The following is a 144,179-nucleotide window of genomic DNA, read 5'->3' on the forward strand; positions in this document are numbered from 1 at the left end:
TGGAGCATTCACGCCGTACATTTACACTTACACTATCTTACACACGAGGGACAATTTACAATTTTTACCGAAGCCAATTAACCTACAAACCTGCACGTCTTTGGAATGTGGGAGGAAACCGGAGCACCCAGAGAAAACTTACATTGTCACAGGGAGAATGTACAAACTCTGTACAGACAGTACCCTTAGTCAGGATTGAACCCAGGTCTCTGGTGCTGTGAGATATCAACTCTACCGCTGTGCCACTGTGTCACCCCATTCTCTTTTCAACCAGGTTTTAGATTTCTAATTAAGTAAATTTCTACATAACTGCAACTTCTGGTGAGACAAGTGTAGCTTCTTTAATGCTAGCTGAGAACTGAAAATAACTTTACGATGTGATCATCAGCTCTCTATCAGTGTATTGTAACATCTTAGGCATGCAACTGGTTACCTGTCAAGGAGTAAGAAAGTGTCAGTTTAACTTACTGGTTCATTTCCTGCACTACTGCAATGCCCTCTTATGACTCCTCATGAAAAAACAAGGAACTGCAGATGCTGGTTTACAAAAGAAGACACAAAGTGATGGAGTACCTCAGCAGGTCAGGTAGCATCTTTGGAGAACATGAATAGGTGATGTTTCGGGTTTGGACCCTTATTTAGAATAATTGTGGGTGGGGGGGAAGAAAGCTGGAAGAGAGGAGGTAGACACAAAATGCTGGAGTAACTCAGCAGGACAGGCTTCGTCTCTAGAGAGAAGGAATGGGTGACGTTTCAGGTCGAGACCCTTCTTCAGAAGGAAGAGAGGAGGGGCAGGACAAAACCTGACAGGTAATAAGTTGTGACAGGTGAGGAGGGTTTTTTTTTTGATAGATTTTATGCTAAACACAAAAAAGGGTTTCCCCCTTGAATACAAATCACCTTGCTCCAGTGTGTCTTATGGTTAACATCAAGTGTTATTCACACTTTTCACTTGGCAAACGTACACAGAGACAGTCCCATCGTCATTGCCTGCAATTTGGTTGGTGATAAGCTCTCCAATGTTGTCTTACACTGGCACTATCGCATGATCAAGTTCCGCAGGGAAATATTTTAATGGAAAGTATTAATTTTTACAAAAAATCTTCATTACAAGTTTTCAGAAAACAAAAACGCACATTTTATTTCTTTAGGTAAACCTGGCTTTCAGCAATAGTCCTGTTGAACAATGTATCCAGGAATGCAGGCAAACAAAAGAGAAACAAAATTAGGCAGTCAGAGGCTTTTCTTGCTAGAACCAACTAGAGGCATAGTTCATGCAACAAAGGTGCAGAGGGAGTTATGTATATTTTATTTAAGACACAGTAGTCCCCTTCAGCAGTTATTTCTCATTAGCAACATCCCTCAAAATCCCTTAATTGTCTATCCTATTAATAATAATGCAGAATTTTACTTAAGTAATCAGTTGCAACATTACACAGAAATCTGCTGTACCTAGTATAATAATATGTATTATTTAAATCATTCATAAGCACAAAACACCATCTCATGCAGTCATGTCATTCCCACAGCATGATGGCCATGTTCCAGAGGCTCATTATTTACCAAGACTACAAACTAAATTCAGCAAGGCTCTCTTTGGAGAGTTTTCTGAAGTCAACTTAGCAAAGTCACAGGGGGAATTTTTGATGCCAATTATTTTGTCCACGATTCAAGTGCTTGAAACGAGACCTAGAGGATTGATTGAGCTTCCTCAGAAAAATATATTAGTTTGTCAGTCTGGTACAGAGAGGACTTGAAAGTCAGTAATAGGCTGCACCTGTTCACAGCAAAAGCAGGTGCTACCAGCTTTGACTCAAGACTAAAAGGTCAATGAGCTGTTGGGTCCTTGGTTTCCAAATGGTCCAAAAATGTGACTAGCCTAATTAAATAAATCAATGGCCTAAACATGAAATCAGCCTGCACACCTTTCACAGGCTAAAACATTTGCCCAAGAGCTGCCAGTAATAGATAACATGCTGCACTGCAGATGTGCCACTAACCCAACTAGTTAGGACTCCTATGCTGGTATTTGGTGTCATTTGCCTGAAGCAGCCATTTGGATAGATTGTGGATTAATATTTGTGTGGGAGTGTGAATGATCTCAGCATGTTCCTTGCAAGGTCCCATCAAAATCTTCATACACTATGGCTTACACTATATACTTGGGGGGATAGTGGCACAGCTGGTCAAGCTGCTGCCTCACAGCACCAGAGTCCCGGGTTCAGATCTTGATCTTGGGAGCTATCCGTGTAGAGTTTGCACATTCTTCCTGTGACTGCATGGCTTTCATCTGGGTGCTCCAATTTCTTTACGTGCCACATTTCAAAGACATAGATTAAGACATCGGCTTATAGGTTAATTGGCCTCTGTAAATTTGTCCCTCGTGTGGAGGTGGTTGGCGAGTAAATGGGATAACATGGAAAGTGGATAGCACGCAACAAAAGCATTTCACTGTACCTCGGTACACGTGAAAATAAACTAAACTGAACTAAACATAGGACTAGTGTGAATGAGTACTCAATGGTCTGCATGGCCTCGGTCAGCTGAAGGGTCTGTTTCCATGCTGTATCTCTAAACTAAACCAAACTTGGTAGCTATTCTGGCTTTTAAAATAGTGCTTGTGGCTGTTACTCAAAAGATAAACTTCAAGTTTTTATCTGCCTTATTAAAAACTGGAGAGCAGCAGAAGTTCAATTTACAGCTCCCCATTAAATCATACTCTTGCCAATTCCCTTCTGCCACTTTCCCAGATGGCTTACTCTTTCTCCGCTGAGACCCTTATCTGGCGTGCTTGTCAGCTAAATTCACTCTCTCCTTGTGAGCCCCGATTGGTACCTGTATCTTGCTGGTAATGAATGAACCTCTGGAACAATTTGTCAGCAGCCTCATTAGACACGGTCTATGTCTGAGATATTACCTATCAAGAGTCAAGAGTGTGTGTTTATTGTCCTATGTCCCGAAATGGAACAAAGAAATTCTCACAAGCAGCACCACAACAGATAGGTAAACATAATACACTGTAAACACCATCATTAACAACAAAAAATAAGTTTTAGAGAAGGTCCAAATAAGCACCAAATTAGCTCAGAACTACATTAACTTAGAAGCATTTTATTTTGTCTTTGCACTAGTTTTGTTGCGCACACACACCTGCCCTCCACTGCCTTCTGAGGCAGGGAATTCCACACCTTCACCACTCTGAGTGGAAAAGATTTTCCTCATCTCCGTTCTAAATGGCCTACCCCTTATTCTTAAACTGTGGCCCCTTGTTCTGGACTCCCCCAACATTGGAAACATGTTTCCTGCCTCTACCGTGTCCAATCCCTTAATAATCTTATATGTTTCAATAAGATTGGCTGGCATAAAGTTCCAAAAATATGGGGGTCCCAATCTTTCGCGGTAACCTCGTCAGTGCCAAATGACTGGCGGGCTGCCAAGAGCAACCTGGCAGATGGGGCCTCTGAGAACAAAGAGTGGCCCAGTGGAGAGGCCACCAAGAGCAAACAAGTACCAGTGGGGGGGGGCACCAAGAGCAAACAAGTATCAGTTGGGGGGCCACCAAGAGCAAACAAGTACTCAGTGGGGGGGGGGGGGGGGGCACCAAGAGCAAACAAGTACCCAGTGGGGAGGCCACCAAGAGCAAACAAGTACCCAGTGGGGGGGGGGGGGGGCACCAATAGCAAACAAGTACCCAGTGGGGGGGGGGGCACCAAGAGCAAACAAGTACCCAGTCGGGCGGCCACCAAGAGCAAACAAGTACCCAGTGGGGGGGGGGCACCAATAGCAAACAAGTACCCAGTGGGGGGGGGGGGGGGGGGCACCAAGAGCAAACAAGTACCCAGTCGGGAGGCCACTAAGAGGAAACAAGTACTCAATGGGGGGGGCACCAAGAGCAAACAAGTACTCAGTGGGGGGGGGGGCACCAAGAGCAAACAAGTACCCAGTCGGGAGGCCACCAAGAGCAAACAAGTACCCAGTGAGGGGGGCCACCAAGAGCAAACAAGTAGCCAGTCGGGAGGCCACCAAGAGCAAACAAGTACCCTGTGGGGGGGCCACCAAGAGCAAACAAGTACCCAGTCGGGAGGCCACCAAGAGCAAACAAGTACCCAGTGGGGGGGGCACCAAGAGCAAACAAGTACTCAGTGGGGGGGGCCACCAAGAGCAAACAAGTACCCAGTGGGGCGGGGCTGCCGAGAGCAAAGAGGAACATGGCGGGATGCCTGCAGTGGCAGGCCTGGTTTGCCGCTGTGAGATGGTCAGACTGTACTAAGAACCTTTGAAACTTTGTCGGCGTCAGAAACATGGTGACTCTTTGTGTACTGTTTAGGTGAAGTCTGCTGCATGATTTTACCAGATTACAAGCAAAAAACATCTATTTCACTGTACCTAGGTACATGTGACAATAAAGTATCAATGAAATGAATCATTGAGAATTAGTCAAAACCCTGGAGAGACAATGGCCATCCATACTTTCCCCTGGGTAGTTTTATTGAATTCCTTGTCTATTCTGTGTAACTACTGTGATCATTGCTCCTCAGAGAAAAAAACCCCAACAAACTCACTGGTCTTCAAGCAGGAGATAAATAAACTAGTTTCCTGTTATAATGTCCCATTAATTTCCCGTCACATAAATAAAATATGGATTGTTTGAGCAATGGGGACTTGCAGGACCTCAAGCTTTGTAACTGCACTAATGTTGAATTTTATCCATGTCCTTTTAGACTTAAACATTGCATCCTCCCTTGCTTCTGCCATACTTTCTTCCTTCTGTAGTTATTAAGCTTTTCAGTCTCAGGCTTGGCTTTCTTCACTCATCAATATTCTACTTAATGATTACAGGCAGGTGGGAAGAGAGTGGGAGAGATTGGTTTTGACAGCAAGGAGGCTATCCCCAGAAATCTCTGGAAAATAGAGATCCTGCTGAGTGTATTGGCAGGCTGTGATCATTCCTGTCTAGTAGGAAGTTAGGGAGCAGCAGGCCAGACTTTTATTAGACCATAATCTTTAATTTATTGTGTTTCATGCCGTTTCTGGAGTTGGAATAGATTGACAGGTTGGGCGGCTATTGGATATGAAAACAAAGTGGTTAAAAATTAAGAGAAATTGGAGGAAAAAAAGTGAGCACGAGAAGGGGACAAGTACACCTGAACATGGTGAATATTTCAGAAAGGAATCAGAAAATTTGGAATTGTATTCGATGGCATGTCCACCGGGTGGCGCCGTCAGTGATGGCAGCCTCACCTACAGTTTGTCTTTTTGTCTTTTTTGTTATTTTTAGTGTGTTTTAAAAAGTATCTAATGTTCTCTGGTTTGTTTTATGTGGGGGGTGGGGGGTGGTCGGGGGAAACTTTTTTTCAATCTCTTACCTTGTCAGAGATGCGATTGTTTTCCGGATCATATTTCTGGTCACTCTGCGGCCTAACATCATGGAGCTGATGGGCTTGCTCGAGACTGACTTTGAGCTCCACCGCGGGGCCGTGGACTTACCATCGGAGCCTGCGATCCCTTGCCTGGGATCGAAGATCCAACCGCGGCCTGCGGATTTCAACATCGAGGAGCTCGCTGTCTCGGGTAGAGACCGATGTCGGGAAGCTCCAAAGTTGCAAGAGGATTGACTAGCCCCCACCCGGGGTCCGATCGCCCGGAGTGAGTGAGCTGAGATCCCCCCGATGCGGGAGCTTGATCACCCCGAAATGGAGGGCCTGACTGCCAACTACGGGAGCCAAGATTGTCCCGTCAATGGAAGGCTCGAGGCTCCCGACTGCGGGAGAGCAAAGAAGGGAAGGGATTTAACTTTTTTTTGCCTTCCATCAGTGAGGAATGTGGAGGATGTTTATGTTAAAATGTATTTTGTGTGTCTTGTTGCTTTTTATTGGTATGACTGTATGGCAAATTAAATTCCTCGTATGTTGCAAAACATACTTGGCTAATAAAGTATGATTATGACGGTCTCCTTGTCACATGTGCTAAATACAACTAAATTATTTTTTGAGTCGCCAGATTTCCAAAGTTCCAAGGTCCTGTCCACGCGTTGGGTCTTATGGAGCGGTGCCCAATCCAGGCAAGCCCCAGGCTGCTACGTGGCCTCCAGCCGTCACCTTCGTCTCAATCGTTCAACGAACCAACGTTGCTTTCCTCGCCCGGCCATCTTAATGCTCTGGGGGCGCCTCCCGCAGCTGACCTTGAGAGTTCGGAAGGTTCAACCCCGATTAAACTCTACTGCCGGCCTTCCTCTTCTGGACCGTCAACTAGCTCGTATGACGTTCAGAGAAGGGAAAATGATTTTTAAGAAGCTGTACTGGGACATTTAGAATATAATAGCCGCACATATCAACATGGATTCATAAAAGGGAAATCACATTGAAAAATCTTTTACTTTTAAAAAAAAGTTTATAATTACGTTTTGCTTTATGTTTAAGAAGTTCAACGGTACCAGAACAGTCTGCCCAGGCAGCCGAGGAGCCGAGATTCCGGCCCGCAAAGTCGGCCTCGGACGTTGGTTATGGGAACGGATCTGCCGTCTCCAGCCAGGCTGGAGTTTCAGAGCCCGGCTGCATGTGGGAAATTTGACCTGCCAATCGACTGTGGGAATGGATCTGCCGTCACCGGCCAGGCCAGATTTCAATAGCCCCGGCTGCAAGGGGCAAATTCAACCCGCCCATCAGCACGGAAGTCCTGGTGAGGCCGGGATCGGCCGCCTCACCCAGCCTTGGCGTCACATTTTCGGGGGGACATTCGGGGGGATTTCAAGTGCGCTCTCATGATTTTATCCGGTTCAAAGGAGGTGCCGGACCACCAGTTGCCTGAAAATCGGTGGCGGACTAATATTTTGAGAGTGATTTTTTTTTTTTAAAGTACAGATACTAAAGCAAGTACAAAAATTGATGGGAAATGCATCGTGCAGCATCTGCAGACAGGGAAACAATATATCATCATAGCAATCCTGACTTCAACCAATAAGAAAATTCCCTTTGACTTATCCTCAGTGATTGACCCCTAACATTGATGTCTTCTCAGCCTGCCTGGGGAGAGCCTCATGCTTTCCTTTGCCCCGTCTCCACCAGGACCGCTAATGCATTAGCAAAAAAATCTTGAAGCCCGATTTTTCCCCACGTTGCACAATATTAACATTGGTTTACAAATTGAAATCAGTTCCACAATGACATGCATCACTCCAAAGACGTACAGGTATGTAGGTTAATTGGCTGGGTAAAAGTAAAAATTGTCCCTAGTGGGTGTAGGATAGTGTTAATGTACGGGGATCGCTGGGCGGCACGGACTTGGAGGGCCGAAAAGGCCTGTTTCCGGCTGTATATATATGATATGATATGATATGATATCACCTACCATTGCGGTGAGGATAAGTTATTGCCAACGCTTCAGAACTTTGGGTTCCCTTACAGAGGCACATGCCCACTCAATAGTGCAGTTTAGTCTAGTTTAGAGATACAGCATGGAAACAGGCCCTTCAGCCCATCGAGTCTATGCTGACTATCAATCACACGTTCACACTAGGTCTATGTTTCTTATTTGCGCATCCACTCCCAACACACGAGGGCAATTTCACAGAGGACAATTAATTCACAAATCCAACACATCTTAGGGATGTGGGAGGAAACTGGAGCATCCAGAGGAAACCCACATGGTTGTAGGAAGAACGAGCAAATTCCACACAGACAGCATTCGAGGTCAGGATGAAACCCAGCCAGGTCTCTGGCACTGGAAGGCAACAGCTCTACCAGCTGCACCACCGTGCCATCTGTTACCACCCGATGCATGCTGCAATCCTGTTAATTAGTCTTGCAGCATGAAATTGGCACTATGCATGCACTGTGCCAAGGTTGTGAGTTAGTTCTTCATCATGCTACCTGCACCCATTTTTGGCAGTTATTGATTTCCACCATTCCAATGAAATATGATGAATTCAAATTTCAGACAGGATTGTAAAATGATTTATTAAAAGTAAAAGGAAGGAATGAAAGGAACAATTGTGGCGTTTAAGAAGCGTTTAGTTAGGCACATGGATATGCAGAGGGGTATGGATCATGTGCAAGGAAATGAGAGTAGTTTATCCGGGCATCATGTTCGGAATATAAAGAGTGAGCTGAAGGACCTGTTCTATAACAAAAGGCAAGTTTCTAACACCAGCCCATGAAACAATTTTAATGACTAGAAGAAAGCAAAAATAAATAAATTGGTTCCATTTGCCCTTGGTAAATAGTTTCCTTTTGCATTTTAAACAATTTAGAATAATATTTAAGTAACAGCCCTCATCAGAGTAAACTCCTTGCGCAAGCTAACCTGGTGCCTATGGATTAAAACGGAAAAAAATCAATGCTTTCCTTTCCTGATGAATAATGATCTCCAGTAGAAGTCCAAGCACACACACGCAGAAGGTTTGCCGACTAGAGAACAGTGCTGAAGGATAAGCTACTGCTTCGGATTCAAGTCCAAACTGGAAATCAATAACCCTAAGGCAGGGATATTGGTCAAAATCAGAAGCAGAATGAAAAATAATCAGGATTTACCACTAAGGAATGAGTCTGATTTCCATCCAGGATTTAAAATGACTTGATTAACTGGTCAAGTACTGAAGCTTAAGTGATTTAGGTCTTTTTGATGGTGATTCAATTGAAGTTACTAACCACATTATTAGTAGCCTTGCCATTTGCACACATCCAGGGCATCAATCTGAGGTGGCATAAAAACTGTGGCCTTGTATGGGAACGCTAGTGTTACAAGATTTTCACCATAATGACTCAAGCTTCCTTTACCTTCAGGCAGCATCGGTGGAGGGAATGAACATGTCAGGTTTCGACTCGGGACCCTTCTCCAGACTTGAAGTAGGCTCGCTCCCCACCTAAAACATTGTCTGTCCATTCCTTCCCCAGATGCTGAGTTTCTCCTGCACTTGGTATTTTGCTCAAGATTCCAGTGTCTGCAGTTTCTTGTGTCTTCCTTTACCTTCCTCGAGTTCATGGGCCCTCGAAGTCCTGAGCTATAGGGAGAGGTGCAGCAGGCTAGGACTTTATTTCTTGGAGCGCAGGAGGATGAGGGGTGATCTTATAGAGGTGTACAAAATCATGAAAGGAATAGATTGGTTAGGCGCACAGAGTCTCTGGCCCAGAGTGGGTGAATCGAGGACCAGAGGACATAGGTTTAAGGTGAGGGGGGAAAAGATTTAATAAGAACCTTTTCACACAAAGGGTGGTGGGTGTATGGAACAAGCAAGTGTATGGAGGAGGTACAGTAGTTGAGGCAGGTACTATCGCAATGTTTATGAAACATTTGGACAGGTACATAGATAGAACAGGTTGAGCGGAACCTTGGCCAAAGACAGGCAGGTGGGACCAGTGTAGATGGGACATGCTGGCCGGAGTAGACAAGTTGGGCCGAAGGGCCTGTTTCCACACTGTATGACTCTATGATTCTATGAGTTTAAGTAAGAAATCTTACTTAACAGCAGGGATGCAAGTCTGCAGCTGATATATTGAGTAAGATAAAGACATGTGGTTTTCAATATATAAATGCCAATTATAATCTCCTTCGGACGTGAGTGACACGAAATACATGGTGAATCTGGAAATGATGTAGACAAGGTCCGGCCATTTCCCAGTGGGATTTTCAGTCACAATGAGGATGCAGCAGATTTTGACACTTAAATTCATTCAAACACCCCCGCGGGTCTTGCTGTGGGGCTGAGTTTCCTCTCGAGAAGAGAGTGTGCAAGCTGAGGCCACAGTTCAGGACTTCAGGCAATGCAACTGTAGGTAGAACTCGGAGGGCAGGAGTTGCATAGAACACAGAACATAGAACAGTACAGCACAGGAACAGGACATGCGGTCCACAATGTCTGTGCCGAACATGATGCCAAGACCCAACTCTTTTATCTGCCATTTGCTTATGATATAGTTCCATATTTGGCAGGACACCCTCTTTTGCGCAATTAAGACACCTCGCCCTGGGGAAAAAACAAAACTTGTTCAAACTTTGGACAACAAATCCTGGAGAAACTTTACTGGTAATGCAGCATCAAATCCATTGTGAAAGGAAGATATTTTATGGTTATTAAAAAAAAGCTCAAAGGGAACATTTTGAGGAGAGAGGAGATAGTAGACATAAATTTAAACATACCAAAACTGCTTATGATTGAAGCAAAATAAATTCTAATCTAGCCAGTGGAAATTATAAATAGTCAAGAAGAAAAAAAATCAGGGAGATTAGAATTAAATTTATTTGTGTCTTGTGCAGTTTTACAAAGCGAGGATTTGTGCTCCGTAGTTTCCACGCAATTAGCAAGTTAAATTTAATTATGACTGAAGTTGGTGAAATATGTTCATGCAACATCAATGGAAGGATCCTTCTTGAGCCGAGGGAAATAAGGAGAAACTGTGTTAGTGTAGAAAAAAGCAGCTGCCTGGTTGATTTGAGCATTGTGCTTTCATCTCTGGCCTAATTTACATCTCGTGGGTGTTGTGTGGACCGAGGTCTGGGCAGTGTGTGGATGACCCAGTGAATAAACACATTGCTTCTGATCTCGACTGCTCAGCATGCTTAAAGGCACACATGCAACGTGGCAGAGCAGGGAAGTCATGCATAAAACAACAACCGTATTCACGATCTCTGTAACTCATCATTAATGCAAAGGAAAAGGGTGTGCAAATCTAGGGTGTCCTGAGGAGGCACGTATTCATGAAAGCGCATTATTTATCAGCAAAACACAGTATATGAGTAATCATATGACATACATGAACGGAGAATCACACTCTGTAAGCGGGAGACTTTGGATCTGTGATTATAAATCTCCTCAACATTGAATGCTTTTGATGTCAAGGAGTGATACAACACAGAATACCATTTATCCTATTGTTCCTGTACCAATGCCCGTGCAATCTTTATGAAAGACCTTTTCAATTAATCCCATTCCATTGCTCTTTCTCCATAACCCTGGAACTTCCACCACTTCTGGTATTTATCCTTCTGGAAAGTTATTATTAAATCTGCTTCACCATTATTTCAGACAGTGCCTCCCAGATCACAGCAACTTGCTGCATGAAAATAAAATGCTACCACCTCCAGTCGTTTGCCAATTCCCTGAGAACTTTGATCTGATGTTGCCCCATCTGCTGTTGGCAACAATTGTTCCTTATCTACTTTATCAAAGCCCTTCATGCATTTGAACATTATTAGCATTTCAATCATTTCAGGTTATGACGCAAAATTTTGTTGCTGGAATTCAGAAATTAAACAGGAAGCACGGGAAACACTCAGCAGGTCAAATAACATCTGTGGAGAGAGAAACACAGTTCTCATTTCACTTTCATCATCTGTAATGATAGTGCATTTTTCTGGACAGCTGATACTGAAAAGACATTTGAACATGTACATGGATAGAAACATAGAAAATAAGTGCAGGAGAAGGCCATTTGGCCCTTCGAACCAGCACTGCCATTCAATGTGATCATGGCTAAACATCCAAACTCAGTACCCCATTCCAGATTTTTCCCCATATCCTTTGATATAGGAGAAATAGGAAAGGTTTACAGGGATATGAGCCAAACGCAGACAGGTGGGGCTAACATAGTTCGGGCATCTTGGTCGTCGTTGGTAAGCTGAGCTGAAAGGATGGATTCCGTGCTGTATGACTTCATGATAAAGATGCTTTAAAAGATATTGGTTAAGGATTTAGATTCAAGGAACTGCAGATGCTAGTTTATAAAAAAAACACAAAGTGCTGGAATAGCTCAGTGGGTCAGGTGCCATCTCTGGTGGACATGGATAGGTGATGTATTGCGTTGAGATCATTCTTCAGACTCTGCAGGATAGCCAGCATCACACTCTGAAGAAGTCTGGAGAAGGGTCCCAACCTGAAATGTCACATGTTTATGTCTTCCATAGAAGCTGTCTGACCTGCAGAGTCTGAAGAAAGGTCCTGACTCAAAATGCCATCTACCCATATCTTTCAAAGACGGTGCCTGACTGATTGAGTTACTCCAGCATGTTTTTATTTTCTGGTTAAGGATTTGTTACTCCCAGGTCCTTTGAACTACTTTTTGGTCGAGAATACCAAATCTGAGAGATGGAGGCAGGAGCTAGCTATTTATCTTCTCGTGCATGTTCTACCATTCAATTAGATTGTGTCTGATCCTAATCCCCAAATCCACTTTCTCCATATCCTCTGATCCACTTAGTAACTACACATTTATTGATCACAACCTTATAAACAAGAAACTGGCAGAAAGCACAAGTGAGTCTTTTTCTGTTTGAAAAAATAGAATGAGATGTGTATGTACCATATGGGTTGGAGCTGGGGCCTGATATTTAGGTATTTATAAAAATGATTTGGATGAAAACACTGAAAGTACAAACACAAACTTTTTGCAGTGGTGAGACAGCATGTCATGTCAAGGATGAAAACAGGCTACAAAGCCATTGCAATAAGTTAAATGAATTGGCAAACATCTGGCAAATGGACTAGACAAAAAAAGATGGCCACGCCGTTGTGTTTGGCTGCCTGTCATCGTCGCTCACCTAGAGATCCAAGTGTTCTGTGAGCCACCTTGGTCTACGACCGCCGAACCCTCCTGTTGATCCGACCCTCCGTTGTCGACTTCTTCAGTCCAGGTCCCGGACAAAATTTCTTCCAGCGATCACTCCTCGATCAACTCCCGGTAGATGTGTGGGCCCAGCCTTACATCCACCGCCGTACGAACCGCGCTAGGAGGCGGGGTAAACGCGCGGGAACATTTGAAAAGTTAAAAAACCTCGCCCGCGCTCATCCAACAGCGGCCTACCTCGCCCAGCGCTGCGAAGTCGGACTTGGTCGACCTTACCGCTCCATCCACCGGCGTTCCCTCGAGCTCAGGTATGCCGCTCTTCGACCGATCATCCCGGTCCCTGGACTGCCGGCCCGCAGGCTCCCAGCAAGGCCATCTGTGAGGCGCAGCGGCGTGGTCTCCCTGAACCTCCGCCCGCTGGCGTGGGAGCCGCTACCAGACCGAAGCTTACCTGTTGTCCCTGCTAAAGTGGCCCTGATCAACGCAAGATCCTTACTGAACAAGACCTTCATCCTCAACGACTTCTTCACCACCCGCGGATTGAACTTCTTACTTGTCACAGAAACCTGGCTTAACCCTGGTGAGCTTGCTCCACTCGTGGAACTCTGTCCTGATGACTGTAACTTCTTCAGCTCGCCTAGGCTCTCCGGACGTGGTGGGGCCTAGTCACTATGTTTAAGGAGCATTTCAACTGCCGCCTCCTGAACGCTGATCATTTCTCCAGTTTCGAGGTGCAACTAATTAAAGTAGGCCCAGCCTATCCCCTCTTAATTGTTCTTGTGTATCGCCCACCAAAAATGCATAAGGACTTCATCACCCAATTTGCTGATCTGATTTCTAGCATTTTGCCCAAATTTGACCGGGTCATGATTCTTGGTGACTTTAACATTCATGTTTGCTGTCCCACTAAGCCTCTTGTGAGTGAATTTATGCACCTGGTTGAGTCCTTCAATCTGACTCTTCACACCACGGGACCCACTCACAAGTTAGGCCATACTCTCGACCTAGTGTTATCGTCCGGATTCCCAATCTACAACATTGAAACTACTGAGGCCTGTCTATCGGACCACAGCGCTATCATTTTTGACGCATCTCTGCCTTTATCTCCCGCAAAACCTCATCTCCCTGTTCATTACTCCCGCGACATAAATTCATTGACTGCCAGTAAATTCTCCGAGGCTCTCACAGCTGCCCCCAACATCTGCACTATTGAGGCTTCTCCCCCCCATCTCAGCACTGAGGATCTCGCCTCTTTATTTAATATCACTTGCTCTTCCATCCTGGATTCTATCGCTCCCCTTAAAATGAAAAAGCCTAAGCCCAAAGGTCGGCCTTGGCTCAATGACACCACCAAAGCCCTAAGAAGGGAGTGCAGAAAATCAGAACGGAGGGGGAAATGTGACAAGCTTCAAATTTCCTTCGAAATTCTGAGAAACAATCTTCTCAAATACCAGGAAGCAGTAAAGTCTGCTAGAGCACAATACTTCTCCGACCTTATCTCCAAACACTCTCATAACTCCAAGGTCCTATTTAGCACAATTACCTCCGTCATATGTCCCGCCCCAAGTACCAGCTTAGTTGGGTCCCCTGCTAAGTGCGAAGAATTCGCTAAATTTTTCACCAGCAAAGTTGAGAACATTAGAATGAACATTTCCCCTCCCACCCGTGACCTAGCTGTCTCACTAGTCTGTTCATCTAAATTGGACTGTTTCCAACCCGTCACTCTATCCTCCCTTGCAAAGCTTGTCTCTGCTATGAAACCTGCTACCTGCCCCCTTGATCCTGCCCCCACTGCCCTTCTGAAGGATGTCATTGCAATAGCCGGTCCCAGCATCCTCTCTATTATCAACAGTTCTCTGGCCACTGGCACTGTTCCAACCTGTTTCAAGCACACGGTCCAGCCCCTACTGAAAAAACCTAACCTAGACCCCACCTTGCCTAGCAACTACAGACCCATTTCCAAACTGCCATTCCTGTCAAAAGTCCTTGAAAAGGCAATTCTAAACCAATTAGTGCCCTACCTACACCAAAACACCATCCTGGAAAGTTTCAAGTCAGGTTTCAGAGCCCACCACAGCACAGAGTCTGCCTTGTTGAAGGTACACAACGACCTGCTTCTCGCCATCGACACCGGCGACTGTGCAATCCTGCTCCTTCTCGACCTCAGTGCAGCGTTCAATACAGTGGACCACACCATCCTTATTGAACGTCTCCGGTACGCGGTTGGCATTGATGGCACCGCCCTGAGCTGGTTCGTTTCCTACCTCAAAGATAGGAGTTTCGCCATCAACATAGGCAGTTATTCCTCTGCTCCAGCTAGCCACAAGGCTCCATCCTAGGCCCCATTCTCTTCTCTCTATACATGCTCCCCCTTGGCCAAATCATTCAAAGGCACAGCATTTCTTTCCACTGCTATGCCGATGACACTCAGCTTTACCTCCCCCTGAAACCCAACAACCAGTCAAATTTAAACAGCCTTTTACACTGCCTTGAGGACATAAAATGTTGGATGGCACAGAACTTCCTCCAATTAAACGAGAGCAAGTCTGAGGTCATCCTATTCGCCCCCCCCCCCGACTCCATCAAATTGATAACAGGCAGTCTTGGAAGCCTATCCTGCCTAGTCAAACCGCATGTCAAAAACCTCGGCGTGATATTTGACTCTGCATTAAAATTTGACAAGCAAGTCAATGCTGTGGTAAAAGCCAGCTTCTTCCAACTTCGTACCATAGCTAAAATCAAACCTTTCCTCCAATTCGACGACACTGAAAAAATCTTTCACGCTTTCATTTCCTCCCGCCTAGACTACTGCAACTCCCTATACACTGGGATCAGCCAATCATCCCTGTCCTGCCTGCAACTGTTCCAAAACGCCGCAGCGAGACTCCTGACGGGTACCCGTAAAAGGGACCACATCACACCGATTCTGGTCTCTCTCCACTGGCTCCCTGTATGGTACAGAATCAACTTCAAGCTCCTCCTATTCACATATAACGCCCTAAATGGACATCCCCCCCCCCCCCCCACCCCCACATCAAAAATCTTCTAACCCACCTCTCTAACTCCAGGTCCCTCAGGTCGGCCGACTTGGGGCTACTCACTATCCCGCGGTCTAGGCTTAAGCTCAGGGGTGACCGCGCTTTTGCGGTTGCAGCTCCTAGACTGTGGAACAGCATCCCTCTCCCCATCAGAACTGCCCCCTCCATCGACTCCTTTAAGTCCAGGCTCAAACCCTATTTCTACTCCCTAGCATTTGAGGCTCATTGAGGAGGTGCTGTGAACTGTTTGCGTGCTACTGTATGTTTCATTTTTTCCTTAGTACCTAATCAGATGTACAGCACTTTGGTCAACGTGGGTTGTTTTTAAATGTGCTATACAAATAAAATTGACTTGACTAGAAAATTGGAAAATATAAAATTATCAAATTGGCAAGGAAAATTAAAATCCAAAGCAAGGAATCCAATTGTGAGAGCTTGTACAGCCCCGAGAGACAGGGAGCTCTGTGACTCCCAGGTACAATTGATAAAGAACCAATAAGTGGGTAAAGCAAGCAATTAGGAAAGATAACATTTGTTATCAATCATCGCTCGGGAATTTGAAAACAAAAGTAGCAAGGTCGTGGAGGCACAAGGAACTGCAGAAAACTGAGGCTGGCAGATACCAGGTTTTCAACATCAGAGTGCAAGAAAAACCCAATGAGATGAATACCCTGTCAGAATAAAAATCTACACACAGCTGCCATATCAGGCAGTATCAGTATTATGCTCCTAAACAATGTCTAATTTTTGCTAAATGCCAAAACTGCCCAATGCCACTGTGATGTGCAGGAGGTCCTAGCGTCCAAGAAGGTCCATCAGTATCAGTATTATGCCCCTCACAAAACTCAGTTATCCCATTGTGTGATTCTCTTGATTTACCACCTCAAAGTTTTATTAGATTGCATCGTAACAGTGAGATTAAAATATCCCTGCCTATAAAAAGGAATATATCTAGACTCATAGAATTGTACAGCATAGAAACAGGCCCTTCGGCCTACCATATCTATACCCACCATCTCGTCAATCCACACTAATCACATTTGTCTGTATTAAATTCAGCTCTACTACATCCTGCCCATTGAAAAACCTATTCTGTAGCCTCTTAGAGGTTATTACTGTTCCTGCCACCAAGACCTCCTCTGGCAGCTCATTCCAAACACCAATTACTATTTGTGTGAAAAAACTAACACACAGATTTACTCCATAATCTCTTCCCCTCACCTTCCTCCTGTGGTCTCTAGTTTCATACTTCTGGTTTTCAATATGAATTTTATCAGCTTGCTTATATATATATTCCTTACAATCTTCATCCAACATTTATGAATTCACATTAAAAAAATCCACTTTACAATAAATCGATTTTAGCTTTAAGAGGAACAGCAAACAAAAGCAAATCTGATGCAACTGGTTAGTGTCATAGCAGGCCCCCCTGTCCCTATCCAAGCATGAATTCACATTGAAAGATGAGTTGAGAGTAAAACTGAATGTTATTTTCAATGATGTACTAACAGTTCCAAAATAATATCCAGTCTAGGTGGTCACTGGTGTGCATGCAGAGGGAATATAACTTTTTTTTTTAATTAAAAAAAGATAGATATTGGCATGAAGAATACAATCTTTTAAACATTTCTGGTCAATTATCAAACTTGTTCAATGGAACTGTGTTGTAAAAGAGACTCAACATACAATATTTGGTGGCTGGGTACATCCTTTCTCGGAATCACTTCAGTATCTGCATAATTCTTAAAATTTACTTAACTGCTGAGATAACTTCCTGAAGATTTAAGTTTAATGTGGTTACTTTGGCAACCTAATTACATACTCAAAGAAACACATACTGTTCTCAAATGAATTCTGGAGCATTAAAATCATTTGTTCGGCTGTCAGTAGTGAACGTTACCATGGAAACAAAAAGCTCTCCTGCTGAGGTAGTACATCGAGGTATCTCTGCGCTGGTTCAAAGTGCCTTCTTGCTCTCGGGAATATTGTTTGTTCCAATTGATTGGATGTGGTGTGACTATTTATTATTTCAGTCCTTAATCATTCTTATTGGATCTTAAACAAGCTCGTGCAATTCAAAACCTCAGGAAGTTTTATTGCACTAATTTCTGAGGTGCCTTAAACTTGCATCAGTAAAAGTTGGAGGTCATGAATTTTCAATTATGGATTTTGATATAAACAAAATAGCATCTGAAAAACCTCCTAATGCATCATACTTTCAATGCCTTGTCAACTGCTGGGATAACATCCCCAAGATCTACATCTAATCTAATTATTTTGACGATGTTTAATATAACACAAACAATCAAAGATGAAATGAAACACCATACATAACTTTCTTTTTCTGTGGGTCTATAAATCATACAAACAATGAATCTGTTCAAAACTAAAAGCAGAAACTGCTAGAAAAATGTAGCAGGTGACTGGGTTAATATTCCAGGTCACATCACATTAAAAATCTTCTCCGCTACTTTATTAAAGTCAAGTTAATGCCATCAATAAAATATGGCAACAACATTAACCACTTGTAGTGGAGGAAAATAACAATAGACAATAGACAATAGGTGCAGGAGTAGGCCATTCAGCCCTTCGAGCCAGCACCGCCATTCAATGCGATCATGGCTGATCACTCTCAATCAGTACCCCGTTCCTGCCTTCTCCCCATACCCCCTCACTCCGCTATCCTTAAGAGCTCTATCCAGCTCTCTCTTGAAAGCATCCAACGAACTGTCCTCCACTGCCTTCTGAGGCAGAGAATTCCACACCTTCACCACTCTCTGACTGAAAAAGTTCTTCCTCATCTCCGTTCTAAATGGCCTACCCCTTATTCTTAAACTGTGGCCCCTTGTTCTGGACTCCCCCAACATTGGGAACATGTTTCCTGCCTCTAATGTGTCCAATCCCCTAATTATCTTACATGTTTCAATAAGATCCCCCCTCATCCTTCTAAATTCCAGTGTATACAAGCCCAATCGCTCCAGCCTTTCAACATACGACAGTCCCGCCATTCCGGGAATTAACCTAGTGAACCTACGCTGCACGCCCTCCATAGCAAGAATATCCTTCCTCAAATTTGGAGACCAAAACTGCACACAGTACTCCAGGTGCGGTCTCACCAGGGCCCGGTACAACTGTAGAAGGACCTCTTTGCTCCTATACTCAACTCCTCTTGTTACAAAGGCCAACATTCCATTGGCTTTCTTCACTGCCTGCTGTACCTGCATGCTTCCTTTCATTGACTGATGCACTAGGACACCCAGATCTCGTTGAACTCCCCCTCCTCCTAACTTGACACCATTCAGATAATAATCTGCCTTTCTATTCTTACTTCCAAAGTGAATAACCTCACACTTATCTACATTAAACTGCATCTGCCATGTATCCGCCCACTCACACAACCTGTCCAAGTCACCCTGCAGCCTTATTGCATCTTCCTCACAATTCACACTACCCCCCAGCTTAGTATCATCTGCAAATTTGCTAATGGTACTTTTAATCCCTTCGTCTAAGTCATTAATGTATATCGTAAATAGCTGGGGTCCCAGCACCGAACCTTGCGGTACCCCACTGGTCACTGCCTCCCATTCCGAAAGGGACCTATTTATCCCCACTCTTTGCTTTCTGTCTGTCAACCAATTTTCTATCCATGTCAGTACCCTACCCCCAATACCATGTGCCCTAATTTTGCCCACTAATCTCCTGTGTGGGACCTTGTCGAAGGCTTTCTGAAAGTCGAGGTACACCACATCCACTGACTCTCCCTTGTCAATTTTCCTAGTTACATCCTCAAAAAATTCCAGTAGATTTGTCAAGCATGATTTCCCCTTCGTAAATCCATGCTGACTTGGAATGATCCCGTTACTGCTATCCAAATGCTCAGCAATTTCATCTTTTATAATTGACTCCAGCATCTTCCCCACCACTGATGTCAGACTAACTGGTCTATAATTACCCGTTTTCTCTCTCCCTCCTTTCTTAAAAAGTGGGGTAACATTTGCTATCCTCCAATCCACCGGAACTGATCCTGAATCTATAGAACATTGAAAAATGATCTCCAATGCTTCCACTATTTCTAGAGCCACCTCCTTAAGTACCCTGGGATGCAGACCATCAGGCCCTGGGGATTTATCAGCCTTCAGTCCCATCAGTCTACCCAAAACTATTTCCTGCCTAATGTGGATTTCCTTCAGTTCCTCCATCACCCTAGGTTCTCCGACCCCTAGAACATTTGGGAGATTGTGTGCATCTTCCTCAGTGAAGACAGATCCAAAGTAATGGTTTAACTCGTCTGCCATTTCTTTGTTCCCCATAATAAATTCCCCTGTTTCTGTCTTCAAGGGACCCACATTTGCCTTGACTATTTTTTTCCTCTTCACGTACCTAAAAAAACTTTTGCTATCCTCCTTTATATTATTGGCTAGTTTACCCTCGTACCTCATCTTTTCTCCCCGTATTGCCTTTTTAGTTAACTTTTGTTGCTCTTTAAAAGAGTCCCAATCCTCTGTCTTCCTACTCTTCTTTGCCATGTTATACTTCCTCTCCTTAATTTTTATGCTGTCCCTGACTTCCCTTGTCAGCCACAGGTGTCTCTTACTCCCCTTAGAGTCTTTCCGCCTCTTTGGAATAAATTGATCCTGCAACCTCTGCATTATTCCCAGGAATACCTGCAATTGCTGTTCTACCGTCTTCCCTGCTAGGGCCTCCTTCCAGTCAATTTTGGCCAGCTCCTGCCTCATGCCTCCGTAATCCCCTTTGCTATACTGTAATACCGACACTTCCGATTTTCCCTTCTGCCTTTCCATTTGCAGAGTAAAACTTATCATGTTGTGATCACTGCCTCCTAATGGCTCTTTTACCTCTAGTCCCCTTATCAGATCAGGATCATTACACAACACTAAATCCAGAATTGCCTTCTCCCTGGTAGGCTCCAGTACAAGCTGTTCTAAGAATCCATCTCGAAGGCACTCTACAAACTCTCTTTCCTGGGGTCCATTTCCAACCTGATTTTCCCAGTCTACCTGCATGTTGAAATCTCCCATAACCACCGTAGCATTACATTTTTGACACGCCAATTTTATCTCCTGATTCAACTTGCAGATGCTGGTACAAATTGAAGGTATCACAAAATGCTGGAGTAACTCAGCAGGTCTGGCAGCATCTCAGGAGAGAAGGAATGGGTGACATTTTGGGTCAAGACCCTTCTTCAGACTGAAGACCACTTTTTCTCAAGGTGGAAATGTCAAAGACAAGATGGCTTCGCTTTAAGGTGATGCGAGGAGCAAGTTTTTTTACACATCATCCACCTTCTGCAGTGTTTTGGAGCCCAGGCTATGCTGCCAAGAGTGCTGGTGACGGCAGATAAGGTAATGGCACATGTTGTTGTTGTTCGTCCTTCGGGTTCAAAGATGACCATGACCTCACTTTCAGTTGGAGGATTGGTGACTGTGGGTCCGAAAGTGACTGATCAGGCCAATCCGGGCCCGGAAGGCACGCCCACGCGTAGGACACAAGTGGCACATAGGAAGATTTTGGATGGGCACACAGATATGCAAGGAATGGAGCGGTATGGATCACGTGCAGGCAGAGGAGATTAGTTTTACAGAGCGCGGGCACCGACCAGAGAGCGCGGGCACCGCCCACAGAGCGCGGGCACCGCCCACAGAGCGCGGGCACCGCCCACAGAGCGCGGGCACCGCCCACAGAGCGCGGGCACCGCCCACAGAGCGCGGGCACCGCCCACAGAGCGCGGGCACCGCCCACAGAGCGCGGGCACCGCCCACAGAGCGTGGGCACCGCGTGGCGGAGTACAATGCAGTTCATCTTATTTTATTTTACCACAACCAGGGAATCTGAATTTCAAAAGTAGTGTAATATATTGTGTATTTAGAAAAATAAAATAATGATTCCTTTTCTGAAATACCCCAGCTATTGTTGCTTTGATGAAGGTAAGCTTTTCATCTGGAAATTTGCAGCTTCCCTTTCATTGTGGTAGCAGTTTACCAAGACTCTTCTTGTTTCAAACGTGCTGATTTTGTTGATTTTACATGTTGATTTTACTTTGGCTTTTCACACGGCATTGTCTTCACTATAAATTTATTTTAACATTTGTTTTTCACATTAATCAAAGGGTGGAATAACATTTCAGTCTTGATCCACAATGCTGCATTCTCCAAAACTGTGATATATAATCAAATAGATTTAAATGGCACAGTGAATTGAATGACTGCTTTTTCAATGCTGACATTTTTACCTTTGCAATCCATTCATTTCCTTCAACAAATTAACATGGGATTTACAATTTCGTTTCTGTTATTTGCAGACCAACAGAGCAACCTGCCAAAGTCTTTCTAAATCCGAAAGGCAGAAGAGGGGATACTTCCCATAGTTCAGAAAATCATGGAAATGTTTGATGCAAGATGGGGTTCTCATCAGAGATTGGGATTAAGAGGTACTTCAAGATCTGAACAAATTCATATATAATAATAATAATAATATATTTATTTTATATAGCGCCTTAACACATGCACAAAGCGCTTTACAAATACAATTAACATAGAAACAAACAGACAAACAGACAAACTATCCTGACGGAAAAGCGGCGAATAATCAACGCCAGCGTCCTCTCACGTCAGGGTCCGGCAGTAGACATTAAAGAACACAAGACACACAGATACAATTTTTTACACAAAACAGCCATCACAGTGATTGCTCTAGGCATACCCTCACTGTGATGGAAGGCAAAGTCTTATCTCCTCCTCGTTCTTCTGCCGTGGCGCCACGAGGCAGTCGAGGCTCCCAACCCCTTGAAGCCCCCACCGGGCGATGGAAAGTCCCAGGGTCGAGCCGAGCAGGCCGATGAAAGTCCTGAGCCCCCACCGGGCGATGGAAAATGCCGCGGATATATAATCAATTCTTGTTGCTCAGTGTAAATTCACAGAAGTTCCTGGGCTGAACATCCCCTTGCACTGCTACCCTGCTGCCCCCAACCCAGCCGAGAGATGTGCCACTGCTGTTGTGAGATGCGTGTCGCAAATATACTGCATTTGGTCTCTTGAATGGCCTCAATGTCTCCAAGTGCATGTCCAGTCCATAATGATGCAGATGGTTCGGAAACAAACCTGCCACCAGATTTTTGGGTACTTCTCCTTTTCGGGCCAAGATATGGGCATACACGAAGATCTCCCTGTCCATCATTACCAGGAGCCCAATGCTGATTATACACCTAGTACATGTTATATACCTAGATTATATACCTAGTATAGATTATATACCTAGGCACATGTTTAACGTCAGCGAATGTCAATGAATAGTCACTTGAACATCTACAGGTGGACAGTGGAAAGCATATTGACGGGTTGCATTACGGCTTGGTTCGGCAACTTGAACGCACAGGAGTGAAGAAGGTGCATAAAGTAGTGAACACTGCCCAGTCCACCACAGGTACTGACTGACCTCCCCCAACGAAGGGACCTACAAGAGTCGTTGCCTCAAAAAAGCAGCCAGCATCATCAGAGAACCACGCCACCCTGGCCCCACACTCCTACAATCGGGAAGAAGGTATCGGAACCCAAAAAATGATTTTAGGAGCAGCTTCTTCCCTACGACCATCAGGCTATTAAACACTCAAAAATCCACATAGGCTCCAAACTATATAGATGGGGAAATTATTTTTGCACTATTTCTGTCTATTTCTTTGTCTGTTTTTTTAAAATATATAAATACTGAACTTTTTGTTTGTTGTTTATAATGATTTTACAGAGTACCTCATCACCCATTCCTTCTCTCCAGAGATGCTGCCTGTCCCGTTGAGTTACTCCAACATTTTGTGTCTACCGATTTAAACCAGCATCTGCAGTTCTTTCCTACACTGTACCTCTACTGCGGCGCATCCGAGCCACCCAGGTAGAATCGATTTTGGATCAAGTAGCACTGAAAACACAATTCTATCTGTTGTAATTTCTGTGTGCAAGTACTTCGAATGACGGATATAACAAAGTATAAATATTCAGTCTTTTCTAAAGTTTCAGGAAAAAATGAAAAGCCGCGTTTGATTGAATATCTGAAGGAAGCTAATCGCCCAATCAAGTTAATCTGCAGTGACAGGCAATGGATATTACTTTATACCAAGCAAATGTGTTGAAAATGATTTCAAACACAGATGTTTTGTGATGTTGAAAATACCCAAGGTCCTACTTAAAATGTTGATGATATCCTATAACTGCATGATTTGAGTTTGAAAATGCAAATTTCTCTTTTATTGCATCTCACATATTCAATGATAGTTCTTGCATTTAATTTGCTCGTGAGTGTGCCTTCCCTGACTTTAACCACATCCCTGACCACAAAGGAACTATAACAAGTAGACTGCTGCTAATGCAGCACAGCTCCTGTGGAGAGAGAGAGGCAGGATGTGTGGCTGTGTGCCAGGAATTTCCAGCACAGCCAGTGCGCATTGTTAGTTGCAGCACCGAGGGGATATACCTGAGAGATGTGGAATGATGGATTGAGAATGCTAAAAACCTACCATTTAAAACCTCTGGGTGATTAAACAGCCTAGCGCACTCCCTTGACAGGAGGCTGAACCGAGGTTATTTAACTGATCCTTATGTTGGATAGGTCCAGGGGTAGGAATATGAAAAAGAATGGGTAATGACTGGAAAAAGAGAAAGACTGGAAAATTATTAGCATAGGTTAGTAAGCCATCAGCAAATCCAAGAATAGTTTTGGTGAAAATTTAAAGAACAAATTTACTTTCAGGTTAATCCTGAACATTATGGCCCAGAAATTCTATTGCTTCTATGTGCATTTGTGATACAATATATCTGGGAAAGATAGCTAAGGGGTCTCTACAATCTTTATAAAGCCTATGATTTACCTTCCACCGAGTCCCTGCTGCCCAGCAATTGCCCATACACTGGTTATATCCTCCACACTAGGGACAATTTACAGAAGCCAATTACCCTTCAAATCTGCACATCTTTGGAGTGTGAGATCCAATAAAAGAAAAAATTGCATTTTCAAACTCAAACCATGCAGTTATAAGATATGGACCTTGGGTATTTTCAACATCAGAAAACACCTGTGTTTGAAATCATTTGTTTGATATAAAGTAATACCTGTTACCTGGCCCTGTAAGGCAGCAGGATTACTGCCGCACCAAAGTGCCGCCCCCTTCTTCTATGCATCTAAGGCACGCAGAGATGCAGTGGAATCAAGCGGTGTACAACTCATCCCCAAATGACTTCTCTGGATGACCTGTGAGCACTGCAGCACTATTGATGAATCTCTCTACCACTTGACATACAATCCATCATGACTATCCCTCAATGCCCATTTCCAATATTGATGGTTCTGAAAACCTCTCAATAAACACCTCTGTTGTCCCTGTGGTGATGCCCAAAACATTCACAATCTACTGGGAACAAGGAACTGCACAAAAAAGAAACAAAGTGCTTCACAAAATCAGAAGAAAGGTCCCGACCCAAAACATCACTGATCCATGTTCTCCAGGGATGCGACCTAACCCGCTGAGTTACTCAAGCACTTTGAATCTTTATTTTACACCCACAACCTACCAGTTTTTCTCTATGTATGGCATATTGGTGAATTGTTGATGGAGAAGTCTTTCATTATGCTAGTTATGTGAGGACCCATCTTGAGCACACTATGTTTTGGCCTCATGAGATATAGACGTCTGCAGAAAACCATTAATTGACACACTCAACATTGCTGTTTTAATGTGTTGGTGCAGGTTGCAAAACCGGCTTCTACTTTGTGAATACCAACAAATACATTCTATATTTTCAACAACATAATCAACTGATATTATGATATATGGAAAATGGGCTGCAATAGTCGATACATGCCCAAAGAGGAAAGTGTTTGAATTACATATGTTCTGCTTGATGTGAATATATTTCACTTATCATAATAAAATACCTACTTCATCAATGATTCAACGCTACTTTATTTTTACATGTACCTCCATACAGTGAAATGCTTTGTTTTGCAGGCATTAGGTAAACTCGTGCAGCAGAAGAGTGTCACCACATCTCTGGCGCCAACAAAGTTACAGAGGTTCACTGAACATTCCTATCTACTGCCTGCCATCGCAATACATGCAATGCAATACATATGCTTCTCAAGTTTTGAGTGGCTGACATGTATAGCCTATATTGCAGGAAGCATCTGGGAGACTGGTGGGCTGGATTTGCAGATGCCTTTAGCCACTTGGGAACTCAGTTCATGATCGCATTTCTGGCTTGCAACCTGTTGCAGTTAAGAACAATTCACAGGAAAGCAACCTTGCTATAACCTGGTTATACCTGTTAAAATCTTCACTGTGGGAGACAGTACTATCGGGACCTGTAGAGCACCAGTTGTGAAGGATCAGTCTGAAGAATGGTCCCGACTTCAAACGTCACCTCTCCATTTGCTCCAGAAATGCAACCTGATTAGTTGAGTTATTCAGCACTTTGTGCCCTTTTTTCTAAACCAGCATCTGCAGTTCATTGCTTTGACGCTGGGAAACTTAATCCTTTGGCAACTAAAAAGGATCAACTTTTGCAAATAGTTACACAAAAAAGTAAAAACCATTTGGCTGATCAGGCCAATGTTACCACAAATTGTACAATGACCCTGGGAAAGGCTTCAATGATATTGAGGTTGCCAAATTCATGAATAAAACAGTGGGTCACGTCTAGTCATGTGCATGGAAATATGCAAGCTCAAACCCAAAACATCACTTATTCCTTTTCTCCAGAGATGCTGCCTGACCCGCTGAGTTTGGTTTAGTTTAGTTTAGAGATAGTGTGGAAGCAGCCCCCTTGGCCCACTGAGTCCGCACTGACCAGTGATCCCTGCACACTAACATTATCTTACACACTAGGAACAATTTACAATTTACAGAAGCCAATGAACCTACAAACCTGTATGTCTTAGGAGTGTGGGAGGAAACTGTAGCTCCCGGAAAAAACCCACGTGGTCACTGGGAGAATGTACAAACTCCATACAGACAGCACCTGTAGTCAGGATCGAGCCTGAGGCTGTGAGGCTGTAAGGCTGCAACTCTACTGCTGCACCACTATGCCGCCCTGAATTACTCCAGCATTTTCTGTCTATCTTCTTTGTAAGCTCTATTCAGTTCTACTCTTCACATGGCACGTGAAGAATGTTTTGAACACCATTTTGCTAAATGATTAATTTTCTCTTGTAGCTGAAAATGAATGATATTTGCAACCTGTTCCATCTCGAATACCGTTTGTAAGCATTTGTTTTAAAAAAAACTAATACGTTTGTGCATTTTGTATTATTTATATAGGTACCTGGAAGGAAACCGATCCAATGAATTAGGCTGTAAAAGTTTCTAGCAATGGTTACCAATGTCCTTGCAATTTGACATACATAAATATTGAATTACTAGGTTACCAATCAGTTTCAACCCTCAGGTACCAGCCGACCTTTGTTCTCTGTCGGGGGACATCTAGAAGGTTCTGTTTTTCGTGAGAGTTAATCACAAATATAATGAACAATGACAGTTTACCAATGAAATTTCTTGTGCTGCCCTTCCACTGGAATTTAATTCTTACAATTAAACATCAGCTACATAGGCAAAGAATCCGATACATCCCCATCAGGGTAAATGGGAAAATCTTCACTGAGGGAGGCAGTACAATCAGAAAAAAACACAATTATTTATTATTTATCGACTAGCTCCATTAAAACTAAGCTTTGCTGCAGATTTCACATCACATGCATCACAAATATGAGAACATTCCACTTCTCAGAAAGGGTAAGCTGCTAATCCCTTGATTAAATAAAGCTCGTGCCAATTTAGAAGTCAAGAGCATGCAAAAAATCAGTTGGCCTCACACAATTCATGGTTAACAATTGGAAGGTTGATTCAAAGTCAAAAAGTTGGAATTTTCAGTCACATATTTATAATGTAGCAATTCAGCTACCAATTATTTCCTCATTAAATGATTCCAAGATATGAACTAAATGCAATGCAGTGAAATTATAGGTTTGATGACTATAGTTTTAGCTTTGTAGTTCAGCATTCTTTCAGCTCTCGTGACTAGTTCTCAGCATTGATATAGATGAAGAACAGCACAGCATACGAACAGGCCCTTACGTCCACAATGTTCTTTCCAAACATGATGTCAGGCTAAAGTAATCTCTGCCTGCACAAAATTCATATTTTTCCATTCCCTGCATATCTGTGCATCTATGTAACAGCCCCCTTAAATTCCACTACCGTATCTGGCTCCACCATCACTGGTAGTGTGCTTCAGTCACCCACCAGTCTCTGTCAAAAAACTTGCCCCACACATCTCCTTTAAATTTCCCCCCTATCACCTTAAAGCTATGCCCTCTAGTCTTTGACATTTCCACCCTGTGAATAAGTTTCTGAATGACTATCCTATCTGTGTGACTTTATATACTTCTATCACGTCTTCTATCAATCATATATTAATACACTTCTATCATATTTCCCCACAGCCTCCAAAGCTCCAGAGAAAACAATCCAAGTTTGTCCAATCTCTTCTGATAGCCAATGCCCTTTAATCCAGGCCTCATTCTGGCAAACCTCCTGCATCCTTCCCAAAGCCTCCACATTCTACCTGTAACTAGAACTGCACACAATCCTCCATATGTGGTCAAACCAAAGTCCTGTGAAGCTGCAACGTGACTTCCTTCCTCATATTCTCAATGCCTTGACCCAGTGAAGGCAAAATACCATGTGCGTGCTTTACCACTCTATCTACCTGTGTTGTCACTTCTGGGAGTTTTGGACTTGGACCCCAAGATCTCCAAGATTGGTTAGATGTTTCAATTCTTTAGTCCACTTCGATTTTTCTTAAGTATTTCCACATTCTCAAAGGTGTATATCAGTATATTGCACAGGTCTGCATTAAATTACATCTGCCAATTTACTGCTTAATTGAATACTATTTTCAATACTATCATTAATTTCAGTGCTGTCTTCACCAATTCCTTTGCTTCATTTAATCTGATACAATTTACAAATTCGATCACTTTGTTAGTGTATAAATTCAAGCCAGCTTTTGTTATTAGAAATATTGAGCCTAAAGACTCTTAATTCAATAATCTTCCCACCTTACCATGCGAGTATAACTCCTCCAATAATTTTTTTCCACGAGAAATTTACCTGTGCGATGACATGAAATTCATGCAAAGAAGCTGAAAGATTGTAATAATATGGAATGAAATGCACAATTCCAGGGGTATAAATATTGGCACTATTGTATCGATATATTTAAAAACAAAATTTATTTATTTCCCAGTAATATTTATCAGGAAATATTATTTATCAAACTTGCCCAAATTACATTAATTGTAGTTCAAGGCCCAAAAATTCACCGTCAAGGTGATTTTAATCCATGTTGATCTGATAAACAATAGTTGTTAATCACTATGTAATAAAAAGGAACTGTAGATGAGGTTTATACCACAGATAGACAAAAATGCTGGAGCAACTCAGTAGGTCAGGCAGCACGTCTGGAGAAAATGGATAGATGGCGTTTCGGGTCAGGACCCTTCTTCAGACATATTTGTGTAGGAAGATGGAGGGTGGGGGGGGGGGGGGGGAACTGGAAGCGATTTAAAAAACAGGACAAATTGAGGAAGCAATAGATGACCTCAGGCATGGAGTTTGTGTCTCTGATAGGCTGATTGTTGGCTGGAGATGGTATGAGCTCAAGGAATGCATTGTTGCAAACTGAAGAATTGGTTAACTGACTTTTAGTGGAGAAAGGTGGGGGGCGGGGGGTGAAGAGGCAGGGAGATGTTCGTATAAGTGACCTAAAATTGGAGAATTCAATGTTCATACAGCTGGGTTCAAAGCTATCCTCCAATTTGCTTGTGGTCTCATTTTGGCAGTGGAGGAGGCTTAGTACAGAAAGGTCAGTATCACAGATCACCAGGTAGTGCCGAACGATGGCTGCCATGCCAACGGTCTGTTTCGTGTTTTACCTTCTTTGCTGTTTTTAGTCTGTTGTTAAATGCATGTTTTAGCGTATCTTTAGTTGTATTATGTGGGGGGTGGGGGAAACTATTTTTGGCTCTTTCCCCGACGGAGTTGCAACTTTTTTCCGCATCGTATCACCGTCCGCACTGCGGCCTAACATTGTGGAGCTGCCGGCCCCTTACCGGGGATCGACTTTGGGAGCTCCGATCGCGGGAGCCTATGGACTTAACATCGCAGAGGTGGCGGTCCCTTGGTTAGGGTCCGAGTTCGGGAGATCCAACTGCAGGAGCTTCGATCGTCCTGACGCGGGAACTTCGATCAACGGCTGCGGGAGGTTTGATCGCCCTGACTGCGGATGGTTCGACTGCACCGACCGCGGGAGAAAAGAAAAGAAGATAAGACTTTATTGCCTTCCATCATAGTGAGGAATGTGGGGAATCTGCTGTGGTGGATGTTTATGTTAATTTTTATGTAGTTGTGTGTCTTGTTGCTTTTTTTGGTATGACTGTATGGCAAATCAAATTCTTTACATGTTGCAAAACATACCAGGCTAATAAATTACATAAATTACGAGTTACTAGTCAGTATGGGGATGGGGAGTTAGTGGTTAGCAGCTGGAGATGCAGTCGGCCTTGGTGAAATGGTGGCAGAGTCTACACTTCGGCTCTCCAATGTACAAGAGCACACATCTGAAATACCAGATGCAGTAGATGAGGCTGGAGGTGTACGAGAACCCCTGTCTCACCTGCACTGATTGACATGGTTCCTGGATGGAGTCAAGGGTGGAGGTAGTCAAGGGAAGGACAGGTGTTGCATCTGCAGTTGCAGGGAAAGTTGATTATCACACACAGAAGGATCAACTTTTACTCTTTCTGAAGGTTCAAAAGTCAGACTTTTAAAAGGTCTATTACAGTAATATATTTTCATAATCGGACTGTTGCACGAACTGCTAATACTCATTGGGAAGTGTCTTTGTCGAATACCACAACAGTTCGGTTAGGTTTAAGGTTTAGGTTTATTAATGTCATGTGTACCAACATAGTGAAAAGTTTTGTTTTGCATGCTATCCAGTCAAATTAGTTACATAAATACAATCACGCAAAATTCAAATACGGTAGGTAGAGCAAAGGGGAAGAGACAGACATAGTTCTCAGCATTGTAATGCACCAGATCCAGAGACAACTTCCAATGCCCCCAACGAGGTAGAAGAGAATCAGACTGTACCCTAGTTTATGGAAGGACAGTTCAGAAACCTGATTACAGAGGGGAAGAAGCTGTTCTTGAATCTAGCTTTCAAGCTTCTAAAATTTCTGCCCAACAGGGGCAGGAAGGAGAAGGAATGATTGGGGTAGGAAAGGTCTTTGATTATGTTTGTTGCTTTCCTGAGGCAAATGAAGTGCAGGTGCAGTAAATGGTGTGGAGTCTGGTCTGTCTGATGGATAGGGCTACATCAACTACTCTGCAATTTCTTACCTTATTCGGCAGAGCTGTTCCCAAACCATGCTTTCTATGGTGTATCAGTAAAAGTTTGTAAGAGTCATTGGAGACATGTCTAATTTGCTTGGTCTGCTGAGGAAGTAAAGGCATTGGTGTGCCTTCATGGCTGATGCTTTAACGTGGTTGGAGCTTAGATAGCGTTAGGAAGATACCCATTAGGAAGATGCTTCAGTTCTGATTAAAAAATTGGCATAGGTAATTTTCTCAGCCATTGTCTGTTCACTGCTCAACATCTTCCCCATTATCAGAGTTTACTCACAATTGATAAACCCTTGACTTAACCAAATGGCTTGATAGGTTGTGATTGACACTTGGCATGGCTTTCCACTGTCCTCTGAGTGCCAGAGAATTGTTTTCTCATCTGAATCTAGCTTGAACTCTGTTTGCAGAATAAATTTACCAGCAGTAACTTGAATGGGTTACATCAATGAAATAATATTTTGGGGACTTTTTTGTTATTTGGGGTATTTATACAAAGGTTTCTTCAGCCAAGATTTTTGTAAACTCATTGTAATATTGATAAGTATAAATTGAATGTAAAATGGAAACAATCTGCTGGAATACATGGAGATTAGAGGCAGTCATTTGGAAGAAAACTGTTGTAGCTGAACAACACAGTGCCAGACTGGGAAACAAGATTATTAAAGGGGGAATATTTGGCTCACTCAGTTGATTCTCTGAGAATCGAACTACCTACTTATATCATTGAATAACACTTTTTAGAATATTGACAGCATTTGAACAAGCCTCTATGATGTGACACACATGCACACACAAACACACATGACACACACTCAGAAATGGACAGAAGGGTGTCCAGTTTGATACCCATGACAACAACTCTGAAAGATTTCAAATGGAAAGCTGTAGCAAGGTGGTGTGCTGTCTCACTCAATCACCGATTGACTGATTGAGAGAGCAGAACACATTCAATTTGTCTCACTGAAGATCCCGGTATAACATCATAAAATGCTGGAAACACTCAGCAGGTCAGGCAGTATCTGTCAGAAAGTGAAATATAACTGACATTTCAGGTAGAAGACTCTTCATCATTCAACACTTGATTTTAGTTTGCAGAGAGAGCAAAGGAAAGGATCAGGTGCATTCTGTCCATAGGAGTGACCCTGAGGTCCCTATTGCCTCCCAGTTTAACCATCATCTTACCCCCACTTTGACATCTGTGGCCTCCTGTATTGTGACAAGGAGACACGGTACCGCAGCGGTAGAGTTGCTGCTTTACAGCGAATGCAGCGCCGGAGACTCAGGTTCGATCCTGACTACGGGTGCTGCACTGTAAGGAGTTTGTACGTTCTCCCCGTGACCTGCGTGGGTTTTCTCCGAGATCTTCGGTTTCCTCCCACACTCCAAAGACGTACAGGTATGTAGGTTAATTGGCTGGGTAAATGTAAAAATTGTCCCTAGTGGGTGTAGGATAGTGTTAATGTACGGGGATCGCTGGGCGGCGTGGACTTGGTGGGCCGAAAAGGCCTGTTTCCGGCTGTATATATATGATATGATATGATATGACATGCAGATTCATCTTCAACCCGAGGCCTTTTTGGCTCATTGTTATTTCTACAATGTAGGCACAAGGGACTGCAGATGCTGTTGTACTAAACAAGACATAGTGCTGGAGTAACTCAGAGATTCAGGTGGCATCTCTGGAGAACATGGCCAGGACCCTTCTTCAGACTGATGGTAAAGGGGAGAGGCTTAGGCTTAATCACACACCCACAGAGCTGAAGGGGAATCAAGTTATCCTCAACCCCAAGGCATTGCCCAAGAAGAAGATTTAAGATAGACAAAAGCAATTCACCTCAAGACTGTTCATAAATCATAGGAGCAGAATTATTTAAATCATAGGAGCAGGCCATTCAGCCCATCGAGTTTACTCGACCATTCAATCATGGCTGATTTTCAACCCGTTAATCTTTCCCTCTCAACCCGTTAATCTTCAACAATCTAATCAAGAATCTGTTTGTCTCCAATTTAATGATTTGGCATCCACAGCCCTCGGTGGCAATGAATTCCACAGTTTCACCACCCTCTGAACAAAGAAATTCCTACTCATTTGCTTTCAAAAGGTACGTCCTTTTATTCTGAGACTGCACCCTTTGGTCCTTGACTCTTCCACTGGTGGAAACATCCTCTCCACATCAACCAGGCATTTCACTATTCAGTAAGTTTCAATGAGGTCCCTCCCCCTCATGCTTCTAAGTTCCAGTGAGTACAGGCCCAGTGCCATCAAAAGCTCATCATACGGTACATTCAGAAAGTATTCAGACCCCTTCACTTTCTCCACATTTTGTTATATTACAGCCTTATTTTATAATGGATTAAATTCTTTTTTGTTTATCATCAATCAACACACAATACCCCATAATAAAAAAAGCAAAAACAGGTGTTTAGAAATTTTTGCAAAGTAATTAAAAAGAAATAATAAAAAAATATCACATTTATATAAGTATTCAGACCCTTTACTCAGTACTTTGTTGAGGCACCCTTGGCAGCAATTACAGCCTCAAGTCTTCTTGGGCATGATGCTACAAGCTTGACATACCTGTTTTGGGTAATTTCTCCCATTCTTCTCTGCAGATTCTCTCAAGCTCTGTCAGGTTGGATGGGGAGTGTCGATGCACAGCTATTTTCAGGTCCCTTCAGAGATGTTCGATCGGGTTCAAGTCCGGGCTCTGGCTGGCCCACTCAAGGACTTCCACAGACTTGTCACAAAGCCACTCCTGCATTGTCTTGGCTGAGTGCCCAGGGTTATTGTCCTGTTGGAAAGTGAACCTCCACCCCAGTCTGAGGTCCAGAACGCTCTGGAGCAGGTTTTCATCAAGGATCTCTCTGTACTTTGCTCCATTCATCTTTCTCTCGAACCTGACTAGTCTGCCAGCTCCTGTCATTGAAAAATATCCCCACAGCATGATGCTGCACCACCATACTTCACCGTAGGTATGATATTGGCCAGATGATGAGCAGTGCCTGGTTTCCTCCAGACATGACACTTGGCATTCAGGCCAAAGAGTTCAATCTTGGTTTCATCAGACCAGAGAATCTTGTTTCTCATGGTCTGAGAGTTCATTAGGTGCCTTTGGGCAAACTCCAAGTGGGCTGTCGTGTGTCTTTTACAGAGGAGTGATTTCCATTTAACCACTCTACCATAAAGGCCTGATTGGTGGAGTGCTGCAGATATAGTTGTCCTTCTGGAAGGTTCTCCCATCTTCACAGAGGAACTCTGGAGCTCTTTCAGAGTGACCATCAGGTTCTTGGTCACCTCCCTGACCAAGGCCCTTCTCTCCCAATTGCTCAGTTTGGCTGGAGAGTCCTGGTGGTTCCAAAGTTTTTCCTTTTAAGAATGACAGAGGCCACTGTGCTCTTCAGGAACTGCAATGCTGCAGAAATTGTTTTATACCCTTCCCCAAATCTGTGTCCCGCCACAGTCCTGTCTCAGAGGTCTACAGACAATTTCTTCATAGCTTGGTTTTTGCTCTGCCAACTGTGGGACATTATATAGACAGGTGTGTGCCTTTCCAAATCATGTCCAATCAATTTAATTTACCACTGATGGACTCCAATTAAGTTGTAGACACATCTCAAGGATAATCATTGGAAACAGGATGAACCTCAGCTCAATTTTGAGTGTCATAGCAAAGGGTCTGAATACTTATATAAATGTGATATTTCAGTTATTTATTTTTAATTACTTTGCAAAAATTTCTAAACACCTGTTTTCCCTTCTTCATTCTGGGGTATTGTGTGTGGATTGATGATTAAGAAAAATAATTTAATCCATTTTAAAATAAGGCTGTAACGTAACAAAATGTGGAATACTTTCTGAATGCACTGTATGTTAAGTCTGTTGTGCCTTTCAGTTGGATCTTGAGTGCTCTGTATTTATTCCACACCTTTCGACATCCTTCCTGAATAAAAATCAATTAATCTCAATGTTTAATACTTCCAGATGGCCCAGCACTTAAAAACTTGTGAAAAGTTTCAAATTTCCATTTCTTTTTGCATGGAAGTTTTCCCTCTGGTTAGTGCCCTAACCATCATTTTAATGCCATTCCCCTTTGTTCCCATTTCTCTTCCCATCAGAGGAAACTGTCTCCCTGCATCAACCCTTTCCGTACATTGACCTACCGTATGATTTTTATTCGATTTTTATTTAGATTTTAGAGATACAGCGCGGAAACAGACTCTTTGGCCCCACGAGTCTGCGCCGACCAGCAAAAACCCATACACTGGCACTATCCTACGTACTACGGGCAATTTACCATTGTTTTTTACTGAAGCCAATTAACCTACAAACCCGTACAACTTTGGAATGTGGGAGGAAACTGGAGCACCCTGAGAAAACTCACGCAGTCACAGGGAGAAGATACAAACTCTGTACAAACAGCACCCCGTAGTCAGGATCGAACCCGGGTCTCTGGCACTGTACTGCTGCCACTGCGCCTGAGGGTTTATGAATAATACCCACATGGCCTGAACTGAATAGCTGTGACTTTTGCCTGTGTACTGCTGCATCCAACAATAAAGCAGACTGTGGAGACATGAAGTAAGAGAGCTTGATTTGAATCAATAAATTACTTCATTTCATAACAAGGTGAACGTACAAAATGGCAGTAACGATCAGGCTCTCTTAATTCAATCGGTACAACTAATCTTCTCTTAACAATAAAGAATGACTTCCCCGCATTACTTTATGACTTTTAAGTGCCCTCCAGCATGTCTGAGTCCTTGGTCTTTTTAAAATCGCAGGCAACTTTCGCTTTAGATAACAGAGTCTCTGTCGCATCCAGTGCACCCTCTGTTCTCCATTCACCTTGTCTCTCTGTTCATAGCAAAAACGAGATCAAAGATTGCTCAAGTCACTGCATGTGTGGTGCTTTACAATTGCTGACACAGGCTTACCAGCAAAATGCTCATCTCAAAGCTAGCCTGGTTTGATCTTAACTACTTACCACTTTTATGAATCTGCAGTTTTAAGTAATAACATTATTTATTTGTGGGAATAGATAACGTAAATTAAAACAGTATGCGATGACGGTCATAAAAGTAAAAAGGAGGGAAAGGCTTAAAGAGTGATTTATCACAGACGTCAGGAAGAATTTCTTCAAACCCTGAGTAATCAACACTTGAAATTGAATTCTGAGTAGCAATGGTAGAGGTGAAACATCCTGTAATTAACAAGTCATTTGGAAGCATATGATGGAAGGCAGTCACTGCAAGAATTGCTGGAAACCCTGTATACATTATGGTGTAGTCCCTGGAGCACAGGGGGATGAGGAATGATCTTATAGAGGTGTATAAAATCAGGAGAGCAATAGATTGGGTGGACGCACAGAGTCTCTTGCCCAGAGTGGGGGAATTTTTAAGAAAGGAGGGAGAGAGGAAACAGGGAATTATAGACCAGTTAACCTCAATAGTCAATAGTCAATAGTCAATAGTCGTTTATTTGTTACATACACATAAATGTGTAGTAAAATGAAACATTACCCGCAGTTGAACAATAAGACCAATAAGATTAATCAATAAAAATGCAATAACACATACAATCACAACTAACACCAAACAAAAAGAAACATCCATCACAGTGAGTCTCCTCCAGTCCCTCCTCACTGTGATGGAAGGCCAGAATGTCTTTTTCTCTTCCCTGCCGTCTGGAGCTGGTGTCAATTATTAAAGATGTAATAGCAGCGGATTTGGATAGCAGTAACAGGATCGGTCCAAGTCAGCATGGATTTATGAAGTGGAAATCTTGCTTGTCTAATCTTCTGGAATTTTTTGAGTATGTAACAAGTAAAAGGGATAAGGGAGAGCCAGTGGATGTCGTGTACCTGGACTTTCAGAAAGCCTTTGATAAGGTCCCACACAGGCGATTAGAGGGCAAAATTAGAGCACATCGTATTGGGGGTAGGATATTGACATGAATAGAAAATTTGTTAGCAGACAGGGAACAAAGAGTAGGAATTAACAGGTCCTTTCAGAATGGCAAGCAGTGACTAGTGGGTGCCACAAGGCTCGGTGCTGGGACCACAGCTATTTACAATATATATTAATTATTTAGATGAAGGAATTAAAAGTAACATTAGCAAATTTGCAGATGCCACAAAGCTGGGTGGCAGTGTGAACTGTGGAGAGGATGCTATGAGGATGCAGGGTGACTTGGATAGGTTGGGTGAGTGGGCTAATGCATGACAGATGCAGTATAGTGAGGATAAATGTGAGTTTATCCACTTTGGTGGCAAGGACAAGAAGGCAGATTATTATTTGAATGGTGTCAGATTAGGAAAAGGGGAAGTGTAACGAGACCTGGGTGTCCTTGTACATCAGTCACTGCAAGTAAGCATGCAGGTACAGCAGGCAGTGAAGAAAGCTAATGGCATGTTGGCCTTCATAACAAGAGTACTTTGAATAAAGGAAAAAAGAGGTCCTTCTGCAGTTGTTCAGGGCCCTGATGAGACCACACCTGGAGTATTGTGTGCAGTTTTTGTCTCCTAATTTGAGGAAGGACATGTTGCTATTGAGGGAGTGTAGCGTAGGTTCACCAGGTTAATTTCTGGGATGGCGGGACTGTCATATGATGAAAGAATGGAACGACTGGGCTTGTATTCATTGGAATTTAGAAGAATGAGAGGGGATCTAAAAGAAATATAAAATCATTAAAGGGTTGGACAAGCTACAGTAGATGCAGGAAACATGTTCCCGATGTTGGGGGTGTCCAGAACAAAGGGCCACAGATTAAGTAAAAGGGGTAGGCCATTTAGAACTGAGATGAGGAAAACCTTTTTCACCCAGAGTTGTGAATTTGTGGAATTCTCTGCCTCAGAAGGCAGTGGAGGCCGATCCAATGGATGCATTCAAAAGGGAGTTAGATAGAGCTCTTAGGGCTAGCGGAATCAAGGGACATGGGGAGAAGGCAGGAAAGGGTTACTGATTGAATGGCAGTGCTGGCTCAAAGGGCCAAATGGCCTAATCCTGCATCTATTTTCTTTATTTCTATGTTTCTATGAATTGAGAACCAGAGGGCATAGGTTTAAGATGAGGGGGAAAGATTTGATAGGAACCTGAGGGGTAAGTTTTTCACACAAATGGTGGTGGGTGTATGGAACAAACTAAAAGAGTAGGTAGTTGAGGCAGGGATTATCACGATGTTTAAGAAACAATTAGACAGATACGTGGATAGGACAGGTTTGGAGGGATATGGACCAAATGCGGGCCGATGGGTCTGGTGTAGATGGGATATGTTGGTCGATGTGGGCAAGTTAGGCCGAAGGGTCTGTTTCCACACTGTATCACTCTATAACTCTATGTATGTTGTAATAACTAATCAGAACCCAGGTGGAAATTTTCACTGTTTGATGACAAATTGGCCAGACTTACTCCCTCATCTTGTGAAACAGATATTTAGGAATTTATTATCATCCGGATGGATAATAACATGTTTGTATCACATTACATTGGTTTGCCATTCTGAATGTTAATATATAAGAGCATATGAAGTTGGGTGCAGGTGAGCAAATGGGTGGTAGGCTGGGTGGAGTGGGATGCCACCAACAGGAAAATATCTCTAATGCTCTAACCTTTTTGAAAGATTGAAAGTTTAGTTTAGTTTAGAGATATTGCGCGGAAACCTACCTTTTGGCCCACCGAGTCAGAGCCGACCATCAATCCCTGTACACTAGCAATAATCTATACACTAGGGATAATTTACAATTTTTACGGTCAATTAATCTACCGACCTGTACAACTTTGTAGTGTGGGAGGAAACTGGAGCACCCAGGGAAAACCAAAGTGGTCACGGGGATTATGTACAAACTCCGTTCAGACGGCACCTGTAGTCAGGATGGAACCCGGGTCTCTGGCACTGTAAGGCAGCAACTCTACCGCTGCCCCACCATGCTGCCCCCAAGATACAGCATGGAAACCAGGCATTTGGCCTGCCCTGTCCATGCTGACCATTGATTTACCTGTTCACACTAGTTCTGTGTTATCACACTTTTGCATCCATTCCCTACACACTAAGGGAAAATTACAGAGGCCAATTAGCCTACAAACCAGCAGATTTAGGTATGTGGTAGCACCAGGAGGAAAATGATGTGATCATTGGGAGAACATACAAATTCTACATAGACAACTCTCATGGTTGGCACTGAGTCTCTGGCACTGAGAGACAGCAGCTCTACCAGCTGAGATCTTAAGCTCATAAGTGATCAGATCAAAATTAGGCCATTTGGCCCATCAAGTCTGCTCCGCCATTCAATCATGGCTGATCTGTCTCTCCCTCCTAACCCCATTCTCCTGCCTTCTCCCCATAACCTCTGACACCTGTACTAATCAAAAGTCTATCGATCTCTGCCTTAAACATATCCACTGACGGCCTCCACAGCCTTCTGCGGCAAAGAATTCCACAGATTCACCACCCTCTGACCCAGTGTGCCGCCGTTTTCCAAACCCAATTGCATGCGTCTAACTTGTTTGGTAATTGTGGGCTTTACTCTCAAGATGTTAATCACTTCATCGTGGCACAGCTAACATGCCTTTTATTAATTCAATATATTTTCTGAACTGCTCGGAATTCACTATCGGAAGCAAAGTGAAATCACTTGTTTCAAATGTCTTAAAGTCATAAAACAGAATTTTAAATTCTGAGTCTTAAAACTCAGAAACAAAGTTATATATAAGATTTAAATATAAAACCGAATTCACATTTATTGGCATAATTAAGCAGAGGTAATACTCACCGGGATGATGACTTAATAAATCAGGGTCTGCTGAATGACAAAAAGCGATTTTAAGACAAATGTCTAACTTTGCATGAACAATGAGATTAATTGAGGATTCTATCCTTGCAAAAGGCCAAATTGATTTTGCATTAGTCATGCTCTTGGAAAGGGGAGGTTAATTCATCAAATTAGAAATATAAAAATCCACCAGAATTTACTAAAACTCTGTCATAATTATTGCGTGATAGAAGGGGCAAGTTGAGAAAGTCGGTGATGCACATTTTTTTGTGTACTGTTTTATTCATTGAATCCAAAACTGCAATGTTATTTATTTGTATTTGTTTTTTGTCAAAGTACAAATGCACAAATTAAAAATTGTTTAAACAGTCATAATGATATACTAACATTGTTATCTAAAAGGTATTTCAATGCCACAGAAGAAAATTCATTTATTTCAATAATTCCATAATAAAGTGCGCCTTATGCATAGGCATAGCAGACCAATAAAAATATAGCCTTTGTAATCTCCTAGCTCAATAAAGATATGTGCAATAAAACACTTAGGTTGGGCCAGCTCATGGTTTATTCAAATGCTATGAATTTATTATTTATCTGCACTATGCTGATGATGTTTCTAACTATTTTCTGTCAAAAGTGCATATGCATAATGCATAATGATAACTGGAATTCACAGGTTTATTTTAAATAAATGCCTTTATAATGGATAAATGTCATTGTCATTGCTTGTATAAAGATTGCGGTTTTGTTAACCTTAAATTGATTCCCCCTTGGTTGCTTTGTGATTCCAAATGTCAAAGAAACAGCAGTAAACAACAGGTTAATGTTTATGTGTAGGAAGGAACTGCAGATGCTGGTTTCCACTGAAGATCGACACAAAGTGTCAGAGTAACTCAGCGGGTCAGGTAGTATCTCTGGATAGAAGGAATAGGCCCATTACCTCTATCCAGAGATGTTGTCTGACCCATTGAGATACTACAGCATTTTGTGTCTATCTTCAGGTTAATGTTTATAGCAGAACATTCCAGATACATTTGAAACTGCAAAAAAACACAGACACATAGAACTATTTCTGGAAACAATCAAATACGGATGTTAGCATTTTTAGTGAGCAGAAGTGTGTAAATATACGTTGTTCTTAAAAACATGGAAAACTAAACAAAATCTTTGTTACTGCATTTTTTTTTTCCATTATAACATCCTAGTGGTTAGATGGAGGGTCTGAGTATGGATTTTTTTTCAGTAGCTGAAAGAGTATGAATTAAAATTTATACCTGCAAAACACTTAAAAAGCACAAAGTGAAATGAAAGGAATTTGGTGAAATTTCTCATCCTACATAAACTATTGTTTCAGACATTAGATAATTCAGTCAATAAGATTTAAGTAGAAGTTTTGTTCAGAAAACAATCTGTGACTGAGTGATGGTTAAGCTTGAGCAGACGGCAGTTGTACAGAAGACAATGATATTTCCTATAATAATATTGCCAACAATGAAAATTGCCAATAGATTTCAACTGAGGTGTGAGTTAAGGACAGATGCACTAATGATGGTGTCCTTTTTGAAAAATGAAGGCAAATGTGTCCGATAAAGGTAATAATTCTGCTACCTCACTGCATCAGAAGTAGCTTAGAAGTAAAATCGGACTTTTAATCGGATTTTACAGGACTTTATCTTGCACTAAAGTTATTCATGTTATTCCCTTTATCATGTGCATTGTGAATGGCTCGATTGTAATCATCAGAGAGTTGTGAATCTGTGGGATTCTCTGCCTCAGAAGGCAGTGGAGGCCAATTCTCTGGATGCTTTCAAGAGAGAGTTAGATAAAGCTCAAAGATCGCGGAGTCAAGGGAAATGGGGAAAAGGCAGGAACGGGGTACTGATTGTGGATGACCAGCCATGATCACAGTGAATGGCGGTGCTGGCTCGAAGGGCTGAATGGCCTACTCCTGCACCTATTGTCTATTGTCTATTGTCTTTCCACTGACTGGTTAGCACACAACAAAAGCTTTTCACTGTACCTCGGTACATGTGACAATAATAAACTAAACTGAACTAAATTGAAGTAATCTTAGCACAAGTAGAAAGGGCTTTTACTTTATCTGGGTAGTTTAATTTTTTCAAACCTGCCAACTGCAGGCATTAGCAGAATTGGTTTTATTGGCAGGGGGAGGGGGATAGATGACTGATTCTCACTCGGGAGGCAAGTCCTGTGTTTATATGTTGTAAGTAAACTGGGTGCCCCAGATATTGTCTTGAGTTTTAAGTCAGGCCATCTTGCTTTATCAATGATGATGAAATGCAGCAGCCAAGTGATGGAAGAAATAACTCCCTTTCCTAGACCAGGACGGCACAGTGGTGCAGCGATAGTGTTACTGCCTTACAATGAATGCAGTGCCGGAGACCCGGGTTCAGGTGCTGCCTGTACGGAGTTTGTACGTTCTCCAAGTAACATGTGTGAATTTTCTCCGAGATCTTCGGTTTCCCAGGTATATAGGTTAATTGGCTTGGTAAATGTAAAAAGATTGTCCCTAGTGGGTGTAGGTCAGTGTTAATGTGTGGGGATCACTTGTCGGCACGGACCCGGTGGGCCGAAGGGCCTGTTTCCGCACTGTATCTCTAAACTAAAAGAAGTAGGAATATTTCCTGCCAGCATCTCAAAATAATTTGCTTCTCCAGCTAGGATCAGAACAGCTGCAAAGCCCCCATTACCACATCTGCAAGCAGTGACTTCCCTTAACATCCACCCATTCTGAAGGAGGGTCTCGATCTGAAACGTCGCCTATTCCTTTTCTCCAGAGATGCTGCCTGACCCGCTGAGTTACTCCAGTATTTTGTTCCTGTCCGGTGTAAACCAGCATCTGCAGTTCCTTCCTACACATCCACCCATTCACTTCTGGCCATCAATCCCCAAACCGTACAATTGACCTCAGTGCTCCCTTGTGTGCTCCTGAGCTGTGATCTCAGCTGCAGCATTCTGCATACAGAAGGGAGCCAAGTCCATCAATCAGGCTGTTTTCTAGCAGGCAAGTCTGTTTAAAATAAAAGCACTCATGCTGTAGATTCAAGACACGTCACCAGAATCCACCGACAGATTTGTTCAACATCTTTAGCATCCCACCCCACTCCTGCCAGCCCCATCTCTGTGCTTGGAAATCCCTCCCCTACTGGACTCGACGATACTGAATTAATGGTTATTGAATCATGGTAATACAGCTGCTAAAATATCCAAGGGATTACTAGAATAAATGCTAACGACTGGTTTTAAATAAAAGATTCTGAATAATTTACCCCATAACCATGGGAATGATTGTGGTCCTGGAGCTATAATGTATTTGATAATTATATGGGAGATGCAGAGCTGTGATTATTATCATAACTGTTGATCTACCACGATATCTGAAATGTTAAGATTGTTCTGAACTGAGCATACATGTATATAAAGCCTTTTGTTTAATTTAGTTAGTTTAGTTTAGTTTATTGTCACGTATACAGTGAAAAGCCTTTGTTGCATGCTAGAAACACTAGACATGGTTACAATAGAGCCACCCACGGTGCACAAACACATCATAAAGGGAATAATGTGCAAGATAAAATCCAGTAAAGTTCGATCAACGATAGCCCAAGGGTTTCCAATGAGGTAGATTTTAGTTTAGGACTGCTCTCTCGTTGTTGATAGCATAGTTCAGTTGCCTGATAACAGCTGGAAAGAAACGGTCCTTGAATCTGGATGTGTGTGCTTTCACACTTTTATACAGTGGAGACCAATTCTCTGAATGCATTCATGAGAGAGCTAGATAGAGCTCTTAAGGATAGCGGAGTCAGGGGGTATGGGGAGAAGGCAGGAACGGGATACTGATTGAGAATGATCAGCCATGATCACATTGAATGGCGGTGCTGGCTCGAAGGGCCGAATGGCCTACTCCTGCACCTATTGTCCATTGTCTATATACCCCTTGATGCCTGCTCATTATTTTAGAATAAAACAAAAACAATTGTAAAAAGTCACAAAAATGAGAGCTTCCCATTGTTTATGTTTATATTGTTACTGTTTTTTTCCATTGAAGACAGAGATTAACAGGCTTTTGGTCAAGAAATACACCTCTATAAGATCACCCCTCATCCTCCTGTGCTGCATGGAATAGAATCTTAGCCTGCTCAACCTCTCGTTATAACTCAGCCACTTGTGTCCTGACAACCCTCGTAAATCTCGTAAGTCCCTCTGAAGATTTCACCATCCATAAAAGTGCTGGAACAACTCAGCGGGTCAGGCAGCATGTTTGGAAAACATAGATGGGAGACATTTTGAGTCTGGACCCTTCCAGTTCACTTTAACCATCCACAGTAATGTCTCTGTTTACTTTGTTTTCCTTTATTCATTTTATTTTCCGAAGCCGCACAATCTCATTAGGTCAGCATTTAATGCAAAATTGTATTCCTAAAAGCAGAAATAACTCAATGGCAAGAAGAGTGGATGATAACTGGTTGGCTCCCTGCCACATTTTCCTTTACATGGGAGAGAAATGGGGAGTTGATCCAGCACCTCATTTTTGGTGCCCCTCCCGATGTTGAATTTTCGTCCCACATTGGCAACTTCTTAGTATTCCTGATGCTGGTGATAATAACATAAAGGGGAAATTAGCTAAATATTTTTAAAAGTAATTTGCCAAGAAGCTGCAATTCACTTTGAGCACTTTGTGCAGCATCCAAGCAGACCTCCAGAAAAAGTAGCAGAATTTGACAAAGGTATGTTAAAATAATACAAGTGCTGGAGTAACTCAACGGGACAGGCAGCACCTGTGGAGGTGATGGATCGGTGACATTTTGGGTCGGGACTGTAAAATGCAACTAATTTCTATTCACAAAAGAATGCCATTGAAGACAATTCAGTAGATATTTAAAATGTGCACACCTTTTATATGGCTGTGTTCACATTGCAAGCTGAAGTGTTTTGATATTATATTGTATAGTACTGAACTTCAATATGATACTGCATCTTTCAAAAGTCACACCGACCAGAGCGATTTCCACCTGCAATGAGTAGATTAATCATTCTATTCCTGGTAGATCAAGTCTGTCGTAAGAGTTGCACAAACGGAATGGTTAGAATCCCTTAACATATGCCTTCATTTGGAAGATTACTCATTAATGACCATTATATATAATCAATGTCCAGTCCCTGTCTAAACTGTTCATTAATTGAATGACACTGACACAGAAGGCCATTAATGAAGATTGTTTATTTACTTTCAGCAATTTGGATTTAGCATCAAGGGAGTTTCACTCTAATTGTCACTGTCCATTGCTTTGAATAATTCTCATCTATTCTTGGTAAAATGTACTCCTACTCTGCCGACTTGATGTGCTTACTCTTTCGACTGAGTGTCATGGGCAGTGCTCCTGGCTATATTTGGCAGGAAATAACTCGGTCCTTAATGGCCAAGAGTGAAGAGTCAGGAAAATCTTGCTACTATGTACATTTCCTTTAAATGGATATCCAGTCTCTTTAAATATCCACTTGGAGTTAGAGATATCTATACCCTGCTAGTGAAGAAAATGCAGAACTTTTTACAGCATCAGAAGAACCTATTACACAATGGTTCACTTCTAAACAGACATATATTTTTGTTTTTGCCACTAATTCCTGCAGCAAAAGGAACATTTGTGGTTAACAATGGTCACCAGTAGCTGGAGGATGAGATGACTGTGATTCCTCTCTTGCCCCCTTGTACCCTAAAGGAATATTGATTCTGCTCTCCCTTCTGGAACGGATGGTTATTCATAAACAACAGATGAATAACATGGAAAATGGCAGTAAAACTAATTAGATCTAAAACATCAGCCTCATCTAAAAATCATTGCAGGGTCATCTGTCTCGGTGGGCATTTTGCAATGCCTGGTAACATTTTTATAAGTTTTACAGAGCTGTTCATCAAATGAAGTGTATAGTCAGAGCAAAAAGCACCTTGTGTGTAGCATCAATAATGGCATTACCAGTCTGTCATAAATTGAATGTAATTTAAGCACTTAATCTAAGGGTGGTGATTGAGTAGATTGGCAGACTTTCTGTCCAATCTCTTGGATGGAGTGGGAAGAGATTGGCTTGAAACTTCATCTCTAGTGAGCCAAAAGCCAAACTTTAGAAGTGTACACAGACTGCTGGAGTGGCTCGGAGGGCCACGCAGCATCTCGGGAGAATGTGGAGCAAGACAGATGGATCAAGACAAATATTACTCCAAGTCAAACTGCTCTTCCCGTGACGATCTCCAGATACAATGCTAGTGTCTGAAAAGATCTCAACTGGGGAGAGGGAAAGAACAACTTTTCCACGATTGTTTACTTTTTATACAGAAAGGAAAAAGGGGTGTGACAGAAAATAAATCAATGACCAATTACAATTCTAATACAATTCCCATGGTTACAGAGAAAATAAAACCATTAATACCGGTTTGCTTGGAAAACAAACCTTTAATATAGGTCACATGCTTTCGGGTAAAAGCATCAATTTACCTAGAGTGGATTTGAAACTTCTCCTACTTTCACACGCACCCATATAAGGAGTTGTATTGAGAAATAAACTTTTTATCTACTACATACGAGCAATCCCGCAGCTGCATAGCATGGCTTCTAACTGTTTTAGTACACAAGCTAACACCATCAGACAAGGGAGTAATTTAAGAACAAAGAACCCCAATACTCCTCTGTCTACTCCCTGTCACTCGTAAAGGGACAAACACATTCCATTCCCAATGATAACATTTCTGCCACAAGCATCCATCTTACTGCTTCCTACTGAAAATAAGCATTCATTTTATATTAGCTAAGACAACAACAAAATAAACCATCTTCAACCATCTGGAACAAAATATCAATATCTCTAATGAACTATATCAGCTAATAGCATAGATTCTCAACCAGGCCCCTGTACAACTGCAGTAGGACCTCCTTGCTCCTATACTCAAATCCTCTCACTATGAAGGCCAACAAGTACATAAGTTATTAGTGCAGAATTAGGCCATTTGGCCCAACAAGTCTACTCTGCCATTCAATCATGGCTGATATATCTTTCCCTCTCAACCCTATTTTCCTGCATTCTTCCCATAATCCCTGACACCCATACTAATCAAAGTCATAAGTAATAAAGAATCCATCAATCTCCGCCTTAAAAATATCCAGTGACGTCCTCCTTAGCCTTCTGTGGCAATGAATTCCACAGATTCACCTTCCTTTGACTAAAGAAATTCCTCCTCATCTCCTTTCCAAAGGTACATCCTTTTTTTTCAATGGTGAGGGGACTGATCTTATAGAAGTGTATAAAATCATGAGAGGAATAGATAGGGTGAATGCACAGTCCTTTACCCAGAGCAGGGGTATAAAGATCCATAGGTTTAAGGTGAAGGGGAAAGATTTAATAGAAACCCGAGGGGCAACGTTTTACACCCAGGTTGGTAATGTGTGAGGCACATGCTGTCTTATTAATCTGATGGGTCATCAACAGAAATATTTATTCTGAATCTCTTTATGCAGGGCAGCGTGGTGGCATAGCAGTAAAGCTACTACCTTACAGTGCCAGAGACGCTGACTAAGGGTGCTGTCTGTACAGAGTTTATGCGTTCTTCCCATGACCTGTGTGGGTTTTCTCCGGTTTTCTTCGGTTTCCTCCCACACTCGAAAGACGTACAGGTTTGTAGATTAATTGGCTTGGTATAAATGTAAATTGTCCTTGGTGTGGGTAGGATAGTATTAGTGTGCAAGGATCGCTGAGCGGTGCGGACTCGGTGGGCCAAAGGGCCTGTTTCCACACTGTAACTCCAAACTAAACTAAACATGTTGACGGACTTACTGAGTATTTCCAGAATTTTATTTGATTTTTGATTTTTAAAATATTCCTATGTGGATCAGCTGACAGTGTGATCTCCTTAAGGAATCAGGTTGACATTTGGATGAATCTGGAAACTTATCCGGTCCACTAACATGCTTTAGAGAGGAAATTCTGCCAACTTCTACTTGGAATGGAAAATAAAAGCTGACCTTGTCAATGATGCCCACATATCATCAATGGTTTAGTGATAAAAACATGCACAAAGGCATAGGTGTTTTTACGTACTCTGTTGGGAGTTGAATGTCAGTTCCAATGAGGAGTTTTGGAAATAGTATCCATTCATACAGATGTTTTTGGTTTAGATTTACTGTATGCACATTCAAAGTCAAAACGCACTCCATTTAAAATGAAGAAGAATCTGTGTGCAAGTATATATTTCAAGATCACAGGAGGACTTAAAACATAACACAAGCAGTAAACTAATACTGACTAGTTGTGGCTGATGGTGCATTGTGAAACAAGGTTCAGAAATTCCAAGCAGAATGTTCCCACATGCCAAATAGCTCTTTCACCTCTGCTTCATATTTAAAAACTGCATATGTGTTCATCAGATCAAGTTGTCTTGGTAAAATAACGAAATCTGAGAACTATGGCTGTTTTCTTTCTGTGTAAACTCCCTCTAGCCTTCTGAGCAAGAACATTTTTGTGTTCTTTTTAGGTTTCCATCATCTACACAGCTTGCCTCGATTGTTAGCTGTGGGATAAAAGCTGGCTCAGATACTCGAAGAATTCCAAAACCTCCATCACATGGCATTACAGGGAGAGCAAAATTCCCCCAAAACTGCAGCTTTGAAAAAGCGAGTCCAAAGTAACAATAATCCGAAGGTTGAAAATACAGAAAATTAGAGGAAAGGTCAGTCCACAGGAAGGAGTAAGGATGGCACAAAGTGAGGGATCATGCATATAAAATGATGATTGAAAACAAAGTGAGAGGAAAGGTTGAAACAAATAAATTAAATTGCCTGGAGAGCAATCTGCACAGTTCCCATAACAAGAAGCAAAAAGACTGATGACAGTTGGACTGTTGGAGAAACAATAGAAATATGCCACCGTTAAAAGAAGGACTGGCAGCTAAACTCTGCAATTACATAAGTCAGGACAAATAAACTTGCAGGCCAGTTAACGTGGCTGCAGGAGGGAAAGGCTGGATGTGGTATGAGGTGCCATATAGCCTGAGAGAATCAAAGTTCAGATTCAGATTCGGGATATACATTAGGGTGTAATGATATGTGTAAGAAGGAACTGCAGATGCTGGTTTAAACCGAAGATGGACACAAAAAGCTGGAGTAACTCAGCGGGACAAGCAGCATCTTTGGAGAGAAGGAGTGAGTGACGTTTCGGGTCGAGACTCTTGAACGTCACCCATTCCTTCTCTACAGAGAGGCTGCCTGTCCCGCTGAGTTACTCCAGCTTTTCAAGTCCATCTAGGGTGCAATGACATTCCTTGTTCACAGGAAGCTCACAGAGTAAACTGCATACATGCAGTAACCTTAAATACAATGATGGATATTTGAAAAGCAGAATGGTGCAAGATTGTTGTGTAACCAGCGGTAGTGTAAAAAAAATTAAAGTACAATGAAGGAATAGCTGAATGGGGTAGAGTTCAGAGTAAGAGTATGTGGCAGCACCTCAGGGAAGGGGCTGTGAAATAGTTAACGAGGGAGAGCGACGCGGTGAGTGAGCAGCAGTGAATCAACAGTGAAGGTGGGGGACAGTGGATGGATATGATGTTGGATGATGTGATCAGGGCCTGGTGGGGTGAGGTGATGGAGAGTCAGGTGGAGGCAGAGGTGTGTGTTAATGTGAACAATGTGCCCAGTCTGAACAGAGTCCCTGGATGGGTTCTGAAGTTGTGCCGTAGTGGTGGCATACCTGTGCAGGGGGAATGCTTGTAGGAGCAACCCTGGGAATATATTGCAATGGCATGACTAAGATAAGGGGAGAGGATTGGATGCTTAACATTCTTGGTAGAACATATTCAAGAAGATAAAGAAATACAAGGTGGGATAAATACAAAGTGCTGGAGTAAATGAGCGGGTCAGGCAACATCTCTGGAGAAAAAAAGATTGGTGATGTTTCAAGTCGGGAGAGGGTCCTCACCCCATCCTTTCTCTCCGGAGATGCTGCCTGACCTGTTGAGTTACTCCAGCAGTTTGTGCCTATCTTTGGTATAAACCAGCATCGGTCTGAAGAAGGGTCTCAACCCGAAACGTCACCCATTCCTTCTCTCCAGAGATGCTGCCTGTCCCGCTGAGTTACTCAGCAGTTTGTGTCTATCTTTGATTTAAACTAGCGTCTGCAGTTCCTTCCTACACATTTTGTCTGCAGTTCTTTGTCTCTACTAAAATGTGGGATCGCAGTTTGCATTAATATCATTGCTACAATGCTGGGTACTGGTAAGTAAATTAATTACTTTGGGACCGGGAGTCTGGGGAAGTGTCTCGAACAGGGCGTCCCCCATCCATGTTCTCCAGAGACGCTGCCTGACTTGCTAAGTTGCTGCTGCACTTTGTGTCCGTTTGTTTATTAACCAGAATCTCCACTTTTTCCCTTCTACCTTTGGACTTATCTGGCTAGTCAGTGTGGGGTGGGATCAGCTCAGGAAAGGTGCGTTAAAATACATAACTCCAGAGTCAGTGGTGCTGTGAAGGAATGATTTAGCTGAGAGTTCCCACAAACAAAAATGCCTTACCGAACCAGGTGGCCTTGCCTCTTTCAGCAACCTCTAGGCGAGCATTACATTCAGAATGGCATTATTATTCGCCTTATGTGGAAAATCTGTGCACGCATAATTCACAAGTGGCTGATGGAATTTGCAGCATGCTGTTATTTGACCTTCCCTCGAACATAATCTTGTTCCGCGCTGGGAAGCATTGATTTTAATATATGAAGGGTAGTACCACACTACTAATTTCTTTTGACAAGAATCCATTTGAGTTATGAAGACGAAAGGTTCATAAACTGCCACAGAATGTTTTATTTTCATCTTTAAAACAGTGTTATAGTTCATCCTGCCGCTATTTATGAAATTTGCATGTAGGTTTTGGGACTTTAGTTGTGAGGTTGACAAAGCAACATTGTTGGATCCCTATGCTGTAGCTGACATTAATCACCTGCATTGTCCAGTGCTGATGTGTTGCTGTTTCAGTCACAGGTCACCATGTAGCTCAGTAGCTGTGATCTCCACAACCAATGTCATACCACAATGCAAGCCACAGTCTTTCACCTACTGACTGTTGTTGCTGATTGAGTGGATGAAAGAAGGTAGGGACAGAGGTACCGCGACAGATCAGGGGAAAACTATGCCTGCAGGAGGACCAAGGAACTGTAGATGCTGGTTTACAAAAAATGTGCTGGAGTACCTCAGCAGGTCGGGCAGCATTTCTGGAGAACATGGATAGGTGACATTTTGGGTCAGGATCCATCTTTAAACTTGTCCGTTGTGCAAAAGGACTGTTAAGAGATTATTCAGGAATTTTTTTAAATATGTGGATAAAGCAAGCATTAATGCAAACAAGAACCAGTCTTCTGAATATCTTTTCTAAAGTATATTGGATCAGTTTGAAATCAGTTTGAAATTAAAAGGATGGCTTTGTAAACAAACTGCTGTGTATCGACATGGCCATGAGATGATCTCATATGCATAGATGTAAGGCAATGGGGTATATTAATTGGTCTACATCAAAGGAGACATCTTCAACTTAGTTATGTTGCACCATTGTGATAAAGATGAAGGAGATTTCCAGACCAGACTTATTTAGCCACTTGGCATAGTAGGTGTTTATCAATAATTGGTGTACTTCTGTACTCAAGAGGGTCAGCCTCACAACTAATTTCAGGCGATAGACGCAAAAAGCTGGAGTAACACAACGGGACAGAATCTTCCTTCTCTCCAGTATCCCTGGGTGACTTTGTGGGTCGAGACCCTTCTTCAGCATCTGCAGTTCCTTCCTACTAATTTCAGGCGTCTGAGTTCCTAATCCTCAGAAGCTTGTAGACCATCCATATGAATTACTCTGTCCCAGTGAAGGGGTTTGAAGGTACAGAGGTGTCTTGTCAGTAATAGTGTGCTCACATTGCAAATATGTACTTCAACCTACTGTCAGACTCAAAATATTCAAATAAACAGACATTGTAGTGATTAAAATTGTATTGAAATACCTGCATTTCTTTGATCTTAAGAATCTAAAAAGTGGATGTAATTTAAGTTTGGAGATTCAACCGAGAAGGTCTCCAAGCGAATGTCAGCTTCTCCTGATGATTAAAGACTTTCATATCAACCAGCTTCAGCCTTCGACTGGCTAAGTTCACGTCTCCACTGGGGCTGCAGAAGTCCTCCCTGGTGACAGATCAGTGCTCCTGGCAGAGTTTTGATGAGAATGCCTCCTGCACTCCAGCAAAGCCTGCAATACAGATGAATCACAATACTTGCTAGCCCTACTCTAGCCGGCTCAAGGAAAGAAAGCTGAAGCCTTCTCTTCTTGAGTTATGAAGCTTTGCTGACCAACACAAACAATGATATATGCAGAAATCAATAACAACAGTTTCCTGAGCTAGGAAGCTGAATGTGATCATGTCTAACAGTGTAAGGATGTGAAGCCATAGAAAGTAAGAGGTCTTAGTAAGAACAAAGAATTCAGTTTTAAAACTAACCTTTTAAATAGCATTGTTTCAAGGTCAATGGAGAGTTAGTTAAACCTGAGCATTCAACAATAAATAAAACTTTTTTTTTAAAACCAGTAAGTCTAAAAAATTTCACTGCAGATAAATGTTGGTGTAGACTGCTGCCGATCTCATTTGAAGGAGTTTTATGCCAGAAAATAAGGTTCTCACCCAAGAAAGGCAGGGGTGAATTTTCTGTTAGACATCCTGAAAATACAAGAGAGAATAAACGCCATTGCAGATTTTAAAAACAAATGCACCCAAAATCTGTTTAAACGTCATCGTTCAAAACAAAATAAATGAAAATATAACGATAGACTAACAATGCAGAAGAGTTTATGAAAATGATTTGAAATATTGTTTTTTAAAAATATTTCATCAATATTTAAACTCTTCAGTTCCAAAAGAATTATTTGCCAGTAATTAAGACTCATCAATACATTATAAAAATGGCTTAACGAAGCATGAATATTTGTAGTTTTTACTTCATTTATGTATAAATTATACTATTCACGTGCTTCAGTGACTATTGACTCTAGAATTGGGGCAGGATGACGATGGCAACATTGTGATTTGCACATGCAGTACTGGGAATTGCTGTCCAATCCCTTTTTTATTATTTTTATATATATCAAAAATATATTTTGTTCGTAAAAATGTCAAATATATATGATACAGATCATTCAAATCAGCATTTTCATCACAACTCCTATTATTCCAATTATGTCAACAAGGAGCGGCACGGTGGCGCAGCGGTAGAGTTGCTGCCTTACAACGAATGCAGCGCCAGAGACTCAGGTTCGATCCTGACTACGGGCGCCATCTGTACGGAGTTTGTACGTTCTCCCCGTGACCTGCGTGGGTTTTCTCCGAGATCTTCGGTTTCCTCCCACACTCCAAAGACGTACAGGTATGAAGGTTAATTGACTGGGTAATATGTTTAAAAAATTGTCCCTAGTGTGTGTAGGATAGTGTTAGTGTGCGGGGATCGCTGGGCAGCGCGGACTCGGTGGGCCGAAGGCCCTGTTTCCGCGCTGTATCTCTAAAAAAAATTTTTTTTAATAAAACTGATCATTTATATTTGATCTTTAAGCAAATAGTTCATATGTTTTAACACAGATTCCAACCAGTATGCAGTGATCGAGGGTTTAGAATGGCGTCTTTCCCCAAAGACTTTTCTTAAGCACTAACCATCCAATCAACAGCAAATTCACAGTGCAGAATATCCTGGGCCTTATAAAATGTTGAAGGTGCATTCAAAGAGATTCTAAACAGACAACATGCTTGATAGGAGAGTTCTTACAGATGGCTGCTTAACATGAATGTACATAGAATCATAGAGAAATGGAACATAGAAACAGGTTCTTCCATCTGGGTAATCAGCAGCAACCACCAAGCATATAGTTTTACACTACTTCCAGCCTAATCCATTTTATTTTCCTCAAATGTCCCCAAATTCCACCACTTATGTACACACTTGGAATAAAGTGAGCACAGACATTTCACTCCCACCAGAAGGTTCAGGGCCAATATTACATCCTTTCTTTACTTATTATTGAATTTATGCTTAACTTTTGCAAAGGTGACTAAAGTCTTTTGTTTGGAGATTGGCAATACTGGGGAAACAACACGGCCAATAATTCCCTCGGTTTAAAGAGTTATGCTTTATTTTCTACTTCCAAAATGGAACAAAGTTAATAATTTAACCTCATAAGGTGATTGGAGGCACTTTCTCTGCTGAAGCAATAGAATCCACACTCTCAGTATTGAGTTCTATGAAATCATTAATCTCTGGTTCTGTCACATCTATAAATGTGTTATTGGCACAGAGGGAGATGTTATTGGCTGGCTTTTCCATCCCTGTTTTCCTATGAGGGAAGTAATAGTCAATGTAAAAGGAGAATGATCAGATATTATGACACACCTTCTGGGATTCCTTTGGTATCTTGAGACACCAAAAAAATAATAAATTGTGCACAAATGCTTTCCAATGATCTGACTTTTCCACCAGTTTGAATGAATTAGTTAAAATAACTCACAACTGATTCATTTGTATCATGCCAACATCAACAGAATAACGGTGACACTCATAATGAAAAAAAAGATATCCAAAGTTAATATCGGAAACTCTGCAATAGCTTAAGTTGACAGTATTAAAGGCCACAGCACACTTCCTGATTATCACAGTGCTCCGTTTGTACATTGGTCCTTATGCAGCCTTTCTGCTTTTCAAATCAAAATTAAAATTTTATTTCGATTTGAACTTTATAATTTAAATTCTAATTCATCTTGCAAGCTTCTGGTGTCAATCCCTCTGGCACTATTGCTAGCGATCCAGCCTACTTTGACCCCATTCTCTTCGGCTTGGTGGCTCTGACATTCCTGGTCCTTTATGCACTCCTGTTTTCTCAAGTCTTCTGAGATACATAATGCTGTGACCTTTTCAGTTAGCCCAGAATGTCCCCAAGTACACACCTTCTAGTGTAGTCATAGAAGACAGATGGTGTGCAAGATTTCATGGTTGCGGTGAGTCTTGGCAATTGTCGGATGATTTAGCAAGAGTGTTTTGGGGGCTTGTGAGAAAGCGAGATTAATAGAAAGGACATAGAATGAAAGATCGAAGAGACTGTGGAATAAATGGCATAGCGAGAGAGATGGAGAGAGTGAGTATAGTAAAAAGAGTCAAGCAAAGATTTGCAAGATAGAAAAACAGCCATCTTTAAAAGGCCAAAGCAAAGGACATATGAAAAATAGACTGTGGAAATGGAATGGAAGTGAAATCAGCACCAAAGGACAGAAATTAAAAAAGAGTAGGCAGCAGACCGAGAGAGGCATAAATGGGGCTTCAAATGAGGTACTTTGGAACCATGTGATTGTAGAGGTGTACCTGGAGCACCTGGTAGAGAGACGCCTATGTCAGACTCTTATTCATAGACGATAGCACTCATCTCTGCAACTGGATCCTCGACTTCCTGACCAACAGACCATAATCAGTGAGGATAGAGGACAAATCATCCTCTACGATAATCCTCAACAACGGCGCTCTGCAAGGATGCGTTCTCAGCCCCCTTCTTTACTCCTTGTACTGTGCAGCCATGTACAAATCTAATTCAATTTACAAATTCGCAGATGACACCACCATTGTGGGCTGGATATCAAATAAAGATGAGACAGAATACAGGAAGGAGATTGAGTACCTTGTGGCCTGGTGTCAAACCTTTCTTTGACTAGCCTCGCATCATTTAAAACTGAACGTGAGGAAATATCTGTGTAAATGTCCTAAAACTTTCCCTTAAACATTCTGCACCATATTTATTTTATTAAAGGGACTTAATTTAAGGAAATCATTGTAGTTTTCTAAGTGAAGGCCAGTCCGAAGAAGGGCCTCGACCCGAAACATCACCCATTCATTCTCTCCAGAGATGCTGCCTGTCCCGCTGAGTTACTCCAGCTTTTTGTGTATATTTGTGGTTAAGACCATGTGTATCAGCCGTTCAGACTATATAGACAATTAAAAAATTGCCAGGATACCACTATTATTTAGTTAAGAGGTTCCCATCTACATCAGGTTTATACTTCAATCATACAAGAGAAGTCAATGACAATGAGAGATCAAATAACAGTATGTTTATTTAGTTTATTTTAACTAAATGTGCAGAAACAAGCCCTTTGGCTCACAGATTTCGCGCCGACCAGCGATCTCCGCAGACTAATACTATCCTACACGCACGAGGGACAATTTACAGTTTTACCAAGCCAATTAGCTTAGAAAACCTGTACGTCTTTGGAGTGTGGGAGGACACCAGAGCACGGAGAAAACCCACATAGGTCATAGGGAGGATGTACAAACTCAATATAGACAGCACCCGTAGTCAGGATCGAACCGGGGTCTCTGGCACTGTAAAGTAGTAACTCCACTGATGCTCCACCTTATTGCTTGAATTCTAAAACAAATTCGAATTTGACACTAACAAAGGTCGGTCTGCCCCAACAGTTACTGATGACCTTCTACCGCTCCACCACAGAGAGCACACTGACATGCAGCATCTATGTGTGGTATCTCAGCTGCACGGCAGCGGATAGGAGAGCTCTTCAGCGGGGCATCTGCGGAGCGCAGAGGATCATTGGGACACAGCTACCAGTCATGGAGGACATCTACAATGCATGCTGCCTCAGGAAAGCCACCGGCATCTACAAGGATTCCACACACCCATGCCACCGTCTGTTTGAACTACTTCCATCTGGCAGACGTTGCAAGGCCTTCTATGCCCGCACCTCCAGATGAAGAAACAGCTTTATCCCTAGACCTGCTGAGAGCGTGCCATGATCTGTCTCTGCCCCCAGGGTCAGCTGGCACGACTGACCCCTGCATGAACCTTTTTTGCACTTTACCTTGCTTCCCTTTCCCCCCCCCGCTTTGTTGTTTTCATTCTTGCTGTGATTTATTTATATATTTTATAGCATCGATAGAGAAGTGGCATTCTTAATCTCGTTGTACTTGTACAATGACAATAAAGATATTGTATTGTATTGTATTGTATTCTTGGTTTTGATCCATCCAGTTCTTGCTGTTTGAAGAGAGAGATAATTCCTTCTTGTGTACATAAACTTTATGTTTCTTTTCAATCTCCATCTTATACCTCACTAAAATATATTCTTGCCACCAGGCCTGCAAATGTAAACTATTTAGGAACATGCTCTAAACTGGTTTCGAAGTTCAAACAAATTTGAAATGTCTTGATTTTGCATAAAGATCTAAATAAAATCTAACTCTCAGTCAGGTTGTATTGGCTTCGACATATTTGAAATTGCTTCTTAATTCTTTTTTTTGCCAGAAGGTACCTGTAGTGAAACGTTTGACAAAATAATTCCATGCGACTGGAAACATTACCTCTTTGATGAAAACAGCCTTGATTTTCTGTGAGATTTTTGTGGACTCGGGGTCTGCTTTGAACACAGAATGTAGCTTCACACCAGGCCATTACCAAGGGACTGTCATATCATTCATTGCATGTGCTGTTGTTAAGGGAGGTAATGTGCTGAAGTTATTTCTGTCAGCTGTCAATGTTTTAGAGATACAGCGTGGAAACAGGCCCTTCGGCCCACCGAGTCCACGCCGCTGTCGATCACCAGTACACTAGTTCCATTGTAGTCCACTTTCTCATCCACTCCTCACATACTTGGGGCAATTTACAGAAGCCAATTAAACTACAAACCTGTAGGAAGGAACTGCAGATGCTGGTCTACACCAACGATAGACAGAAAATACTGGAGTATTTATCCTTCTCTGGATAGAAGGTATAGTGACGTTTCGGGTCGAGACCCTTCTTCAGACTGACAAACCCACAAACCTGCACGTCTTTGGAATATGGGAGGAAATCGGAACACCTGGAGAGAACCCAGGCAGCCCCAGGGGGAATGTGCAAACTCCACACTGGCAGCACCCGAGGTCAGGATCGACTGGGTTCTCTGACGCAGTGAGGCAGCAGCTCCATCGCTGCACCACTGTGCTGCCCTAATTTTTCTTAATTTCTTTAACTCATTCGTTTTAGTTTTAGTGTAGTTTCAGAAGTACCAATGAAGAAGATTCTTCTGCCAGTTGATATCATTAAAAAAAAAAAATCTGATCATTTATTTATTACTTGTGCTTGCATATGTGTTCATAAATTAATCTATTTATTTCCTTCTCTGAACCCATGTGATCTGGCTGTTCACAAGACTTAGAAAATCCATTAAAGAAGTGGCAGCCTTGGGAAGTTCTAGATTTACCATCATTTGGAGAGGAGATATAAGTGGGTTTCACCCCAACAATAATTAAGGCATTAACATTGCTGAAGGTTTTTGGGAAGGATCTAAAGTTGCTGCACCTTTGATTACTCACAACATGGTGACATATTAAGTCTGGTAAACTTAGATGTGGACACGTTTTTGTAGAACAACCACCTTCCCATTGAAGTGCTGGTTTAGTTAGATGTGTTGTTGTGGGTTTAACTAGAACATTATTCATTTCCATCTCTTCATCTTAATCTCATCCTTTTTTAATCGCATTTGCCCACTTACTTTCCCACTCTTTCCAAATTGACTTCCATCTGAAGCCCTTCCTACAATTCAAGAGTCAAGAGTCAAGTCAAGAGTCAAGATTGTTCAATTGTTAGAAGCACAGGAATGGAACAATGGAATTCTCACTTGCTGCAACTCTGCAGGCTCTTTGTCACAACAACACAACAAATAACCATACAGTCAATAATTACAATAAATAATTGGCTGTACAAGATAACTAGATCATTATAGTGCAAGGCAAAGTATGCAGTGCCACCTTGTATAATGTCCATAGTGGTCAGGGTTGTGGTTCGGGTTGTGCAGAGTGGTTCAAGAAGTAGTTGATTGATGGAAAGAAGCAGCTCTTGAACCTGGAGATAAAGTTTCGCAAGCTCCTATGCCTTATTCCCAATGGTAGCAGCAAGATGAGGGCATGATCAGGTGGTGTGTGTCTTTGGTGATATTAGCTGCGTTCCTGAGACAGCACTCCCTATAGATTCCTTCGATGGTGAGGAGATCAATATGTATGATGGACACGGCAATGTTCACCACGTTCTGCAGTGTCCTTTGTTCTTCAGCATTCCGATTACCAGTGTAGGCCTCTTCGAATCATCCACCTTGTCGTGGTGAAGAGGCTTGCGTGTCCCCGTGATTCCGAGCGCGATGCCGTCGGAAGCACCAGCTTCTGGTAGGGCCACCCATGGCAATAAGGTCAAGGATGAGGGTCTGGACTAAAAACGATCCAACCTACAAGACCTCAACGGCGGACCAGGCGGACGAAGTTACCTTGAACTCAACGGCTGTGAAGGCGGATGAAAGCTGCAACAGATCTATCAGCTCCAATCATCTTGGTTTCCTTGCCATTGGAACTAGTTGATTGATTTCTGAAGGACCGTGTGCTTCTTGGAGTGCAACATCAAGTACACATTAAACAAACACATGCACAGGCATCCTCGTTCTGTGAGCAGCACAAAACTTCATTTAAGACTTTCGGTGATCGGTGAAGGGTGACAGGAGCAGGCTGTGTGATGGCTAGAAGCTCCTAGTCAAGAACCGGCACGGAAGCGGTGAATACTTGATTCAATCGCTACAACGGAACGTAGACCATCATCCTCGACCCCGAGGGATAGCCACGACGAAGCAGGCTGTGATACAACCAGTCAGTATGCTCTCCACTGCACACCTGTAACAGTTCAATAGAGTGCTCCACGATGATCATAATCTCCAAAAACATCTGAGGATAGGGTGATGGTGAGCAATGTTATAGTTGGTGAATGTGATACCGAGAACAGGATGTTCAAAATTCAGCTCAGGAGTGCTTAAGGTGGATAGGTTACAGGAAGTTTATTCTAGCTGGATTAAGTGGCTGAGGAGTAGAATTGATAGCATGAGTATTTGTTTATGGCAGCACTGAGAATAGTAACGAGGCATTGGAAGGATAAAGAGAGGGGCTAAACAGTTACCATTGAGTGTTATAGGGCTCAATAATATTTGTGGATATTCAGACCATCTGAGGTTGATGCCAACAAGTGGTGTGGTGAATGGGAAGAAGGAGAAGTTTGTGTAAGGAATAGAAGACAACCCCTGACTGCTGATCCTCGCTTCTTTACAGCAACTCTACTAAAACAAATAGAACTTGAGATATGGGGATTTAGATCAAGAAGAAAATGTAAATATAACACAGAAGGCAGCAAGGAAATATCATCTTCTTTTAACTTCACAGTGGAGTGCTCATCAAAAATCCATATATCTTCAGGGTAGCGACCACTTGCTATTTCAGGCCAGTCTATGAAGGATTAAGTTATCAAACTAATTGGCACAGTTACTTAACATAACATAGGGAGAAGCTACATTCCTGACTCTTCAATCTAAAACGTAAATCTTACAAAAAACAACCCAGTGCATAAAATAAGAATATTTTATTAAATCCATTGATTCTTTTAGTAACACCCTGTGCAAACTGACAAAAACAAATCTAAGATCTGGCATTGTAACATTCAAAATAGGTTTGCTTTACATCATCTAGAAATTACCAGACTACGTTGTGTCTGAAAAAGGGTCCCGACCTGAAACATCACCCATCCTTTGTCTCCCGAGATGCTGCCTGACCCGCTGAGTTACTCTTTGTGTCGATCATCAGACTACATTGGTTTATTATGTCCAATTATTGTTTAACATCTGTCTATAGCATCGTACCAAATATAATAAGACTAACAAAATAGCATTTATGCTGGTATCCTTCCGCTTTAAAATTGCAATTTAAACTGTTGAAAATATAAACACTATTTTAGCATGAAAACAAATGGTGTACTTCCATAGAACACAAAGTGCTGGAGTAACTCAGAGGGTCAGGCAGCATCGGAGGACATGGATAGGCGATGTTCAAGATCGGAAACCTTCTTCACTCTGAAGGAGGGTCCTGATCTAAAATGTTACCTATCCATGTCCTCTGTAGATGCTGCCTGAACTGCTGAGTTACTCCAGCACTTTGTTTTCTACATAAAATTCCAGCATCTGCAGTTCCTTGCAACTCTGATGTACTTCCATATTAAATAAGGCCTTCCTAAACTAATTCCTGCCCTGTAAAATTACTTATTGATTTGGAAAACAACTATATTTCTATTTTTTACTGTGTTTTGTTCAGTGACTGTAGTTTCTCACAAGTTTACAATGTCTCTGCTGGATTAACCTATTTTCTTTTCTGTTCAATTGGTGAGTCCCTGTGGTACACTGGAGAGGCAACAGCTACTAACTGTCTCCAACTGATAGGATTCTGCTCACAAGGTCCTGTTCCTCCTCTGACATGATAGATGTTTTGTAAAATAGAAAAATCAGACTTTGATACATTCATGTTCTAATTTCACTTGATTAAACAGAAGTATTTAATGAATGTAAATTGGTTGGTTATCAGGTAAATTCTGCTACTGTAATGTATTTATCTGAATAACGACATTGTATAATCAGTATGCATATATGTCTCAATTAATACATGCATTTTATGTACATAATGTAAGCACCATATGTAATTGTTTCTTTGTTGATATATTCATAATTTCTTAATCTATAATAACTGGCCACAGTAGATTTACCAGAAATCCATCAGTATCCAAGTCCACCTCAGGATATCGGTGAAGAGGTTGCTTGAAACTATTGATGTGAAGTGGCGACACAGGGGGAAAAAATGGATGAAAAATATTTGCTTGCCACTGGAGAGTTGTCGGAGGGTCGGAGGTGTCATGGGGCCCAACAAAAATCAGTCAAAGTAGCTGCAGAGCACTCAAGATTTGGCAAAGTGGGATCTGGATATGTATTAGCATTTGACTATGAAGATACATCAACTCAATTTAACGCAGAATTAAACCCACAATCACTGTGTGAGTCTATAATTGGTGGAACACGCCAAGGATAAACTAATTGACACAGAGGAGGCATGAAGGTTGTTAAATAGTTCTGGAAGGACAAGTAATAAATTGGCAGCTCAAGCACAAGCAGATTTCACAGACAGACTGATTATTGGGTGGGTTTCTGCTGGTAGCGTTGTGACTTTAAATGAGCTACACAGGGACTGGAGCTGTAGATGTAAAGGTTCTTTGTTCTGCTGGAAGAGACCTTGTGGAAGACAATGTCCCAGGAGAGGCACTGTAGTACCGGCCCAAACTCAAAATACATTGAGTTTTTATGCTCTCAAGAGTGCAGACGAGCAGGTGATTCTAAACAATTTCAATACCCTCAATGATATTGTTTCCCTTAGTTTAAATTTAGTTTAAATTTATTGTTGCGTGCACCGAAGTACAGTGAAAAGCTTTTGTTTGCTTGTTATCCAGTCAAAGAAAAGAACATACATGATTACAATCAAGCCGTCCACAGTGGACAGATAAAGGATAAAGCCACAACAATTGGCACTATTCTTCAATATTTCACTTCATATACTTCAAAATGTTGAATCTGATAAATGGATCCATTGAATTACATATTTACAGCAGGAACACATAATAACAGCCAAGCCATCTCTAATATTAAAACATCTTTGCTGGGACAAATTAACCTGCATGGATGGTTTGAAAGCTTCTGAGGACAGAGACCCCAGATATCCAAAATTGGTGTTGTGATGGCTGACTCTGAGTGAATAAATAACTCAGTTATTAATAGACAGAACAAATATGTTTATGACCAGATTTGATGTGCCAAATGGCAAAATAAGTCCAATCTAAAACCTTCCTTGACCAGAGATTTATGAGGATGGTGCTGGGTCTTGAGGGCCTGAGCTATTGGGAGCAGTTGAGCAGATTAGGACTCTATTCCTTAGAGCGCAGGAGGATGGGGGTGATCTTATAGAAGTGTACAAAATCGTGAGAGGAATTGATCGGGTAAACGCACAGAGTCTCATGCCCAGAGTAGGGGAATCAAGAACCAGAGGACAGGTTTAAGGTGAGGGGGGAAAGATTTAATAGGAATCCGAAAGATAACTTTTTTTACACAAAGGGTTGTGGGTGTATGGAATGAGCTGCGGGAGGAGGTAGTTGAGGCAAGTACGATCACAACATTTCGGAAACATTTAGACAGGTACATGGATAGGAGAGTTCTACAGGGATATGGGCCAAACGCAGGCAGGTGGGACGAGTATAGATGGGACATGTTGGTCGATGTGGGCAAGTTGGGCCAATGGGCCTGTTTCCACACTGCATGACGCGGTCACAATGGTACAAAGTTACATAGCTGAAGATGTCTGTTGCCAATCCAATGGTTGGTGCAGGCCAATCTACATTTTCCATTGTCATATATTTGGCTGTTGCAGATGAGAATATCCCATGGTCACCTATTCACAAAGTATATCTCTTGAGCGACGTTCTGCTGTGAGATAGTAAACTCTGCTCTGTGGATAGTACTGATTGTTTACAAAGTTAACTTTTAGTTTCACAACAGATTACTGCTCATAATTTACATTTGAACAGTAATTTTGTTATTTTGAAGGCTGCTTCTCATTGCTATCCATATAATTGCCAAAGGATGTACTAGGAATCTAACCATTCCTAATAGGTGATGGGGACCTGCTGGTGTATAACAGGCCATAGGAATTGCTCACATCCTATATCTTATATGGAGAGGATGGAGAAGTTGTTCATGGTCAGTAATAAGCGTGAGGTAGAAGACTATCCTGAAACTGCACAGGTATTGATTACCACACCAAAGTCCGTAAACAAAATCAATACTGCTTACGACCATCAGCTTCAGTATTCCACATAAATTCTAATTTAGTAACTCCACAGAAAACTCAAGTATCTCATCTGAAAGATAGTTAAGAAGTTGGAAGAATACTTGAAAAAATAAAAAGGTTATAAATTCAGCACTTTGTGATCAAAGTCTGGGAAAAATGATGAGTGATTAGATTGTTGTTCTCGACCTGCCTGCAGAATGTTTGGACTGTGAACTCAAAGACAGATTTGTGTGACATAAGAGACAAAAGGGCCTGCTCAAAGCTGGCATAGAAAACCTTATATTCGATGTGATGTGTGGGAATGTGAATTCAATGAACATGGCAGCTCGCAATTGGGATGTTATAGTAGGGAACTCAAGAGGCTGACCAGAATAACTTCTATTGGAAGAAAAAAGAAAATAAAGCCAATAAATTGGGGCAGCACGCTGGTGCAGCGGTAGAGTTGCTGCCTTACAGTGTGCCAGAGACCTAGGTTTGATCCTGACTACGGATGCTGTCTGTACGGTGTTTGTACATTCTCTCTGTGACTGTGAGGCTTTCTCCAAGTGCTCCAGTTTCCTCCCAGTCTCCAAAGCCGTACAAGTTTGTAGGTTAATTGGCTTCAGTAACAATTGTAAATTGTCCCTCATGTGTAGGATAGTGTTAGTGTACGGGGATCACTGGTCGGCACGGGCCCGGTGGGCCGAAGGGCCTGTTTCCACACTGTATCTCTAAACTAAAACTAAAACTAAAACTAAACACCAGCTGACTAGACAGTGGTTGAAAATGAGATTCTGCTAATTGCACCTCTCTGGAAGAATTCCTTACAGAATTTAGCAACGGCAGTATAATTCTTCCTAAAGCTCTAGCGTGCAATGCATAACTTAGCAATGAGCCAGGGTCAGCCATGGGCAGTGGAGGTGAGGCAATGGGAGTAACAGCATGCAAGGTGTCTGGAATACAAAGCAGACCTGAGGAAAATTGTGACACTCGACAATAGAAGGCTCATTGTCAGGCTGTCCCAAAGACTACACCTTTGAGAACAGTTGTGTGATAACCACAAAATGCTGGAGTAACTCAGATTCTGAAGCAGCCTGAAGAAGGGTTCCAACCCAAAACATCGCCTACTTCTTTTCTCCAGAGATGCTGCCTGACCCGCTGAGTTACTCCAGCATTTTGTCTCTATCTTCAGTGTAAATCAGCATCTTCAGTTCCTTCCTATCCATTTCTAATGCTGTCGAGAGATGTTGTGAATCTGCAGTTCCTTCCTACACAATTGTGTGAGAGCATTTGATTGGAGAAAAGTTCTCACAAATCCCATTTCCTGCACAATCAAAGCACTTACAGACATGAATGGGCATTTAAGTTATTGCAGTACCTTACAATTAGATCACAGTCAACTCGTCCCTTCCCACTCAAACCACCCCTTCCCCATGTACTTTCCCCTGCAACCGCAGAAGATGCCACATCCCTATACCTCCCACCTCGACTCCGTCAAGGACCCCGACAGTCTTTTCAGGTGAGGCAGCGGTTCACGTGCACCTCCTTCAACCTCATCTGCTGTATCCGCTGCTCCAGGTGTGTACATCGGCGAGACCAAGCGCAGGCTCGGCGATCACCTGAACACCTGGGCTCAGTCCGCCTTAACCTACCTGATCTCCCCATTGCTCAACACTTTAACTCCCCCTCCCATTCCCAATCTGAGCTTTCTGCCCTGGGTCTCCTCCGTTGTCAGAGTGAGGTCCAGTGCAAATTGCGGAAAAAGCACCTCATATTTCGCTTGGGCAGCTTACACCCCAACGGTATGAACATTGACTTCTCTAACTTTAAGTAGCCCTTGCTTTCCCTCTCTCTCCATCCCCTCCCCCTTCCCAGTTCTCCGACTAGTCTTACTGTCTCCGACTACAATTTATCTCTGTACCGCCCACTCCCCTGACATCAGTCTGAAGATGGGTCTCAACCCAAAACGTCGCCCATTTCTTCTCTCCAGAGATGCTGCCTGTCCTGCTGAGTTACTCCAGCATTTTGTGTCTATCATTGATTTAAACCAGCATCTGCAGTTCTTTTCTACCGATCACAGTCAATGTTATTCAATCAATTATTGGTACCTTTATACTTCTATCCTGGAACTATTAATGATTTCAAAATTTACTTAGTATAAAATGGAGTTTCAGCTTGTTATTCTTTCCCTTAAATAGTAAGCTGAAGGCTCAGTACTGTCTCATTCTCGGGAGGGCATTGCAACAAGGTCATACTTCGTGTTGGGTTTGTAATTGTCATGTATACCAACATACAGTGACAACTTTGAGTGCTTTCTAGGTAATTCAAATCATACGTAAGTGCATTAAGGTAGTGCAAGGGAGAAACAAAACCGAATACAGCATACAGAGAAAATGCGGGTCTAAAAGGGCAAAGGCCACAATGAGGTTGGGAGATCAGGAATTCATCCTTATCATATAAGAGGTCTGATAAGGGTCTAATAATAGCAGAAAAGAAGCTGTTCTTAAATGTAGTAATACGTGCTTTCAATCTTTTGTACCTTCTGCCTGACAGGAGAGAGGGGTTCCTGACCAAAGTGTCAAGGCCAGATGAATCTAGTGCGGGGCCCATAGCATATGTTATAAAGAGGCCTTAATTACGGGACAGGGTGACGTAACCGCCCGCACCCCACGTGACCTCACCCAGCCAGCGGCCACGTGCTCCCGCTCCACCAATGACGGCCGCCCGGGCCAAGAGACGGGTTGCAACTTCCGTTCGGTGAACACACTCGTCTCCGCTCCCCGAACACACTCGGCCCTGCACCCTGAACACACTCAGCCCCGCTCCCCGAACACACTCGGCCCTGCACCCTGAACACACTCAGCCCCGCTCCCCGAACACACTCGGCCCTGCACCCTGAACACACTCAGCCCCGCTCCCCGAACACAATCGGCCCCGCTCCTCGAGCACACTCGGCCCCGAACACACTCGGCCCCGCTCCCCGAACACACTCGGCCCTGCACCCTGAACACACTCAGCCCCGCTCCCCGAACACACTCGGCTCAGCTCCCCGAACACACTCGGTCCCACTCCCCGAACACACTTGGCCCTGCTCCCTGAACTCCGTTAACGCTAACTAGCTCTGTTAGCCTACACAGTCGGGGCCTACAGCGGCCCATGGGCCTAATACGGGACTCTCAGAGAGTGTGTGATGGAGGGGTTTAGTTTAGATATTCAGCGCGAAAACAGACCCTTCGGCCCATCGTCCGTACAGACCAGCGATCCGCGCACACACTAAGGACAATTTTACACATACACCAAGCCAATTAACCTTCAAACCTGTACAATTTGGAATGTGGGAGGAAACCGAAGATCTCGGAGAAAACCCATGCGGTCACGGGGAGAATGGGCCAGAAGAGTAGAGTGAGAGTGAGGTACGGATGGGTAGGGGCTGAGAAAAGGCTGAAAGTGTGAGGGAAAGTGTCTATAGAAATGGGAAGTAAAGGCCGGAGGAGGTGGGGGGGGGGGGGGGGGGGCATGGTGGGAGGTGTGGGGGAAAGAGTTTTGGAGGAAATGGGGAGAGTGTAATGGAGATGCGCAGGGGGGAGAGTGGGATGGAGAAGAGGAGGAAGAGTGGAGCAGAAGACTGGGAATAAAGGGGGGAGGTAGATTGGCAGAAGAGAGGACTGGAACAGTAGCTGTTTGGAGGGACAAAAGTCTGGGAGGTGAGAGGGAAGGGCGATTGGGGAGAGAGACGGCCAGTGGAGTGAGGAGAATGAGAGAGCTGGAGGAGTAGGGAGAGAGAGAAGACCACAGGAGTGAAGAGAGAGAGAGAAGGCCCTAGCAAGGAGGGGGAGGGGCGGAGGGGTAGGCAAAGAACAGGCAGGAGGTATGCGGAAGAGTGAGCAGCAGAGGATTCGGGGGGGCAAGTGCCAGAGGAGTGGGGAGCGCTGGAGGAGTAGGTCTAAAATAGACAACTCTCCACCATCCTCGTCTGTCTCCTACCTTCAAGCCAATTTTGCATCCATTTGGCCAGCCTAATCTGGATTCCATGTGATCTAACCTTCCAGCCCTGCCTACCATGCAGTACCTGCAGAGACCATGCTAAAGTCCATGTCGACCGCACAACAGTAGATCCAGCACAAATCCCTGCGGAACTCCAGTAGTTTCAGGACTCCGACCTCAAAGTCAACTCTCGACTGCCACCCTCTGTCTCCCACCTTAGAACATCGAACAGTACAACCCAGGAACAGGCACTTCGGCTCACATTGTTGGTGCCAAACATGATGCCTCGTTAAACTGATCTCATCTGCCTGCACATGATCCGTATCCCACTATTCCCTGCATATCCATGTGCCTTTCCAAAAGCCTTTCAAACCCCATTGTCATATCTCCCTCCTTCACCATTACTCTCTGTGTAAAAAACATTCCCACTCTCACCTTAGAGCTATGCCCTCTGGTGTTGGACATTTCTAGCCTGGGAAAAAGGTTCAGACTGTCTACCCTATCTGTGCCACTCACAATTTTATATAGATTTTTATTTTATTTTTTATTTTTTAGATTTTAGAGATACAGCGCGGAAACAGGCCCTTCGGCCCACCGAGTCCACGCCGCCCAGCGATCCCCGCACATTAACACTATCCTACACACACTAGGGACAATTTTTTATTTTATTTTACATTTACCCAGTCAATTAACCTACAAACCTGCACGTCTTTGGAGTGTGGGAGGAAACCGAAGATCTCGGAGAAAACCCACTCAGGTCACGGGGAGAACGTACAAACTCCGTACAGACGGCCCCCGTAGTCAGGATCGAACCTGAGTCTCCGGCGCTGCATTCGCTGTAAAGCAGCAACTCTACCGCTGCGCCACCGTGCCGATATACTTCTATCAAGTCTGCTTTCAACCTCTGACTTTCCAGAGAAAACAATCCAAGTCTATCCAACCTCTCACTGTCGTTGAAACCCTCTAATCCAGACAGCATTCTGGTGAGCCTCCTCTGCATCCTCTCCAAAGCCTCCACGTCTTTCCTGTTATGGGGCGACCAGAACTGCACCGCATTGTACTCCAAAAAAACATAGAGCTGCATCTTGACTTCATTACTTCATAAGAAAGATTTGACCTCATTGCTGCAGCCGCAGCCGAGAATTATGAGGATGTTATAGACAATAGACAATAGACAATAGGTGCAGGAGGAGGCCATTCGGCCCTTCGAGCCAGCACCGCCATTCAATGTGATCATGGCTGATCATTCTCAATCAGTACCCCGTTCCTGACTTCTCCCCATACCCCCTGACTCCGCTATCCTTAAGAGCTCTATCCAGCTCTCTCTTGAATGCATTCAGAGAATTGGCCTCCACTGCCTTCTGAGACAGAGAATTCCACAGATTCACAACTCTCTGACTGAAAAGGTTTTTCCTCATCTCAGTTCTAAATGGCCTACCCCTTATTCTTAAACTGTGGCCCCTTGTTCTGGACTCCCCCAACATTGGGAACATGTTTCCTGCCTCTAACGTGTCCAACCCCTTAATAATCTTATACGTTTCGATAAGATCTCCTCTCATCCTTCTAAATTCCAGTGTTCTAATGTTGCCAGGGATTCCAGTTTTTGGAGAAACAGTTGGATGGACTCACATTGTTTTCAATGGAACAGAGAAAGCTGCAGGGAGACTGGATTGTGGGTGTAAAACATTGAGAGAGGGATGAAGAGAGTAAGTAGGAAGACCCTCTTTCCCTCACGGGATTTCAAGAAGCAGGCAGCATAGATTTAAAATAATTGCTTGAACAATTAGAAGGAAGCTGATGAAATTTTTATTCACCCAAAAGCCTTCTCTACACTTAAACAGTGCTTGCACTTGAAAATCTGTGACCTGCAGGGCTGCAGAACTAATGCTGAAATAGGCTGGAGAGATCTTATTTGACTGACACCAGCATAATAGGCCAAAACTGTCATAAACTTTCTATTTTCAATAATTTCGCTCAATCCTCCTTTGCCTGGAGTTGTTGAGTTCCAAAGAAGTGCCCGACCATGTCTTCTGTCAAGGGTTCCATGTCTTTTATCTGTGAAAAATAACTCCCGGCAGTGTTGATCAGCTCTCATTTAAAAAATTCTGTTGATTTCACAAGGCATGTTGCCACATTATAATTTGGTCAGTTTCTATGATCGGCCAAATCACAGTTAACTTTCACAGGCCGTAGACTAGGACTGTGCTCCAGGGGAGGCAGGAAGCTGTTTCTTAGCCATCGTGCTTCCTTGGCATTGATATCGCCTGGCATAGAACAGCAGAAGAACAGGCATAATTATTCCTTTCAGAAAACATTTTGGACAGATGTACGGATAGGAAGAAGGACATGGGCCAAAAGCAGGCAAATGGAACGAGCCCAGAATGCCAACTTGGTCAGCATGTTGGGCTGGGGGGGGGCTGTTTCCATGCTGTGCAGCTCAAGAGAGAGTCAAGAGTCCAGATTCAAGAGTGTTTAATTGTCATGTGCACCACAACAAAACAATAAAATTCTTGCATTTTGCAGCTTAATAGGCACGTAAACGCAATAACACAGAGATTATATATAATAATCAGAAATACAACTAATTCATAACCTTAATATTAGGTGACCAAAATAGTGCAAAAAAACACAAAGTCTGTAGTACAATCAAAGGCAGGGTCCATAGAAGATCATAGATGCTGAGTTTAGAGTTGTGTAGTTTTCAAGAGCCTAATGGGGAGGAGTTGTTTCTTGAACCTGGCTCCTGTACCTTGTTCCAAGGAGGTACTTTGTGCCTCTTATCGATCACTTTGATGGTGGGGAGGTCAGGTCCTATGATAGACCGGGCAGTGTCTGCTGCCCTCTGTAGTATTCTTCTTTCCTACCAGGCTGTGATGCAACCAGTCAGAGTAGAGGGTGGAGATTGCAAATCTGATTGAATGGTGCCAGAACAACAATGTCGTTCGCAAGAGCAAGGAACTGAGTATAGACACAAAAAGCTGGAGCAAGTCAGCGGGACAGGCACCAACTGCAGCCTCCCAAGGCACAATTAACTCCACGATGTACAGGGACTTCTGTGAGGTTGACCACAAGATCAGGTCCGGCCTGAGATTAGTTGTGATGATCTCTGGTGGAAAGATGAGCTTCTGGTCTAGATCAGCCTGCATTTTCCAGTCCCGGGCAGTCCAGGAGGGTTGGTTCCTTTCTTGCAAATGGCTTCTCTGGAAGTTGTCCTGCTTTTATAAAAGGGGTGGTTTTCGAGAAAGCAGGCATTGGGGGAGGGAGGGCATTGGTGGTAGTTCTCCTACCTTCTAAGGTAATCGCCAGTTGTCGCAGGACCTGATTGTGCCTCCATGTGTAGCGGCCTTGTGAAAGACTGGTTTTACAGCCAGTGAGGATGTGCCTTAATGTTGCTGGGGTTTGGCAGAGAGAACATGAAGAAAGAATCAATTGACATATCAAATCTCTTCAATCTTGTCGAGGTGTTGATGAGCTTTCGATGTGCTCGTCCATCTTCCCTCACTATCAACTCCATCTTTCTACAAGCATTTACTTCTGGTTTTCTCAGAAGAGATCATTTGTTACTAGTGTCAGAAAGATGACATCCTGCTGAAACTAACCATCCATAACAGGATATGGTTACAAGAAGCAGGAATTTGTGAGTCTTTCGCAGGCTTGTTTCATCCATCCATCCATCTTTGCATTCCGTTGCTTCAGGTAGGTTGGAAGTATCGTCAAGGATGCCAGACACCTTACTTTGAAGAAACTTTCAATGTTTCATCCCCTCTGCTGTCAAACACTTGAACCAATCACTTATTTCACACCCCCTTCCCGGAGGAGCTGAATAACACCTCCTCTTGCTCATTACCTCATTCAGTTATTCTGTATTTGCACTTTGATATCATTTTCCACTACAATCTTGTACATTCTGATGTTTTGCACTCATTGTTGTATGTGTTGCTGTACTTATCTTTACTATATGTATACAGTGAGTTTCATGTGAACAAGAAATTGCATTGCACCCTGGTGTATCTGACAACAAACTAATCCCTAATTTTCTATGGAACATGAAGTCATCTAGGACCACTTCAGTACACACCTATGTATCTTGTTCCATTGCATATTTACACAGCACCTACAATAAATGTTCTCACAATGTAGGAACCCCATGCTCCTGGAATCCTGAAAGGTGTGTCCTGAGCATCTTTAGCTCTTTATGGTGCCTGTATGGGATTGCTATAGATGTGCAGTTGTGTTGTTGGTATTGCACATGTTTATGCTGGATTGTATTTAGGTAAAGTTAGGTGTTGATGTTGGCATAAAAGTGGGCCTTTCCCATCCCAATATCTGCTGCATTCTGATGGAAGTATTAACATGAGCCCTTAACCTGCTGAGTGCATGATCCTTTGACTTTGTGTGGTGCCACCTTGGCCAGATGAAGCTTGAAAGTATCCGGTTTGTGCCATCATTGGGGATGGTCATTCTGACAACAGGCTCGACAAGCTGCAGGCGTGAATAGAATATATCGTTACTGCTGACTCTGATCACTTTACACTCACTGACAAACCATGTATGGGATTGTTGTAGAAAAGAAAAAAAGTTTGCACAATGCACATATCGGGATAGCGAGGGAAAACAATTTCATAATTCTTTCACAGAATCAGTCTGGACTGAATGGACTCCCACTTTTTGTAAGAATGGATATGCAGGTAAGATTGAAATGCAAGGAATGGAGGGATGTGAATCATATGCAGGCAGAGGAGATAATTTTAACTTGTCATCGTGTCCAGAAGGGGGCCTTGTGATTGTGGGCCGAAGGGCCTGTTCCTGTGCTGTACTGTACTGTTCTGTGTTCTATGTTCTATGGATGCTGATTTCAGTTCCATCGTGCATGATTAGCCAAGAATAATCTCTTCTGATTCTATGTTCAATGCAAGTGTGTGTATTTGTGGCAGAAGATCATAAGGTCATAGATAATAGTAGCAGAATTAGGCCATTCGGCCCATCACGTCTACTCCACCATGGCTGATCTATCTCTCCTAATCCCATTCTCCTGCCTTCTCCCCATAACTCCTAACACCGTACTAATCAAGATTCTATCTATCTCTGCTTTAAAAATATCCTTTGACTTGGCCTCCATAGCCTTCTGTGGCAAAGAATTCCACTGATTCACTAAAGACATTCCTTCTAATCTTCCTAAAGGAACGCCCTTTAATTCTGAGGCTATGACCTCTAGTCCTAGACTCTCCCACTTGTGAAAACATCCTATCCACATCCACTCTATCCAAGCCATTCACTATTGGGCACATTTCAATGAGATCCCCCCTCATTGCACCGATGAGATCGCAGATGCACCAGTCACCATATTTGTAAGAGTAATAGGACATGTTTGCCTAAGGTTTGCCAGAGGCATGCATCAAAAGTAGAATGTGACATCAATTAACCTGCCCGGCAAAAGGCTTGAGAGTTCTCAACTACAGCTAACACTTGCTGTTAACTTCATACAACGGAATATGCATATAGCAACCTCAACATGCCAATACTTATGCCTATGGTCTTTAAAAGAATCATTAATCAGTTGCAGGTTAGTAGCTTATTGATTTATTTTTGCTGCTGCTCTGAATGTACAAGAGTTTAATACTTTTTAAGGTGCTAAAGTCTAATTGCGGTGCCGAGACAGATGCTAAAGTAGTTTGTCTTGACCTTGAGCTTCCACACAAACTAGTTTCTGGAAGAGGAAGGGGGAGGACAATTGTCAGTCGGATGCCATGTCTAACTGGAGTGACCAGAGATAAATTCTCCTTCGTGAATCTGAAGGAAAAATCGTCTTTAAATCAACTGATCTTCGGTAAAAACGCAGTTCTGACTTTGTAGAGGCTTTGGAGAGGGCATAGAAGTGGTTTACCAGAATGCGAACGCGAACTCGACACCTGGATTAGTGGTTATTAGCTACCAGGACACAAGCTTTTGGACAAGCATACATTGGTTTTTTTTCATCCAGAACGCCGAGAGCTGATGGAGACCTGATAGAAGTATATAAAATTAGGAGAGGCACAGATAGGGTCGGCAGCCAGAACATTTTTTCCAGGGTGGAAATGTCAAAGACGAGAGTGTGCAGCGTTAAGGTAATAGGGGAAAGCTTTAAAAGGAATGTGCGGGACAACTTTTTTTACATGGAGAGTGGTACTGTAGGTGTCTAGAGAGAGGCAGATACCATAGTGGTGTTTAAGGGGCTTTTGAATAGGCAGGTGGATATTCAGGCAATGAAAGGGCATGAATCATGTTTTGTTTAGCTTATTGACACGTATATCGAGGTACACGAAAAAGCCTTTGTTGCGTGCTAACCAGTCAGCGGAAAGACTACACGTGATTACAATTGAACCATCCACAGTGTCCACCTACATAATAAAGGCAATAATGTATAGTGCAAGATAAAGTCCAGAAAAGTCCAATTAAAGATAGTCTGGGGGTCTTCAGTGAGGTAGATAGTAGATCAGGACCACTCTCTAGTTATTGGTATGATGGTCCAGATGCCTGATGACAACTGGGAAGAAACTGTCCCTGAAGGTTGGTTTGCATGATGGTCTGGGCTGCGTCCATAATTCTCTGCAATTTCTTGCGGTCTTGCATGGAGCAGTTCCCAAACCATGCTGCGATGCATTCCGATGAAATGCTTTGTATGGCGCATCTGTAGAAGTTGGTGAGAGTTGTTGGGGATATGCCAAACTTTCTATGCCTTCGCAGGAAGTAGAGCCATTGCTTCGAAAGGGGTGATCCAGGACAAGTTGATTGGATTCTCATGGCATGATGTTTGGCACAGACATTTCAGGCCAAAGGACCTGTTCCAATGCTGTACTGTTCTATGTTCTTTGCCTCTGCAGAGATCTGCCAACCCAGGCTTCAGCAACTGCTGCCTTCAAGTGGAATGAAAACCACAGTGACAGTGGTCGCTGAGACCTCGACCTAACGAGTTAAAAACTTTCTATGTGGTACAGAAGATATTTGCCCCATTCAGCACCTTGCTTATCAGAATGTTTATTTGCTGCAGGTCTCGAACACTTTAATTTCAAGTCGATCTGACTTTTGCCCGCAGAGAGGTCTCACGGTTTCTTTACTTTAGACTTAGAGATACAATGTGGAAACAGCCCCTTTGACCAACCAAGTCTGCGCCAACCAGCGCTCACCCTGTACATTAACACCATCCTACACACAAGGGACAATTTACAATTTTGCTAAAGCCAATTAACCTACAAACATGTACTCCTTTGGAGTGTGGTGGAAACAGGAGCACCCGGAGAAAACCCACGTGGTCACAGCAAGGACGTACAAACTCTATAGAGACAGAACCATAGTCAGGATCAAACCCGGGTCTCTGGGATTATAAGGTAGCAACTCTACCGCTGTGCCACTGTACCATTCCACTTTCATGGGGATTCCAGACTTACCCATGGTACACAATCCTACTTATCACTGGTTTAAGGCTTTGCAGCTTCCACTCATCATTTCTGAGATGTGCTGCAATCAAAATGGATTGCATTTTCTCCTTGACTGTTCATAATGCATCGTACGGTTCAGTGCCTGGTAACCTGGCAGTAAACAGATGCCAAATTTTTTTAAGAGATATTGCATACATGTAACATCCACAGAAAGGATAGGAGCTTCTATGGATATTAAATAGAAGGATGATGGCTTAGGATGGCTGTGGACTTTATGTAATCACGATTGTAATCATGTAGCGTCTTTCTGCAGACTGGATAGCATGCAACATAAATTAATATCAGGAAACAAAAACACGGCAGATGTTAAATCAGTTTTTTTTGCACCGTCTTCAAAGTGGTGGACAATGAGAATACCCTTAAAATAGGAGAGAAACTAATTTCAAGCAACAAGGAGGAAATTGTAAAAATCCCAATCACAAGGGATTAAAGTAATAGGAAAACTCAGGGGCTTAAGATGATTAAATCGCCAGGACCCAATGGCATGCACCCAAGGGTTTTTAAGGAAGTGGTTGCAGTGGATCAATTGATTTAAATTTTTTAACTAATTTCAGGGAGAATACCAACAGTTTGGAAAAGAGCCAATGTGATGTCCTTGCTCAAAAAGAGAGGCAGACCAAAGACTGTACCTACAGGCAATCATTTTGGTATCTATCATTGACACGAGGTATCGCAGACGCTAGAATCTTGAGCAAAACACAAAATACTGGAGGAAGCCAGCAGGCTAGGCAGCATCCGGGGAGAGAAAAGACATGTTACGTTTCTGGTCAGAAACCTTCTTCAGACCGATTCAGAAGGTGGTGGATTTGTGGAACGAGCTGCCAGAGGATGTAATTGAGGCATGCACTGTAACAGCATTTAAAATACACTTGGATAGGTACATGGATAGGAAAGGTTTAGGGGGATATGGGCCAAACACAGGTAAATGGGATTAGCTTGGAAGGGGGCATCTTGGTCAGTATGGATGAGTTGGGCCGATGGGACCTGTTTTCGTGCTGTATATCTCTGTGATCTATGACCAGAAAACATCGCCTGTCCATTGACTCCATTGATACCGCCTGATCAGCTGAGTTCCTCCAGCACTTTGTGTTGCGATATCTATTGTTGCGAGATGCTAGAGTCAGTAATCAAAAAAGAAATAGTTATTCATTTTGGAAAGCTGAATATAATCAAAGTTGTGAACGCACTGACTATTTAGTCCAATTTAGGTCTCTGTGATGAAGAGTATGAAGAGAAGCAATTTTGGTCCCCCTGCTTTTAACTGGTTATTAAAATTGTATTCACATACAAAATAAAACCTTCCAGAATTCAAGGTTTTGCAATGTACAGTACCCTGAAGCTTTGCTGCTTTTACAATGTGCATGATTTACTGATCAAATTTCTTTTCGCTTCCAGGTTTAGGAGGAGTGAGTGTATAATATGAGCCCCAAGTGATGCGAAAAAATATCCTTAGTTTCTGGATTGAAATAACTTTGTGTGCCGACTTTTGCAGAACTCAGGTGCTATGAAAATAACACAGTGCAAATCTTGTTGGGAAATTATAACTGAACTCTCAGTGGACTGAAGTGCGTTGCTCTTGGATACCATATGTGGCTTTTCACCCGAGATGTCAGCAAACTTCTAGTATCTTGTCCGCTGTGATTCCTTCCAGCCATGAAAACTTTAGTAGTGCCCCCACATGGGCTTAATTGGAGAAATATGCACTAACTCTGTAGTTTCCACAGAGAATGAGATTACAATTTTGTAGGTTCATTTTGTTGAAAATAATCAACAAATCCAATTTTCCTGACGACATTGATGGTGTACGTAATAAAACTGAACAAAATCAAATCCTGGGCTGATACAGTAATATTCGCGGCACAAATGTGTCAAGTAATGACCATCAGGCTTGTCAACTGGAGTCTAGTCGGTCCTATTCTTATCTTTAAATCTAAAGTTATGAGTTGAAAACACACTCCCATCACCAAGAGAATAATAATCTAGCACAGAGGCAGTTCAATGTTCTCTTTCGTGACTGGCATACAATTGATATTTGACTGTGTTTCCTCAAGGCATTAAGATTATAAAGGTTGCACCATTGGCCCTGTCATCTTTTAGCCCTCAATTCCGGATGTGGCCTCCTTTACATTGGCGAGACCAGGCATGGACTACGCGACCATTTCACCAAACATTTGCAATCTGGCCTGCTGGATATTCCAGTTGCTCACCATTTTAACTCCTCTTCCCATTCCCATACCAATCTTTCCATCCTCAGGCTCCACTATTGCCAGAGTGAGACCACATGCAGACTGGAGGAACAGCAGCTCACATTCCCCTTGGATAGCCTCCAAGGATGGAATGAACATTGAATTGCTCCACTTTCAAGCAATAGCCCCCCACCTCCCTCTTTCCTCTGCTTGCCCACCCCACCACCCCAGCAAGGCCGCACATTTTTCCCACTATCTCCCACCAACCTTATCACTCTGCTCCTTTCTCCTCCTCCATACACTAATTTCCCACTATTCCCATCCCCTATTTCACACTTATCCCCCCCCCTTCTTTCCCCTTCCCTTGTCACTTTCCACATATCCTTCCCTCGGGCTTTACATTTCTCTCCTCTTCTTTCCTTATCTGACATCTTTTGTCGCCTTTCAACATCTAGCCATTCTCACTTACTCCACCCATCTACCAATCACCCCCTCTCCCCTCACCTGTATCCACCTATAACTTGCCAGGCTCTGCACACCCCCATATCTCTTTATTAGCTTTCTCCCCCCTCCTCCCCCGCATCCATCATTCTGAAGAAGGGTCCCATACCAAAATCTCATCTTTCCATCCCCTCCGCAGATGCTGCCTGATCCGTAGAGTTCCTCCAGCAATTAGCTTTTGAGGTTTTTGCATCACAACAATAATCCCACTTTAGAAGTCTTTTACAGACATGAAGCTACAACATTGGGACATACTAAGATGATGCAGCACAAATCTAAATCTTTCTTATCTCTGATAAGGAAGCTATGTGGCTTTATCTTGCACTAAACATTATTCACGTTATTCCCTTTATCATGTATCTGTACACTGTGAATGACTCGATTGTAATCATGTATTGTCTTTCTGCGAACTGGTTAGCATGCAACAAAAGCTTTTCACTGTACCTCGGTACACATGACAATAAACTAAACTAAACTACAGTAATTGCATGAGCAGTAACATCCTAGTATATCTTCTCTGAACCCTTACAAGCTTGACAACATGTTTCTGATGACATGGTACCCAAAACTGAACACAATACTATCAATGTGGCCTCGCCAGTGTCTCATATATCTGTAACATGACCTCCCAACTTGTGTACTCAATACTCTGACTGATGAAGGCCAATGTGCCGAAAGCTTTCTTGACAACCCTATCCACCTGTGACGCCACTTTCAAAGAACTATGCAAATGCGTTCCTCGAATCACTGCTCTACAACACTCCCCAGAGTCCTGCCTTTCACTATGTAGATCCTGCCCATGTTCGACTTCCCAAAATGCAAAACCTCACATTTTCCTGTATTAAATTCCATCAACCATTCCTCAGCCCACCTGCCCAACTGATCAAGATCCTGCTGTAATCTTTGACAACCAGGATCTTTGCTTTCCACTGAGTTGAGCAGGTAAGTACCATAGCTTCACAGTCTCCTGGCTGAGTAAATTATCGTAGGGACATGAACTGTCCACTCTCCCAGAAACCTGAATAGAATTGTGCAAAGCTTAAATATTTTAATAAAAATCTGTTGTTTCAAAATAAGCTGCTGCCCAGAATCTTGACCCTTTGGGACTTGGATAATGTTCAGCACCAGGGAACTATTTTATGAGCTCAGGCATTTGTAAATAACCCACTTTATCTGTGAGGTGAGGTTCAATACTTGATATCTTTTTTTTTCTTTCTCTTTTGCTTCTCATCACCTCACCTTTTCTTGCTCTCTTTCTCCCATCCACCTCACTGTGCACAAAATCAAGAATGAGCAGGCTTAAGTAAAAATCTATGCTCAACTTGTTCAACAATCCACAAGGCCATACTGCGGCACGGTAGCGCAGCGGTAGAGTTGCTGCTTTACAGCGAATGCAGCGCCGGAGACTCAGGTTTGATCCTGACTACGGGTGCTGCACTGTAAGGAGTTTGTACGTTCTCCCCGTGACCTGCGTGGGTTTTCTCCGAGATCTTCGGTTTCCTCCCACACTCCAAAGACGTACAGGTATGTAGGTTAATTGGCTGGGTAAATGTAAAAATTGTCCCTAGTGGGTGTAGGATAGTGTTAATGTGCGGGGATCGCTGGGCGGCACGGACTTGGAGGGCCGAAAAGGCCTGTTTCCGGCTGTATATATATGATATGATGATATGATATTTAAAGGTCAAATTGCTTCCAGCTTGACGTATGTTTTGGCTGAGGTAACGGACTGGTTCAACAGCTATCTTTTGAGCTGAACCTGCCCCTGGTTGATCAAATTATATTCGATATCAGGCATTTAATATGATCTTTCTGTGAACTCTCATTAATATTTTGAAAAAAAAAATTCATTCCACTCAGGCACAGATAAATCTCTCTGCGAAAAGTTTAGGTGCAGTGTTTATGACCTATATTTAATGCAGTAAAGATGAACTGACACGGAAATTATTTTGGTCTGTCTTCTGAATGTAAATGCAATGAATAAATCTCATGAGGAATGCTATGTATTAGACTGTTCTTCCAGAGTGAATGATTTGTCTCCATTTGCCCCGTTATAATCGGACCGTGCAATTAATTACTTTGTTCTGAAATCTATGAAAGGGAACTTCAATTTAGATTTAAATTATCAGCTTACTGTTAGATTCATCAATCCTTTGCAAAAAAAGTTTTGAAATATTTATGAGCGTACAATTGGGAAATATGATAATCCCGGGCCAAATAGAGGGCTGTCTGAGAGTTAGTTAATGCAGACCATGAGTGACCTTTTGGGTCAAGACCCTTCTTCTCGACCTGAAACGTCACCCATTCCTCTTCTCCAGAGAGGCTGCTTGTCCCGCTGAGTTGCTCCAGCACTTTGTGTCTATCTTCGGTGTAAACCAGCATCTGCAGTTCCTTCCTACACATGCAGACTGGGATCTGTCCACTCAGTCCTCTGGGTCTCCTTTTCAGCAAAGATGTTTTGCCTGGGTATATTTTTCAGTCATAAGTGGAAGCTGTTTGCGCTATTCCAGGCATTGGTTTAATTAAATTCTCGGTTTTATTTTGGAGGCACTTGAACAGAGATATTTTCTGATCATCTGCTGCAAAGACGTGCAGATGCTGCCCATTGTGCGTAATCTAAGAAAGGGATGAGTGTAGTGTTCAATAGCAATGGTTTAAGCAACTCCACTGCCTGTATTGGTGGAGGCTGCTTTAGTTTAGTTTAGTTTACAGCTTGGAAACAGACCCTTCGGCCTACCATGTCCACGCTAACCTTCGATCACCCATACACGTGTTCAATGCTGCCCTACTTTTGCATCCTGCATACTAGGAGTTGTTATGTACAGGAGCCAATTAACCTACCAATCCGCACATCTTTGGAATGTGGGAACAAACCAGAGCACTTGGAGGAAAATCACGAGGTCACAGGCAGAATGTGCAAACCACACAGACTGTACCTGAGGTTAGGATTGAACCCAGGTCTCTGACACTGTGAGGCAGCAGCTCTCCCACTGCACCATGAGGATGGTACCAATACATTAAACATCAATGGAAGAACAAGGACAGAAATTATGTGGTTGGAGAATGATGAACCAAGAATGTGTTGGACTTACCCATAATGCTTTACTCTTTCCAGGTCACGTGAAACAATTTTAGAGAAATAAGTGCTTGTTATTCATAGGGAAGGAAACCTCTAGTTTCAGCTTTTAATGTAGACAGACAAATAATTTCAATAGCTGTCAAGCTGTCAATGGTTGTTTCCCATTGCCTACCAATAGCTAATCCTTAATTTAGAAAGCAATAGAGAATTTAACCCTCATAACTGAGTGTAAATGAATGACAGAATAAGGAATAACGTACAGATGCAACTTTGTACTTGGTACTGTTGGAGGATGTTACATATACATAATAGAATAATACAGCACAGAAACATGCCTTAGGGCCACAGTCTTTGTGCTGAACATGATGCCAAATCAAACTAATCACCTCTGCCTGCACATGATTCATATTCCTCAATTCTTTGAAAATCCATGTGCCTATCTAAAGGTGGCTAAAATGCTATTTGCCTATCTAAAAGACCAGGAGAAGCCAGCAGAAGTCTGTCTGTCCTTTCTTCTTTTTGTTATTTTTAGTATGTGTTAAAAAGTATGTTCCTTGATTTGTTTTATGTGGGGGGGAGGGGTTTGGGGGAAACTTTTTTTCAATCTCTTACCTCGACAGAGATGCCATTTTTTTCCGTATTGTATCTCCGTCCCCACTGCGGCCTAACATAGTGGAGTTGCCGGCCTTTCCTGGAGAACGACGGGCGCTCCAAGCTGTGGGAGACTGCGGGACTTTAACATTGCGGAGCTTGCGATCCCTTTGCCGGGGATCGAAGCTCCAACTGCAGGGCCTGTGGACTTCAACATCTCTGGTAAGAAGAGGCTGACTCGGGAGCTCCATGCCGTAGAGAGAGTTTCAACCGTCCCGACACAGGGTGTTTTGATCACCCCAACAGGGGCTTCGATCATCGGCTGCGGGGGCTTTGATCCCACCGACAGCGGATGTTTTGACTGCCCTGACCGTGGGAGAACAAGAGGAAGAAGCTTGAACTTTATTGCCTTCCATCTCAGTGAGGAATGTGAAATCCACTGTGATGGATGTTTATGTTAACCTTTATGTGATTGTGGGTCTTGTTGCTTTTCACTTAGTATGACTGTATGGTAACTCAAATTTCACTGTACCTTAACTGGTACATGTGACAATCAACTGACCTTGAAACCTTGAAACCTTAAAAGTGGTAAAAATGCCATTATCATATAGAGTCATAAAGAGCTATAGTGTGGAAACAGGCCCGTTGGACCAACTTGCCCATACCGGCCAACATATCCCAGCTACACTAGTCCCACCTGCCTGAGTTTGGTCCATAGCCTTCCAAACCTGTCCTATCCATGTACCCGTCTAACTGCTTCTTAAACATTGGGATATTCCCAGCCTCATCTACATCATCTGGCAGGCGGCACGGTGGCGCAACGGTAGAGTTGCTGCCTTACAGCGAATGCAGCGCCGGAGACTCAGGTTCGATCCTGACTATGGGCGCCGTCTGTATGGAGTTTGTACGTTCTCCCCATGACCTGCGTGGGTTTTCTCCGAGATCTTAGGTTACCTCCCACACTCCAAAGACGTACAGGTACGTAGGTTAATTGGCTGGGCAATTGTAAAAATTGTCCCTAGTGTGTGTAGGATAGTGTTAATGTGCGGGGATCGCTGGGCGGCGCGGACCCGGTGGGCCGAAGGGCCTGTTTCTGCGCTGTATCTCTAAATCTAAATCTAAAAATCTAAATCTACATTGCCACCGCTGACAGCACATTCCAGGCACCCACGTCAGGTCTCCCACAAAAATATCAAAGATTATGTTAAGGAGGTTTACACTTGAATAAAACAGGAACTGCATATTTCCCACTGGAACTTCACTCATTGTCACACATCTCCTGACACTTTGCTGCATAACTTTAATTCATAACAATACTGCTGAGTTTGGCTACCATCAATTAAAGAGAGGCATGGCACCGTGGTAGAATTACTGCCTTACAGCAGCAGAGACCCTGGTTACAGGTGCTGTCTGGATGGAATTTGTGACTACATTAGTTTCTTCTGGGTGCTCCCATTTCCACTCACATTCCAAAGACGTACAGGTTTGTCAGTCTTCTGTAAATTGTTCCTAGTGTGTAAGATCGAACTAGTGCTTGGGTGATCGCTGGTCGGCACGGTTTCAGTGGGCCAAAGGGTCTGTTTCAATGCTGCATCTCCAAATTAAACTAAAGAAGCAGCAAAAGAGAAGAAGCAAGCTCCCATAATCATTTGAAGAGGTCATGCAAGTCCCAGACAGTGAGATACCTGCTGGGAGAAACGCTTGGTTTATCAGAAAAGCCAGGCAATCTGCTCGGTCCACCATAACAAAATGCTAACATGAGGTAGCTAGAATAATCTCCGACAGGTATGACATTGCCCCCAGAGCGGAACCAGAGCCGGATTAACATAGTAGCAAAAGTAGCATTTGCTATGGGCCCTGCGCTTTTGAGGGCCCCACGCTAAATGCTTGAAATCAGCATCCAACTGAGGGACGCTGTGTTGCACGCGCCGCTCCCCAATCGCCGCGGGTAGAATCTTCCAGCCTTTACTTTTCATTTCGATAGGCATTTTCCCTCACACACTCGGCCTTTTCTCAGCCCCTACCCATACCTCTTTCTCTCTCTCTACTCTTCTGGCCATACTCCCAACTTCTGCGACTCCCTCTCAACCATCCCAAAAGCTCGGGCCCTCTTTTTCACCAATCAATAGACAATAGGTGCAGGAGTAGGCCATTCGGCCCTTCGAGCCAGCACCACCATTCAATGTGATCATAGCTGATCATTCTCAACAAGTACCCCGTTCCTGCCTTCTCCCCATACCCCCTGACTGCTATCATTAAGAGCTCTATCTAGCTCTCTCTTGAAAGCATTCAGAGAATTGGCATCCACTGACTTCTGAGGCAGAGAATTCCACAGATTTACAACTCTCTGACTGAAAAAGTTTTTCCTCATCTCCGTTCTAAATGGCCTACCCCTTATTCTTAAACTGTGGCCCCTGGTTCAGGATCCCCCAACATTGGGAACATATTTCCTGCCTCTAACGTGTCCAACCCTTTAATAATCTTATATGTTTCAATAAGATCCCCTCTCATCCTTCTAAATTCCAGTGTATACAAGCCTAGTCGCTCCAGTCTTTCAACATATGACAGTCCCGCCATTCCGGGAATTAACCTAGTGAACCTACGCTGCACGCCCTCAATAGCAAGAATATCCTTCCTCAAATTTGGAGACCTATACTGCACACCGTACTCCAGGTGCAGTCTCACTAGGGCCCTGTACAACTGCAGAAGGACCTCTTTGCTCCTATACTCAGCTCCTCTTGTTATGAAGGCCAACATTCCATTGGCTTTCTTCACTGCCTGCTGTACCTGCATGCTTCCTTTCAGTGACTGATGCACTAGGACACCCAGATCTCGTTGTACGTCCCCTTTTCCTAACTTGACACCATTCAGATAATAATCTTACCACCAAAGTTGATAAACTCACACTTATCCACATTAAACTGCATCTGCCATGCATCCGCCCACACACAACCTGTCCAAGTCACCCTACAACCTCATAGCATCTTCCTCACAGTTCACACTGCCACCCAGCTTTGTGTCACCTGCAAATTTGCTAATGTTACTTTTAATCCCTTCATCCAAGTATTTAATGTATATTGTAAAAAGCTGCGGTCCCAGCACCGAGCCTTGCGGTACCCCACTAGTCACTGCCTGCCATTCTGAAAGGGACCCAATCCCCTGGCCTTCTCTCCTCACTTCTCGGGCCCTGTCTCCTCCTCCACTCTTCTACCACCTCCTCTACCCACACCTTGCATGCCTCTCAGCATCCACTGCTCCAGCACTCCCTACCCCTACTTCGTCCCTCTCACCCCTATACCTCCAATCCCGCATCTATTCAGTCCTCCGGCCCTACCTTTTGCACATTCCTCCGGCCCTCCCTGTCTCTACTTCTCTGGCACCCTCGGCTCCCACTGCAATGGCCCTCTTCTCGCAATCCTCTGCCATTCTCCCCACGGTGGCGCAGCGGTAGAGTTGCTGCCTTACGGCGCTTGCAGCACAGGAGACCCAGGTTCGATCCCAACCACGGGTGCTGTCTGTACAGAATTTGTATGTTCTCCCTGTGGGTTTTCTCCGAGATCTTCGGTTTCCTCCCACACTCCAAAGACATGCAGGTTTGTAGGTTAATTGGCTTGGTGTATGTGTATAATTGTCGCTAGTGTGTGCACGGATCGCTGGTCGTTACGGACGGTATTCAAAATAGTGATTTTTAAAAATCGCTATTATATTTAAGTCATTTTCACAACTCTTAATTTAATGTTTCATCCTTAACTCTGCGGATTGACTATCTTCCGCTTCAGCTTGATGTTCGATATTTAACATGCCAGATCAAGCATGGGACCAGCAGGTCTACATATGTTCTGCCTGACTTCTGCCACTCGCACTCTGACATCTATTGCTATTTTATTATTTGAACATTCTTCCTCCGTGTCTTTTCAAATATCATGGAAAAATTCAAAGTAAAGTGTGTGCAGTGTCCTTCAAGGTGCAAATGGTAATTTGTATCCTGTAAAACAGTCCATGTGCAGGAAAATGTGTATCTCTGGGTTGTATACATATCGCAAATCACTTCGTTTTGAAATGTATTTGGAAATTTAAGCATTATATAATCTATTAGGCTAGCTATACTTTGGGGTTTATTGCTACTGAAAACACTTGGATTACTTTGTTCACAACAGACTATAATGTCTTTGCCAGCCTTTCCATACCAGGGATTAGGAGTTTTGACCTTTTACAAAAGGGAATGTTTTAATGTCGTCCAATATTGTGATCCTTTAATGAGCTGTGAACAAATTCAGTTGCAGTCCCTCCTCCCCTCATTCCTTTTAGAATTCTAGGATGCATTCCATCGGATTTGTCACATTATGAATATTCAAGTGATTTCATTCTCTAATTGCCATTTCATTCTTAATCCCCTGTTTCTCCGTTAATTTGGATTTGCTACCCATCCCTCAAATAACAAGCAAATAAAAGATTTTTGTAATGAAAATCTGTTATTAAAATTTCAAGTATGTTTCTCCCATCTCTTCCTCACTTAGTATCCTGCTTTGCTGACCATGAACATATCCTAAATATTTATGCATATTTTATTCACTCCAAAATACTTTTCAGTTTGCTAGTGGGTTTTTGCTTGTTGGAATATAAATTGTCAGCCTGAAAAAGTATTTTGGAATGAATAAAATGTGCATAAACATATTATATAAAAGATTTTTGTAATGAAAATCTTGGGGCGGGCCGAGCCACTTTGGTATCGAACCTTCGTTTGTCGGGCTCAAACTCTCATGTGGACCGGGCGTGATCTGGGCCGACCAATCACGCGGTCAGGGGGTCGGCTATTCGTGAAGGGGGTCGGCTATTCAAGAGAACAAAGGATTTAGCAGTTAGGATTGGAACTCGGGCACGCGCATGTGAGCAACAAAACTGTATTCGGCTAATGATTAAACAGAGTGGTTACATGACGTGTGGACCTCCTCAAGTGTATACCTGTGTGGTACCTCAGCTGCACGGAGGCAGAGAGGAAAGCTCTTCAGCGGGTAGTCCATAGAGCTCAGAGGACCATCGGAACACAGCTACCAGCCTTGGAGGGCATCTACAACACACGATGCCTCAGAAAAGCCACCAGCATCCACAAAGACTCTTCACACCCCTGTTCGAACTCCTTCCATCGGGCAGACGATACAAGGCCTTCTACGCCCGCACCTCCAGACTCAGGAACAGCTTCATCCCCAGGGCCATAGCTGCTATGAACCGGTCCTGCTGAGCCGGATGGTCACAACGCACAGTGATCCGGCACAGATCTACTTGCACTTTATTCTGTTTTAAAACTGTTACAATTTGTTTCATTGGGTTGTTTAAATTAATACTGACGAGCTAATTAAATTATTGCATCGTATGGGAGGTGCATTCCCAATCTCATTGTTTCCCTGTACAATGACAATAAAGATATATTGTATTGTATTGTATTGTATAAAATCATGAGAGGAATAGATCGAGTAGAGTTCCAGGAGTAGTTGAACTGGTTGGGGTTTGGGGAGCTGTATGGTGCTTGAGTAATAAAGAAAACTTTGCTTGACATGTGTCCCGTTTCAATCTGTTATTAAAATTTCAAGTATGTTTCTCTCATCTCCCCCTCAGTTTGTGTTTATTTTTAAATCTTTTTACCCACACTTTTCTCTTTATTGTGTAACATATATTTGGTTAATTTCTTCTTCTCTCTGACATTGATTTAATTTGCATCACCTGTGCTTAGAACCATCCCAGTTCCAGCGCACTGAAAGACTCAAGTGCACTTTAAATTACTTCTGTTCTGTTTAACCTTGAATTCTCCTTCACTTGTCACTTCAATTACTTTGTTCTGTATTTTTTGCCATTATTCAACACTAAGGATGGTTGGCTTGCTGATGCCTCACTGGTTACAGAAATGACCATTCCAATTTCCTCCTCTATAATTTGACCTTCAATGATTGCACCTGTGAGGAGCTTCAGTGACATTCTTTGGTTTTGCTTGACATAACTCAAAAATCCTGTTGGTATAAATGGCCTCAGAAAATTACCCAATTAGACCAGTGTGGACTCTTCTCTGATGATTGTATTGAAGGTCATCGGTCAAGATGTATTAGGTTCATGTCTTTCCTCCTGAGATACTGAGGTCAATTTAGCCAATACTCACCAGTGTCAACAATAGTTGTCAAAAATTATTTCAGCTTTATTCCGTGTAATTTATAGGAGTGCAGTGCATCAATGAAATTTGCTTACCTTCCATTTCATGTTATGGGAGCAGAATCAGGATATTCAGCCCATCAAGTCCACTCTGCCATTTAATCATGGCTGATCTATATTTCCCTCTCAACCCCATTCTCCTGCTTTCTCCTCATAACCCCCAGACACTCTTACTAATCAGGTATCTGTCAATCTCCACATTAAATATATCAATCTCTCCTGTTATCTTTTATCGGGCCATTCTGTTGACACTCATGAAACATAAATATGTTCTTGTGAAGGAATCTTTGCTGTTTTTCTCCCTCAGTCTCCAGATAGACTGACTTCCCATCCTCAGTTCTTTCATCGTCATTCACTCCATCTTTTGATCTTTCATCAAAAACTTCAAATTCCTCGGCATGCATATCTCTGAAGATCTGTCACGGACCCAGCACATTGACGCAATCGTAAAGAAAGCCCAACAATGCTGCTACTTCCTTAGAAAATTGAGGAGATTCAGTATGTCAATTAATAGTCCCTTGCCCTTCTACAGGTGTGCAGTAGATTGCACATTGACTGTTTGCATCACGGTCTGGTGCAGCAACTCAAATGCCCAGGAATGAAGGTGTTTGTAAAGAGTGGTGAACACGGCCCAGTTCATCATGGGTACTGACCACTCCACCATCAAAGGGATCAACAGAGTTGCTGCCTCAAAAAGGCACCCGGCAGCACCAGAGACCCACATCACTCTGACCACACTTCCATTTCACTTCTGCCATTGGAAAGAAGGGATAGGAGCCTGAAAACTGTGAGGTTCAGGAGCAGCTTCTTCCCTTCAACAGTAGGCTGTTATATAGATATGTAGATAGAACCTTTTGTTTATGGCGTTTACAGAATACTATGTTTACATATTTGTACTGCTGCTGCAAGTAAGAATGTTATTGTTCTATTTCAGGATATATGATGGCAAAACACTCTTGACTTGATTATTTACACATATCAATTTCTCCCTAGTTGTATCTAGCTCCATTCTCTTGATCCTTGCAGTTTTGTGACTTTGCTAGTCATGTGTGCAGTTCTGGTCCTCTAGCTATAGGAAGGATGTCATTAAATTGGTAATTAAATTGGCACGGTTGCAGAAAAGATTCACAAAGATATTACTGAGACTGGAGGGTTTGAGTTACAAGGGAAGACTGGATAGGCTGGGGCTTTATAAAACTGGAGCATGGGAGGCTGAGGGATGATTTATTTCTGAACTTTCAAAATCTTATTGATCCTCCAATCACCATTACATTCTGCAGCCAACAATCTGTTTGACTCCATTAAAGCCATTCCTCTTTCTCACCATTTGCACTCTGTTCTGTCACTCATCTCCAATCTGATACCTCTAACACATAAATTTGGAAGGATAAGTTTGCTTGGTCATTCACCATCAGATCTGGGCATTCCTCTAAAAGCATTCTCAGGCACTGACAACCTTGCTCCTTTCCAGTACAACAAACTATATCCTTAATGCTCCCTCCTCCATCTACACATCTAACATCAAGTAAGAGGAGCTCATAAACTACTTTGTCACTGTGATTGAGACCTTCCACTGCATTCACATGCTCTACTGGGAGAAACATCTCTGTTCCATCACCCCCAGACTCGAACTTGATTCATTCTTTGATTTCTCTCCTTGTTGCTCTCAAGCCTTCTCCAACTTTATTCTCCCTCAATCCTATTCCCATCAAACTAGTGACTACCTAATCTTCCTCCTGGACTTGCAGGCCCTCTAATTAGCTAATGCTATTAACCGTTCTCTCACAAAAGCACAGTGATGCAGTGGTAGATTTGCTGCCTCACAGCGCTAGAGCCCCGGGTTCAATCCTGACTACGGGTTCCATCTGTGTGGAGTTTATACGTTCTCCCTGTGATCACGTGGATTTCCTCTGGGTGCTCCAGTTTCGCGACCTGAAACATTGCTTGTCCACTGATGCTGCCCAACCTGTTGAGTTTGATTTTGCTCAAGACTCCAGCATCTTGCTGTCAACAGTTCTCCCTCCTCAGGTATGAAATCTCCTTCAAATCTGTTGTCATTATCCATCTCCTTAAAAATTCCCTTTCTTCTTTCTTTTCTAAAACCCTTGTGCATATTAAAACTTCCAAAAATGTCGGCTTTGCAACATGAATCCGAGGCCCATTTAGCCTGCTCATTTTTTCAGAATGAAGTTTTGCTCTGCTTACAAGTTTCTTACCCAGGCAGATAGGATTGCTTACTTTGCCCGTTTATAATGGGAAGTTGTATTTTAATAGTGATCATTATTTTGGACACATTTAAGGTTTGTACATTTTTTTTTTCCCTGCATTAAATATTTTGTAGGTAGAAAGTTCTATTTTCAACTCCAGCTACATTTTACTAAAAATGTAATCTTGGTTACTTCTGCTGCAACACCTCGTCTAATGAAGAGGGCATATAATTACCTTATGCCATCTGGATACATCCTTTGCTCCACTACCACCATCAGACTGCCCAAGCATTTTCTATTGCATCCCAGTCCAAAATCTACCTATCTCTGAGGGTTGAATAGTTATAGATAATAGACAATAGGTGCAGGAGTAGGCCATTCGGCCCTTCGAGGCAGCACCACCATTCAATGTCATCATGGCTGATCATTCTCAATCAGTACCCCGTTCCTGCCTTCTCCCCATACTCCCTGACTCTGCTATCCTTAAGAGCTCTATCTAGTTCTCTCTTGAATGCATTCAGAGACTTGACCTCCACTGCCTTCTGAGGCAGTGAATTCCACAGATTTTCAACTCTCTGACTGAAAAAGATTTTCCTCTCTCCGTTCTAAATGGCCTACCCCTTATTCTTAAACTGTGGCCCCTGGTTCTGGACTCCCCCAATATTGGGAACATGTTTCCTGCCTCTAACGTGTCCAACCCCTTTATAATCTTATATGTTTCGATAAGATCCCCTCTCATCCTTCTAAATTCCAGTGTATACAAGCCTAGCCGCTCCAGTCTTTCAACATATGACAGTCCCGCCATTCCAGGAATTAACCTAGTAAACCTACGCTGCACGCCCTCAATAGCAAGAATATCCTTCCTCAAATTTGGAGACCAAAACTGCACACAGTACCCAAGGTGTGGTCTCACTAGGGCCCTGTCCAACTGCAGAAGGACCTCTTTGCTCCTATACTCATGTTATGACAGAAAGTACTGGAAATACAACAAGTTGGATCTCTGATCTGGGACAACAACACTGAGTTAACTACCCAAATCGATGACCTTGGATCCTTTCATCAGACCAAATCATAGCTTTCCCATCATAAGGTCAGAGAGTAAAAGTGCTACGCAGTATGGAAACAGGCCCTTTGGCCTAACTTATCCATTTCGATCAGGTTGGCATTCTGGGTGCAGATCCAGAGCAAGCAAGATCATGAGGGACCCCTGCCACCCCAGTAACGGACTGTTCCAGATGCTACGATCAGGCAAACGCCTCCGCTGTCACGCTGTGAAAACGGAGAGGATGAGACGGAGCTTCTTCCCACAGGTCATCAGGACTGTCAACTTTTATAACCCCAGAGACTAAATTTTTGTCGACACTAATAGTAACTTATTAACTTTATTTATATGCTGTAACTGTAATTCTTTTTGTGCACAACCCGCAGGCATTGCCACTTTCATTTCACTGCACATCGTGTATGTGTATGTGACAAATAAATTTGACTTGACTTGACTTGGGTGAGTACCATTTGCCTGCATTTGGCCAATATCCATCTAAAGCCTTCCTATCCACATTTCTGTCCAAATGTCTTTTGAAAGTCTTAATTGCATCCACTTCTCTAGCTTCCTCTGGCAGCTCGATTCAGATACGGACTACTCTCTGTGAGTGATTCCAATAGTCACGGACTTCCAATCAGAAAAACAATTCTCCACATCTACCCTTTGATTCCTTCCTCCAAGCCAATTTGTGTCCAATTGGCTGGCTCGCCTTAGATTCTATGTGCTGTAACCTTCCTGACTAGCCTACCATGTGCGACCATGTCAAAGGCCTGACTAACACCTATGGTTCTTGGTTCTCCAAAATATTCCAAATGGAATTTAAACTAGAGGTGGCGGAGTATGGACTTAAGCAAGAAGGGCTTCTTGGAGAAGAAGAGCTGCCTTAAATTTAGTTGCGTCTGGTTGCGTAACTATAGTAGGGTGAAGACTATTCCATGCTTTAATTGTGCGAGGGAAGAATGAATTGCTACACACATCTGGGTGTCCTTGTACACCAGTCACTGAAAGTTGACGTGCAGGTACAGCAGGCAGTGAAGAAAGCTAATGGAATGTTGTCCTTCATAACAAGAGGATTTCAGTATAGGAGTAAAGAGGTTCTTCTGCAGTTGTATAGGGCCCTGGTAAGACCACATCTGGAGTATTGTGTACAGTTTTGGTCTTCTAATTTGAGGAAGGACATCCTTGTAATTGAGCCAGTGCAGCGTAGGTTCGCGAGATTGATCCCTGGGATGGCGGGACTGACATATGAGGAAAGATTGAAAAGACTAGGCTTGTATTCACTGGAGTTTAGAAGGATGAGAGGGGATCTGAAAGAAACATATAAAATTATAAAAGGACTGGACAAGCTAGATGCGGGAAAAATGTTCCCAATGTTGGGCGAGTCCAGAACCAGGGGCCACAGTCTTAGAATAAAGGGGAGGCCATTTAAAACTGAGGTGAGAAAAAACTTTTTCACCCAGAGAGTTGTGAATTTGTGGAATTTTCTGCCACAGCAGGCAGTGGAAGCCAAATCACTGGATGGATTTAAGAGAGAGTTAGATAGAGCTCTTGGGGCTAGTGGAATCAAGGGATATGGGGAGAAGGCAGGCACAGGTTATTGATTGGGGATGATCAGCCATGATCACAATGAATGGCGGTGCTGGCTTGAAGGGCCGAATGGTTTCCTACTGCAATTTTCTATGTTTCTATGTTTCTATCTGTTTTGATACCTGGCATCTCAAATTGAATCGAATGCCCTCGTCTACTCCTGATAGGTTTGGGTTTGGTGTAGATGTGGTAATCTATGTCCAGCTGACCATTTAACATTTTGTAAAAACAGGTCAAACGGTGGGCTTTATGTCTGTCTTGGAGAGTGTTCCACCCCAATGAATTTAGAAGTTCGGTAACACTCGCTTCTCTCTCATAGGTATTTGTAACAAAACGAGCTGCCTGTCTTTGGACACTTTCGATGGAAGAAATGTTTTTATTTGTGTATGGATCCCATGCTGCAACTGCGTAGTCCAAATGTGGTCAAACAAGGATGAAGTATAACTTCTCCTTGATAGAAGTTGAACAATGATAAAAGTTGCGTCTCATAAAATTTAGGACACCTGTTGATTTCACCGTTGCATGATGAGTCTGACCATTCCAACGTAGATCGTTCTGTAATTTGATGCCAAGATACTTGGTCTGTTTGGATTCTTCAATGGTGGCACTAAGGATATTATATGATGTTTCGCCTGGTTTCCTCCTCCTGGTGACACGCATGGTTTCACATTTGGAAGGATTGAACTGCATCGTTGTGACCACTCAACCATAGTATCGAGATCTTGTAGACCTATGTAGACAATGTCCATTGCCTTGCTGTCATCAATCTTCTTGGCGACCTTTTCAAAAATTATCTGGTTTGCGGGACACAACTTCCCGGGGTGGTGGGGGGGTTGGGGGAAACCTTTTTTCAAATCTCCTCCTCAACGGAGATGCGACCTTTACCGTGTCGTATCTCCGTTCGCGCTACGGCCTAACATCGTGGAGTCGGCGGCCTCCAGCTGGGATCGACCTCAAAGACTCCGGTCGCAGGGCCTGGACTTACCATCTCGGAGGCTTCGGCCGTGGGCCCTGCAGACCGCAACATCGGGAGTTCGCAGGTCCCTGGCTGGCGACCGTTTTTTTGGGAGCTCCAGCCGTAGCAGCTTCGACCGCCCCGAAGCGCGAGGTATGATCAACCCGCCCGCAGGCCCTTCATCGCCCTGCGTGGCTCGGCCGCAGCACTTTCCATCGCCCGGTGGGGGCTCAGGACTTTCATCGGCCTGCTCGGCTCGGCCCTGGGACTTTCCATCGCCCGGTGGGGGCTCAGGACTTTCATCGGCCTGCTCGGCTCGGCCTTGGGACTTTCCATCGCCCGATGGGAGCTTCAAAAAGTTGGGAGCCTCGATCACCTCGTGGCACCACGGGAGAAGAAATCAGGAGGAGATAAGACTTTCCCTTCCATCACAGTGAGGGTGTGCCTAGAGCAATCACTGTGATGGCTGTTTTGTGTAAAAAATTATATCTGTGTGTCTTGTGCTTTTTAATGTCTACTGCCGGACCCTGACGTGAGAGGACGCTGGCGTTGAGTATTCGCCGTTTTTCCGTCAGGATAGTTTGTCTGTTTGTTTCTATGTTAATTGTTTTTGTAAAGCGCTTTGAGCATGTGATAAGGCGCTATATAAAATAAATGGATTATTATTATTATTTTTATTATTAATAGATAGAGACCCCCCCAACAACTTTCCCACCACTGATGTCAGGCTCTGTAGTTCCCTGGCTAGTCTTTGCTGCTCTTCTTAAATAGTCATTAACAAGCAATATCAATTGATTCACACATCAGATGTAACCTGATCTGCTATTTGCAATATTTCCTGTTTTTATCTCATACTTCCAGAATCTGCAATATTTGGTAATATGTTTAGGAAGGAACTGCAGATGCTGCTTTACGCCGAAGAAGGGTCTCAACCCAGAATATCACCCATTCCTTCTCTACAGAGATGCTGCCTGTCCCACTGAGTTACTCCAGCATTTTGTGTCTATCATCACTGATTGCTAATAGTTGCATCACATATCTTACTGCAGCCTCTGGTTTGAAAGATTCTGGTCCAATTAAAAGATACTTTCACTGCCTGAATGCTGAGAAGCACTGCTCTTCATAAGATCCCTGATGGTATTTCTGCTCTCTGGGCACTGTTTGAGCTCCTGCACAAAGCCACCAGTAACTTTCCAATGATTTTCTTCTCTTTCTATCAATAAGCAATCGTCAGCTATTCTTGCACAGTTTTTGTTAACCTTAAAAGGGCAACCTTTAAAAGCAACTAAACTCATGACTATCTAATGATGATCATATCTCTGGTTGTCAGCATTACAATTTAATCTCACAAAAAAAGAATCAGAAGACTTCCTGTATCAAAGATCTGCTGTTTATATCAATAATACCGACCTTCATTTTCTATAGCACTGTCACCCTAGCTTAAAGGTCTTTTAAGTAGCTGTAAAAAGACTGAGATTATGTCCATTGTACATCATCATTGACTCCAACACAAATGTAAATCAGGCAATATGGTTCATAGGCAGATATGAATTGCTATTAACAATTTCACAATCACACAATTTTTTAATTACCCCAGTGTCATGACACTGCTTAAATATAATGAAACATGAATTCTTCAAACCATGAAAATGTATTTTTCTATCTACAAAGTCACCCACAATACAAAATGCCTACAATTCCAAAAGTACTCAGCACCTACATTATTATAACCGTGGTAGTTAAATCATTGTCTGCTCAATATTTCCTTCACTATATTTTCCCTGTATTTTTAATTGACAATCGGGACAAATATTTTGTGTAGTGCAAAAGAGAAAACAAAGTACAGAATATAGTGTTACAGTTACAAATAAATTTTAAAAGGTGCGAGGGCACAACAAAGTAGATTGGAAGATCAGGAATTCATCCTCTGTATATGTTGAGGATAGGGTCTTCAGTCCATTTTAGAATCTGAAAAAAAGTGGGGAAGGAGGTGTTCTTGAATTTGGTGGTTTATGCTTTCAAGCTTTTGTATCTTCTGCCCGACGGGAAAGGGGAGCAGAGTGAATAGCTGGAGTGTGAGCGATCCTTAACTAAATTGCCTGCTTTATGAGGCAGCATGAAGTATAGATGGAGATGATGGGGGGGAGGCTTATTTGCATCTTGGATTGAGCTGCATTCGCAGCACCCTGCAATTTCTTGCGGTTTTGGGCAAAGCAGCTGCCAAACCAAGACGTGATGCATCCTGATACGAATTCTGATTTAAAACATTTCTCAGCCTGCAGACACTTTAATGAATGCTGGAAGAGTACAGCTTATGAATTGACTCCTGACATAGAGCCCAATTGGATTTTCTGGAATAAGGAGGGAAATGTCATAAAATTATTTGATCGTAAAAAGTAGCTATAAGTATCAGTTTGCTACTGCTGCAAACATTCCCAGTAACATTATTTGCCTACAATTGAATTTCACTGAAATGCCAGTGTCTTTACAGAGAAGAAATCTATTTCGGAACCAAGAATAGCTTGAGAAACTCCATTGAATAATACAGCGGGAAATCAAAAGACAAAGCCAGGTGACATTTAAAAACTAAGAATACTCTTCCGTAGAGTTGTAGAGTTGTTCCCTTACAGTGCCAGAGACCCGGGTTTGATCCTGACTACGAGTCCTGCCCGTACGGAGATTGTGCATTCTCCCTGTGACAACGTGGGTTTTCTCTAGGTGCTCCGGTTTCCTCCCACACTCCAATGACGTACAGGTCGGTAGGTTAATTGGTTTCAACAAAATTGTAAATTGTCCCGAGTGTGTAGGATAGTGCGCCACATAATGCTACTGTAGAGTGGGATCACTGGTCGGCATAGATTCGATGGGCTGAAGGGTCTGTTTCCACGCTGTATCTTTAAAGTCTAATGTCAATGCTTTCTCACGTCATGGATTGAATGCGAGGCAGAATAATTTGATAATAAAATTAATTAAATTAAGTTCTGTCCAACACTACTTAGCAAGGGGCACCTGTACTTACATCAATGACACGGCATCCAAAGCACATGGAATGAGATACAGGAGCATAACCTATGCATTGAGAGTGTCTCTCCTCATGTAACCTCATCACTTCAATCAAGTTGACACATCCATGCATAACAAGGTTGGATGTTTTTAGTGCTACTATGCAATATGTAGTGGAATTTTGAAAAGTTTTTAAAGTAAAGGAACACCAAGTGTCAAATAGTATAAGAAGATAACTGCAGATGCTGGTACAAATCAAAGGTATTTATTCACAAAATGCTGGAGTAACTCAGCAGGTCAGGCAGCATCTCGGGAGAGAAGGAATGGGTGACGTTTCGGGTCGAGACCCTTCTTCAGACTGTCAAGTGTCAAATGTCTAGATTACATTGAGGGTGTATCCCAGTTAGTTTTTAGGTTTATGTTTATTAATGTCACTTACCGAGGTACATTGAAAAGCTTTGTTTTGCATGCTATTCAACTAAATGAAATAATACTCTACATAAATACAATCAAGTCAAACTCAAGTAGTTTAGTTCAGTGATACTGTGACAAAACAGGCCTTACAGTCCACCAAGTCCACGCTGACCAATGATCACACATACACTAGTTCTATCCTACACACTAGGGACAAGTTCCAAAGACCAATTAACCTACAAACCTGCAGGTGTTTGAATGTGGAAGGAAACCAGAACACCTGGAGAAAACCCACATAGTCGCAGGGAGAACATACAAACTCTGTAAAGCACCCATAGTCAGGATCAAACTCTGGTCTCTGGCACTGTAAGGCAGCAACTTTACCTCTGCACTGCAGTGCCACCTGAGGTAGAGCAAATATCCAGAGTGCAGAATATAATTTTCAGCATTGTGGTGCACCAGTTCCATAGAAAAGGCCAATGTCCACAATGGGGTAGAGGTGAATGGGACAGTACCCTAGCACATGAAAGGACCATTCAGATGACTGATACTAGAGGGGAAGAAGCAGTTCCTAAGCAGGGAGAGAAAGGAATGACCAGTGGAGGATCAATATTTGATTATGTTGGCTGCTGCAATAAACATAAAATTTATGTTTCAAGAAAATAATAGCTGAGATCTTTAAAGCACCAGAAAAACAATAGATTACTCTCTTAGCACTCACCAGCTCATTAAAAAAATTAGGTTTATGCTTAGTTTTGAAATGAATGGGCAAATTAATAATTTTCCTGTCATGGCATTAATCAGAAATTTCAGTAGACTTCTAGCCATTTTCAGTTACCAGTAATTGATAACTGCCTCAGGAATTGTTCTGAGTTCCAGACCTTGTATTCCTCGAAGAAGCATTAGGCCCAGAAATTTTGTGTCGAATCTATTAGCGACACTAAACCAAGCCACAGAGATGGTTAAATCTTAATGAGAAGTGAAAAATATCACATTGATTTATAATAGTAAAAAAATAGAATGTCTTCTGTAATTTCCCAAAGGGCTGACAGATAATCAACTAATTCTGCATTGTACTGAGTATAGTTACATATGGGCAAACCTAGTGTTGAATTTTCATGCCACAAGACCCCTCAGAGAGCAATTCAACAAATATTTTGGTGGTCTTGGTTGAGAGATGAACACGTGCCAGAGGACTAGGAAGACAAATCGAGCCAGGGCTTCTTTTGCATCCATTTAAACAGACAGGCATAGTGTAAATTCAGCAACACATCCAAAATGAGCATTTGATGGTATGGCAATCCCCTCAATATCTGAGGAATCAGCCTTAAGTTGTGTCAGCTGCGATTGAGATGGTAGTCCACATATCCCCTGAATCTAAAATATGTTAGGCTTATGTTATAATCTAAAAATGAGCACAAGAATCCAGGATATTTATTCCCAAAATGCTGGAGTAACTCAGCAGGTCAGGCAGCATCTCGGGAGAGAAGGAATGGGCGACGTTTCGGGTCGAGACCCTTCTTCAGTCTGATGAAGGGTCTCGACCCGAAACGTCGCCCATTCCTTCTCTCCCGAGATGCTGCCTGACCTGCTGAGTTACTCCAGCATTTTGGGAATAAATACCTTCGATTTGTACCAGCATCTGCAGTTATTTTCTTATACAAGAATCCAGGATATGATTCCACTCCATTTCTATTTGTGTGTGTCTCTCTTTTAGCTGTCATGTCAAACTGAATTTCAATTTATGAGTTATCTCATGGCACAATTTCAAATTATTCCTAGGACACAAAGTGCTGGAGTAACTCAGCGCGTCAGGCAGAATCTCTGGAGAATATGGATAGTTTCAGGTCGGGACCTGAAAGTCAAAGATCCAAGTTCGCCAGAAATACTGCCTGACTCGCTGAATTACTCCAGTACTTTGTGTCCTTTTTGTAAACCAGCATCTGCAGTTCCTTGTTTCTTCAAATTACTTCTGCTACTCTTCCAGCTATTTCTCATTTAATCCATGTTATTAATTCTAATTTCTTATAGTTAATAATTAATTTGAGTTCTCTTGAAATTCTATAAAATTGATTAGTGTTATCCTTCGTACACTGCGTATTTAAATTTTTTTTAATTAATTTATATCTCAAAACGTAATTTGGTTACCTCCTCAATTTGTAACGTGGAAGAATACAGATTCAAAATTTAAAACGTCCAGAATAATACTGCAATGTCACATTGAAAGGGTACTGCATTGCTTTTGTTTAGAGACACAGCACGGAAACAGGCCCTTTGGCCCACTGGGTTCATGCCGACCAGCGATCCCTGCATATTAACACTATCCTACACACTAGGGGCAATTTTTACATTTACCAAAAAAATTAATCTACAAACCTGTAGGCCTTTGGAATGTGGGAGGAAACCAAAGGTCTCGGAGAAAACCCACGCAGGTCACGGGGAGAACGTACATACTCCATACAGACAGCACCCTTGGTAAGGATCGAAGCCAGGTCTCTGGTGCTGCAAGTGCTGTAAGGCAGCAACTCTACCGTTGCATCACTGTGCCACCCGTTAACGGCATTGCTTTGTGGTGAGATATTTAAATGAGAACTTAATTATGTGAAATTTAAGGACCAAAAATCCCAAACTGGAAAATAGTTTGAATTTCTGCTGATACCCAATTCACATCTTTCAAACCACCTGTATGCTGATTCACCTTATTGGTATCTATGGAAACCACTTTGTAAAAAAATAATCAGCAATCTTGCTTGCATAATAGTAACTGCATTTCAAAAAATGAATTCATTGTTTTCAGATATTTCAAGATAGCTGATTAACCAATCTATTCCTCTGCATTATTAGCATTGCTCACATATAAATTGACAGGCAGGGAAAGACAGACAGCTAGTTCATTGGCTTCACCCCAACCATATAATGAGTGGAGTATCCAGCCAAAGCTGTTAACTAATTGCATCTCATCTAAATCCCTTCCTTATCCCAACCTTGCCACATAAATATTTAACCTGGATGATACAAAATTAAGAGAGAAAAAAAAACAGTGCCTCTAAAGGGAAAGTAGCATGATTATATCCTTTGTGAATCCCTAAAGTGATCCAAATTTACCAATTTCATTCTGATATGAAAGTAGATATTACTGTGAAGGCGTAGGAAGGAACTGCAGATGCTGGTTTAAACCAGATAGACACAAAATGCTGGAGTAACTCAGCGGGACAGGCCCATTCCTTCTCTACAAAGATGCTGCCTATCCTGCTGAGTTACTCCAGCATTTTGTGTCAACTACTGGAAAGGTTATCATTTAATTCTCATCGAGAGAAGGTGACCGTGAGCCACCTATTGGGTAGGGAGTTCCAAGATTTGGGCCTAGCAGTGATGATATATTAGCAGGATGATTTGTAAGTGAGCTTTCAGGCGACAGTGTTCCCACATACATGTTCCTCTTGTCTTTTTAGCTGAGGATTCGGAGGTATTGTCAAAGTTGCTGAGGTGAATTTTGTTGATGGTGCATGTGGCAGTCATGGTGCATCGTTGAAAGAGGGGGATGGTCAGGGTGCTGGGTAAGCTGTCAATTCAAAAGGAATGAAGATAGACACAAAATGCTGGAGTAACTCAGTGGGACAGGCAGCAACTCGAGAGAAGGAATGGGTGAAGTTTCGGGTTGAGACCCTTCTTCAGACCAATCAAAAGGATTGGTTTACCTGAATGATGTTAAGCATCGTGAGTATTTTTGGAGCATGTAGTGGAGAATAATCCATGCCTTCCATATGATGCAGATTTTGCCTTGGTCAAGCACCATTCAGTTCACTTTAGTTTTTCCACTGTCTCTTGACAGTGCAGTGTCAGCACCCACTACAATAGCTGGCATTGTATTCCAAAGGCTCACCACTACTGTCGGGGAAATGAAGATCTGCAGCACCTCCATACAAGTGTCAAGAGTGAAGGGTGTTTCATTGTCATATGTACTGACAACGGAACAATGAAGGTTACTACTTCCTGCAGTTTTACAGGCCCATTAACACACAGTAACAATCAATAATTGAATGAATGAGTAACATGTGACAGGTCACAGTGAAGTTCTTTGCTTGCATACCCTAGGTATGCAAATTGGTGTCACATAAAGGCGCTGACAAAGTATCCACACCAGGTCCCCCTTTGTTCCCCCCTCTACCACCCCACTCCACCCTTCACGGTGGTCTCCCCGCACTGGGTCCTCCTTTGTTCCAACCACGGCTGTGGGCTCCACCGATTCACGGGGCCTCGGCTACTCTGCAGCTTGCCGAGAAGCGCCTGCTGCAGTGGCCTACCAGGAGGCTCATGGGAACCATTCAATTAGGTTATTGATTATCAATATATTTCCTATAACATGGTGCCAAGAACTGAAAACAATATTCTAAATGTGGTCTCACCAACGTCTTATACAACTACAACATGACCTCCCAACTTCTCTACTCAATACTCTGACTGATGAAGGCCAAAGTGCAAAAAGCCTTTTTAACCATCTACCTGCAACTCGACCTTCAAGGAACCATGCACCTGTACTCCTAGATCCCTCTGCTCTACAACACTATCCAGAGGCCTACCATTTACCATGTAGGTCCTGCCCTTGTTCAACGTCCCAAAATGCAACACCTCACACTTCTTTGTATTAAATTCCATCGACCGTTCCTCCGCCCACCTGGCCAATCGATCCAGATCCTGCTGCAATCGTTCACATCCAATAGAGCAAAAAATTAAATCCAGAGTGTAACCACATCAAAGTCCATGGTAGATCACACTTGCTATGTTAGTGTTGTTCAGTGTTCAAGAGAGCCTGATGGTCGCTGGAAGAAGCTGTTCTTAAACCCAGTCAAGGTTTTCAGGCTTCTGTACCTTTCTTTTAGTGGTAGCTAGATGAGAGTGTGGCCAGAGCTACACAGAGAAAATCTCCTTTTCTGATCTACTTTTTTTTTCCCTGTTGTCCAACAGAGAACCCCATGCTATAATGTTAGTGGAATAATTTATATTACGCCATGACATTATCACTGACCATAGCCCTTCAGACCATGCACGGTTCTAAGGAAAGCAACTGGAACATTAAATGAGGTAAAATACATATATTATTCTGCTGCTTTGTCCTTGCATAGTGCTGCATCTTTCAAAGTTGCAATTGCCATATGTCATGAATAAATGTATCCTGAGACCACTCACGGTCTCCGTGGCTAATGAAATATATTAACTTAAAATCTAATGGAGTCTGTTTGGCATTCTTAAAAAAATTAATGTGCGATATAAATGTTGGCACTTGAAACATGGCACATTCATCTCAAGAGTTTTATGTGCATAAATGGACTAAAGACCTGATAAAATAATATGTATGACATGAATGATGTATAAAATTGTGTAATGCAGTTGAGGAACCCTAATCTTTGATGATAGCAGCAGTTTGAAATGTATTAGTGTCGATCATATAACTAAGGTGCACAAGTATATTTGTGCTCATTGCTGGAGTGCTTTGGAACTTCTCAACCAGAAAAACATATGCAACAGAAAAATAAAATGTGTTATGCAAAAGAGACAAAAGTACATTATTGCTGTGAAAACAAGATTTGCAATCTTTGCATAATATGCTGTATTTGTCTTGAGCATTTTAGTAAGCTTGCAAAGCTATCAACACTTTTTCACTTCAAGCTTTGGATTAAGCTTACAAAATTCATATGACTAAAATCCTTATCATATATACATAGTGTAACATGTGGCACAGTGGTAGAGCGCCAGAGACCCGGTTACGATCTTGACCATGGGTGCTGTCTGTATGGAGTTTGTATGTTGTCCGGGTGCAACGGTCTCCTCCCACACTCCAAAGACGTAGAGGTTTGTTAGTTAATTGGCTTCAGTAAAATTGTAAGTTGGCCCTAGTGTGGCTGGGATCATTGCTGGTCGGCGCGAACTCGGTGGGACGAAGGGCTTGCTTCTGTGCAGTATCAATAAACTAAAGTAAACTATATATAAAATCCATTCAATTATGTGAATGTAGGTAGCTTTTTTTATTAATTCTATGAACTAATTTACATCTTGTCGTGATATAAAACTGTAATTTTAATGCTAGTGAAAATTATAGTCACCAGACATATATCAGGTATTTATGACTCTGGTTTGATAATGGAAATTAAATTTTAACATATTAAAACCCAGCTCATTAAAGTAAAAATGGAGAAACATGAACTATCAGTGATTTTAATATCCAGCTTGTACTCTTCTCAAAAGGGCACCGTAGAAGGAAGGAGTATTTTAAATAATAATAGATTCTCTGCAATTTCTAATATAGGTTTATAGAATTATTACATGTGAATCAAAAGAGCAGAATGCTAGGATGATGCCTGTTTTTAAAAAAATGTGCAAACAAGTTATTCTTCACATGTTTAAATTATGATGTTTTATTTTTAATTGTCTACTGTATATCGTGTTGTTATCCTTGCGATCAAAGCACCAAGGCAAATTCCTTGTATGTACTGTATACATACTTGGTCAATAAAATTTATTCAATTAAATTCAATTCAAGTTAGGATATGAGTGAAGCACATGAAAGCGAATGGTTGATGCACAGGTATGAGTATCCCAAGAAGTCTAGGTCACCTAGTTAACCAAGTTAACAGCACAGATAGATAGGGTAAATGCACAGTCTTTTACCCAGAGTAGGGGAATTGAGAACCTGAGGGTATAGGTTTAAGGTGAAGGGGGAAAGATTGAATAGAAACTTGAGGAGCAACATTTTACACAAAGGGTGGTAACTATATAGAACGAGCTGCCTGAGGAGGTCGTTGAGGCAGGTACTATCATAACATTTAATAAACATTTGGACAGGTACATGGCTAGGATAGGGTTTAGACGTTGATCAGTGTGGGCAGGTTGGGCCAAAGGGCCTGTTTCTATGCTGTATGACTCTATGAGCACAGAACCAAGTAAAATATTAAAGCAAGCGTCCTCAACTTGATTAAGGACCTATTTCTCTGTTTTCTTCATGGTAGTTATTTATTATTCCTAAGCTGTGTTATGATAGGTCTCTTGCTAGCTATTTCATTTTGCTGAGATTCTACCATAGGTAGACCTTGGACTGTTTTGATCATTGCAAATGTTCTGATTGTATAGTTGTGCATGGTTGCTGATGTTGTGGGTATTGTGCTGGGATTGACAAGGTCTGAGACAAGGAGATGATAAACAACAGCATCAGCCAGGTGGGTGAATCTGTAGGGTGTTCCCAACATTCCCAGTCATAGAGTCTTGCAGCATGGAAACAGGCCCTTTGGCCCAACTTGCCAGCAATAGCCATCATGTCCCATCTACCCTAGTCCTACCTGTCTGCGTTTGGCCCATATCCCTCTAAACTTGTCCTATCCAGTACCTGTCTAAATGTTTCTTAAACATTGCGATTGCACTTGCCTCAACTACCTCTTCCATTCACCTACTACCCTTTGTGTGAAAAAGTTACCCCTCATGTTTCGATTACATCTTTCTCCCCTTACCTTAAACCTATGTCCTTTGGTTCTTGATTCCCCTACTCTGGGCAAGAGACGCTGTACGTCTACTCGATCTATACCTCTCATGATTTTGTACACCTCGATAAGATCACCCCTCATCCTCCTGCATTCCAGGGAATAAAGTCCTAGCCTGCTCAACTTCTCCATATAGCTCAGGGCCTCGAGTTCTGGCAGAACTCAGACCCTTGATTATGATGAAGGGTCTTCGACCTTAAGTATTACTCTGGTTCCCTTTCCATTGATGCCGAAAATAAACAAAAAATCTCTTCTTACTTCACATTTCCAGTGTCTGCTATTTTGGTGGGTTTTTTTAACCACATTATGGGGTGGCACAGTGCCGCAGCAGTAGAGTTGCGGCCTAACAACACCAGAGGCCCAGGTTCAATCCTGACTACGGGTGCTGTCTATGTGGAGTTTGTACATTCTCCCTGTGGCCACGTAGGTTTTCTCCAGGTGCTCCAGTTTTATCCACACTCCAAAAAAATTGTAAATTGTCCCTAGTGTGTCGGATAGCGTTATTATACGGGGATTGCTGGTCGGTGCGGACTCGGTGGGCCGAAGGGCCTGTTTCCATGCTGAGTGGCACAGTGGTAGAGGTGCTGCCTTATAGCACTTGCAATGCCGGAGACCCAGGTTCAACCCTGACTACGGGTGCTGTCTGTACGGAGTTTGTACGTTCTCCCCGTGACCACATGGGTTTTCTCCGAGATTTTCGGTTTCCTCCCACACTCCAAAGACGTACAGGTTTGTAGGTTAATTGGCTTGGTATAAGTGTAAATTGTCCCTGGTGTGTGTAGGATAGTGTTAGTGTGCGGGGATCACTGGTCAGCACATCACGATGTCGGCGTTGGTTTGGTGGCAACTCTGTTTGTTTTGAGTCAAATAGCTGTGAGTTCCAGTCCCTAGTCAGTGATTTGAACACCAGCTCTCTGTTGACACTTCAGTGCACGATTGTTTCTTGGATGAGATTTTAATCTGCCCTCCAGTTAGACATAAAAGAAGAAGGATATTATTTTGTAAAGTGGGAGGTTCTCCTTGGAGACCTGGCCAATATTTATCCATTAACCAACAACACTTAAAAACAATTGTGCTATCAATTTTATTACTGCTTGAAAGAGTTTGTGTGTTGAACTTGCTGACTCTGCTTAAAAATGTATTTCACTGGTTCTAAAGAACATTGGGAGTTTACAAATGCTTTATACAAATTCTAAACTTAATACCTTACTTATTTAATAAGAAGATACAATAAACAATTTGCTTAAGATTTTAACATCTGCGGTCCCTTGCGTCTACACTATATATTGGTATGGCTGGGGATGTCAAAGTTGGAACAGTGTGAATAGCTTTGATGCCACCAGCAATAATCTCTCAGGTTATGTCTGTGTCTGACCTGGATGGCCATAACCACCATTTGATTTGTTCCTCATGCTCCATTAGGGCAGTAGGTGGTCACACTTTCCCCGACCCAACAAGTATTTGTTCAAGTTTATCTTGAAATGTTAAAGCCTGGGGTTTCTCTATATTGGTCAGTTAGTAAATTGAGAGGTGGAGGAGCCATTATTAGTGTTTCGTGTGTTGCGGTGGAACCTGTAGAATTTCAGGTAAGTGTGGGGAGGTGGAGAAAACAGGTTCTTTGGTGTGACTCCACAACTCTTTGTCAGTGGGACTGCTCCATTGCCTGTCAGCCAGAGAGGTTCTTAGAGTAGGATGTTTTCTCATCAATGTCAGGAAGTTCAATGCAAATTATCAGAGAAAGCTCCATGAGCTGTCACAGAGACACGGAGCATGGAAACAGGTCCTTAGGCCCAACTTTCTCACAATGGCCAACATGCCCCATCCACACCAGTCCCACCAGCCTGAGTTTGGCCTATATCCTTCTATACCTGTCCTATCCATGTACCCATCCAAATGTTTCTTAAACATTGCGACAGCACCTGCCTCAAGTACCTCCTCCGGCAATTCATTCCATACACCCACCACCCTTTGTGTGAACAATAAAAACCAAGAGATACTGTCATGGTCTCAGTGCTCCTGTGATAATCATCATGGCTGCTCACAGATCAATATCTACCATTGCCTGCTTTGAGCCAGGTTAAGCAGCAATCCTCTACTGTTCAGCAGACAAGGGAAGTTAAGGCCTTGTGTGGCATATCGAGTCTGCGGCCCTGGGTGATTCACACCAGTTTCTACATCAGATTTGCTCTAGTCCTATCTTTGGCACTGAAGTTCTGGAGCAGTTCCTGCTAAGTTACGTTCAGTGAAGAGAGATACTGTCTGGTGTGCTGGGTCCCAGGGAAGTGGCCAGCCACAGAAATGGACATTGGTTAGTCTCAGGCTTTCAGGTTTGTTGGATGGAAGTTTGAAATGACAGTCTGGGCAGCATTTGTTTGAGGACTTCAGTTTCCAAAGTAGTTTTGCAGGGAATATAAATCCTACGTGAGTGTTTTTTGCAATGTGCAGCAGTTCTTCCCCACAGAACATCAGCATATGTGAAGGGCTGTGAGTTTGTGGGAAGGATGAAGGATGAAACCTGAAGAGAATGTTTGCAGAACTGGCAGGAGCCATTATCGATGAGAGGTGGGTGGTTGATTGATTTACAAGGTGCATATAGATCTGTCAATTACTAATTGTAGAATCAATTGTAGGATTTGTTGACTTTTTGATTCAGCAACCACCCTGTACATCACATTGAAGACAGGAGACTTCAACCCATGGAGCTCCTGCCTTTCAGGAATACAACTAAAGCATTATAGCAGAACCACCTGTAGAAATGATAACTTGACCCAAATTGTCGTGCATGAATGTAAAAAGTAAGGGATTTCATTCACGTAATATGCACAAGATGTGTAAAGGCAAGCAGTGTGGTTTGAACTAAAGAAGGGTCGCGACCTCAAACGTTGGCTATCCATGCTTTCCAGAGATATTGCCTGACCTGCTGAGTTACTCCAACACATTGCGTGTTTATATGTAAACCAAGGAGTGCTTCATGGCAGAAGTTTCAATACTTTCATCCTGCTCTGACTTCTCAGTGTGCAATCTATTATATCTGGACCAAGGGTTTCACTTCAACTGCTTGGGAAGAGCAGGGTAGCCCGAATATACGGTGCATGACCCCTGGCAGAACTATCTCAGCAACCAAGACATGCTACAATCAGAGCCATCCCTCCACTAAATTGCTGATTGACCAGACAACAGAAGAATTGCCACCTTGGAGTGCTGGTTAACTCAGCAGGCCAGGCAGCATCTCTGGAGAAAATGGCTAGGTGATGTTTCGAGTCCAGACTCCAGAGATGCTGCCTGACCTGCTGAGTTACTCCAGCATTTTGTGTCTATCTTTGGTATAAACCAGCGTCTGCAGTTCCTTCTTATTACATTATGGCCATGGTAGCTTGACTCACCCCTTGTACTTTTAAGTTCAAGACTTATTCCTCCGTTGGGTATAGAATGTAGATAACAATTTGTAAGAAATCAATAATCAGCAAGGAAGGCTAAAATCTAACAACACATTAAAAAAATTATATCAAATTAATAGTGTGATGTTAGTATATTGGTTTTGCACTGAGCCCACAGAAAGATTAGATTTCCTGGATAAAATTGACCACATGGATTTACTTTGATCTCAGAAATATTTCCATTCAGTTATTTCCAAAGGATGGCCAACCTGCACATTGAATCTGTTCACTTCTCATTGCACCATAAAGTGCACCATGATACTTGTAACAAGTTAAGACCCATGATCCCTCAGTGAAAAAACTAAAATGGTGGGAATTTTGTTCCTTCTGTGCACTGGGGTGACATTCCTACCTTCATCAGAAAGGTGAATAGAAGCAAGCCTCAAAAATGTTTATTGAACAACAAGTTAACATAATTTATTGCTTTTGAGAGGACAGTAAGTCCACAGCAGTTCACAGTTAAGCTATGACATTTGAAGCAAAGATTAGAGCTTCTTTTTTAGTTTCCTTTTTTATAGTGCCTGATTGTAGCCTGATTTTCTTTTTACGACATGCACACCACAATCAGCTCTAATCTGCAATAAATTTTGCCCACAGTGGACAAAATTGCTGTCATGTCTTGTCAATGCTAAAATGAAACCAGAAGGGTCTGGAAAGGTTCATTTCTAATTAACTTTCACTCTCTGTTGAGCACCCTGCTGAGGTTCACAGTTTCTGACAGTCATATTACCCCTGGCATTCCTCCTCCCTTTTGAGAGTGTCTCTACTCCCAATTCCACAGGAACGACCTCGTCTCTTGTCTTCAGTGATGTGACCTGTTTTGACTCTCAAATCATTTCTCACTCATAAAGGTTAAAGGTCCTACATCATATATAATGTTGACATAAAATATTGTCATGTAAGTTGTAAGCATTTCCAAAACACAGACTTCAGAATGCATTAAAGCAATGCGGAAATTGTAATGTCCAAGTTTAGTCATTTAAAACTATACTTTTACACATTCCAATTTAATCTAATTAATTATCCTGTGCCAAACAGTGTCAGGAAAGATAAGTTATCTATGTTGTTTAACAAGGTACGTCTTAAATTAAACTTAAATTAGCACAGACTGTGGGAGGTTATAATTGAATTAGTAATGATATCTATAAAGGTGCAAACCAATCTAACCGGAACATAGAAACATAGAAAAGTAGGCAAATGAACAGGCTCTCCGGCCCACAATGTCCATGTCAAACATAATGCTCTGTCTTCACATGATCCATATCGCTCCATTCCCAGCATAACCATGTGCCTAGCTAAAATCCTCAAATGCCTCTATCGTATCTGCCTCACCACCACACCTGGCAGTGTGTTCTGGGAACCCACTACTATTTCTAAAAAAAACCTTGCCCAACGCATCTTGAATCTGAAGAAGGGTCTTGACCCAAAACCTTTCCTTCTCTCCAGAGATGCGATCTGTCCCGCTGAATTACTCCAGCATTTTGTGTCTATCTTCTGTTTAAACCAGCATCTGCAGTTCCTTCCTATGGCCATCCCACCTTCACTTAATGTTTAGTCTGACATTTCCACCCTGGGAATAAGGTCCTGACTGTCTATGCCTCTCTTAAGGTTATATACTTCTATCATTTGACCCCTCATTTCTGACATTCCAGAGAAAATAATCCCAGTTTGTCCGACCTTATAGCTAATACCCTCTAATCCAGACAGCATTCCGGTAAACCTCTTCAGCAACCTCTCAAGTCTCCACATCCTTCCTGCAATGGGGCAACCAGAACTGAACACAATACCACAAATGCAGCCAAACCAGAGTCATAAATGCTGTAACATGACTTCCTCATTCTTCTACATTGCCCATTCCTCATTCTTCCACAAAGAGGACAAGCTTACCATGTACTGTACTTTCTCTACCACGCTATATACTTGCATTGAAATCTATTGACTTGGACCTCAAGATCCCTTTGTATAACAGGCTATTGAGGTCTTGCCACTAACTGTATATTTATCCTTTACATTTGACCTCCCAACGTGCAACATCTCACACTTGCTTGGATTAAACTCTATCAGTGATTTATCTGCCCATTTCTGCAGCTGATCTACTGTATATCCCTCTGTATACTTTGACAGCCTACCTTACTGTCTGCAACTTCTCAAATTTTGGTGTCTTACCAACCAACCCATCTACATGTATTTCCAAGTCATTTATGTAACAGAGGTCCCAGCGCAGATGCCTTCAGAAGACCACTTGTCACAGATCTCCAGCCAGAAAAGCACTTTTCCACCACAACCTCCTGCCTTCTATGCATAAGGTGGTTATGCTTCCAAATGACCAAGTGATCATGGATACCATTCACTTTAATCTTCTGGATCATCCTAACATGAGGCACTTTATCAAATGCCTTCCTAAAGTCCATGTAGACAACATTCACTGCCCTTTGTCACCTCCTATAAATACTCCATCAAGTTTGTAAGACATGATTTGAAGCTATTGATATTTTCTGATGTATATATGTGGAATTAGTTTTGAAATTATATGGTTAACATTTATTATTATGTTCAACTTCATCAAATTTGACTAGCTATTCTGGAGAAAAAAAATCAAATGATTAGCTCAGAAAATAATTCCATCTGCTGGCTGCTCTTCACCATTGCCTTTTAGGAATAAATCAAACACTGTTGAAACATTTTTAGTTCTATTCTGAATGGCTGCATGAAAGTTTAATTAGAAAGCTCAAAAATTATATTAAATCACAATTTTGCAATAAAATATTTTGAGTACTTAAATATACAACTTTGGAAAAGTCAATTGTAAACTGACAATTGAATTAGTACTGACATTCTGTTATTATTTCTTGTATATTCTTCTATGATCCTTCTAAATTTGTTTTCATCACAACTTTGATCACATTGCTTTCCTATTCTAAATTGATGTCTCAGCATTTCTAATCAATTTATCAACGTCAACTATTATATTGTAGTTGCTGCATTGGCCACTAAGTGACTCTATGGATCAAATATCCAGAATGCATCTGCAAATCCAGCTGCCTTTTGTAGATATCCGAAATTCATCTGTGGTTGCTGATGGTTAGCACAATAATCACGCCAGCTTGTCTCCAGAACTGGCGTTAATTTAATGGAGTTCAGAAGCAAAGTTCATCTCGATCATTCAACACAGGATGAATTTCCAGGCTTTTTTTTTTGTCCAAGATTATAAACGATACCTTTGTCATTATGGTTGCTGTGCAATTAAATCTGTTTTTGAAAGTTAAATTATTAGATGTTAAATTATCTTTATACCTGTATTCCTTTCCAGGTTTGCTTTCTACTCTCAAAATCTTGGTAGGCTGTAGATTTCCTGAACTTTATAGAGGCACATGGCTGCTAACTGTCTCCTAGTCATTGGCTACCAATGTCTATGCCTACCCAAGTCCTCTCCTCCCATGATGGCTACTATATTCTCCAAACCTACGGCCCTCAGTTGAACCATACCTATTCCCTCCCAACTCTGTTGTATTTTGCCCAATTCGCTTCATACTCCTATGCTGAGCAGATATCATCACATTCTGGCCAGACTGAAAGCATCTACATTTCTTGAAGAATTCCATCACCATGAAAGATTATTGACCTGAGACATTAACTCTGCATCACTTTCAACAGATGTTGGATGGCATGCTGAGTATTTCCAGTATCCTCTGTTTTAAATCCCTTTCCATGTCTGCTTTCTTATTATCCATGCCAAAATCAAAATGGAAGTGCATCACCCAACATATATATCTAAATAATAGGCACGTAAATTTGGAGTGCAGTACAGCTGTCAGCCAATGCTTAAGTAAGTACAAGTAAGTTTGGCGGCCATATCTGAAATTGGGCTACACCAATTATGGCCCTCATTGTTTGGAATGACCAAGTTTGCATGTGGCCTAACCAATAATCCTTGATAAGATCACTGTTGGTGGTGGGAGGAGATGGATGGGGAATTGTGAGGCCAGAGAGAACATTGCAGAATATAGATGTAGACACAAGGAACTGCAGATGCTAGAATCGTGACCAAAAAACAGAGTGCTAGAGTAACTTAATGGGTCAGGCAGCAGCTCTGGGGAACATAGATAAGTAACATCTCGGGTTGAAACACTTCTATTCCTGCTAATGTTTGTTGTCCAATGCACTGTTGGATAATTGAACTTTCAGTCCAATATCTGTGGCTCCAAAACCTGCTTATTCTTCTAGTTTCAAGATTTTTGCTCATTGGGTTGATGTACTCTTTATATGTAGTGTATAGTGTCCCTAATGGTACAACAACTGTAATATAGTATTATACACTGAACAATATATTGCTCTATTTATTCATGTACAGCATGCATTCCTGTAAATACTTTTACTGTATCCTTTACTTGGATGATCCAGAGCCTGCAGTTCTTTTGCTTTTAAATTAATGATTTAGCATGGGGTTAATGGACACTGCCACTCAGTAGAACAGTGACCATTCTATGGCTGTCTAAGTGGCTTAGTTTATTGTCACGTGTACCGAGGTACAATGAAAAACATTTTTGTTGCATGCTATCCAGTCAGCGGAAAGACTATACTTGATTACAAACGAGCCATACATAGTGTACAGATGCATGATAAGAGGAATCATGTTTAGTGCACGATAACGTCCAGTAAAGTAAGATTAAAGATCATTTAAGTGTCACTAATGAGGTAAATGGTCGGTTAGGACTACTGTCTAGTTGGTGATAGGATGAATCAGATGCTTGATAACAGCTAGGAAGACACTGTCCCTGAATCTGGAGGTATGCATTTTGACACTCCTTGCTTGATGGGAGAGGAGAGAAGAGGTTAAAATGAGACCCATCCTCGATGATGCTGGAAGCCTTGCCGCGGCAGCGTGAAGTGTAGACGGAGCCAATGAAAGGGAAGTTGGTTTGCATGATGGTCTGGGCTGCATCCACAATTCTCCGCAATTTCTTGCGGTCTAGATGGAGCTGTTCCCAAACCGTGCCGTGATGCATTCTAATAAAATGCTTTTAACGGCGCAATTGTAGATGTTGGTGAGAGTCATTGGGGACATGCCAAACTTCCTAAGCCTTCTAAAGAAGTAGAGGCATTGGAGTTATCTTGGCCATTGCTTTGATATGGTTGATCCAGGATAAGTTGCTGGTGATATTTACTCCTGAAGCCCAGAGTGATAACAGGGAAAGATTTAGGCCTTCAAATGCGTACATTTTATTTAGGCTTTTCTTATGTTAGAAATGTTCCTCTTTAGTCCCTTCCCTTCTTGGATAATATGGGGATGAGAACACAATGCTGGATCAAGCTGCAAACACTCTGAACTCATTTAGAAATAAATTATCACATATTCACTCTGCATAAATCCCTTGTTCTGCAAATGAGATCCTAATTGCCGTGTTTGTTGTTCAAGCACTCAAGACCTGCAGTTTCTGAAAGATGAAAAATTGAGTAAGTCCACAGCAGTGATTCATCATGAATGTTTATTTGGCATATGTACCGGATGTGAACCATAACCATGAATTTCTTACTTTCTGCTGATTTCAGGCGCAAGCAAGTGTTTCATTGTTCCAGTTCATATCTGATAGGAATGAGGTGCCATTCTTCATTGTAAGCAAACAAATCCTCATTTAGTTTGCATCCACTGATTACCTCCACAGCATAATAGGCTTTCCACTTCATTGCGGGCTGAAATTGTGCAGATATCATAGACATCCTTCATAGAAATTTATCAAAAGTTAGTGCTTTCTGTCCTGAAAATCAACCCTCACATCTCTTCTCCATTTCCTTATCTTCTGTTTGTTTGCTTGTAAGAGTACTGTTTATTACTGGGACCTTGAGACTTGGATCTGTGCCTGAAAAGCTTATTTATTCTTCAACCCTCAGGCAGAGTTTATATGTGACAAATTTATTTCTAAATGTGCTTTGTGATAGACACATGATTGACTCTTTATACAGGATGCAGTGCCCCAGTGAGTAATGTGGCACTAACATGATATGTTTACATTTAACAATATACTTCTGTTTCTTCTCACATTATATAACACTAGGCATCCCTTTTTTAAACAAATATACGCTAATATCAAAGGAATAATTTCTAATGAATAAGAAATTTGACTGCAGCAGGAAAAGTAAACTTTTATCCATAACAAAATAATGTTATTGTATAAGTATGTAAAAAATACAGAATATTGACCATCTTATGAGGACAATACCAGAATAAAATTTCATTTTTTGTGTTCATTCATATATTTAGCATTATGACAGTACAATAACAAGCATAATTGTGATCAATAATGCAGTAAAAAATATATAGGTCTATCACATTTCTAATAGAAAATCCACTTTATGAATGGTCAAATAGTAAACATTTAGTGTTTTCATTTTGAAGGATCCAGTAGAAAACATTTCACCTTATTACACCTCCTGATTTCCATTTGCTCCATGATTTATGAGCAGTCATGTGATCCTTAATACCCTGGTTAAAGTCACTTCTGAACTTGCACATTACAACTTCAGAAGCAGCAGCAGAATGAGTCTGTTCAGCTTTCTTGTCTGCTCTGCCATTCAACTACATCAGAGGTATTCTTCCAATGCAACATCACATCCCTACACCTCCTCCTCCTCCTCCCAGGATTTCCTTAATAGTCAAATTATCTATCACTCTCTATTGTGAATAAACTCAGTATCAGAGCCCCCACCACCTCAACAGTCCAAGATGCCACAAATTGTCTTGGTCAGGCATCAGAAGTCAGGCCGTATCAGACTGTTGGCAAATTGACCATTGATCTTGAAACAGTGTGGGTGTACACAGGGGTACAGCTCGTAGCAAGGATGGGTGGAGAGTAAGTGAAGGGATTTCCTAGTGTCAGATGACTAGTGTCAAGATTACTCCAAGCATTAACCTTCCATAATATGGAAATCTGGTTTTATGCTGCCATTAACTAAAAATATCTCATAGCTATAGTACACTACAGCAATTGGCTGTGGTTCCATTTATTTCCCACTGTAAATGTAGATTGGCATGAGAGATACCAGCCCACTGACATCCGTCAAGGTAAGTATGGATTAGTAGATAGGCAAGCACTGAGAGCAATGGGCTAGACATAGAAACAAGGAACTGCAAATGCTGGTTTACAAAGAAGAACACAAAATGCTGGAGTAACTCAGTAGGCCAGACAGCATCCCTGGAGAACATGTAGAGGTGATGTTTTGGATGGGGCCCAGAAAGAGTCAAGAGTGCTTATATTGTCATATGACCTGAAACTGAACAATGAAATTCTTATTTGCAGCAGCATAACAGATATGTAAATTATAGTGCTCTGTAAAAACCATAATGAACAAGTCAAAAATATATAAAATATTTACAAAAATAATAGTGTAAGAAGGAACTGCAGATGCTGGTTTAAAACGAAGATAGACACGAAGTATATTTGGTTTAAACCAGCATCTGCAGTTCCTTCTTACACTATTATTTTTATATATATTTTATATATTTTTCACTTGTACATTATGGTTTATTATGGTTTTTACAGGCAGCATCTCTGGAGCGAAGGAATGGGTGACATTTCGGGTCGAGACCCTTCTTCAGACTGGATCTACAAAAATAATAGGCTGTTCACGGCCATGAGATTCTGGCCATTACCTCACAGGCATTATTCCCTTTATCCTGTATCTGTACACTGTGGATGGATTGATTGTAATCGTATATAGTCTTTCTGCTGACTAGATAGCATGCAACAAAAAAGCTTTTCAATGTATTTCGGTTAATGTGACAATAAACTAAACTAATCTAAACTAACAGGCCTGTTGCTTTGCTTGCGGTCTCCACTCTAGAAATGACAAACAATTTTTCAGACATATTGCCTTCAAAATTCATCTCGCTGTAATACCTAAGCAACCTATACTTCCACAGTGACATTGGTGACTTTCTGCCCATTATGATTTCCATTAAAGTAGAAGAATCTTTGATCATGCCACACAAGGCAAATTAAGTCAAAAGTGGCCAAGCTGGGGCTATCCATTCATCAGACTCATACTCTGCCTTTAATATCAATGGAGTGAGGCGAGTTTATAATATCAGTGGGCTCTGAAACAGGCAAATGCTTGGGACATTAAAGAGTGCATATTTAATTTTTTAATTTTTAAAACCTTCCAACTTGGAGGTTGAGGGGGGATGGGTTGCAAATGGGGGTGAGGATGACAAATACCATGAGTTGGAAGTCGAGCCACGTTTTCAGTTGGTTAACAGACTTGAAAGGCGAAAGAACTGAAGTGTTGACGGCATATTTGAAATGGCATAAATGTGCCTAATTTTACAAAGCATACATATCAGTTTTATGACATTTCAAATATCTTCTTAATTTCACACACACATCACACAGCATCTGTTTAGTAAATCTAAATCAGAGCGATCAGTGAAATGTATTCTCATTTTCTATTGATCCAAAGGGATATTTGTCTTACTGCAGCTCAGACAAACTGCCACCAGCTGCTTTCAATCACTATTTTTCAATAGGCAACCCGGCTGAATAAATAATGCACTGAGCACTGTTATTCATGTTCCTCACTCGTACCATAAATAATTGTACAAAAAATAATTACCATTGAGGCCGCTTCTACTGATATGCACGAAGTACCCTATCCATTAATGTACAGAAAATAAAATCACAATATAAATTCTGAATGTGAATTGTTGTTTGAATCTCTTTGTTATGAAACAAGCACGCAGTCTGTGCCATTCTTTGGTTCTGAGCTTCTCGTGGTAGTGGAGTGTGGGGAGGGAGTAGGAATGTGGGAACATTGGAAGTAAGCTTGCACACGTCTCCCAAATACACTTCACTGCTCACGGCATGGAGCAGCACACTGGAAAAGTTGCACTGTAAAGATTGTTGTAATGTAAAGAATGTAAAAGAGCATAACACGATAAAACCCTCAAAGGCTTGTTGCATGACTTCACCAATGTTGTCAAGGTTAAATTCCCACCCTCCACCTCTGCTTAGACCTTCAGTCATACAACACCAGCATCTTCTCCTTATCTTCATTTGCCAACAATCCCTGCAACTTACCTCAATTCATCGTCAGTTCTTTGCAACCATGCACTCTGCAATTCCTACTATCACCAGAATTGCAACTTTCACATTCTACAATACATATTATAACTATTTCTTATAGAAATATATTGCAAGCAGGTCACATTATTACCATTATGATCAATGTGTTTCACTTGAATGAATAATTGGGATGAGAGAAAGAACACTCCTAAAAGGCACGTGAAAAAGTGGGTTTGGCAGGTTTTTCATGATAGGTGTACCACCTTGCCTCATCTTCATCATTTGTTGCATATACATTGCATTCAGAAAGTATTCAGACCCCTTCACTTTTTCCACATTTTGTTACGTTACAGCCTTATTTTAAAATGGATTAAATTCTTTTTTTTTTAAATCACCAATCTACACACAATACCCCATAATAAAAAAGCAAAAACAGGTGTTTACAAATCTTAGCAAAGTAATTAAAAATAAATAACTGAAATATCACATTTACATAAGTATGCAGACCCTTTACTCAGTACTTTGTTGAGGCACCTTTGGCAGCGATTACAGCTTCACGTCTTCTTGGGTATGATGCTACAAGCTTGGCACACCTGTATTTGAGTAATTTCTCCCATTCTTCTCTGCAGATCCTCTCAAGCTCTGTCAGGTTGGATGGGGAGTGTCGTTGCACAGCTACTTTCAGGTCCCTCCAGAGATGTTCGATCAGGTTCAAGTCGGGGCTCTGGCTGGGCCACTCAAGGACATTCACCGACATCACAAAGCCACTCCTGTGTTGTCTTGGCTGTGTGCTTAGGGTTGTTGTCCTGTTGGAAAGTGAACCTCCACCCCAGTCTGAGGTCCAGAACGCTCTGGAGCAGGTTTTCATCAAGGATCTCTTTGTACTTTGCTCCATTCATCTTTCCCTCGATCCTGACTAGTTTTCCAGTTCCTGCTGCTGAAAAACATCCCCACAGCATGAAGCTGCCACCACCATGCTTCACCATAGGTATGGTATTGGCCAGGTGATGAGCAGTACCTGGTTTCCTCCAGACGTGACACTTGGCATTCAGGCCAAAGAGTTAAATCTTGGGTTCATCAGACCAGAGAATCTTGTTTCTCATGGTCTGATAGTCCTTTAGGTGCCTTTTGCCAAACTCCAAGTGGGCTGTCGTGTGTCTTTTATTGAGGAATGGCTTCCGTCTGGCCACTCTACCATACAGGCCTGATTGGTGTAGTGCTGCAGATATAGTTGTCCTTCTGGAAGGTTCTCCCATCTTCACAGAGGAACTCTGGAGCTCTGTCAGAATGACCATCGGGTTCTTGGTCACCTCCCTGACCAAGCCCCTTCTCCCCTGTTTGCTCACTTTGGCCAGGCGGCCAACTCTATGAAAAGTCCTGGTGGTTCCAAAGTCCTTCCATTTAAGAATGATGGAGGCCATTGTGCTCTTCGGGTCCTGCAATGCTGCAGAAATTGTTTTATACCCTTCCCCAGATCTGTGGCTCAACACAATCCTGTCTCAGAGGTCTATGGACCATTCCTTCGGCTTCATGGCTTGGTTTTAGCTCTGACATGCACTGTCAACTGTGGGACCTTATTATAGACAGGTGTGTGCCTTTCCAAATTGTCCAATCAATTTAATTTACTACTGCTGGACTCCAATCAAGTTGTAGGAACATCTCAAGGATAATCAATGGAAACAGGATGAACCTAAATTTTGAGTGTCATAGCAAAGTGTCTGAATACTTATGTAAATGCGATATTTCAGTTACTTCTTTTTAATTACTTTGCAAACATTTCTAAACACCTGTTTTTGCTACTTCATTCTGGGGTATTGTGTGTAAATTGATGATTAAAAAAATGAATTTAATCCAGTTTAAAATAAGGGTGTAACGTAACAAAATGTGGAAAAAGTGAAGGGGTCTGAATACTTTCTGAATGCACTATAATCCATTCTCCATCAAATATCTGATTAGGGTAGTTTGTTGAAGGTTTTATAGTGTTATGCTCTTTTTAGAACTCCAGGTTACAAAAATCATTCAAGAACTATGCAGCTTTGAGGTGAAGTAACATAAATGACAGAGAATAACCATAACCTATTTCCAACAAATCAATGTCAAACCCTTAGACTCACTTCTAAACACAATTTTTATTGAGACGCGTAAGATTGGAGATGCTGGAACAATGAGCAAAAGCAAAGCACTGGAGGAACACAGTGGACCATTGACCATAGACTGGGAGGACACATCTCCGTTATGCTTCTATACCTAGTGCAGCAGCAGTGTCCTAGCTCCTGGCACCCATAGCAAGTCCACATTCTCCTCATGGTAGCTTCCTTCACTTCAACTCCCTTGTGATCTCTCTTCCTTTCTATCTCCCTTTCCCGTGATACTAGCTAGATCCCACACCAATTCCCACTTCCGGATGGGTCGAACTCAGCCCTCCCTTCAGCATTTTCAGGAAGATTGGATCATCCCAACAGGATTGTCCGCATCCGAGTATTCTTCATTTCCCTGATATTTAGAGTCATAGAGTGATACAGTGTGGAAACAGGCCCTTCAGCCCAACTTGCTCACATCGGTCAACATGTCCCAGCAACACTTGTCCCACCTGCCCACATTTGGTCCATATGCCCCCAAACCTGTCCTTTCCATGTACCTGTCTAACTGTTTTTTTAAATGTTGACATAATCCCTGGCTCAATTACCTCCTCTGGCAACTTGTTCCATACACCCGCCACCCTTTGTGTGAAAAGGTTACTCCTCAGATTCCTATTAAATCGTTTCCCCTTCACCTTAAACCTATGTCCTCTGGTCCTCGATTCACCTACTGTGGACAAGAGACTGTGCATCCACCTGATCTATTCCTCTCATGATCTTATACACCTCTATCAGATCACCCCTCATATCCTCCAGCGCTCCAAGGAATAGAGTCCCAGCCTACTCAACCTTTCCCTATAGCTCACATCCTCTAGTCCTGGCAACATTCTCGTAAATTTCTCTGCATTAAATTCCATCAACCCTTCCTCAGCCCACCTGGCCAATTGATCAAGATCCTGCTGACATTTTTCACAACCATCTTCACTATCTGCAAAACCACCCACTTTTGTATCATCTGCAAACTTGCTATTCTTGCCATGTATGTCCTCATCCAAATCATTGATATGGGATTTACTCTTTGCATAATCCATTGGCAGCACGGTAGCGCATGGTAGAGCTGCTGCCTTGTAGCGCCAGAGACCCGGGTTGAATTCTGACAATGGCTGCTGTCTGTACGGAGTTTGTGCGATCTCCCTGTAACCGTGTAGGTTTTCCCTGGGTGCTCCGGTTTCCTCACACACTCCAAAGACATACAGGTTTGTAGCTTAATTAGCTTTGGTAAAGGTTGTAAACTGTCCCTAGTGTGCACTCCAAGTCACTACTTTACTTCCCCCTTTAAGGTACAATACCTGTCCTCGTTACTGGCACTCCCACGAGTTGCCCATGTGCAATCCTTCATCCCCAGGGCCATTCTGTCCCACATTTTCCTTCGGAAATTTAGCTTTAACCAACACTTTGGGGTGCAACTGGTGAATTTCAGTAATTTCTGCTAACTTGCACCAAAAATCTGCATTCTGGATGACTGGATGGAGGGAGTAGACGTGTGTTGTTGAACTACAAGTTGCTTGTTGTGGCCTCTTCTGGATCTTGCTGTTTTCTCTTTGACGTATAAGTCAGCGTTGAGGTTGGTGTCCTGGTTGATGATCTTGTGAAGAGTAGTCAATCTGAGCATCTGCTGTCTGGTTTCAAGGGAGTCCCAGTTTAAGTCGGTGGGCATTTTGGTTAGACTGGATTGTCGTACGAAGTCGCCGTACACAAACCGGGCTGCTCTTCGTTGAACATTTTGAAGATTTTTATTTTTCTTGGTTCCGGGGATCCAATCAGCGGAGGCAAACTCCAAGTGCGGTTGGACCATTGTTTGGTACAATTTCTTTTTAACAGTTTTGGAACAATGGTGGAGGTTTCTCTGGACGAAGTTGAGCATCTTCGTGGCTTTGTTTCCAGCACAATGTGACTGCTTATCCCACTGCAGGTTGTTTTGTATAAAGACACCGAGATATTTGTCTTCAGTGACTTCCTGTAAGGTTTCGCCAAGCATAGAATACTTTGCCGATCCTGGTTTACGTTTCCTGGACACCCTCATCACTTTACATTTTGATGCATTAAAACATGCCCCATTCATTAGACCAGTTAACAAGGATTGTGAGGTCAGACTGAACAGAAGTTTCATCCTCTTGAGAATTGATGGCTTTATATATGACGCAGTCGTCTGCAAACAGTCTTGTGGTAGATTTAACAACTTCAATAATGTCATTTATGAATAGGATAAAAAGGTGCGGATGAGGGACACCACTCAGGACTGGTTTCCAGGCTGATGTATGATATATTATATATTATGATGTATGATATATTATATTTCTATGTGTATACACGCAGAGCATTTTTCCCTAAATGCACATCTGTTGTAATATTTCAATCTATAATATTAAGTAAACAATATTCCTCATTTCAGATGGAACTATATTATGTCGTCCAATCATCTCGGCAGAGAGGACTTCAGGAAGCAAAATAATTTAAATGCGTTCTTGGAAATTTTTTCATTGTAGTAATGGTTTTGTCTGTTGTATACATTGACTGTCAGAATCATCGTGATGATCAAGCAATCCAACTGTCAATTGTTGTCACACTATTCATTTCTTGACACTTTAAATCTAATTTCCCCACCTTTTAATTATTTGATTTTCATTTTTGCTATGCTTTCACTACTCACGTGTCACATTATACAAAATAGCTTCCTCTTCATTTGCAATTCTTTTTTCTTTTCAGTTGCAGCAAATAGGAAATTCCTTTAATATACAGAGGCGCCAATAGTTCATCACATGCCTCTCAAATACAATTCTCAAAATAATATCTAAAAATCTTTCACAGAGCCATAGAATCAGAAATTTACCAAGAGGCATTTTATGTCTTAGTGCTGGATAAGTTGTAACATAAGAAACAACATCCTGAGATCATAAAAGGTAGAATAATAATAATAATAATAAGCATTTATTTTATATAGCGCTTTACCAGGTGCTCAAAGCGCTTTACAAAAACAGTCATAACATAAAAACAAACAGACAAACTATCCTGACAAACTGTCCTTTCTATTTATTTCTTTAATAAATTAAGATGAAATTCAGCAGTTTGGAAAACTTGCAAGTTTATACTCAACATCTTCAATTCTCTTTGACTATTTATCTTTGCACAAATGATTGATTCCTAATTAGACTCACGTATTCACCTTGGATGAAATCATTCTAAATATTTCATGGCTCCATCCAGCTATTTTCTCATCTCGCAGCATGGATCAAAGTAACTGCATCCTCCAGCTATGTCAAATGGGGAAATGCCTTCGATTTCCCCTACAGTGCAAGAAATCGTAAAAGAAAGATAATTTTAGAAAGTGAGCTAATACGCAGCTGGAATTGGATTCCTATTGCAGGAAAAAGAGTGCAGATGCTGAAGTTATAGTCATAGTCATAGAGAGAATCATAGTCGTACACCATAGAAACAGACACATTAGCCTAATTTGTCCATGCCAAGCAAGATGCCCATCGACACTAAACCCACCTGCACATTTGACCCTCTAAACCTTGCCAATTCAGGTACCTGTCCAAATGTCTTTTAAATGTTGTTACAGTACCTGCCTCAACTATCTCCTCTGGCAGCTCATTCCATATACCTACCACCCTCTGTGTGAAAGAGTTGACCTTCAGGTTGCTATTAAATCTTTCTCCTCTCACCTTAAACCTGTCTTCTGGTCCTTGATTCCCCTACACTAGGGAAGTGTGCATTCACCTTACCTATTCCCATCATGATCTTTTACACCTCTGTAAGATCACCACTTAGCTTCCTGTGCTCCAAGGAAAATGTCCTAGCCTGCCCAGCCTCTCCCTTAGCTCAGACCATCAAGTTCGGGCAACATATTCACAAATATCTCCCGTCACTCGGGCGGGTCTCGCCCACCTCCGAGCGGGTCCCGCCCCCCTCCGAGCAGTTCCCGCCCCCCTCCGAGCGGGTCCCACCCCCGTCCGAGCTCCCAACTGCGCACGCGCGGACCTTCTCCCATTGTGACGTCGAAAACAGAGGCAGGCGTGGATGCGTTGGGTTCCCATTGTGACGTCAAACACGGCAAAAGTGATTTTTAAAGTTTAAAAAGTAAAAAACTTTTAAAATATAACAAACATTTGAACCCCAGGACAATGGTGAGTAAGGTGGGCCTAAAATTGGTGCGCTATCGTGTACCATTTTGGCTGTATTTCCAGAACAAATAAATCCATATACGGACGGACGGACGGACGGACGGGCGGGCGGGCGGGCGGATGGATGGATGGATGGATGGATGGATGGATGGATGGATGGATGGATGGATGGATGGATGGAACCTGCATCAGCTACTTCATCTGGCAGCTCATTCCATTATACACACCACCCTGTGTGAAAAAAGTTCCTGTTAATTTTTTCCCCCTCTCACCTTAAACATATGCCTTCTAGTTCTTAATACCCCTACCCTGGGAAAAAGACTTGGTGCATTCACCCTTTATATTCTGTTCAAAAGAAGAATTCTAAACATGCAGCAAATGAAATTATGGTATATGTTGGAACCAACGAGGAGTTATAAACTAAGAAAATATCACCAAGAGGATGGAATGGTTGATGTGATGAGTGTTTGCAAAGGAAAAATATAGATTTTGAGGCAAAAAATCTATATTTCCATATATCTAGGTCGGCACACTGGTGCAGCGGTAAAATTCCTGCCGTACAGCACCAAAGTCCCCAGTTTGATCCTGACTGCGGGTTCTGTATGTTCTGCGGAGTCTGTACGTTCTCCTTGTGACCACGTGGGTTTTCTCCAGGTGCACTAGTTTCCTCCCACAAAGTTGTACAAGTTTGTAGGTTAATTGGCTTCTGCAAATGTAAATTGTGCCTAGTGTGTAGGATAGTGCTGGTGGACGGGGAGATCACTGGACAGTGCCCACTCGGTTGGCCGAGGGGCCTGTTTCTGCGCAGTATCTTTACAGTCTAAATGAGAGGGCACAGGGTGCAAGCAGTTTGTTCCAAAAGCGCTTTCCTAGGCTCTAAGCCCCAGGTACGTTAGTGCCCAATCAGTGTAAATTTGAAGGAATTGCCTTAAGATGCAACAAGTTATGCAAAAGTGTTTGGTTGTTATGCATCAGTATGAGAATCTGACTGAGTCTGCTTAATGTACATTGAAGTCATTTTGCTGCATTGCCACTCAGCAGACACTGCTTGGAAAAGGTCAAGCACATGTTAATCCCCTTCATAGCTTGTTATTCGAAGATAACACGCTTCACTGCTTAGCTTTTACAAATTTGTATTTATTTCTAATCCTCCAAGACCAATATTTTGGCCAATTTTCATATGATCCTATTTTAATGTTTCAATAATGAGATGTGCTACATTCCATGCGGGACTGCTCATTGTTACCTGTCAAATGGACAAATAATGACTTTTAAAAGATTATTAATCTACCAGGATGCCGGCAGGGCAAACATTTCTTGTTACCTGTTTAATCCTTCAGAATTCCCCGTGAGAAGGTGGTGGTGAGCTACCTAATTGAAATTGCACTGCCCCTCTGGTGTAAATATCCCTGCAATGCAATGATTGCACATTGGTGGATTAGATTTAGAAATGTAAAATACTGCAGATGTTTGAAATCTTAAATAAAAAAACATGTATAGAAATCAATCAGCAAGTGAGGCTGCATCTGTGAAGAGTGAAACATTATACAGTGATGTATCTTCCACCGAACCCATTTGCTGCTTTTCGATATAAATATTAGTAGCACGTTGGTCGAAGTTGTAGTAATATTCAACACACACAATGACTCATTTATTTCTTATATGTCATTTTGCAAAGGGCTGTTTGATATTTACTTTCCCCAAGGTGAAATCTGCAGCCAATTGAAGTAAAATATTTTGATTTTCATTCTAGTTAGATTGTCACAATTTGGATTGGCAAATTGAAAATGCTAGTACAGCACTATTTAAAAGACAGATGTGGATGTGTGAATGGATAAAGGATTGACCAATTTTAAATTGCTTTATATTATACATTGTCTGTTGACGCTATATTTTCCTGATATTTTGAGGGGGAGAATTGGATAGAAATGCACTTTGGATGCAGGGGTTATTATCTGAACCAATGCCATGGGACCGAGAGAGGTTCGTTGTTAGATTGCAGCAGGGGGTACAGGCTGATAACTCATCTGCATCTTACTGGAGTGGGAAAGAAGATCAGGCGGGTTAAAACAATTTGAAATGCAGGAAGGTCATTTTAAAGCAAGAGCAATGGGGACAACTGGGTGGTCAAGTCAAGTCAAGTTTATTTGTCACATACACATACACGATGTGCAGTGAAATGAAAGAGGCAATGCCTGCGGATTGTGCACAAAAAAGAATTACAGTTACAGCATATAAATAAAATTAATAAACTTAATATAGAGAAGACAAAATTTAGTCCCTGGAGTTATAAGAGTTAACAGTCCTGATGGCCTGTGGGAAGAAACTCCGTCTCATCCTCTCCTTTTTCACAGTGTGACAGCGGAGGCGTTTGCCTGACCGTAGCATCTGGAACAGTCCGTTGCTGGGGTGGCAGGGGTCCCTCATAATCTTGCTTGCTCTGGATCTGCACCTCCTGATGTATAGGTGCTGCAGGGGGGGCGAGTGTAGTTCCCATGTAGAACGCACTACTCTCTGCAGGGCCATCCTGTCCTGGGCAGAGGTCATGGCGGTGGAAGGGCCACTCAGTGGTATCTTGCCTCTCTGCACTCTGCATTCTGATATACCGTCTTAACATACCCAGTCTAAGATCATAGATTGGCCCACATTTCTTCTGAGGTCAATTGGCCTCTGCAAAGTGTCTTTAGTGTTTTGGGAGTGGGGGAAAAAGTGCAAAACAAGGAATTAGTGTGAATGGATGGTCGGCATGGACTATGTGGGCCAAAAGGCTTGTTTCCATGCTGTATTTTCAAACAAAATCCCTTAACATTAATTTGATGAAGAATTTCCACTCAGGCCCAAAGAGACAACAATTGATTATGTGATATCGACATAATGCACAGGTTTCTGACCACCCAGGCACCAAGATGTACACCACAAACTCAACAAGTCACGTTGATCCTCCTGCAGGAAAGACAAATGGAAGACACAATGTGGAAATCTAGTAGTATCAAGTATATTGTCAAATGCAAAATTACAGTGGGGTACAGGAACAATGAAAATCTTGCTTTCAGCAGAATAACAAGCACCTAGACATGTGCACAACACAAAATAAACAAGAGATGGAAAGAAAAAGACAGTACAAAAGCAAGACATTAGTGAAAACAAGTCGAAGGCAGTGCAAGAGGTGGTTGTAGTATTCTGTTCCTGAGGTAGGATAAAGATTGTGCAGGTCAATTTAAGAATCTGATGGTTGTAGAAAGGCAGCTGATCCTGAACCTAGTGGTTTTTGGTCCTTTGTTTCTTTGTTTCTACATTTTGGCTTATTCTACAGTGGAGTCTGAGGATGGGTCCTGATCTAAAATGTCACCTATCCTTTTGTCCAGAGATGCTGCCTGGCCCGTTGAGTTACTCCAGCACTTTATGTCTGTATTTAGTGGTTTGGGACTTCAAGCTTCTGTACCTCCTGCCTGACGATAGCAGGGAGAAGAGGGCATGTCTCAGATGGCGGGGAATTCTCAATGTAGTTGCCTCATATAGTTGCTTCGATGGTGGAAAGAGCTGTGACTCTAATTGATTGTGCTGAGTCCACCTCCGTTTGCAGCTTCCTACATTCCTGCGTATTGGAACTTCCATAAACGTACAGGTAGGTAGGTACGTCCAAAGACGTACAGGTATGTAGGTTAATAGGTCCAATGACGTACAGGTATGTAGGTTAATTGACTGGGTAAATGTAAAAATTGTCCCTAGTGTGTGTAGGATAGTGTTGATGTGCAGGGATTGCTGGGCGGCGCGGACCCGGTGGGCCGAAGGGCCTGTTTCCGCGCTGTATCTCTAACTCTAAATCTAAAAAATCTAAGCAGGCCAGATACCACCAGTCAGGATATTTTCTGCAGTGCATCTGGAGAAGTTTGTTAGATTATTCAGTGAGATGCTGAATCTCTTTAAACTTCTACGAAGGAGGGATCTGCTCAAGCAAAGCGATTGGTGAAGAAGCTACTCGCATATGATATGGTTTGCCTGGAAAACAATGTTTTTCATTGTATCTCAATCCGCATGGCAATAACAAACTAATTCAAAGGCTTGCAGCTTGATAAAACCCTAAAAGAGAATTGCAAGTGTTATGAGAACTGGCCCAGAGAAACAGCAGGACTCCCACATGTATGTCCCGGTGCTGTGAAGAGGACATAAAGAGGATACAAAATGACACTGATAGTTTAAGTGAGTAGGGAAAGATCTGGCGAATGGCATATAATATGGGAATGTGTGAAGTGTTCCATGTTGGCAGGAAAAATGAGGAAATCAGTTTACCAAAACAGTGTGAGATTGTACAGCTCTGAGTTGCAGGGGAATTTGGAAGCCCTCTCATACGATTCAATGCTGAATCAGAGCAAGTAATTAGGAGAGCTGAAAGAATATTATTGTTTATTACTAGGGAGTTGAGTACAAAGATGGGGAGGTTATGCATCAATGGGCATTAGTGAGACCACCTCCGAAGTTCAATATTGTAATGGTCTCCTTATTTAGGGAAGATAGTTAATTACATTGGAAACAGTTCTGAGAAGATTTACCGGAGTAATTCTTGAAAAGGGCAGGTTGGACAAGCCAGATGTATCCACTGAAGTACAGAAGAGAGAAACAGGACTTGATTGAAACATGTGAAACTTGAGGGGTCTTGACATGGTGAATATGGAGAGAATGGGTCATCCTGTATGAAAATCTAGAGTTGGTATTTTAATGTGAAGATAGATTTTTTGGATAAGCCAGGAAATGAAAGTTAACTATCGAAAAAACAGATTGCGGACTTAAGGTAACAGTCAGATTAATTAAATGGTGGGAGGGCGTGAGTGGCCTCCTCCTCCTGATTTTTCTGTATGTCCTCACAGCACTAGTGACCTGGCTTTAGTCCTGACCTCGGGTGCTGTCCGCGTGGAGTTTGCATGTTCTCCCTGTGAGTGTTGGGTTTCTTCTGGGTTTCTTCTGGGTGCTACGGGTTTGTACGTTAATTGCTCTCTGTAAATTGTCCCTAGTGTACAGGAAGTGGATGAGAAAGGGGGATAACATAGGACTAGTGTGAACAGGTGATGGATGGTCAGGGTGGACTCGGTGGGCTGAAGGGCCTGTTTCCATGCTTTATCTCTCAGCTAATTTAAGATTAGCTCAGGACTTCTGTGCGATTGCTTTGTAAAGGAATTAGATTGCTGGCACCACAATCTCAGAGAACATACACTTGTCCCATGTCAAGAGTGTTTTATTGTCATATGTATAAAAGAATGTCAACACATACACACGCACGCACACGCACACGCACACACACGCACACACGCACACACACACACGCACACACACGCACGCACACACACGCACACACACACACACACACACGCAAAAAGACAAAACCAATGCCCCCAAGTCTATGTAGTTCAGATGTTAATTGGAGATTGTAGTGTTTCATAGCTGATGACTTTAGGGAAGAAGGTGTTCCTTAATCTGGACGTTACAGTTTTCAGGCATCTATATCATTTTCCTGATGGCAGAAGAATGGCAGAGATCCCAGATGAGCGAGAATAGCATTTTGAGGATGGATATTCAGTGGATATTTTTAAGGCAGAGATAGATAGATTTTTGATTAGTACATGTGTCAGAGGTTATGGGGAGAAGGCAAGAGAATAGGGTTAGGAAGGAGAGATCAGCCATGATTGAATGGCAGAGTAGACTTGATGGGCTGAATGGCCTAATTCTACTCCCATCACATGACTTATGAGAAGTACTCATGAATCACTGAATGTACTACCCAGAAAGGCAGGATTTCACATGAAAATAGACAACACAGTGGCACAGCAGGTAGAACTGCTACTTCACAGCTCCAGCAGCTTGGGTCCAATCCTGTTCTCCAGTGATGTCTGGGCACAATTTTCATGTGGTCCTTGTAGGTTTCCCTTGGATGTTCTCGATTCCTCCCATACCCCCAAAGATCTGTACAGGAAGGAACTGCAGATGCTGGTTTGCACTGAAGATAGAGTAACTCAATGGGGCTGGAGTAACTCAATGGGGCAGGCAGCATCTCTGGAGAGAAGGAATCGGTGATGTTATCTTGACCCGAAACGTCACCCATTCCTTCTGTCCAGGGATGCAGCCTGTCCTGCTGAGTTACTCCAGCATTTTGTGTCTATCACCAAAGATCTGTTGGTTGATTGGATTATTGCCATATGTGAATTAAGCAGGGTGCAGTTGATTTGAAGATGAAAAGCCTCTAAGCGAGAGCAAGTTACGGGGAAAACTGAAAGTTTGGTGAAGCGATAAAGAAAGGGAGTTTTAGAAAATGGGAATAGGATGATTGAAGGGAGGACCAACAACCATAGACTGGAGGGAAAAAGAATAAGGATTATCAGCAGATTGAAAAGCTATTGGATAGCTAGAGGAGACTGCAATGGTAAACCTGAACTAATTTTAGCTTTAACTTCCAGCTGACCATGAAACAATGGTTCATGTCTTGCCAGGTGATATTGATGGATGTCCATTGCCCAAGAACCGCAACTACTCACCAAGTGCATTAATCATTCTAAGGCACAAAATTAAAGTTATAAGAGTTGGTGATTTCACATAAGTTTTTTATAAGGACATTAAGGATTTCTCCCCAAAATAATACAATCTTCCAATAAAAGAAAACCAGAGAGTAGCTTTAAATGTGAAAAATCTTGGCAATCACTGAATGAATAAGAAAAACATCGCAGAAGGAAGATTTATATTTCATGCCTTTAGTTATACAGCATGTTTTAGGAAGGAACAATTACACTGACATGAAATGTGAGATGATCACCGAAATGGGACCAAATCAGAATGTTACCGACTTTGTTCAGGTTAAAACAAAAACAATACAAACAGGTAAATAAAACACGGAGAATGATTTGTAAATTAATAATTGATGAAAACTTTCCTTAACATTATCTGTGGCAGAATCATTAAAAATACTGATATCTTGTCTTGTGATGCGACCAAATTATATAGATAACCAGTCACTTCCATTTTGTCCATGGGGACGGCATATCTCTCCGAGGCAAATAGTTATCCATCTGCTGTATGAGTGAAGAAACCGTCTGTCTTCATCAGTCCCAACTAAAATTCATCCAACTACAAAAGCAAAAAAGGGACTATCAAAAAGCCTGCACCTTGTGGAAAGAAACAGCTGTTACCGATTCATCTTTAAATGGGCACTGAACCTTTTATTCACCATCCAGCTGTTCTTCACATCAGGTTTATTAGTCGCATCTGTCACACAGAACCGTTTGTGCTGAATTGGGTGGAATTCTTTGTGTATACGGAGAGATAGCTTTTTATTCTATTGATTCATTTTAAATTGAACGAGTACACACTACATATATAAGTTAAATATATGCATACCTCTTAGGTTTATGCTTAGGTTTATTATCACATGGTCAGTGAAATAAATAGTTTTGCATCCAATCAAATCAGTTAATATTATACATAAATACAATCAAGGCAAACTCAGGTACAATAGTGCAGTTGTCGAGTTTTTGCCTTACAGCGCCAGAGACCCGGGTTCGATCCTGACTACGGGTGCTGTCTGTATGGAGTTAGTACGTTCTCCCCGTGGCCTGTGTGGGTTTTCTCCGGGATCTCCGGTTTCCTCCCACACTCCAAAGACATACTCATTTATAGGCCAATTGGCTTGGTATAATTGTAAATTGTCTCTAGTGTGTGCATGATAGTTTTAATGTGCGGGGATCCTTGGTTGGCGCGGACTAGGTGGGCCAAAGGGCCTGTTTCTGTGCTGTATCTCGAAACTAAAATCAAAGGTAGAGCGAAGGGAAAGATACAGAGCGAAGAATGTGGTTCTCAGCAATATATAGCAACAGTTCCAAAGACAAAGTTCAATGTCTACGATGAGTTAGAGGAGAATCGGACTATACTCTGGCTTATGCAAAGACCATTCAGATGTCTGACTACAGAGAAGAAGAAGCTATTCCCAAGCATCTTATTTTTTGTCAATCAGTCATTACGGTGAAAATCATATAACAGATAAATGAAACCTCACAGTTAACATCCCCAGTGGCACATAAACTGACAAAATAAAGCCTCAAAGCAGATAATTAAATCACATTTTTCTGAAGAGTTAAAATGTATTTATCATTACTCTAATATGCCTACATTTCCCATGAGCTACCAGGACAGGTGCTGATAAACAGTGGATTCCATGAGGTTGATGCATGATAAAGTTGCTATCAAAAAGTTAATGACTGTAACTTATTTAGCACAAACTTATGAAATATTCTGAATTACAAGACAAACTTGAAGTTGTGGAATGCATCCAATTTGCTCCTAGTCAACCCATAAAGTTCTCTGGGTCCATTTTGGAATGAATGTGATCCTTTTACTCAGGTAAAATAGTGCTGATTTTCAAACAATCAGAAAGCAATTTTTCAAGATGCAGCTTATCTATCAAACAGCTCATGGGAAAAGCAAGATACAGGAAATGCAGTATGTAATTAGTTAATATTAATTTGAGGAAAATATTTAGAAACATTAAAACAATTTAACATAAAACAGCAGGTTAAAAAGTGGGTTCACTAATAAAATAGGAAAATAAAATACTTTCTTTAGTTTTAATGATATAAGCAATATTGCTATAATAAAAATGCTCTTCTATAAAGCTTAATCACTAATTAATTCTATGTATTGCAATACGTGGAATGAAAACTTTAAAAACGGCTTTCCAAAATACTTGGTCCACCTTGTTATTGAAACACCGAGCCTCCGAAAACTAAACATGATATTTAAAGTCAATTTGAGCTAAAATGATGCATACATTAATCTCTCTTGTATTGTATGTTTTCTTTGTGACATTTATACAAAGTCCATATCTCCAATTTCTTACATAGAGAGTTGTCAGATAGCAGATGAGACTGGGATTATTGTCTACTTCAAGGAAGAAAATAGATAAGAATGTGAATGTGAAGCAAAAAACAGATTTGAAGCTAAGGCGTGAAAATGGGGGCAATGGGGTAGTTCTGGATTTCTTCTGTAGAGTAGTAGCAAAATGACCTCCATTGTCAGAGTGAGGCCACATGCAAACTGGAGGAATAGCACCTCATAATCCGCTTGGGTAGTTTACAACCCAAAGGTATGAACATTGGATTCTCCAGTTTTAGGTAACCCCCGCCCTTTCTCCCCCCCCCCCTCTCTTCCCAAAACCCCACCAGTACTTGTACCTCTTCCCTCCCCCTCCCCCTCGCCTCCCACCTACTTTCCTTTGCGCAATACAACCAACGATATGAACATTGAATTTTCAAATCTTAGGTTACTACCAGAACCACCCCCCCCCCCCCAGCTTTACCGCTCTTACACTTTCTTTCTGACCTGTACCCCACCTGGATTTCTCCCCACCCCCTCTGCTTCCACCTAAATTATTTCCTCTAGATTCACAATTCGCAACCCCTTAATCCTTTTGTCTCACACCTTCTGTTTTTTTTCATCATTGGTCTTTGTCCAGGCATCGGCCGACCAAACCCCCCCATCCCCTGTATCCACCCCTTACTTGCCAGTCTTTGTCCTAACCCTCCACTCTTCCAGCTTCCCCCCACACCCCCGCTACCATAATCAGTTTGAAGAAGGGTCCTGAGCTGAAACATTACTATCCATGTTCTCCAGTGGTCCTGCCTGACCAGCTGAGTTACTCCAGCACATTGTGGGTTTTTTTATTAACCAGCATCTGCAGTCCCTTGTTTCTCCAACTAAAACTACCTTCCTTGTCTGCACTTGAATGTAGTTCTTCTTGGGAGTTAATAACCATGCAGTTTTTGTAATAAGTATCATGTACTGCAAAGAAAAGCACGTGACGATAATCCATCTAAAATGAGTAAGCTATTAAGTGTAATGTGTTATTCAATAGAACTGAATAATATGAGGTTGAAATTCATTCTCAGTCTTTAGGTGTCAGTGATAAAGTGGCAAAGCACCACGCATGCAGGTTCTGCTATCGTTTTAGCTCATTGCTCATCGATTGCAATATTGTGATTCTCTATCGGGGACTTAATAATTGCTGTTTCATGTACTTGATCAAACAATGTCAGCGGATTAAGCAACACTCAGAGACCACACATTAACATTTATCTTTATCAAAAAATATAATTTCTCTGAAAAAAACAGAGATTAAAATAAGTGAAAAGAACACATTTTAATTCTCATTTTTGTCCTTCACTACAGTAAGGATGTAAATGGTGTGGTTTGACAAGATGTGGGGGTAGTAATGCAAGATTGGTGCAATACAAACTAATGTCCAATCTCTTTCACATTATTCCTCTCCTACTACAGGAATCACCATTTCTTGTTAGTTTAAGTTATGTGAATCAGGTTGGATGAATAAATTAATGACTGTATTTGAGCTAGTTTGCCAATATTTATTGCCAATGGGAAAAAAATTACTTATTGATTTTTTGTTACACAAAAGTGGGTTCTATCCCGTTACAAATACCCAGAACCTCTGCCGGAATCTCTGTTGTTTGTGATAAATATATAAACAACTTGGCAAAACTGTATGTAGAAAGGAACTGCAGATGCTGGTTAATAACGAATATAGACACAAAGTGCTGGAATAACTCAGTGGGTCAGGCAGCATCTCTGAAGAAAAAGGATGGGTGACATTTCGGGTCGAGACCCTACTTTAGCTAACCAAGAGCTGATCCAGTAAACTGAGCACATGGGGAGATCAGACTTTGGACTTTGGAAATGACGCCAAAACAAAATGGAACGCTTGTGTAAATATGCAAAAAGATTTTCACTGTGCAGTAGTACATGTGACGAATAAAGCATCATTGAACCATTGATTTTCTCCAGGCGCTCTAATTTTCTCCCACATTCCAAAGACGCGCAGGCTAATTGGCCTCTGTAAATTGCCCCTAGTGTGTAGGATACAAAAGTGGGATAACATGGATCTAGTGAGCGGGTGTTTAATGGTCAGCGTGGACTCAGTGGGTCAAAGGGCCTGTTTCCACGCTGTATTTCTAAACTAAATTACACTCTAAACAGTTCAGTTTCTTTAATTTGGATGAGAATTAATTAAGCCTTTATCTTTCTTAAGTTCTAATTCAGCAGCAGTGGGAGAGCACGGCAGATAGAGGGTTTTAAAACTCAAAGGAACCAATGATATTTCAAACTGTATTGGTTCAATGAGTTACCTGATCAGGGACCAAGTTCAAGTCATGTACAGGTAGGAGAGCATTCTTCACACGTGAGCATCTATGTCACCATTCTGCAAGAATAAAGGGTTGAGCTTCAAGCTGAGTCAAATTTGCTTTTTGACGAGGGGAGCTAATACTTTAGTGTTGCTGAAGATTTGAGGGTCAAACATTGTACTGCCGAGTGAACACAAGAAATGGTGGGAAAAAAAGATTTGGGAACTTTGGAGGGTGGGGGAAGTCATTTCTTTCATGAATAATATTTTACTTCCCTGTTGCAATTAAGATATAGAATATAGATAGCTTCCTTCAAAGAGCAGCCAGAGTATAAGAAGGCATGGAGTCATGTGGTGAGTGCTGATAAGTTAATTAGCTGCCACTGCAATGTGAATATCAAAACCATTCATTTGGAATAAGAAGAACCTTCTGATTATGCAGTTTCATTGAGTGGGTGAGAATGATTTGTGGGAAAGAAAGCTGCACATGAGGCTACATTGTAACAAGGAACATTGATTATTAGCAGGAAGGAGCTGCAGATGTTGGTTTACACCGAAGACAGACACAAAAAGCTGGAGTAAATCAGCGGGTCGGGCAGCATCTTTGGAGAAAAGGAAGAGGTGACGTTTCGGGTTGAGACCCTTCTTCAGACTGGAATCTGAAGTCGGGTCTGAAGAAGGTTTTCAACACGAAATGTCACCTATTCCTTTTCTCCAAAGATGCTTCCTGGCCCGCTGGGTTACTCCAGATTTTTGTGTCTATCTACTTGTTAATTATTGCTGTGGTCATTGTGTGTGTTCTGGGTACTTTCTTGATGCATCAACACACATTGACTACAGCAAGTGCCATGGCAGAGGGCATGTGCTGGTGGTGTGGAAATGGTTTCATTCTCGGGAACTTGAATTCACATGGAGCCAGGAGAAATTCACCTTTTCTGCACGACACCATTTAAAGTATCTTAAAAACATTGCTTACATCCTGGGTGGGAGCTCGTTGATAGACCACAAACACCAGCAAAAGCAGAGTAGCAGCGAGCAAGATCCTTAATCCTCCGTTTACTAGAGGATTCCTAACATACTTGAAACCTCAAATGAGACACGAGAAGGGGCGGTTTAAGTTTTTGAAGGTTGCATCACCAACTGAAAAGAGTCTGGCCTCACAACCAGATATCAGGTCAGTATAATTGCCCATCAATGTGTGTATTTTGTGCCTGTTAAACAAGTATAAGCAACAACATCTATGGGTTAATTTGAGTTGTCCCTCTTTAACACCCTTTACATCAAAAACCTTTTACGTTTTGTTTCCTGGAAATCAAATTACATTAATGTGTAAAGCTGAGCCCTAAAGGGAGCAAAAAATGACACAAAGTGCTGGATAACTCATTTGGGTGAGTCAGCATCTCTGGAGAACATTAATGGAAGGGCCCCAAGCTGAAACGTCACCTATCTATGTTTCCCAGAGATTCTGTCTGGCCTGCTGGGCTACTCCAGCATTTTGCCCTTTTTTGTAAAGCAGTATCTGTAGTTTCTTGTGTCTACCCTAAAGGGAGCATCTTTGTACATGAAGCAAATTAACTCAGAGTGGTGTTTTGTAATGTCTGGGCCCTGTTGTCTGATTTAATAAACTTTAGGTATCTGGCGCTGTAAGGATACACTGCACAGGTCTCTGGAGCTGCAAGGCAGCCACTTTACCACTGCGCCCACCGTGCTGCCATTCTTGAAGGGTTTGGCTATAAAATTATGTCACTGCTAAGATGAATGGAGTACATTAAGTTGATGAAAAATATACACAAGGAGATAAGAAGAAATATGTTTTAATGTATTATGTGCAGTCCTAGCTGTCCATCGCCAAATGTGGGGGCTTTTGAGACAGTGAAATGCATTTTTGTGTACAGTTCAGTACAAGTATCACTATACGTAAGCAGATACATTTTAGATAAACTCTCAGATACAGTATAAGTGTAGAGTAGTGGTACACTGAGACAGTATACAGAGTCACTGGTTTGGGGGCCATTTTCAAGTCCCTTCATTAATTAGTCAATTGTAGCGACCATAGAGAATGGTCCAGGTCGTCGAACCCTCGGATTGGCCAGCGAGGTCACGTGTGAACGCGACCATGGGGATTGGTCCAGGGAGCGACATCGCTGATTGGCCAGCGATGTCATGTGCGCGTTTGGCGCCCGAAATAGCCAGTTCGGCGAAGTCTTCGAAGAAGACAGTAAGTTTTTGATGGTTGTCCTTTACCTTGTTGTTTAACTCTGTATTCGAATATTGCGGCTGCAATAAACTTCCTTTACAACCAACAAGTTTTCGGACTCGCCATATTGGTGACCCCGACGTGATCTGGACGATCACCGACTAAGCAGGAACCCGACGCCTCGTTGACGATGACTGCGCCGGGCACACCGGAGTTAAGCGCGGAAAGCGTTCACCTTCCGTTGTTTTGGACGCACGCACCGCAAGCTTGGTTTATCCACACCGAAGCTCAATTTCACATAAAGAAGATATCGGACGAATCCACGATGTACTACTACCTCGTCAGCGCTCTATCGCCGGACACAACCAAGCGCGTGATGCGGTTCATCGTGAATCCACCTGCGGAAAGCAAGTACGAGGCCATGAAGAAAGTATTACTGCGAATCTTCGGGTTTAATAAGCATGGTGGTGCGGCAAGACTTCTGCACCTACCGGATCTTGGAGACCAACTGCCTTCCGTCCTCATGTCCGAAATGATGATGCTAGCCGGTGAGCATACGGATTGCCCTATGTTCGAACAGGCATTCCGCGAGAGACTTCCTGAGGATGTCCGACTGCTGCTCACGGATTGTTCTTTTAAGGACCCCGAAGCATATGCAGCGAGAGCGGACGCGCTCATAGCGGCAAAAAACAAGGCAAGCGGTTCGATCAACAAGGTCTCGACATCAGTGACCACGCCACAGCGACGGCAAGATGGCGCCACGTCTCCCACCAATTCTCCGAAAGCCCGCCAAAAAGATCCGCACAAGCGCGGCTGGTGCTATTATCACCTACGATGGGGTAGCGAATCCCGCAACTGCCGCTTGCCTTGTACCTTCGCGGGAAATGCCTCGGCCGATCGTACATAGGGGCAGTTACGATTGGCCAGAACCGGCGCCTCTATGTCCATGATCGATTCACGGACACAGCATTTTTGGTGGACACGGGAGCCATCGTCAGCATAGTGCCGCCGACCGACCTCGAAACCAGATCGGGTAAGACAGGTCCCACCCTCATCGCGGTTAATGGCAGCCCAATTCGCACTTTCGGTATACGGAAGATGTCCCTTGTGTTAGGCCTCCGCACGTACGAATGGCCATTCATCATAGCCGACGTCAAACAAGCGATCCTGGGCGCAGATTTTCTCTGGGCTTTTTCACTGGTTCCTGATGTCCGCGGTAACGACCTCCGACCCTCCGCCAAAGATGAGCACGTCGCTCCGACAATCGCCTCCTCGCCCAGCCCTACTGTCCAGGCCGTCGTCGCGGCCCCCGACTCGTATGCTGAGATTCTGGCAGAGTTTCCAGAGCTGCTCATTCAACGTTTTGACACGCCTTCGGCCAAGCACGGCGTGGTCCATCACATCCGCACCGAAGGCCCTCCCGTTTTCGCTCGGGCCAGGAGACTACCGCCAGACAAACTGGTGGTGGCACGGGCGGAGTTCAGGAAGATGGAGGAAATGGGAATTGTCCGTCAGTCTGACAGCCCGTGGGCCTCGCCGTTACATATGGTCTCCAAGGCATCTGGGGGGTGGAGACCATGTGGCGATTATCGGCGTCTCAATGCTGTCACCACGGCTGATCGCTACCCCATACCGCACCTACAGGACTTTTCATCTGGGCTGGAAGGAGCGGTGGTGTTTTCCAAAATCGATTTGGTGCGAGGATACCACCAGATCCCGGTGCGACCGGAGGACATACAGAAAACTGCAACGATTACTCCGTTCGGGTTGTTTGAATGGTTGCGTATGCCTTTCGGTTTAAAGAACGCGGCACAGGCTTTCCAACGACTGATGGACCGCGTGGGCCGGGGTTTACCCTTTTTGTTTATTTATTTAGATGACATCCTGGTCGCCAGCCCCTCAGTGCAGGAACACCAGGCCCACTTGCGGACCGTGTTCCAGCGGCTCCAAGACCACGGGCTCATTATCCAACCCTCCAAATGTCAATTCGGCCTTCCTGCTCTTGATTTTCTAGGGCACAGAATTACCCCTGCCGGCGCCTCCCCTTTGCCCGAGAAGGTGGAGGCTATCCTGGCATTTCCCAGGCCCACCACAGTAAAAGGGCTACAGGAGTTCGTAGGCATGGTCAATTTCTACCATAGGTTCGTTCCGGCAGCGGCGCGAGTCATGCGCCCGCTTTTCCAATGCCTGGCAGGGAATCCGGTAGAGTTGATATGGTCCCCGACCGCAGAGGCGGCTTTTACCGCAGCTAAGGCAGCCTTGGCAGACGCCACCATGTTGGTCCATCCGAGCCCCTCTGCCCCCACGGCCCTGACGGTTGACACCTCTGACGTGGCGGTGGGCGGGGTTCTGGAGCAGCAGGTCGGTGGCCGTTGGCAGCCTTTAGCGTTTTTCAGCCGGCAACTAAATTCGGCCGAGCTGAAGTATAGCGCATTTGACCGAGAGCTTCTGGCTCTCTATTTAGCTGTTCGTCATTTCAGGGACTTCCTCGAGGGCCGCCCATTTGTGGCCTTTACGGACCACAAACCATTAACATTTGCTTTTTTGAAATTGTCTGACCCGTGGTCGGCCCGCCAGCAGCGGCACCTGACTGCTATCTCCGAATTTACCACCGATGTCCGTCATGTCGCGGGTAAGCTTAATGCCGTTGCTGACGCCCCGTCTAGACCCGCTTTTCCCCCTATTTCGGCGGTGGACTGCGAAGTGGATCCCCAGGAGCTTGCGAAGGCACAGCTTCTAGCGGATACCGTTTCGGCATACCGGTCCACCACTTCGGGATTGAAGTTGGCCCAGGTAGCTTGTGGGTCGGAAGGCACAAAAGTCTGGTGCGATGTTTCTCTTCCCCGTCCCAGGCCGGTAGTACCGCCCTCCCTTCAGCGCCGGGTTTTCGATGCCATTCATGGGCTGGCGCACCCGTCCATCCGCTCCACCTCTGCCTTGGTAGCAGCTCGGTTTGTCTGGCATGGCCTACGGAAACAGGTAGCGGGTTGGGCACGTTCCTGCGTTCCCTGTCAGACCGCTAAAGTCCAGCGCCATGTCCAGCCCCCCGTACAGGATTTCGAGGTCCCGGCTGTTCGTTTTTTCCACATCCACGTGGATTTGGTCGGTCCTTTGCCTTCCTCCCGGGGCTACACCCACCTCCTCACGGTGGTGGATCAGTTCACCCGGTGGCCAGAGGCTTTCCCATTGTCTGATATTTCGTCAGCGTCTTGTGCTAGGACTTTGGCCCTTCATTGGGTAGCTCGTTTCGGGGTCCCGGCAGTTATTACCACTGACAGAGGCCCACAATTCACTTCGTCCCTCTGGGCCGCGCTCGCAGAACTGTACGGGTCCAAGTTACAACCCACTACTGCATATCCCCCCAGGCAAATGGACTCGTAGAAAGGTTCCACCGCCAACTTAAGGCGTCCCTCAGTGCAAGGCTTGAAGGCCCGGACTGGGTAGACCAGCTCCCTTGGGTTCTTTTGGGCATCCGGACTGCTCCTAAGCTAGATCTCGGTGCGTCGTCCGCAGAGCTAGTATATGGCTCGACACTTCGAGTACCCGGAGATCTGTTTCCGGACCCTTCAGACCAGCTGCCTACAGTCCCATCAGTGTTAGCATCTCTCCGGGAACGGGTGGGCTCCCTGGCTCCAGTTCCGACTTCACGTCATGGGTGTCCCATGGTACATGAACCGCCTTCCCTGAAGGACTGTGAGTTCGTTTTTCTGCGAAAAGATTCCCATCGCGCCCCGTTGCAGAGGGTCTATCAAGGGCCGTTCCGGGTTTTGCGTAAGGGAACAGCTACCTTCACCTTAGACATGTGCGGCAAGAGTGAGCTCGTCTCGGTGTCCCGGCTCAAACCTGCACATTTGGATCCGGATCAACCAGTCCTGGTCGGTCAAACCCCTAGGAGAGGCCGACCTCCGTTAGTTCCGCTCAGTCCAGGACCCCCCGTTCCGACAGTTCCTCCAGGACCCCCCGTTCCGGCAGTTCCTCCAGGACCCCCCGTTCCGGTAGTTCCTCCAGGACCTCCCGTTCCGGCTGTTCCGCCAAGTCCGGAACCCCCGGCTCCTGTGGTTCAGGCTGTCCCTCTCCGTACTCGTTATGGTCGCGAAATCCGGCTCCCTGCTAGGTTCCGCACCTCGGGTTCTGGGGGGGGTCATGTAGCGACCATAGAGAATGGTCCAGGTCGTCGAACCCTCGGATTGGCCAGCGAGGTCACGTGTGAACGCGACCATGGGGATTGGTCCAGGGAGCGACATCGCTGATTGGCCAGCGATGTCATGTGCGCGTTTGGCGCCCGAAATAGCCAGTTCGGCGAAGTCTTCGAAGAAGACAGTAAGTTTTTGATGGTTGTCCTTTACCTTGTTGTTTAACTCTGTATTCGAATATTGCGGCTGCAATAAACTTCCTTTACAACCAACAAGTTTTCGGACTCGCCATACAATCATCAATTAAAGCACTGATTACAGGGGATTCTTCTTTTTTCGTGTCCATCATCCATGTTTCAAATGAGATGTGATGTTACAATGATTTTGCTAGTAACCTCTGCCCCATGCAGGCATGTGATTCAAATGGATAGAATTAATTTCTCTTTCAGCTTATCATGGGGACCCTGCTCTCTCTCTCTGCTGGATTAACACTGAATAAACTTTGGTAACCAATCAATTTCAGACTGGGCAAAGCTGGCCTTAAATTAGTCATCGCAAGTTGACTGATGTGAGAGGTTGAAAAATGCTTCACAGAAGCAGAAGGTGAAGCCCTTTTGAGGTTAACCCTGGCAAGGATGTTGCAGCAAAAATTTACTCTGCGTCTCACTGACTTGGCAGTGCTTGATACCAACATCAGATGCCTGAAATGGAAACTCTTCTTTTCCTCAATAAATACCTCGCTCACCTTGATTCATAACCAAAAAAAGTGATAAATGATAGTTAAGTTATACAGCCACACACATTCATCATGGTAGAGAAAGCTTTTTTTTCCCCCTTGATAAATGATACCAACACAATAAACTTACTGATGCTACAAATGAATCGAATGCAGGTCAAAGAATTGATGCTGCAACATTGTCATCCTAATTCCACCATGCACATCGCTTGGATGAGAGTACAGGATTAGTGAACCTTTCCTTTGAGCACCTTAAAATGTCCAATCATGGACTGATAGAGAATGACTATTGAACAAATATAGTCTGTTTAAAATTCTGAAAGGGTGGGACAGAGCAGACAAAAACAGACCAGCAACGGAGGATGATTGGGTATTGATAGAAGGTATTTATTCACAAAATGCTGGAGTAACTCAGCAGGTCAGGCAGCATCTCAGGAGAGAAGGAATGGGTCTGAAGAAGGGTCCCGACCCGAAACGTCACCCATTCCTTCTCTCCCGAGATGCTGCCTGACCTGCTGAGTTACTCCAGCATTTTGTGAATAAATACCTTCGATTTGTACCAGCATCTGCAGTTATTTTCTTATACTACTGGGCGTTGATAGAAGATTTGAGCGACATTGGGAAGAGAGCAAGACGTTTTTTTGACTTTTAATTATACATGAAATGAACCATCCATGAAGCAGAGACCACAACAATATCTAAAATTAGATTATTTAAATGATTGAAGAGAAAAATTATGATAGGTCTTGGGAAGAAAACTAGATAGGCTCTTGTGGTAATTGACTACTTGTGACAAATGGCTATTTCAAACTGGATAGGCTCTTGTGGTAATTGACTACTTGTGACAAATGGCTATTTCAAATTTTCTTCTGACTGGAAATTAAAGCTGGGACTTTTTTATTAATAATGTGTCTTGGCTGAATGATATGATTCATTTCTAACACTGTCCAGGTGGTGAATCTTTGAAATACTTGATTACAATGCAATTAAAGAATCGATAAACACAAGGAAAAGGTAAAGGAGAAAATTAGTGTTTTCATTAAGTTATCCAATAACTCAACACAGTACAGGTTGGGCAAGGTTAAATGACAAAAGAGGGTGATGGTGCAAGGAACTGATACAACTGGGTGGCGAGGGACAATGATTCAGGGGGTAGGGTGGATATTTGGACAGTAAAAGATTAAGGAATTGACCCAGAGTCTGAAGAAAGGTTTTCAACTGAAACATTGCCTATCCACTTCCTCCAGAGATGTTGCTTGACCCACTGAGTTACTCCAGCACTTTTGTGTTCTATACGTGGGATGGACTCAGAGTGGTTATGAATGTTGACAGCAAATTTCAAGTTGATGAAGATTACATGGTTAAAAAAAATTTGAGAAATTAGGTGCTGTTCCTCGAGCTTGTGTTGTGTTTCACTATTTACCAGATCATGTTAAGGATTGAGGGGGTGTCAAAGGAATTAAATAGGAAACCTTATGGGTGCACTCAATAGTGATATTATCGGAAAAGCCAACAGAGCGACTGAATGTTTCTAGTACATTCCATTTTTGTACCGACATTTATGGTTGCCAGCATTTATTGTTTCTATTAAATTAATGAAAATATTTAGAAAATGATGTTTTTTTCTCTAAGATTATGCCATCTCTAAAAATAATTGATAAACAAACTCCATGATCCAAATTATGTTGCGAAAATATGTGGAAATGTAACGGCGTTCACGGTTACCAGTGTATATATACGTCAACAACTTATGAAAAAACAGAGAAATCTTATAAATTGCCTTTCACAAATGCTGGTCAATTAATGTCATTCTACAATTAACCTCATGAAAATGGCAACCAAAGCTCAACCTCCCAAAGAGTTTCAAGAAATTGCTGCATCTACTCATTAATTTCCAATTAATCCCATTAAAGAAGGTTAAGAATCTATAAACATTTTTTTATGATCGGATATCTGTGTTTTTATTGTTAAAGCAAAAGGAATAATTTTCTTGACCCGCTGAGTTACTCCAGCATTTTGTATCTATCTTAGGAACAATTCAAACTGTGAAGTCCCATTCCTTTACTAGTAACAAATGTTGTAAGAGGTCTTGCACATTTCAAGCTCCACATAATTTCAGTATTTATTTACTCTTCCTTTCTTATTCTTCTCTCTCTTTCTCTATTGTAATTCTTGTTTTATTTCACTCCAAATCACCTGCTTTATATTTCTTAGATAATAGAGATAGGTTCTTCTTCCCATGGTTTACCAAGATCCCAGATGCCACTACAACCTCACTGTGTCAATATTATCTTCACACAATTTACAATACAAAAAACAAACCGGGGAAACCCACACGGTCACCGGGAGAATGTAAAAACACCCTACAGACAGCACTCGTGGTCAGCATCGAACTCAGGCCTCTGGTGCTATTGATAATCCGAGTTCTTTACCTTCAGCCTGAATAAAATGCGTATACTGGATGAGTACAACAGATTTATTCCACAGTGGGGTTCTTCCTGTGAGAATCTCCAGATACAATGCTAGTGTCTGAAAAGATCTCAACTGGGGAGAGGGAAAGAACAACTTTTCCACAAGTTTACCTTTTATACAGAAAGGAAAAAGGGGTGTAACAGATAAAATCAAGGACCAATTACAATTCTAATACAATTCCCATGGTTACAGAGAAAACAAAACCATTAATACAAGTCACATGCTTAGAAAACAAACCATTAATACAGGTCACATGCTTTCCGGGAAACGCATCAATTTACCTAGAGTGGATTCAAAACTTTTCATACTTTCACACGCACCCATATAAGGAGTTGTTATTGAGAAAGAATACTTTTTATC

Source organism: Rhinoraja longicauda, chromosome 7 (genome assembly GCF_053455715.1).
Source record: "Rhinoraja longicauda isolate Sanriku21f chromosome 7, sRhiLon1.1, whole genome shotgun sequence".
Lineage (NCBI taxonomy): Eukaryota > Metazoa > Chordata > Chondrichthyes > Rajiformes > Arhynchobatidae > Rhinoraja > Rhinoraja longicauda.